This window comes from Schistocerca serialis, chromosome 9 (genome assembly GCF_023864345.2).
Source record: "Schistocerca serialis cubense isolate TAMUIC-IGC-003099 chromosome 9, iqSchSeri2.2, whole genome shotgun sequence".
Taxonomy (NCBI): Eukaryota; Metazoa; Arthropoda; class Insecta; order Orthoptera; family Acrididae; genus Schistocerca; species Schistocerca serialis.
In genome coordinates, this window is record NC_064646.1 from 249,428,839 (window position 1) to 249,573,017 (window position 144,179).

The 144,179-nt window shown below is 42.2% G+C and overlaps 1 protein-coding gene across 1 annotated transcript; it reads right to left on the minus strand.

The window, feature by feature from the left end:
• Positions 1–55,362: 55,362 nt before the first annotated feature.
• Positions 55,363–114,920, minus strand: LOC126419160 (endocuticle structural glycoprotein SgAbd-5-like). Its single transcript, XM_050086284.1, has 3 exons — positions 114,810–114,920; positions 84,705–84,826; positions 55,363–56,393 (listed from the first exon to the last, which is right to left on the minus strand). Exons 1-3 carry the CDS (start codon positions 114,822–114,824, stop codon positions 56,171–56,173), a joined length of 360 nt encoding a protein of 119 aa, XP_049942241.1. The 5' UTR covers positions 114,825–114,920; the 3' UTR covers positions 55,363–56,170.
• Positions 114,921–144,179: the final 29,259 nt, after the last annotated feature.

Consider the following 144,179-nt stretch of genomic DNA (forward strand, 5'->3'; position numbering starts at 1 on the left):
ACTAGAGTACTGCTCCTTGAACGATGAGTAACGTACTCATTAGTAATGCCTGCTCACCTTCAGAGTAACTCAGTGAACGCACCCGCCACGTGGTTTATTTGCTCTGCCTCGCCGAGTACGTGCATCACTGTATTTACCAAGCGATCAATTTTTGGCCCTGACATCTGAAGCGAGGAATGTCGGCAAATCACGAACTGCAGTCGACGGTGATCTCACGTCCAGAACGGTGTAGAATACTTTCTCTGTTCAAGGGCCCTCTTAGCTATGAATCAGGGGGGGGGGGGGGGGGAGGGGGTTGGGTTGTTTGGGGAAGGAGACCAGACAGCGAGGTCATCGGTCTCATCGGATTAGGGAAGGATGGGGAAGGAAGTCGGCCGTGCCCTTTCAAAGGAACCATCCCGGCATTTGCCTGGAGCGATTTAGGGAAATCACGGAAAACCTAAATCAGGATGGCCGGACGCGGGATTGAACCGTCGTCCTCCCGAATGCGAGTCCAGTGTCTAACCATATGAATCAGGTAAAACTGTTGTACATAATAATGTTGAATTTCTCTCGCAAAAGCCAGTCAGGTGAGAGAGTTGGGTTACATTTAATACTGTGAATGAGAATGTGCGCATTTTTGAAACTTCTTCACAAATTAATGTTGTGCGTTATGGAGTGCTACTCAAGTATGATGTCTCCATGAAGACCTCAAAATGGAAGAGAAACAGAGGCAGAATTGAATCCGTAAAAGCTGCTTATGAGTCATGCTTCCATAGTACACTAGGCTGATTCTCGGCCCACCAACAAGGTTTTACAGTGCAGAAGTTCCCATAAGTACTTTTATTTTACACTGTTGGCCATGAAAACGGCAAATCATGAAGGAGGCATGCAACAGACATCAAATTAGCACGAGCTTGGATCTGAAAATGAACAGTATTTCTGCACAGACGCACAAAGTAAGTATGAATAGAGACTGTATTCTGTATACAGGCTCTCTACACTTATTAGCCAAAATATTGTGACCAACTCAACAGTTCTGTTGTCCACATTTGGAACACAATACAACGCCAGTTCTTGTAGGTTTCCAAGAGTATCTGCACCAAATGTGTAAACTCATGTCACTCAATTCACGTAAATTACTGGCCGGCGGTTCTTGGACGTGGAACGTGGTGTCAGTTGTGCCCCAGACGTGTTTCATCAGGTTCAGGGCAGGTGAATTTTATACGCAAGACATAAAAGTGAGTTTATTGTCGTGCTCCACAAACGAATGTACTACGGTTCTGGCCTTGTAATACGGGAAGTTATCCTGATGGAAGATGTCATCGCCGTCGGAGAAGACATCGAGATTGAAAGGTTGCGCCACGCGGGGTAGCCGTGCGGTCTGGGGCGTCTTGTCACGGTTCGTGCTGCTCCTCCCTTCGGAGGGTCGAGTCTTCCCTCGGGCATGGGTGTGTGTGTTGTGCTTAGCGTAAGTTAGTTTAAGTAGTGGGTAAGCCTAGCGACCGATGACCTCAGCAGTTTGGTCCCATAGTCCTTAGCACAAATTTCCAATTTTTGAAATGTCGCTGTGATCCTCAACAATGTCCACACAGTCTACAGCCGTCATGTTGCTTTCCGGTACTACCACAGGTCTCATGGGAGGTCAGGTTAATCGACCCTATAGCTTAATACTATCCCCACTGGCTTGCATGTGTGGTGCCATGCATATTTGAAGCAACCTTTCGTATTGTTTGGTCATTATGGGAAAATGTAGGGGTTGTCTGCTCCGAGCTCCAAGTTCTCTTAATTATGTATTCTGAAATTCTTGTGCCTGCACCAGCACCATACGATGTCAGAGATCACTGAATATCCTGCTTTACAGACTGGAGAAGCTTCCTAAAGCCATTTCACATGATAACGCTTGGAAGTCCACCATCATGTCGCCTACTCGTGGCTTCACAGATCTTCAACTATTTTCTATACAGTCCACGAAGTTTCGGGACTGCAGCCAGATAACGTCGACTTCTTGCCACGGCATTTCGGCTGACAACCGTCCATCCATCTTCAGATGAGTATTTAGCATTGGAGATTGCTAGTTCGTATCGCAAACTTTATACCAAAAATTGGCCGGAAGACGCATGCGCAAAAACGGCAACTACATGAGAAACCCGTGAGGGGGTTCGCGTCTTCTCCGAATATTGCTCCATCTATGGCGCACACACGCATGTGTGCTGGTGAAAGGGTAAGGTAAGATAATTTGGCAGCATTTTAAAAGAAACGTATTGTTTTATTACAGCAAAATTGCAAAAATATTTCAGTTAATTTTAATAAGTAACGAAATATGTGAGCCACATTTTATAAACCTATTACACGCGTCTTATTATTGCACTGTTCATAATTGTACTTTACCTTCAACCACTCCCAGGAAGGTAATTTTGCAATAGGTAAGATTAATCTGCAGTAGCAGTAAGTTGACTTCGCAACACAAAGTTTCGTTCACCTTAACGCATCAGACCTTATTTTCAGAACTTGAATGCTCACAATAATTGTCACACAAGCAAACAGCTTCCTTAGTTGGTTGTTTTCGGTATCTGTCATGGTAGGTTATGGAACAAAAAGAGCATATGTCCATGATGCAAGTGCTTTTTCTTCACATCAGTTATGTGTATGAATTACTTGCTATAACTTCTTGCAGAAAGGTGTAGACCTGATGTAACAGCAACTTCGACAGTCGTCCAAATGAGTAACTCAAAATATAGTCCGGTAAGCGTTGACTTCAAAGGTCACAGTCATCTCAAATTTCACAAATTAAATAAACCAAATTATTTATGTATCACTATGGGACTTAAGGTATCAGTTATGTATACGTAAATTTTATATTGCTTCACCCTGCTTCTGCCGTCGATTGCATCACACAGCAGTAATTTGTTTTGTCAGCACATAATTTTGACCGCGGCACAGCACAGCTATAGTGTTGCTCGAGTATACATAGTCGTGCGACTTGTTGGCAAAAACAAGGGAACACTACACTGATTGGGATCACAGAAGCTAGCTTGTAACAAAATACTGCAAATTTACTTAATATGTGAAATTACCTTACTTACCCTACTACGTGCCTGCTCTCTGTCAGAATGCGGGGCAGCAGAGTTGAAATTCAGATGTCAGTTTAGTTTTGAAAAAGCCGTCACCAGACGTGCCAATAATAGTAAAATGTTTCCTTTCTCAAGATATTAAATAAATTACGAGTCCCAAGCTTCACCCAGAAGAAAGCTGCCATAACGATTAATAACATCTTCCGCCAAACGTATTTCCACCTTTAATAATTGAATCCCAGAAGGATGTGGTCGAGGCCAGGATTTTTGTCCCAGAATAATCGATGGACTGTCCTGTGGAGATACAATGTTCGGCTACGACTGACTTACTGGGCTGCAAAAGGCGAGTTTGTCGATCATGTTCAACGCATCTTTCACGTACTGTGCACGTTGTTTGGACAACGTAGGCTTTGCCACACTGGCATAGTATCTGTAGATTCAAGCCCTCCTCAATCCTAGATCGTCCTTTTCCCAACTGGGAAGAGCAAAAGTCTTTGTAAATGGTAGGAAAATTGTAAATTATAGATTGCAGCAATCAGTCGTCCTTTTTAAATTTTATTGTGCAGATCTACATTTTGGGTAGAAGCTATCCATTCTCAATACTAAGAATACAAAAGGTACATAGTTAGATGGTGTCATAAAAAGTGACAAGTAATGGTTTAACTCAAATGGTTGTACATTACATACCACTATTATTTTCACTCAATGTGTACAGTACCTGTCGTCTTGTGTTTTAGAAATTTAATTTTTTTTTAACTTTTACCCACCTGACGCAATTTAGATGTTTTAATAATGAGTGAACATGGAAATTTTATTACTTGCTGGCAAATATGAAATAAGTCGGACTACAATGTAAGGAATTTTACGTATGTTTCATTTTATGTAATGTATTCAATGAACTGTGGGTGAAGCCCGATCAACAGGGACTTACATACGTTGAGCGAAAATAATAGTGGTATGTAATATACAAACCATATGAGTTAAGCCATTACTTGTAACTTTTTATGACCTAATCTAGCTATATACTTCTTGTATTCTTAGCATTGAGACTGGATGGCTTCTAGCCGAAATCTAGATCTGCACTATAAAATGTAAAAAGGATGACTGATTGCTGCAATCTATAATTAGCAAGTCAATATAACAGTCATTGAAAGCAACAGCTTTCTGATTGGAAGGTAACCTCATGGGGTTCGTTAAAATTCTGCTAATTGCTACAAAATATTGCCTGCATACGTGTAGAACGCTGTATACTTGAACTGCTGCTTGTCCGCTTGATCTTGTGCGTGGTCACGTTTCTTCCTCCTTAATGCGTAATAATCTGATGTCGATTATCTTTGAGCACAGATTGTAGGTGTTCCACCTCCTTTGCAGAGCTGTCTTCATCAGACACAACACGTGCCTGGTCACCAACATTCGAGGGATGTCCATAGTTTGGCAGAAGGACACCTGCAAATGTAAATCTGTGTGTGTGGGCTTGCGGCAGTCGGGATGCCCCAATGATCCACTCACTTTCCAACCGATAAAGACATCCATAAACGGTAGACAGCAACCCTTCTCCACGCCAGTCGTAAATCTGATATTTTCGTGGACTGAATTCAGATGCTGCAGAAAGCGTGACAGCTATTTTTTCATAGTGGGGACACACTACAAAAGTAGAAAAACGGTGAAAGTGACGGTATCGTCGACCTTTACACTATCGATATTTGAGATGCATGTTATATATAGTGATATGTTTCTCGAATTAATATGATTTGAAAATAGTGTATTCCTTTATTTTTATTAAAGATTATCTGATGGTGACTTCCAATATGTGAAGTACTACTAGGTGTTTTATTTCTTGAGAATTACTCTTGGCTGGTCTGGAACTTTCACAGAAAGACACCAGAACAAAGCAGGCCGAAGAGCACCGTTAATTTAACGCAGGCTGTAAAAGGTGACGCTGACTCCAGGTAGGACAGCGTTCGCACAAGGCTGTTGTGTGTACTGCACAGAACGAGGGGATGCCTGTCGCGGGACATCACAATGCGGACAGCAGGTAACGCCACGGACGTCTAGACGGCAGCAGAGGAATTATTGGAATTCTGCACGAGGTGTCCGTCGTTCCCAAGTTAACGCTTAACCGTTTTTCTGCGGTGAGGACGTTGTAAAGTACAGTAAAGGTCTTGGAATGTAGGCAGCAATGAATGAGCCTTGCACGGAGAATTGAAAGAAGGGGAGATTAGTGTTTAACGTTCCGTCGACAAAGAAGTTATTAGAGACGGAGCACAATCTCGGATTCTGGAGGAGTGGGGTAGGAACTGTGGAAGTAATTACACTACATAAAAGAAAACGCTTGCGTGGATTTTATACTGGAAATAATCACTTTTGTTACACCTTACGAACACAATAGAAATAAAACACTGTCGTTTTCCCCAAAGAACCTCATTCGCAAACAGGGTGTTTCAGTGTCCTGTCAAATATCGCCTTGTCAATCCCATACAGCACACAGCCCCCCCTCCGCCCCCCTCCCCCCCCTCCTCCCGAAGTGCGGAGCTTATGTAGGGGTAATTACACTACAGAACCATCCCAGCATTTGCCTGAAACGATTTAAGGAAATCACGGAAAAACCTAAATCGGGATGGCCGGGTATGAACCGCCGTCCTCCCGAATGCGAGTCTGATGTGCTAACCACTGTGCGACCGCGCTCGATCACGGAGAATGCGGGGAAGACAGCGCCAGTCTCCCTAAAGGAAAGCAATATTCTGGTGGATAATATGGAGGTTCTGTGAAAGATACACGAATTTACGGCTCTATGATCTCAGCACAGCACGACAGACGAGGTGTGAGTATTCTATAAGTGTGAGACAAAAACTTCCTCGTCCCAAAGATGCCTGTAGCTAGCCATTCATACATATAAAGCAGATAGGATTGTTAGGAGGGTCCTAGAAACCAGCATGCTGTAATACAACAACTCCTTTGAGGCATCGATAGGATAGAGCCAAAAGAAATTCCTTTTTTAGAGGGAATTTAATTGGTCGGTCTGGTCTGACGTAGTAGTTTCGGAAAATTATTGAGAAGGGGGAGGACGCTCCCGGAAAATTGACACTTGTCACTGAATGACTGCTTATGAGAGGCTATGACTGACTCTCGAAGAAGGGGCGAATATTATGAGGGAACGCAGGAGGAACTAAGGTGACACTTCTTTCACTGCTAATGAGAGAATAACTTCAAATTCTGTTAGGAAAATTCGGTGTGCCAACAGCAGCACTGGCGGACAGCGTGAGGGCGCTCTTAAAAAAAATGGCAAATGCTGCAATCGGCTTTGGCGTGCATAGGTTGCAATGTACTCAGCAGTCGTTAGAAAGTTAACGAGTAGGATGTAGACGCCCTTCTGGCATACATAATTTTACGAACTCAAATTTTGGCAATCACTGTCGTCAGATCACAGGAACGCATCAGCGTGCTATTAATGTTGTAAACTGCCTATCAATTCCTTGTCGTGAATCTCTACCAACATTAATTACTTGTAACTGTTTCATGTTCTTGTGACAATTTGTGAGCGAATACGATGTTATTAAACATGTTCGTGTAATACTTCAGTGGAACTACTACACACGGTTTGTGTGAGGACTTATAATAAACAGTAGAACTTGTAACGTTGACCACCAGTTCATTCGTATCTCACCTGGTAACAAAATTCCATTGTCACTATCCATCACACTTTTGAAGTCTATAGGGTCATAATTTAGTTTTAATACAAAATCCTTGTGTAACGAATGGTAGTTTACAGTCTTCATTAGGCATCTACATACTGATATAGGCTCATTACCTAAGGACGTAGGCAGAGACGTAGTACGTTTTGGGGTTGCCATGATAACAACAGTGATTGCAGACTTCGTGATATTTTTACAGCGTTTTGCCTAGTATAAGGCTCTTAGAGCAAAGAGAGAAGTAAAATTTTTGGATCACTGAAACTAGATTGGTTTATAATCAGGTTTCTTGAGACGTAAATCCACGTTAGTCATAGAACTTCTGCTGGTGCGCATTGAATAACGTAGGCCTGTGATATTTCAGCTTTCTCTCGTTTGTGTGGATTTTACTCCACATCCTTTCGTTCTGTCAGCGTTGGTACAGCGTCGAAATTACTTTGGACGGGTTTAATAATATTTTATTTACCCCTGTGAGGAGTTTTGAATAAGTGTTTGAATGACGAGAGGGACACAGATGAGAGTAGCTAGAAAGTTATTTAACGGAAATTTCGAGTATGGAGCGAAATTAGATAGGGAATTATCAGGTATGGGGGGGGATCAGATAACATTTCCCACGGAACGAACAATTCGGACTCCATCCGTGCTTCAATTTGAACAGACGGAGAAATTCCAGTTAGAGGGTGCGATCGGATATGACGGGGAGAATGGGAAAGAGGACGCTACAGTCTCTTCACTCACGATGGCGTCGTTGAAAGGATCAGAGTTTGCCGGGTAGAAGGGAGCAGCAGAGCTGTTTCATCATTGCAGACGCATTCGCAGTTGAGGTCAGAAGCGTGTACTCTCAGGAGATGAGATGAGCAAAGTAACTCAGAACTTGCTTTATTGCAATGATTGAGAAAAAATGAAATAGGATTAGGCAGCGATAAAAAAAAATTACATGAAATGAAGGCAACTAGAAAATAGATAAAGGAAAAAGGAATATTTTGAGCGAAAATTTGAAAGATCTAAAAAGGTTAGCGACAGGAGCAAAGGGTGAGGCTGCAGGGGCCAAGAAGGTAGTGCAACCAGCTAAATAGCTGACACAAGACTTAAAAAAAAGCACACGAAGGAATAAATACACAATTACGACAACTTCCAGTCCTGGGAAGAAGTAAGCAGGAGGCAGAAAGAACAAGAAATACGCACGGTAGAAATCGCAAGAAGACTGGACAATATTGAGCTGATATTGTGATGAAATTAGATGAATCCACAGTACTGCAGAAGGAGAAATTAATCTTACGCAAAAGACAGAAGAGATGCGAAGATCCTGGGAATTCGAATTTAGCTTCAACCAGAGAAAATAAAGGAAACTATCATTGGTCCAGTCGAGTACGTCACAAGAAAGAGGAATTAGAAACGAGAATGCTTTTCTTGAGCCGGTCATGCGACGTTCACGTTTGGAGATGGATAACAACCCACGAAATCATTGTACTCCACTCATGAGGACGCATGCAGTGGACATGAACGAGTTTGTCGCGAGGGAAAGTAGATGTAGTGAGTCAACAACATACGAGGAACCTGTAGCAGTAAGTAGATGGTAACAGAAGGAAGAAAGACTGGGTTATCTTTTGTGATAACTGGATTTAACGAAGGGAAGGTTTCTGCATCTCATAGTATCGAGAGCTACTATGCGGTTGATGTTTCACAGGGCTGTTCCAAGAATAGAGGGTACTAGTGTTGATGTTTTGTGGTATTAAGGTCCACGCCCAGAGTACGTTTGAACACATATTAATAGAGTGCAACGCCGAAGAGCCTTTCGACCAAAATATAGATAGGGAAGGAAAGAAGAGTTACGCATGCTGCGCTAAGACACGTTTGTGCTGAATATTTAAGGAATTCGGGAGGAAAGAAGTTGGCAACTTTTTTTTATTTATTCAGGGGCACGTGGATGCTGGAAGATGTGGAATGTCGAGGACAGCTGGAAATAGAGGGTGTACGACGTGGACCGACAGTAGCTGAATGCCCATCAGGCAAGAATTGTGTTATAAACGTACGTAACGTATGTATACAAATTTAAAGCATGACGTATGTTTCGATGAATTTATTTTCTTAGATGAGTACGACGCCAGTGAGTGCGAGAAGGAGGAATAATATGGGAAAAAATACACGTTGACAATGTGTCAGACAGCAGGAGAGAAACGTGTTATGGAAGATAAAGGTTTACAAAGGAAACATACAAAGGTAGAGAAAAATTGTCACTACATTTGTCACATTTATATTTACAGTTACTCTGTCTAACGTTTGTTTCACGCCACATTTGAAAAATTTATAGATGAGTATTTATTTGTTTGTCTTTCTGTTTTCTTCGTTGTGAATTTGCATAAGGCAATTGACAAACATTCCGAGAGAAGCACCACGTGAGGAGTAATAAGAGACATGTACCATACAAAATGCCGATCGACCGGTAGGTAGATGGAGCAGATAAACAGATGTAGATAGAAGAGTGTGATTGTGCGGAAGTTATTTGATCCAGCTTCTTGTTTAAAGGCGACAGAATTTGTATTAGGTCGAAACTGCATAAGTGTTTACGATTATATCAACATGACGATTGTGGTGGGTAAAGGCACGTTAAATTATTGAAAACGCTAGCATAGTACACTCGAGTGCGTACGTAAGCTAGCATAGATGGTTAAATGTCCACCTTGTAATCTATTCCTATTATTACAAGTAGTAAATATATATAGAATTTCTTGTATCTCTTGGAATGATTCTAGGCCATTGAGCCAAAGAATTTAACTTTTACAAAAAGAAAAGCAAAATACTGAAGAACATAGAGCCATTGTCTGCATAAAACAATTTCATTAATAATCTGAGGAGGAATACGTACGGTTAATGTTTAATCAGGCTAATTTCTGCTTTACTATAGCCGTACAAAGTGTTTGCAAGAATCTGTTTAGTTGTAAGCAATGTGCAGATGGCCCAGCAGATTACGCGGGATTGCTGAGCGGATCTCACTTATGCTCGCGAGACAGGAGGGAAACCACAGAAAGATGACCAGCAGCTGTGAAATCAAAAGTAGGGGCTGGATGATCCACATTCTATTGAACGAGACCACAGAGGTAGGAAGCGAGCACAGTAACCCTGTCTCACGTGGAGGCCCGTGGCGTTCCTAGATACTGGTTGCCTCCTGGCCAGATAACAGCGGGGACAGCGACTCACCCACTAAGGAGACACTGATGGTGGGGAGGGAGGTACGACATTGGCAGATGGCAGAGTTTAGACATTGACAAAAACGACTCTGCAAGTGGTAACGAAAGTCAAGGAACGACACGAGCTGGCATCATATGAAATGGAACCAAACTAAATCATAACTCGAAATCAGTGTAAACCCGATTCTTTGTGCAATACCGTGAACTGTGGGATCAAATGCCATATTCAGTTAACCCATTCCAACATCCCATACCATAGTTACTTTCCCTCACCACATCATTACGAGAACCTCGTATGACAACAATTTTCACTAACACATGGAGGATAGAACAACCGATAGAGATTTTGATGAATGGGCTAAGGGCAAATCCAGCCAATACAAGAATCCCAGAATGGAGTCCTGCAGTCAGGTCCACGAAGAAGATGTATGTATATGCCAATGTAATGTCATACAAGTATCCTCATGCAAGCTGTTACTAATGGATGAGATGAAATGTAATGGAGAACAACAGCAATGGTGATCGGTTTATCTCCGCCTAGAAGCCAGGACAATACTACATCTCTTTTCGGAGCAACTTGATCTTCGCTACCCCTCCCCCCCCCCTCCCCCCTCCCACCCCCACAGACGCTCTGTAATGAATCATTTTGCCCATAATAAGCGTGTTAACACTGTGTCTCCAAAGGTATGGAGGAAGGTGTTGCCCTGTGTGTCTTTTGTCACCTCAGATTCAGTGAAGGAAAAAGGATTTTGTGACTTAAATTTACATACCGGGTGATCAAAAAGTCAGTATACATTTGAAAACTGAATAAATCACGGAATAATATAGATAGAGAGGTACAAATTGACACACATGCTTGGAATGACATGGGATTTTATTAGAACCAAAAAATACAAAAGTTCAAAAAATGTCCGACAGATGGCGCTTCGTCAGATCCGAATAGCAACAATTAGCAGAACAAAGTAAGACAAAGAAATGATGTCCATTACAGGAAATGGTCAATATGTCCACCATCATTCCTCAACAATAGCTGTAGTCGAGGAATAATGTTGTGAACAGCACTGTAAAACATGTCCGGAGCAATGGTGAGGTATTGGCGTCGGATGTTGTCTTTCAGCATTCCTAGAGATGTCGGTCGATCACGATACACCTGCGACTGCAGGTAACGCCAAGGCCAATAATCGCACGGACTGAGGCCTGGGGACCTGGGAGGCCGAGCATGACGAAAGTGACGGCTGAGCACACGATCATCACCAAACGACGCGCGCAAGAGATCTTTCATGCTTCTAGCAATATTGGGTGGAGCGCCATCTTGCATAAACATCGTACGTTCCAGCAGGCGTTTATCAGTCAGGCTGCGGATGATGCGATTCTGTAACATATCGGCGTACCTCTCACCCGTCACGGTAGCAGTTACAAAACAAGAATTACACATTTCCTTAAAGAAAAAAGGCCCGATAACGGTAGATGTGGTAAATCCAACCCATACCGTGACTTTCTCGCCGTGCAATGGAGTTTCCACGAGAGTTCTAGGATTTTCGATAGCCCAAATCCTGCAGTTGTGGGAGTTGACAGACCCTCGGAGCGTGAAATGAGCTTCGTAGGTCCACAACACGTTACTCAACCAATCGTCATCTTCCGCCATCTTTTGAAATGCTCTCACCGCAAATGCCTACCGTTTCACTAAATCGCCAGGTAACAGTTCACGATGCCGATGGATTTTGTACGGATAGCATCGGAGGGTACGCCTAAGTGCCAACCAAACAGCAGTGTGTGGAATGCCGGTGCGACGTGCGACTGCACGAGCGCTGACTTCCCCGTGCATAGACGAACCCGCTACAGTCTCCATTTCCTCCTGAACTGTCTCAGCAGCATTACGCCTTGTGCTCGGTCGGCCACTACGGGATCTATCGTCTAAAGAACCCGGGCTTCGAACTTCGAAATCATTCTCGCCACAGCTACATTTGTCAACGGACCTTTACCCGTTCGAATCCCCTTCCTATGGCGATAGGATCGTAACGCTGAACTTGCACATTCCCCATTCTGATAATACAGCTTCACTAAAAGCGCCTTTTCAGGTAACGTCTACATGCTGCGACTGCTGGCGCATCTGATTCTCTCTCTCATCACAGCTCCTTTTACACACGATTGTCATGTGCAGTCACTGACGTCTTGCTGTCCAGCGCCATCTGTCGGACATTTTGTGACCTTTTTTTTTGTTCTAATTAAACCCCATGTCATTCGAAGCATGTGTGTCAATTTTTACCTCTCTATCTACATTATTCCGTGGTTTATTAAGTTTTCAAATTTTATACTGACTTTCTGATGACCCGGTATACTGGAATGTTCTTCCTTTCTGAACAAGACTTCTGGAATTCTTTGTGAAGTTGATCTTTTATGTCTATGTCTATGCCATTCAGTTGTTTTATCACTGTGCAGTTCAAACATACACAACAAGTTCAAAATCACATAACGATAAATTTGCAAGTAAATGATATAGCACAACACTGATAAACAATTGAATTGTTTGTCAATGTCATGCTATATCATTCACTTGCAAATTTATCATTACGCGATTTTCGAATTGTTGTATATGTTTGAGTTGTTGTAAAAGAGTGAATCTCAACTTATAAATTTTTGGATCTCTTTTTAAACTACTAGTGTATTTATGAATTAACTTCTGATTTTTTGATGTTGTGATTTGGAATGTATACTTATTGTGTAATTGATTACATCTCTCATTTGTTCACATTTAATTTCAAGTAAGAGTGTTTCAATGGTGTGTGTGTGTGTGTGTGTGTGTGTGTGTGTGTGTGTGTGTGTGTGAGTGAGTGAGTGAGTGAGTGTGTGTGTGTGTGTGTGTTTGTGTGTGTTTTAGTGTCAAATCTTGGTTACTTTGGAAGCTAACATTAAGAGATTACCACCGTGTGGTTAGAAAAGAACAAACAGATAATATTGTAACTAAATACACTCTTTCCCGAATTAAGAGTAACTGCTTTTCACCGAAGAGAGCTCGACCAATTTCCTTTCATTATTGTTTAAATTCTAGTAGCTGTTGTCATCATAAGACTGAACTACATTGGCTTGCAACATACGTAAGTGCCTTCTGCATATCAGACAGCACATAAGTTTGAATGAGGGTGGGTCACACAAGTATGAGTGTGGTGGAAAATATTGTGCTTTCACTTATAGGTATTAGTGCATCCCATCCAAAAAGTTATAGTCAATTTTGTTTACAGGTACCAAACTAGTAGGGATACTTAAATCATCCTTCAGTCTGCAACACACAGAAGTCTGTCATAGAGCTTACAAATTTCACACATAAATGGGCTGTAGTGAAATATGATGAAACTGATGGTGGTACTGGAATAAAGTGGGAGCGCGGACACTTTTGATGCCAAACTGTTATCAAATTAATTGTGATGATCAGTTAAATTGATCAATATATTACCCCTCCCCTGATTATGTAATTAGTTTTCCCCAGCTGGTGCATGTCCCCTTCTGCCATCCTCTGGAAGGTCTCCAGACCTTCCTCTCCCCCAACCCCACCCCCTTCAGCCCCACCTGCAAAATTCAAAAAATGGCCGGAAATGCAAAAGATTGGTGGGAAATTCCAAAAAATGGCGGAAAAATCACTCAGTTGGTAATGGGCTGTTAGAATGGGAGGATCTCATGACAGTAATATTTATCGTCAATCACACTGCATTGAACAATTTAAGGGACTGGAATATTGCTTAAACAATTTGTGGGGTGAATTTCACATTGTACATTCTATTTACTTCAAAAATTTTTACGCTAACAAGATTGCTAAATTTGATGGGGAATATCTTTGTGTGCTAGCGATATCGTTGTTTATTTGCAGCAGCTAAGAAAGTGTGGAATATTGTTTATTTAATCGATTTGTGGGGGATGCCTCTGTGAGCTCACACCGGCAGTATGTTGTTTGGTGACCACCAACTAATTATGTTGGTTTTCCGATCATAGATGGTGGCAGACTATAATTACACTCATTACTAAATATATCTGAGAATCACACATCTAAAGCAGGTAATTACAAATTGTCATAGAACTAATCACATCTGAAGTCTTCAACACTGCTTGAGCATCACATACATCTTCAAATTCCAAAAAAACAAATAATTAAATTCCGATCACAAATACATAGATAAGTCCCGTTTGAGAATACTGCTCCACTCACTGTTACACTAAATATATATCAGAGCACATCGAACACTGTTAGAGAAGCGTACAGGAACCACGCGTCAGCGTTCACCGACTACATGAGTATTGGGAACTGCAACCACGTCGGTTGGCTCACGAATTCCCGCGCATCCAGGTCGAGAGAGGCCCATGCACGGGGCTGGCTCGTGTGGCGCGCAGACCGGAGGTCGCACTAACCCCCAAATAAAGTATAAACTCTTCGTGCGGTTGTGCCGGCAAGTAAGAGGTGGTAAGAAGATCCAGTTCTCCGCTGGCACAAACATAAGATATGATGTACTCGTCAGATTACTGTGCCACAGCTAGGCAGTGGGAACAACGTAGCACAAAAAAAGTCGTCAGTAAACACCTAAACATTCCACAAAGATCGCGAAAAACGGCGCTTAACATGTACACCGCAAATAGACGCACCCGGTAAGAGCTCCATGCAGATGCACAAAGTGGGACAGTTTTTATTTGCTTCCTATTGGTACATACTAGGACTGCCACATTTGGTATGAAAATCTGGGGCTGACCCTAATTTCCTCCTTCTGGATTTTCCTTGTCTTCTATTGGTGGACATTGGCACTGTTAGTTAGTTTGACGGAAGATCCATTACATTAGAGGTAGCTGAAATTGGTAGTGAGAAATTAAAATTACATTTCAGTTCCGGTAAATCCTTAAATATTTTGCAGGAGACAGGACAGCAGTTTGATTGGAGTGTGCTCAGAATACCACTATCGGAAACAATAAATTGATCAATCGGCAATTAGACGTCGCGATTGGAAGCGCTGCTGTATAGAATGATAGTTACAATTTCAAATGTCGGCAGGAATTTATGCCTTCGCGGTTTTGTAATTCCCGACATCTACAGGATTGCTAACTGTGTGTTTTTTAAAGCACTATAGAATTCCAAGATAGGTTTCCTCTGCTTCACAAGGAAGACGGAGGGGAAGGGGTCTAACATGTGACAAGATAGTGGAAACAACGAATACACATTTATTTAATTCCGCTGCATGACAGAGTCCACTGGGATGTATTGAGAAGCACTCAGCGCCACACACACAACAGACATCACCACATGGGCAGGTCACTTTGGAAACATGTACAGTTAAACCACGATGCATTCCATAGTGGGTGTCAACGTAATATGTCGAAGATTGCGGAAACTTCTGTAGCATCTGGCGATGTGTCGGAACAATAACAACAGTAACTTTATTTCGCAACAGTTTTACTTTTCCCCGACAACTAGCGTGATTATCATTTATAGATGAACAGCGTCCGAACAATTATGCTATGTCCGCACTTACATCACCTGAGCGACGTTTCACGCAGCCTATCAAAGCTTCCCAGTAGCAAAACCCTCCCTCCATATCATCATTATCAGATATTTGTCTAGGAATAAAGAGCGTAATTACAATTAAAAGCACTTGCGTTTTTATATTTATGTTACGTACGATCTAGCACGATAGCCGGCGTATGCCAGAGCACGAAGAACTGGCACACTTAACGTAGAAAGAGTAACTTAGTGGGGTCAAGCTAACTTCTACGAGAACATCACCTCAGCCCCAACGTCTCATCCCCAAGTGTTGTCTTGATTTCGCTACTTTGAGGAAATGATTTAATATGTGTGTTACAGCCAACCAGTATCGAGAACACACTGTAAGCATTCTCCTCTTCGATGTCGTAAAGAAATGGATCGATCTCCAGATTTCAGCAAGAGTGCTGCGTCATCATACATTGATGTGAGAGATAGTGGCTATTCATGTATTCTCATCCACATACTGTCCTTGCGGTATCGTTGGAATGATCCACGGTTCAATGATGGCACGTACGTTGGAGTCCAATACTGACCCGCACCGTGCTGTTTGAAAGCATCGGTGCACTTTGTGACCGTACCGTGAACCCTGTTACACAGCCCATATCACATGACACATGTGGGAAATATCCAGGAGTAGGAGGTGCAAAAACTATTTTCCTTAGAGGAAACACTTTCTAAATTCAGTAAGATTCTATTACGATTGACCGTCTCCCCTATGTGGATGGGACTCTCATTCTTAGGATAAAGTCGGAGACTGAGAAATCTCATCAGTAGATTTGTTGTTTACCACCCCAATAGATGAATCATATCCATAGCAACACTCTGAACCTTCTTTGAATCTATCGGCTAAGGATCCTGAGAAAAAGAACTGTAGGTGATCTCTCTCTATGCATCTCGTAATTCTTTGTCCTTAACCAATCCTCCTGCAACATTGTCTCTGACCAGGAGTATGAGGGTACTATACCCGCTGCATTAGACGTCTTGTGAAAGAACAGAACCCTTCGATATTTTGCTTCCGGAAAGAGTGTAATACGTATTCCAAACTTCTACAACCGATCATCGCTAGTGACAAAGAGCGGTATTATCATTCTAATACTGTAACTGCCATTCTGCGAAGACTGTTCTGTATCAATCTTACGTCACCCGTTCAAATTCACAAGCTCTCACTAGATGCCTGCGTGATGACGAGCTTAGCACTCCTTATTGGCGTATGGCACATACGAGCCTGATACGTTTGAGAGTGTTGTGGTGATATAACAGACGATTAACAACAAAAAGAAACACATGGAAAAAAACTGGAAATTTGTAGTAAGGTCTTATAGGACCAAACTGCTGTGGTCATCGGTCCCTAAGCTTAGGCACTACTTAATCTAACTTAAACTAACTTACGCTAAGGACAACACACATACCAAAGCCCGATAAAACGATAAAACCACTACCTTCTGTATCAAAGAAAAAAGAAAAGATTTTTCGTGATAGATGAACTATATAGCTTTCTGGAAGTGTACGGCGCCCACTGTTCACATCCAACTACGGTTTGGAAGTTATGCTATGATCACACCACTCCTATAAAATGAAACAACTGAAAACGCATGAAACAACAACATCTTACGAGAAAATAGACAACACATGGCAGTAGTGATTATCATGTGAAATTACACGCCATGCCGCACTAACTCTGTGAACAGATCAGAGTCTCTTGGATACAAAGCATCTGCCAGGCAAACGTATACACAGCGGGTGCAGTACCTTACAATCTCCTGTCAGTGACTTGACTTAGAATCACTGCAGTTAAGAAGCTGAAGACTCGATTTATGTCCAAAATGTGACAGGGAAATGGAGTATTTAGCATACATCTTTATTCGCATAGAAGAGAGCGCCAAATCAAAGTTTGGCAATCTGTGTCGTCAGATCACGGAAACGGATCAGTGTGCTAATAACGTAGCGACGTACATATCGGTTTTTTGTCTTGAATCTCTTCCAACCTTGGTTACTTGTAATTACTTCATGTTCTTGTGATAATTTGTCAGTGAATAGAATGTTATTAAACATATTCGTGTTTTGCATCTGTACAACTACTGCACTCGTTTTGTGCGAGGATTTGTAATAAACAGTAGAACTTACGGTAACTTTGACTTTCATTACATACGTATCGCATTTCGTCACAAAATTAAATTACAGTGTCAGTATTCCACCAGCCTTTTTGAAGCCTGTAGGGCCACAATCTAAAAAATCTTTGCATAAGAAATGCTAGTTTACAGAATTAATAAGGCATCTATATACTGATATAGGTTAATTATCTAAAGGCGTAGGCCATGCCGTAGCACAAAGTATCATCTACAAAACTTTTGATTAAAAGTTCTTCAGAATCAGGTGCCCTCTCCTCAAAGTCTTCCATAAAAAGATTGCTACCAGAGTGGAGAGAAGACTATCCATGGTAAAAGCGTCAATTTGCTCAAAATATTCACTTTTGAATATAAAGTTGGTTGAGGGAAGGGCATGATGAAATAGCGCTGTTAAATCGGGTTTGAACCTACTGCTGATAACAATGAGTCCACGAGAGGCAGTTTAGTGAAGAGTGAGACGACATGGAAGCCTACTAATAAGTCGGTCTCGTTGAGTCGAAGTGGCATGATTGTGATGGCGGTTTTCATCAGGATAAGGCGTGAGACCTGATGATTTATTGTAGCTTCTTCAGAAAGAAAATATAGAAAATATTTTATTACCAGTGACACGTCTCGCGACAGTGAGTTTTATTAATTTGGCATTTGGATCTTAACACCGCGACGCCGAACTCCGACAGAGAGTGCGCATGTAGTATCACCATTACGCTTGTGCCTGTGTGCTGTAGATGGAGCGATATTTGAAGAGGGCGCGAAACAAGACATAGATCGCTCATGTAGCTGCTGTCTTTGTGCATGCGACTCCACGCCAGGTTTTTGGTATAAACTTACCGGAGTTAACTAGCAGTCTACACCTCGACCTGACGACGCCTGCCAGTCTTCATAGTGCTCGCGATTACCTAAGCAAGAAAATCCGGAAGACAGTGAGGGTCTCTACTTCCATTACACCACACTGGATCACTTGCCTCTCCCTACTGCGCTAACTGAAAATTCAGAAGAGCCACTACCGCCGACGGTGGCAGCAGTTTCAAGATCCGTGGGACAAGCGTCATGTGAGGCGCATGCAACGCGAATTCTGCTATCGTCTCAACGATTGGAAAACGGAGAAATGGTTGGACAAGATATATATTTATCTCCTCCAGCATGTTGGAACGGGATGTTGTTTGAGCCCTGAGGTGCACCACGCCGAGAACTCATCATCCCATCCGCACGACAGATCGCTTAACTTATAATGCCCACCTTTTAGTGGAAAATCTGGTGATGCATTTGAAGCCCAGAATCAGCTGCTTGTGAAAGACCTCATTTCTGATCAACTGCAGCATGAACGTGATTTTTGAATGGCGTTGCCGCTTTTAGAAACAGACCACCTCTTACTGCCCCTACGTTACATCCCTAGCAGAAATCCAACGTATCCTGCAGGGAAGCATGGACAGTAGGCTCTCGGACTGGACTTAAAACGAACATCTCCATTGGCTCCCACGTAAGCTGCCAGTCTTATTCATGAGTGTTCTGAATCTTTGTTTCAGGAATGGCCTTTTCCGCCAACAGTAGAAGGAAAAAATGATAGCAATTCCGTAGCCATCAGAGGAACCTATGGTCCCTACCAACAACAGTCTCACCAGCCTTTTGAATAACATGGCGGTGGTCTTGGAGTCCAGCACTGTTTCGTTTCACTTCCCACTTGTCCAAGTTCTGGATCACAGAACGCGACGGCTAGGTGTTCATTTCCACCATATCGACGGCAGTGGTTCTCCTGTATCTGCAAAATGCTTACGACAGGATTTTACAGGACAATTTTCTTTAAAAAATGCTGACGCAGACGGCCATCATGGATATCCGCACTAATATCGTGAATGATTTCCTCCGCTGTAAGACCTTCCTGGTTGCTCAGCAAGGACAACGCTCCGATATAAGACGCATGTCGGTGGATATCCCTCAACGCTCTGTGTTGTCTCTCAGTCTCTTTAACATTTACATTAATCATTATTCCCGTCATCCCACACTGCCACTTGGCGCAATACGCGTACCAGCATCCATACGACCGCCCGTAACACCAACCAGCTCATGCTCGCGGACTCAACGATCACCTCGTGCCGTTCAAAGAAGATTGCACAATGGTGCCAAACCTACGGCGGTCTTCTTCACCAAATTGCCTCCTATCCTCAGGCACAACATCATTATTGGAGGTGTGCAGATCCCATGGTCCCTGGATAGCAGATGTCTAGAAGTCCAGATGGATAACTAACTGCTCTTTCATGCGGAGTACATCACGGAAAAGGGGCTGAAGCTGATGAAAGCATTTTACCGGCGCTTCGTCAGCAGCGACTTAGATACCAAGCTCCGAGTGTACTATAGGTTGCCCACCCTTCCCATACTTACGGCTCCCTCCAGGGTTCAGACTCTCCAGTCGCTTCAGAGTGAGGTGCTTCGTTACTACTACTACTCCTTGGCGCTACAGCCCTTGTAGGACTTTGGCTTCCCAGAGGCTTCGTTGGAGCATGCATGTAACCCCCCCCCCTCCACCCCATCACCCAATTCACAAGGACTTTTACCCTGCACAATAAGACAAACATGGTCCCTCTGAAGTCGACTACTCGAGAGAAGGCTAGGGATATCTACTGTTTGACATGAAATCCGAATCACGGACAGCTTGCAATTTTCTCTTTCGTCCAATGCTAATAATTCTTTTCTGATTAATAATCAGATTTTCTTACTGTGTGAACCGAGTGTCCATTGCATCTGCCTGTATGTTGGTTATAAACGAAGGCTTCCGCGCCGATTGTCACGGTCAATAAAATTTTCCTGGATTTGTGATCGGATTGTCAGTACGTAAAACTACAGACGTTTCGGTCGCTGTTGCAAGTGACCTTCTACAGGGTGTTTTTTGTTTACTACTCTTATGTACTTCTAGACGGAGCTACTTTCTAATTCTGATAGGCTGTTAAGGATGAAGGGGAGGGACGTTAGTTCTTTGTCGGTGTTTATATTAATTATTTTCATTGGTGGAAACCCGACATTTTGATTAGTGTTTGCTTTACTGCTTGTGATTGGTGGAAATCGGAGAATGGAAAACCATGCGGCAGTTGTGACGTGGCGTTGTTTTCTTCCTTTATGACACCAGCTGTTGTGCGGTAGTACCCTATGTACGTCCGGCTGCTGCGGTCTCTCGCAGTTTGCATAATGCCCGATACTAAACTGGGCCGTGGAGTATATAGGAAGCCAACCAGTACTGACAGGTACCTACGTGCCGCCTCTCATCATCACCCTTCGCAGAAGAAATCCGCCCTGCACACTTTAACCAAGAGACTAACAGGACCAGCGATAAGGAACATCTAAAGGGTGGACTACAAAACTCCATTTCTAGTGCCAATGGTTATGGGATAAAACTATGGCGACAAAGAATCAAGTAAAAAGAGGAGAGCTCAAGGAAGCACAAAACATCGCTCTGTTATCATATCTTCAAGGTGTCACTGAAATGATGGGCAAAATTTTCCGCCGAGCAAGCACTAAGCCTCAGCCGGTGCTAGAAAGCAAGAAAACAACGCCACGTCACAACTCCCGCATCGATTTCCATTCGCCGATTACCACCAATCACAAGCAGTAACGCAAACATCAATCAAAACATAGGGGTTTCCACCAATGAAAATAATTAATAAAAACGTCAATAAAGAACATCCAACGTCCTTCCCCTTCATCCTTAACAGGCTATCAGAATTAGATAACATCGAGGTCTGCAGGTACATAAGAAACAAAGATTTCTCATTCAGCAATAAACAAAAAACACCCTCAATAAGGTCACTTGCAACAATTACCGAAACGTCGGTGATTTTACATATTGACAATGCGCTCACAAACTCAGTAAAACTTCTTTTTTGACTGAATGTAGAGCGTTTAATTCGATATATAACTAAAACAGAATACCGTAGTTGTTCCGCGTTTCCTAATGAATCGATGCAAATCTTGAAGATTTATATCCGTTTCAGAACGTCCGCGCTGTCTGGTATCAACACATGTGCGCGGAATACGCACTAGGGACGCCATAAAGTATTCGGTTCCCGTACTGAGTGAGACGTCGCCGCAACGTATCAGATGTTGCACCACTTTGATGTGGGCCGTGAGCCAGCAGCTGAGACTGCCAACTGCGCTCTTTGCCGCAGAACACCGCGGATTCCAATTTGGGTCTGTATGACTGCTGTCTAACCTACAATTTGGCAAAAGATGAGCTTATAGGAAATCAAAGGAAAAAAAATTTCTAGAAAAATGTAAGGATTGCTCCTGTGACTAGATCTCTTTGATGTTCAAATGGTTCAAATGGTTCTAAGCACTATGGGACTTAGCATCTGAGGTCATCAGTCCCCTAGAACTTATAACTACTTAAACCTAACTAACCTAAGGAGATCACACGCATCCATGCCCGAGGCAGTATTCGAACCTGCGACCGTAGCGGTGGCGCGGTTCCAGACTGTAGCACCTGGAACTGCTCGGCCATAGCCTCTTTGATGTATCCAGACGGCGAAAAGTTGTGCAAGGTGTATAATAATTAGTTGTGAAAACTGCCAAGAGTGAAATTATGGGATACTAGATGCAAAAATATATCGCCCTAAAGTCAGTGGTGGCTTCTAATGAAACATCCGCTGTTATCTCGCAAACGGCTCCTTTGAGGAGGATGTTTACTGGACCGTTTCCTCTTTGGAGGTTTGCGGTATACATTATCGTAACGTAACGTAAACTACGTTCCCAGGACCTGGTGGGCCCAACGGTACCTCCAGACTGCTGTGTCAACCTGCACCAATGACGTCATTGGATTCGGTACGGAAGGGTGAACGATTCGGTGGAGTGTGCAGATGTTTCCGGTAGTGGGGCCACGCACCGACGGTACCCGATGCATTCCTGGACTGTGGAATTCTTACTGTCAAAAAATCATATGTACTTGCTTGCCTGTCAATAGCGAATACGTAAAATATAATTTACTGTATTTATTGCCCGAAAATTTTCATCTAACTTCAGTCATTTTTATGGCGACGGTAAGCAATAGAGAAGCCATATAATATTGAAAATATTATTGTAGTATTGGCACTGGTAATAAAGTAGTTCGTGTTGCTGAGAGTGTTGAATATTTGTGCTGATGAAAGTAAGTTGATGCTACGTTTCTGCGACATACAATAGTCTGAAATACACTGATTTTTGTTTACAGATGCCTCCTTGCAGTGTACCGATCTGTAAAAAGAAAAAGGAAAAACTAGTGGCATAAGTTACCAGGAATATCCGGTTGATGAAGACCGAAGAAAAGCGCGTTTTCGAGTGGTTTTTCGAGAAATCTTCAAGCCGAATACACTGTCATATTGATTATTAGTTTGCAGTCAACATTTGGCCGACATATACCATAAATCTAGTTCCAAGCGCAATATTCTGAAAATACGTATCATTCGCAGCAGATTTCCAAACTATATTACCTTCTTCGAAAAGTAAAGTTAAAATTTCGCTACATAAATCACCTTTTAGTAACACTTAAGAACCAATAAATTTTAAATTTGTAGATTTTAAATTACCCGTGCTCATAAAGGGCTTTGTATATTTATGTCCAGATACACAGTTTAGTACTTTTAAGTTTTCTTCATTAGCCTGCATAGGTGGATATGTTGTAATGAAAGTACTGAAGGAAATAGCCTGTCAACCTCTAAATATGTGATTTCAATGAATAGGCCTAACTCATTAGTAACAGATTTGATACATTCACGTGACGTCACAGGGAACAGTAAGTGTTATCATTCAAAGTCCTTCGTGACTTTGTTAAATGCCGTGTTAGATATTGTAGCAAGCGCTCTTGCATACTCGCAAACTTATGGTGTAAGAAAATAGCTGCAAATGTTTATAGTGCCAGAACTAGAAAAAGCAGCGTGTTTTGTTCTAACAGTGGGGAAAACCATCCAATACCTCCGAGTTTTCTTGTGTGTAAATACTTCTCACCGCTTTTACTGAAACAGACAGCTTCCTTCGCTACGGAAGCTTACGAAAAATCGAAGGTTTTGAAATCCAAATCGAAGAATCGAAACGCTCTGTGTGTTCAACGCCATAGACACTGCACCCAGTGGCAGCTCGTAACAGTCGGCAGTTAGCGCTTTGCGGCGACCAACTGAAATGCACATCATGACAAGTTCAGGTAAGGAATCCCGAGGCAAGCAGGCATACTGGTGCGCTGTGAGTCAGCACACGGCACTCGGCCATTGTACGTTTTCGCGACCAGGACCCGCTACTGCTCGATGAAGGAACTACTCGACTGGCATCAGGAGGTTGAGTGCTCCCCGCTCTAGTCCTCCCAGCAAGCAACATTCCCTGGTAGTTTTGAGAATCGAACCCAGGTCCTCCGCACTGACCTCTCAGCTAAGGAGGCGGATATTATTTTTGGTACACCATCTAAATTTCTATGTTTAATTATATTATTAGTGGCTGTAATTAAATACGAATAGCAGATCTCAGAAGGAACATGCGAACCAACATCTATTGATAATGTTTATTCGTGTATCAATCTGTAAAAGAAATTAGTTACTCTGACAAATTTTGTTACAAATAAAGGACAAACGATTACTTTTGCTAGGGGTATCGGTAGCCAAAAAGAGTTGCAAGATAGTAGTAACGCTACGAATGAAAGTATTTTCGGATGGGTTTTCTCTCGTTATCTTAGAATTATTAGAGAGGAATTGCAGACTGCATTGCCTTTACTCGATAAAAAGCGGAAGAGAAAGAAAGTGAAAGAAAAGAGACACGTTTGAAGTCAATACCAGTTATGAAACAACCATAAATTGCAGCGAAACCATCTTAGGTAGATGGTTGCAGCCCCCTTTAGTGTATACGACGCAATGTATTTGGCTTCTGCACAGCTGCATTGTCTATAATCCATATTAATATTGTATGTGCGATAGTATGTTTATCATTTCATGATTAAAACGTTGAACCGATTACGATGAAACTTTGTAAGGATATAACTTGAACGCTGAGGCAGAACATAGGTCAGTTTAGAAAGTTTGTTGTACAAGATATCAATTGACTGGAAGACTATATCGCATATCAGAGGAAAATATTTACTCTTTTGAAAACCTATTTGTTCTTTGATTTTCTTGGTTGGTATGTTCTATTTAACACGAATGAATGTAATGAATCCAATGTTTACAAAATCGTCAGCGTGTTTAATACATGCATGCATACTAATATGATTAATTCTTGATAGTATTTTTGTTCTGTTGCTGCAACTACAAAAATACGTGATTTTTTCCACTAGACGCATTCCGCTTTATTGAGTTAAAGCATCGTCAGTAGTCTGTAATTAAGTAATTTAAATTTTCATTTACTTTAAGATCGAAAAACAGTTCGTTAAGAATATGTTGATTTGTACTTACGGTGATTTTCGCTTTATTTCTCGCCTACATCGGGAAATGCCGTCTGCTAGCACATCGTTGATTTTTTTCTTCGGTAAACACTCATGTATTTGGTCGAAGTTCCACTTAGAAGTACAAAAACAAACAGAAAACAGTAGTGTGCATGAAAGTGTACTGTGAAAAAAAAAGAAATGCGTAGTGCTGTAGAACAACTAAAAGTTGCACCAAAAGTATGAGGATCTAACGCAGAAAAACATCAACGATCTGCTAGCAGACGTAAGCGAGAAACAAAGCGAAAATCACCGTAAGTACAAATCAACATATTCTTAACGAACAGTTTTTCGATCTTAAAGCAAATGAAAATGTAAGTAACTTAATTACAGATCACTGATGATACTTTACCTCAAGAAAAAATCACGTAAGTTTGTAGTTAAAACTTACTTACTTAATTACTTATACTAGCAATACAAACCGCAGCCGGTCCTGGGCCTCACTCAGACCAGCCTTCCACACTTACCTGTCACCTGCATCTTCATCTCCCAGACCCAGTATCTGCATGTCCCCTATGATATTATGCTTCCATCTCATTCTCGACCGTCCCAGCGGTCACATTCCTTCAGCTTCTCCATTCATTACAGCCTTTATTACCGTGTTCTCCCCTCTCCTCCTCACATGACCGAACCATCATAATTTTCACGCTCGCTACGACGTCAGGCAGTGGGTATAATTGTCTGAGTTCTTTGATTTTCCTTATTCTCCACTGTTCATTTTCTTTCACTGGTTACAACTACAGAACAAAAATACCCTCAAGAATTGTAAAGCAACTACGGACAATATGGCCACGCAAATGAAGAATTTAATATTATTAAATGCGAAGTGAACTCTTCCTGACACGTTTCTGGACGAAACATTTAAAAACATTTCGAAAGAATTTAGCACAGTGATAGCGTGAACCCTGAGGAACAACTTGGGCATCTTTAGAAAATTAAAAGTAAATAAATACATAAAAATCGACCATGAAGTGTCTGTAGTAGGGAATGGGACGTATTTTTCACAGGGGTGAACGTAAGCCATTTCAAAAAATTATGAAATTTGTCGCATGATGATACACTACGCCAGTAGGAAGATGCCCAGATGCGCGCTCATGACCACGTGCCTCAGCACACACTGCTAGAACCTTCAACATTTGGTAGCTGCAGTGTATGGCGGGTCGTGGCCCAACGAACATAAGCCGGTGTGAGGTGGAGGTTACACCATTAAGTTAAGTAACGGTTTAGACTTTGTACATATGTACTGTTTGTGTTTCCCCTTTTTTCGTTTATAAATGTATAGCCATGGTGTTTTTCTAATAATTGACGAAGGTCTTTTTAGGCACTTGTGGGTTTTATTGTTCTGAAGAAGGTGTAGTTATCTACGCCGAAACCTAGGTAAACACTAGGTGCTTTTTTCGCAGTCGAGGCGGGTTTGTAGTTTTTTAATATATTAACGCACTGCTAGGCAATAACACTGCGCGTTCTGCAGCGAGCTGCGGGTGTGGCAGTTGTGTGATGAGGGGGAGGGGATGGGTTGGGAGGGAGGAAAGCAGCACCACGAGCTGTGCCTACCAGAACAGACAGGTACATGACGGTATTTGAAGGTGCATCCGCAGCTAACAGCCGCTGAGTACATGGCGGGGGGGGGGGGGGGGGGGGGGAGGACAAACAGAGAGGTCACCTGTCCCGTCTTATTAGAAAAGAACGGGGAAAGAAGTCGGCCGTGCCCTTTCAAACTAACCATTCCGGAATTTGGCTGAAGCGATTTAGGGAAATCACGCAGAACCTAAATCAGGATGGCCAGACACGGGTTTGAACCGTTGTCCTGCCGCATCCGAGTCCAGTGTGCTAAACACTGCGCCACCTCCCTCGGTCGATCGACATAGGAACGTCACAGATTTAATGTCTATCCACATTTGCAGAAAAACCAGCAGTGTGGCAGTGATTTAGATTTCGTAGTTGACAACCAGGTGGACAGGAAAAGGTAGAACCTGTTGTTAATCCGTTAGCATTCAAATGGTTCAAATGGCTCTAAGCACTATGAGACTTAACATCTGAGGTCATCAGTCCCCTAAACTTAGAACTACTTAAACCTAACTATCCTAAGGACATCAGACACATCCATGCCCGAGGCAGGATTCGAACCTGCGACCGTAGCAGCAGCGCTGTTCCGGACTGAAGCACCTAGAACCGCTCGACCACAACGGCCGGCAATCCGTTAGCGAGCTACATTTCAGTTACAGTTTGCAAGTATGACCGCGGTTGCCATTAAACACAGATGCTAAAAGATATCGCCTTGGTTCTTTCACAACCCAACAAAGGGAATCTTTGTCTTCGTGCAATGCCCATAAAGCATTAGAATACATTGAATTCTTGACTGACATACACAAGAAGAGACATGAGCACAGCTTACCCGTCGCGTTTATCAAAGATGCTTGTGCCGACTGTCAAGTGTTAGTTCATGGACAAATATGAAGACTCGATCGACAGGAGGACAATTATCCGAACCACCGCAGGAGGCTTTGCAGTTACCGGAAAAAGGAGTAAGGTGAGCAAGTTCTGGACTGGCCCCCGCAGTATGGTATTACATCAAAAGCAAATTGCAAGGGAAAAAGATCTTTACTTTGAAACAGTTGCCAACGCAAATTCGACGCATTTGGAAGTTTCTTCCACGTTTATACGCGGAAAACCAGTTCTCAAGTTGTCTCGGAGATGCCAAGCATTTATCGACGCTGCAGTTGATTAGGTGTGTTGTTAATAGCAAACTCATTTTTCTTTTGTTCATATGTGATGTTTAGTATATTGTCAAACATATTTTTCTTCTGATTAACCCAACCAGTATCTTATTTAACCGACTGTAATATAACCACTTACTGGATGTAGGAATTATATAAACCATTTTCAGTAGCAAAAGCTAAATGATGAGACACATCAGAGGCACACACGTAAAACTGTAATTACGGTTTATTGATGACTTGAAATTAAGTAATAGACTTTAAAACAGGATGATACAGCCTCTGTGTTTAAGGCGGTTTCTAGTCTCGGAACTTGAGAACCGCAGTTGATGAATTCTTCAAAGGTATGCTTTACAGCTCCGTCTAATCTTCCCTTTGAGCTGCGATGGTGATATGTATGTATATCTTTCGATCGAAGTTAACGTTGAGCGTATTCTTTAGTCATAACATTGTGGCAGTCCAGTATCTATAAGGAGGAGTATTCCTCCTATTCATACTAAGGAAGCTGCTTACTCATGCTGACGCACAAAAATCTACATAAGCATCCGTAACATTACGGCATTGGTAGGGAGACCAAAGAGAGGAAGAGAGACTACCCTCGCCATACGCAAGATATCCGCTTTCAGTTCTCGTTTGTGCATCATTCCAAACAGGAAGCCTTGAGTTTAGCATGGGATAGTCAATTTAATCTGCGTTATAGATCCACTTTCACCAAAATAAATTCAAACAGAAAACTTTCAAAGTGTTAAATGTTATTTACGCAAATCAGAAAATTTATCTCATTGTCCGCAATAACTCAGTGGAAATCACACGTAGGTACATTTTCTCCTTTGTGGTGGCATGTCTTAGCTTCGTCGCTCTACAAATGTAGCATATCTAATACGTTTTTACGCAACAAATGAATAGACCCAATATGAGACGATTATTTACAAGTGGAATTGTCAAGCATTCCCATAGTTATATTAGAATCAGTAAGAGGGTAAATAAAAATTGTAACATTGTGTAAATTAATAATATATGTGGTCCACAGGATTAAAACGCAAAATTAGACAGAAGAATCTTTTAGTCCGACGACATGCCAAAACTGATTCATGATCTGAGGAAGTCAATAATCACAGACGGAAATTTTAATTATGTATTTAGTGGCTTGGCTCAGACTTCAAGCTGAAATTATTACGAATTATCAAAAGTGGATGTATTCGTCCTGACGGTGCTACATACACCGTTACTTATACAAAAAAGTGTCAGTCTCCATATCGCTTTCCTTTATTTCCATATGACCGGTTTTGGGTCAGCTGCTCATTTTCTGATCTATTATAAATAATTATCTTGTAATTATAGCTAGTGTAAAGTACAAAATAATGGCTCAAAATTCAAGTTTAGAAGGCTTAAAGATTCTTAAGAAATGGATTATAATAGAAATCTGCGCTACTTACCATTTGTTATTCTGTAGCCTGTCGAATGGGGAACTGAGGTTACACTGTCATTACTAGCCATGGACTATTCTGCTGCGGTTCTATGATTTTTCTTTACTTTAGGAAACCTGATCTGCGTTGAAGAGCGCCTTCTGTTGCTGGACCGTTGTGTTTCATAATAAATTGTCCTAGGTATAGCACAGAGCATTGATGTGAAATTTAATGGCATTAAAATATTTTTAAATAACTTTATAAAACAATTGTAACAAAAATTTAAATTATTTTACAGAGGTCCTAACGGGTGCAAAGTTTGTTGCGCTCGAAAGTGTCTTCTGCGGACTCATATAATACGTAAAAGACGTTCCGAAATGTAACAAGTGAAACATCGAAGAGGACATTATTATTAAAAACTCAAAAAGAGGGTTAAAATATCAAAAAGTACTTTCTCTCAAAAAGTACTTTCTCTCAAAAAGTACTTTCTTTCAAAAAGAACTTTCTCTCAAAAAGTACTTTCTCCTCCTTCCATTCGGCGAACATAGTATGAATCATTTCAGTCCGTAGAGGGCTCTCTTGAGCGCTACTGGCTCTTCGACCTAGAATATCACTGATTGTAATCCGGTGACCAACGGAGACTTCTCTAGACGCCCCGGACAGCCCCGGGATACCAACCTGACTTTCGCCCGTCATACGACCTGACAATCAGGAGTGATGGTCTGGGGTGCCATTTCTTTTCATAGCAGGAGCCCCTTGGTTGTCATCCACGGCACCTTTACAACACAGTGGTACGTCGACGATATTCTAAGCCCAGTTTTGTTACCTTTCATGGCAAGCCATCCTGGGCTTACATTTTAGCAAGGTAAAGCCCATCCGCAAACGGTGAGAATTTCTGTTATCTTCGTAGTTGCCAAATTTACCTTGTCTAGCAGGGTGACCTGGTCTCTCCTAACTGAGAACATCTGGAACATTATGGGCAGGGCCCTCCAGTCCACTCGGGATTATGACGATCTAACGCGCCAGTTGGACAGAACATGGTACGATATTCCTCAGGAGGACATCAAGCAAAGCTATCAGTCCTTTGCAAGCCAAATAACGGCTTGCCTAAGGGCCAGAGGCGGACCAACACGTTATAGAATTTCTCAGCTTGTGATGCTGTTTTCTTGAATAAATCATCCAGTTTCTGAAATTCCTATAAATTGTTAGTCTGTACATGTACATCACATCAATCAATGTCCGTCTCATTCGGATAATTCCTTCGTGGTGCGTCGGTTTTTGTCTTAGAATGTACTTATGAAGTATTTTTAGTAGCAACAACAGTACGGATATACAAATAATGACCGTCTAGTAACAGGGAACAAAACACACTTAGTTTTATAAAAGTCTTAAAGAAAATATCACTTAATGCTAATTTCAAAATCCACTTGTATCTGTCGACTATTAGACAGGTAACATTAACATCGGATGTGAAGCATTAATATTTAGGGCGAAAGAATAAAAACTGTTAATATTTGAAACAAAGATATAACGAGAATATTTTGGACCGGTTTATGATGAAAATAGCACGGACTGGGGGATTCAAATATGAAGAATTAAGAGAGCTAATCAAACGCCTAACATCGTTGAAGCGTTAAAGAAGGAAACATGGAACTGAGCAGTCCATATAAGGTGAATGATGGAAAACAGACTGTTTACAACAGTATTCGGCGGGACAATAGATGGAACGAGGGGAAGAGGAAGACCCAGAATTAGGTGGTGAGGTAGAATCTGGATGAACATTAGAACCGAATGGAGAAACAGTGCCCTCAATAGCAAGAAATGGAAGAGCCTCGTAGGGAAAGCGTGTGGTCGATAACCTAGCCACATGTAAAGCAGTAGTATGCAAATGACGTATTGAATGCCAACAATTTCACATAACGACTAAGAACGTCCGTGCAGTATTTGTCAATTTCAGGCATATTCAGTGAAATGCTTTATGCTTTGCGAAATAAATAGTTCAAACTGGTAAATAAGTGTTTCCAGCCAACGAAATCTTATTGCCAGTCTCATCGCTTCATTTTTCCATGGAGATAGTCTCAAGCCTCGCTATGATCTCATTCTGAAATTTACGGACAGAACGACAGCGTCACTTTTTATTTCTCGTATATCTGTTACTTAAATAAATTTTTACCCACAGTCGCCTTTGTGCTATATTTCTCTTTGTAATAATAAATGCAGCACAAACTTGAAGACGGGGATGTATAGCAGACTGCTACCGCAATGAGGAAACGATTGGAGACGAGAATGCGCACGGCTACTTGCGTTCTTCTCACTACCTTTTGCGCATGCACTTTTCTCCGCTAGCGATCGCTCACGAGCAAAGAAGCATTGTATGGACATACCCTTACTTGCCTGCGCCTTTCCTACATCTTAGATCGTTGGTATGCTCGTGTGTCTTTTTCAGAATTATTACAAAAATAGACAGTATATTCCACATATGTTTTTCAGAATCAGCTGTAGGTACATATCATTGGATAGGGGTTCCGTTCACCTTATCTCCTGATGTTTTAGAATTTGATCATCATTTTTTTCCATAAGAAAAAGGGCAGTTGGAGATACGCTATCTCATGTGATAAGGAATAAAACTCTCAGATAATAACTTAAATGCATAAATAAATAGCTCGAGAATCGTGAAAATGAATGAAAATAGAATGTGTGAAGTAGTAATAAGTTATAGACCAATGGGGAAATGATCAATAGGTAGGCCAGGAAAGCGGTGGAGACATGAAACAGAAACTAACAACAGACAATAAAGACACTTAACAATAGCTCGTAACAGGTAAATGTTTGACATCTGAAGAAAGAAAGAAGACGAAGAAGAAGGAGAAAAAGAAGAGGAAGGTGATAATCCACGGAAAACCGACACCGTATAACCGGACCTCTCCCGAATGCGAGTCCAGCGCGGTAAGCACTGTGCACGTCGCTTGCCGTCCCTTGAGAGATCTCTACAGAGTTCATGCTGGGAGGACACTTGGTCGCTTGGTCACGTCATGTGCTTCTCCGGTCACCCACACCTGCGCCCGCAACGTGAGACGGGCTAGCCTCCGTGCTCAGGCGGCACAATTGCCCTTTATTGGGAGGGTCTACCGTGACATACAGCCAGCTCTTGGTCCTCGCGTATGCTGAGTTTCTTCTAAGCTTGGACTACCTGATGGGCACTACATCCTGTTCCGCGAAGATTTTTCCGTCGCTGTATCCATCAAAACCAATTATCAAGCATATCAAAAACAACTGACAACAGCTAATCGCGTACTTGAAGAGTTCACAATAATTAATTAAAATTTCCATTTGCTTTTACAGCAAATTAAAATGGAAGAAGGGGCAAAGGGGACGAAATTACACAAATAAAGCCCTTTGAAATTACTTCCCAAATTCCACGTTTGTTCTCTAGTGACAGGTGTCAGTGAACCCCATAGAGAGCACATAAAGGTGTGGAGGGTACAATGTCCAACTCTCTTGTTCGACTTGCGAATAGAACAAGGCGAAAACGGTTATCTATATGCTTGTTCGATAAGACCTATCATTTCTCCTGTGTTGTTTTCGTGGTCCACACGCGAGATTTATCTTGGAGGGTGGACGATCATTCTGCCGTTGCGGAAAAATGTCGTTTCCCCAATCTTTCTGAATAATGTTTCGCGAAACGAACGTATTTTTCCCTCCAGTGATTCATTGCCACCTGACTTCATGGAGCATACCGGAAGGCTGGCGTACTGATCGAACCTATTAGTAGATCTTACAGCACGCCTCTCAACTGCTTCGAAGTCTGTCTTCTATTGCGACATGGGGATAAAAGACACTAGAGCAATGTTTTCCATACATGTTCTGTACTCTGGTTTTTACACACTCAGGTGTCAAAACTCATGCGATACCTCATAATATCGTGTCGGACCTCCTTTTGCCCGCCATAATGCATAAACTCAAATGGCATTGACTCAATATGTAGTTGGAAGTCATCTACAAGAACAGAAAGCCATGCTGCCTCTATAGCCAGTGCAGGATGTGTGCACGGACTGACCTCCAGATGACACCCCATAAATGTTTAATGGGATTCATGTCGGACAGTCTGAGTGACCAAATCATTCGTTCGAGCTGTCCAGAATGCTCTTCAAACCAGTCATGGACAACTGTGGTCCGGTTGCAAGGCGCATCGTTATTTTGAAAGGTGAAGTCTATAAAAGGCTGCAGATGATCTTCAAGAAGTCGAACATAACCATTCACTGTCAATAATCGGACCAGTTGCACAGGAGGATCCAGTCCATTCCATGCAGACACAGCCCAAATATTATGAACATTGACAACTTGGGCCCATGGCTTCGTGGGTGTGGTATTACGCTCGAAACTTACCACGAGCTCTTACCAGAGAAGTCGCGACTCAGCTACCAATTGTCTAGCGTCCAACCGAAATGGTGGCGAGCTCAGCAGAGGCGCTGCAAGTGATGTCGTGCTGATGGCAAAGGCACTCGCGTCGGTCGTCTACAACCATAGCCTATTAACGTTAGATTTCGCCACAGTGTCTAACGGATATGTCGTCGTACGTCCCACATTGATTTCTGCAGTTATTTCACCCACTGTGACTGACAGCTTTACGCAAACGCCGCTGACCTCAGTCGTTAAGAGAATGTCGTCGGACACTGCGTTGTCTATGGTGAGAGGTAATGACTGGAATTAGGTACATTCGGCACACTCTGGACACTTCGGATCTCGAAATATTGGATCCCTTACGGTGTGCAAAATTTAATGTCCGTTGCGTCTAGCTCCAACCACTATTCCACTTTCAACATCTGTTAGTTCCCATCGTGTGGTCATAATCACGTGGGAAACCTTTAAACATGAATCACCTGAGCACAAACGTCACATCTGTCAGTGCACTGCCCTTTCACACCTGCTGTAAGCGATACTCCACCATGCGTATATGTGCGTAACGGTATCCAACGACTTTTTGTCAACTGTATTTTAGGCGACATGGTGGGAATCAAACACAGTAGAGGCTCAAGTGTGTTTCATAGAACTAACTGCAGTCTGTTCCTTATACATAATGGAGCTACATTTTCCTAGAATTCCTCCAATAGAATGAAGTCCACAGCTAAAAAACGGTGTTATGTGCTCGTCCCATTTCTCGTTATTTTGCTACATTAGCCTTACACAATTAATCAATGTGACTGTGTCAAGCAGCAAACAACTGATACTGTATTCGAACACTATAGAATTATTTTTCCTACTCATCTTCACTAAATTACATTTTGTCATATGTAGTGGAAGCTGTCGTTCATCACACAAGACAGAAATTCTATACAAGTCATCTTGTGTCCTCGTATAATCTTTCGAAGATGACATTTTCCTGTACATTATAGTGTTATCAGCAAACAGTTACAGAATATTGCTCACCCTATCCGTCAGATCAGTTATGTATGTAAAAGGTAAGATCAGCCCAGTCACATTTCCCTGGGCACTCCTGACGATAACTTCGTCTCTGATGAAGACTCGCCGTACAAAATACTTTACTGGGTTCTATTAATTAAAATGCCTTCGAGGCGCTCACAAATAGCGGAGAACCTATTCCGTACGCACGAACGTTTGTTACCAGTCTGCAGGGGGACACTGTGTGAAAGTGTTTCCGGAAATCTAGGAATATGGAATATGTTTGCTGCAGTTCGTTCCCGGTTCGCAAGATTTCGTGAGAGAAAAGGGCAAACTGAGTTTCGATCTAGTGTTACTTTCTAAATCAGCCATTGCTGAAAGTTTCACCAATATGCATTACTGCATGTATTATACTGATATACGTTAGAAGTATGGGGCTGCAGATGAATACGAACGACGTGATCTATGCATTTTGTGTCTTTTCTCTTCCCGCAAGTGTCATGTGGACGGTATAGATTCCCGTCGCTGAAGAGGTTGACGTGATCGAATTACTTCCCCATCTGAAAAATCCACTCTGTCTTGTCTGGATATCCTCTTGTTGCAGTACTTCCAGAAAACAATGTGCGAAACCCTATTAATGTCAATTGCTGTCCAGTTACTAAGATCAGCTCAGCACGTTCAAGACTTGCTTTGAGTATTTGAAAACGCAGTTTATTATATATTTTGACAACCTTCATCACGTCTTGAAAGTCGAAATAGGCTCAAATTTCATGCCATTATTCGTAACATTTGAGTGAAGTAATTAGCAGGAAATTAACAAACTTACTAGCTACTGCTGGCGTTCTTACGATCCGAAAATGGATCACACCGGGAAGATTCCATTTCGACCATACTAAATGGACTTATCAGTGTTGTGTAGTAATTTCCGGGTGATGAATCGTGGCGCTTCCTGCACGCGCAAGTGTCACAAACCGTGAAAATATCATTTTCGTTCTATTTGAGACAGATCAAAATCTGTAATTTTCATATGGACGTTGTACAATAATGAGAAGTTAAGCAGCAATAGAATTAAAGTTGAAGAAAGACTGCATTCTTACGAAGTTCAAGAAACACGAAAGTGTTTGTCTGTAGAGCTATGTCTTTAAAATACCGTTTCAAGGTTACGTGATGCTAATCAAATACTTTTTATCAATAGGTACAGCCGCAAAAACTTGTCGAACAAAAAATATTGTAAGTGTATAATTATTTCATATATCAATGGAAGAAATGGTAATTACAGCGACCGCGCGGGATTAGCCGAGCGGTCTAGGGCGCTGCAGTCATGGACTGCGCGGCTTGTCCCGGCGGAGGTTCGAGTCCTCCCTCGGGCATGGGTGTGTGTGTTTGACCTTAGGATAATTTAGTTTAAGTAGTGTGTAAGCTTAGGGGCTGATGACCTTAGCAGTTCAGTCCCATAAGATTTCACACACATTTGAACATTTTTAATTACAGCGGCACTTAGGTTTCTGGAAAAAAGGATGGTTTAGGATATCTTTTTCTATACATCTACACCGCGTCGAGTGGCGTGTCTGTCTTGTCCACGGCCAGAAAGAGTCCCTGGCGGCAACTCGCGTTGGCAAGGCCGTTCCAGATACGTATTTGATTGGCGCGAGCACAGCTGAGGCTGTGGTGGAGCAATGACGGAAGAAGGGAAGTCAGTTGGGTGGGCAGGCCAGGAGGGCAACTGTTCCGCAAGCAGGTACCCCAAGGTGCTTTTTGCTGGAAATCGCTAATGGTCATGGCGGAGCTTGACCTCTGTGTGGACACAAACAACCCAGCGGAGAGGTTGGTGTGTTTCCCAGGCCAGTGGACGGTGAGTCCAGTGAAGGCGGAGAAAGCAGCTTCTGCTTTTATAGAGGGATACGTGCTGTAAAATCAAAGGGCAGCATCTCGGTGGTTAAGGGACGCAATACATACAGTGCAGAGTAAAAACAGTGCACTGAGTGTATCCGCGAACAAGTAATACTGTGCTCGTTGTTATAGTGCAACATGCCATGGCTGTTGTGTAATGTCACCCTGATCATGAGAACGTGTTCTCTACAGGCGAGAGTTATTTTGATTTGTTAATTACACTCCTTGAACGTGATCGGTTTGAATGTTTTGCTTTCAAGACGATGATCTTGTTTCTGTTATTCTGTGAGCATGACTGATTTGGCCTATGTTATTTTACTTTGTGAGAGTGGTTTTCTAACATGTTTTATTCTGCAGAAAATTATATTGAGATGGACCTGTACGTAGTCCTGTACACAGCTGATAGTAGCTTGTACTAGTGATTAGTTGGTGACATGAGTAGTGGTAGACCAATGCTTACCAGTATGCTATGTAGGTGATATTAATTAAGTTTGAGAGTTCTCTTAAGGTCCTACTATAAATTGCAAAAGTTGTATTTATTGTCTGTTCCTATGTCTGGGTGAGAACAATATACTTTACTTATTACTTTTGTCCGATTCTGTACGCTGGTGCAAAATTGATCTTGAGTCCGTTTCAATGGATTCTGTTTCATTGCGCTGAAGGCACTTTATTTGTTACTCTGTTGCTTGTCCCTTGCAGCCAAGAACTATATCAGACTGCATATTAAGTTCCGTTGTATTGTTATTGTTCTGTTGTCGAAAAGATTTTATGTTTACTAAATTAGTTGTTAGACTGAACGACCGCTTGCGTAAAGCCCATCCCAAACACAAATCCACTCGTATTGCACATTACGTGTAACTAGGCAATCTGTCCTCAGGCGATCTGTACAAAAAAAAAAAAAAAATAAATAAAAAAAAAAAAAATATATATATATATATATATATATATAATAAGAGCTCGTATAAACTATTCGATCCCCCAATTCTGAGGTGTAAATTAAACTTTTAAATAGCCAGTTTTTTGAATGAAACAAGAAAGTACTCACATCCCCTATTTATAACATAGTAACGTTGAACATTGCCCTTGCACGGCATGTTCTGATATGTTTACATGGCCCTAATTCCGCTGTTTGCTCATGCTAATGTTCCGCTCTTCGTCGTACGTGTTTAGGGGAGTTTTATCAGCATCGTATTTTATTATTTCCTAGGTCATTGCCACTCCCTTCATTTAAAAATTGTTTAAAAAAGATTTTTAAGTTATAACTACCGCTTTCACCAGATAACGGTATATTGGACGTGAATGGTGGGGAGTGGCTACAGGTCAATGTTCAACGTTACTATGTTATAAATAGCGTATGTGAGTACTTTGTTGTTTCATTCAAAAAACTGGCTACTTAAAAGTTTAATTACCACCTCAGAATTGAGGGATCGGATAGTTTATATGAGCTCTTATTACATTATTGTTTGTACAGATTGCCTGAGGATGCACCGACAACTGCTGCGAAACCGGTCGCAGATTTAATAAAAATCATTCATACAGCCAGTGCGGAATTTTCTTTGAAAAAATGTCGAGGTCTGGCTATGGTTGCACGCCCTACAAAATAACATGTTAATTCCGGGGAGTTTGGTTCAAATGTACAAATGTGTGTGAAATCTTATGGGACGTAACTGCTAAAGTCTTCAGTCCCTAAGCTTACACACTACTTAACCTAAATTATCCTAAGAACAAACACACACTCACACCCATGCGCGAGGGAGGACTCGAACCTCCGCCGGGACCAGCCGCACAGTTCATGACTGCAGCTCCTTAAACAGCACGGCTAATCCCCCGCGGCCGGGGGACTACGGTAAACCCATCATTGTGCTTTCGACCACACTCGTACACTTTGAGCTGTGTGACACATGCATTGCCGTATTAGTAGATGCCGGCCGCGGTGGTCTAGCGGTTCTGGCGCTGCAGTCCGTAACCGCGGGACTGCTGCGGTCGCAGGTTCGAATCCTGCCTCTGGCATGGGTGTGTGTGGTGTCCTTAGGTTAGTTAGGTTTAAGTAGTTCTAAGTTCTAGGGGACTTATGACCTAAGATGTTGAGTCCCATAGTTCTCAGAGCCATTTTTGTTAGTAGATGTCATAGTACCAAGGGAAAACAAATCATGCGGGGGTGGGCATGGCCCCAACGACAGACGCATATTTGTGTTGACAGATTGTGCCTTGTAGAGTGACAGGATCACCCACGGAATATCACTAAAACATTCCCCAGACTGTGACGCTACCTCCTCTGTCCTCGACCCTTACCATGACTGAAACGGTTACACATGCCAACGGCCATCTCTCCGATGAAGCATGAAATGTGATTCATCCGAAAAGTTCACCTGTTGCCACTCAGTGAGCATCAAGTTGCCCCTCCCGCCGGAGGTACGGGTCCTCCTTCGGGCATGGTTGTGTGTGTTGTTCTTAGCATAAGTTAGTTTAAGTAGTGTGTAAGTCTAGGGACCGATGACCTAAGCAGTTTGATTCCTTAGGAATTCACACACATTTGAACTTGAACATCAAGTTGCGGTACTGGAGTGCAAATTCCAGCCGTCGTCACCGATGAACAACAGTCAGCATGAGTGCATGAACCACGCACCTGCTACGGGCGCTCACACGCAGGAATGTTCACTGACCACTTGCTGGGGAGGCACTGTTGGTAGCCTCTTATTTCATCTGGTCGGTCAGTTGCTCAGCAGTTGCAAGTCTGTACGTCCCTGCAAATATCCAGAGCTGTCGTTCACCCCTGTCACCTGCGACCTGTGTTGCACCACTTTTGCGTCGGCACAGGTTTTGGATAGGGCCGCCTTGCCTGGGGTCGGTGTATCTTAATTACAGCGACACGCGAACAGTTTACAAACAGCTGTTTAGGAAATGGTTCCACTCTTGGCCCGAAAGCCAAGTATCGTATCCTTTCGGATTATGCATTGCGACGATGATTGCACTGTTGTTGACACACGCTCCACTGCCAGTGCTGTCAGCCGCCGTCTGTAAATGGTTATTACACATTTGACGAGACCGACTAATTTTCAGTTCCGCAATACTTTTGGATGCCGGGATACCTTTGATGGAGGAATATATTTTTGGTCACTAACCCCTCCCCCCATCCCCTCTCCCGCTCCCACGACATTTTTCAGGAAGCTACCCCTAAAATTGAGGATATGCAGTCGACTCGAAACTGACAGGAACCATAAATAATTGAAAACTGAGCACTTTTCACTAACATTTATCGGGTCTGCAAAAACTTATTTTACGAGAAGTCATGGAAAGAAAGTGTTGCGATTTCCACTCGACGTGAGCGTCGGGGGGGGGGGGGGGGGGGAACACGGTGGGGGCGGGGGGAGTAGGGGACAGCATAAGTTTGGTTGCTATGTACATTCTGCAATTTTTTTTTCTCAAGTATGTTCTTATTCCATATCGAATGTCATGGGTCTAGGAGGGACAATGAGATAAGAAATAACAATGACGTTAGTAAATAAAAGGTACGAAGAACTGAAATGTCTACAAGTGTCTATAATGGTCGTTTTACAATCGCTCTTCTAATCACTCTGTTACAGATTGTCATATTCTGTCGAACAAGGCTTCATAATAGAAATTCGCTTCTGCAAGCCCAGCAGGTATTGCACATCTGTTCAGACACAATAACGACCCATAGCAACGTTCCTTACCAGCTTTCAGTAATCGTTTTTCAGATCGTGTTGTTGTATTCGTGTGACGCATCGAAACTGGTTAGTGGAAAAAATGCATTATGGAACATAAAACATTACTGTCTTCCGCTGAATCTAGGGAGCTAACGGTGTTGCTGCTCGAAGATTTCGTTGATTAAATGTTCTTGTTGCTGCGACTATATCTGCTTCGAGTATTTGCGTCATAACATGGTGAGTAAAAGAGCTATTGTAAGATGACCGGAATTAAACTTTTAATTCGTCACCAACTCTAGTTGTCTTCAATCTACTTGCCTATTTTGTTATTATTACTGTTGATTTCTTTAGCTTTACCCTCCTAATCCCAACAAGTTTAATACGGAGAAAAACACATATTAAAAGATCTTCAGAATCAATGTAGCAGTGTGTGTGACGATGGCCTCCCGTCGGGTAGACCATTCGCCTGGTGCAAGTCTTTCGATTTGACGCCACTTCGGCGACTTGCGCGTCGATGGGGATGAAATGATGATGATTAGGACAACACAACACCCAGTCCCTGAGCGGAGAAAATCTCCGACCCAGCCGGGAATCGAACCCGGGCCCTTTGGATTGACAGTCTGTCGCTCTGACCACTCAGCTACAGGGGGCGGACAATGTAGCAGTAGAACACAGATCTCTCTCAGTTGACTTAGTAACTGCCTTTTTGCTTGAAGAGTGCTTACCTCATGGGTACATAAGTAGCAGCCGTAAAAGTTTATTTTATCGATTTCTCAAAAAAATGTGCTTCTGAGACGATTCTAAGTCATGAACCAGAGGGTTGGTTTTATCAAAAGCATTGGTGAAAAAATTCTTAGTCCTTCTTTGGTGTGGTAAACAATCTACCTGCGAAATAAGGCTCGAGTCAGCTGACGATGTTTGAAGCCTTCCCCTTGTAAGTGTCAGTGCTTGACAGACCTTTTTTGTTGTAGAACTACATGCAAATAAGTAGTTGCCAGACTCCATTAAAGCAGTTGTATGTCAAATCAATCTAGTATGCAGGGCGACTTGGACTAGAAATTCTGCGCCACGCTCGTAACATTATTCTACTGCGGTTGTTTAAGCATCTGTTAAAACAGTGGAAGTGTTGAGCAGTAACAGTTAACGCATGCCTTACACCCCATCGTCTGACCAGAAAGGCCCAAGTGCACGTCTTTCAACAGCGTAATACTAGTCCCAATGGACTCTGCAGTCTGCGGTTGCATGACTGGTCGAGTAGGTGTTTGTTTAGTCCAACAGCGTGGACTGCACACCGACCAGCGCAGTGCTGCGAGACGGGATCAAGAAGGCGCTGACCCACACGCCAATGGAAAGAGCGGGCGGCGCCATGCCTCTAGGAAGACACAGTGCAGCGCCTCCTATCAACGCTGATTTAACCAGCAGCCTATCGGTGGTCTACCCAGATCGGTCGCAGACGTCAAGAGCATTAGAACTGAGTAATAGGAAGACGTTACTTGGTCTGCTTTCTGCGAGTACTAACGTATTACTTGTGTGTAGGAGGCACAGGAAGCAAGAGAAGTTAAGTTTATTTTCTTTTTAGAAATAAAGTGTTGTATTAACCTTAAAGTTTAATGTACAGCTCATTCTGGGTTCCTGCTACCAGCCATCGTCGCATCTCTCCTTCCTTGTCCGTGCCGGTGCTGACTCCCACAGTAGCCGACAAAACATCTGATGACGAGGATTCCAAAACCAACTCTGCCTTCGCTCGTCCGCGCTCTATCACAGCACGCCTCTAATATTTCTCTTTCCTTTGAGAGGGGCGTCGCTACTATTTGTATTAGTTTAGGTGCAGCGCTCCTCTCATTGAAATGGCTATTAACCCGCCTCCTATGCCACCTCCAACTATGCCTCCGGATGCTGCTGGCTTTGATCTAATGCAGTTCATTAAATTTCAGAATCAACAAATGTGGCAGCTGATGACGGCAGTCCAGCAGCTCATTAATTCTCAAGCCGCTGCTGCATCAACTTCACCACAACAGCCAGCCACGAGCACAGCATCTCCTCCATGTGTTCCACTGTAGAGCTTTCGATGAAAAATTACTACTCTCAGTTCGACGCTTATTGTGCTACGCATCAAGTGTAAGCTATTGTGAAACTTTCTTATTTCTTGTCAACAGCAAACACGGGAGTTAACCGCCTCGTCAGAAGTTACTCCTGACTAGTAGGCCTGAGTTGTTAATTTTTGAAGATTTAGTTTCTGCTCTCACTAAGTATTGTGAGGACCAAGTATAGGTTCCTGCAGCTCTTTACAGCTTATTGCGGAAATAGCCAGAACTGACTTATCGTCAGTCTGTCACTGAACTTCAGGATTTGATGCGACAGTGTCTTTTACATTGTAGTTGTGGACGGTACTGTAGTGACGCAATGATTAATGATACAGTATTGGTATTGATTAAAAACAGTCTTGGTTGCAATTTTAGTTTTTTTATTTTCCAACGACGCGTTTCGCCTTATTTAGTTATCTACATAGAAAACAGAAACAAATACATCTATTTAAGAATCGCGATCGCTTTGTGCAGACTTGGATAACCTAAAAGCATGTATAAACAGATCAACTATTGAAAGAGCAAATACCTTATTTTGTTATTTCTTAGAAGAATCCTTTAGTCAGTGTAGCCAAAGGGCATCATCGAATATATCAGACCAACATCACCTTCGTTAAACTCGGTAAAAACTAGAAATATAAAATCATTACCTTTTCGAGATGGACGCGAGAGGCACCAAGACCTGCATAGCGCGTTCCCGTTCACAGGAGCGAGTAACAGAGTAAGATGGGGGCTCAGGTAGTAAGCATAATGCACCACAGCGTCGTGTGCCAGTACTGAAGCCTAATACAGAATCACCTCAAGAGGTGGCGCTGCGACGCAGCAGTGATAAGAATGAGAGATCGTAAACTGGATATACATACCCACTAAAACTTTATAAATGTAATGCACATAAAACATTGATAAGATGGAATTACTAGGGGCAACACCTGTGCAATAACTTATCCCAAAATTACGTACAATGTGCCAGACAGTAGGATTGGTGAACAAATTTTCAAATATTCTCATCATAATTTGAAATTATTGAACAGCAGGACTCTTGTAATAGTGCTGTGGAAAACTTCGAGGTCGCTCCCGTTTGCAGTGTATCGCAACGTGACAAAGAGGTAATGCCTTGCGACCGATCACCGGACGCGAACAGGCTACTGCGCCGTGGCCAGAGTAAACAAGTGCCAACGCACAACTGCTGTGAAATCATCTCACCGCTGCTTTTCCATGCATAAGAGACAACACTGTGCTTCGCAGAGCGCGACTTTTTTTGCTTTCGGTAAGCCAGGTTATGCATAGTCTGTGTGCTTCCGACACAAAAAGAATTCTATCCACGTTTGATCTCGTCAGCGCGGAGCACATTCTCCCTCAGTGAAGGTAGTTTCTTCCAAATCGGCTACCGGTACTAGTAATGACCAAATTTAGGATTTGCCTTTACCCCGCCCAAGTGCTGTTGAACGACACTCAGTTCATCGCTTATTGTGCTACGCATCTAGTGTAAGCTATTGTGAAACTTTCTTATTTCTTGTCAACAGCCAGCACGGGAATTAACCACCTCGTCAGACGTTACTTCTGACTGCATTTTCATTCTAGACACTCAAACTTCTTGTGAAATTTGTAATTTTCGGACACTGAGTGCGATTTCAGTTTGACACTGGCGCTTCCGTTACATTGCTTAATCGGGCTCCTCCCCACAGTTGAGAAAAACTTGCACGTAACTTACTGCGTGTATCGATCAGGACATCCCAGTCCTCGGTATACGTAGTTTGCCTGCAACATTCCAGTCTCACACCAGACCAGTGCGTTTGCGAGTCTGCGAAAATATTTTTGAATAGATTCGTTTGATTTGTTTGGTCTTCGTATTCAGGACGAATTACTTTCTGTTTGTGTTTTGAGTTGATTGCGAAGTTTCCTGATTTATTTTCTGAAGAACTAGGCACGTGACAATGAAGGCTAAATCGCAACCTGTTTTGGGCGCGTCCCGTCCCTAATGAACTTACGGACAAAGTAGCAAGTGAACTTTAAAGAATAGCAACACAATGGTGTTATTGCTCCTATCCAGGCTAGTCAATGAACTTCTCTCTTAGTAATCTTACAAAGCCTTCAGGAAGCCTTCGTCTTGATGCTGACGTTTAATCCAATATGATTCCACAAACAATAATTGATATTCATCCGTTGCCTCACCCTGAGGAATTAATGGGCAGGCTTGGTGCAGGCTGCTTTTTTTTTTTTTTTTAAATTGACTTATTCTATGCGTATTCGTTAATTCCGTTCCATGTAGAATCTCAGAAAGTGTTTCTGGTCAACACACGTTTAGGGTAGTTCAAATTTTTGCTCTTACCCTTTGGCAGTGCTTCCACGCCTGCCATATTCCAACGCTAATTAGAACAGCTTACTGCGAAAATTCCATTCTGTTCAAATTACTTCGGCGATATTGTGGTGTCATGACGTACACCGGAGAAACATATCAGTAATCTTAGTACGCTTTTACAAGTTCTTTTAGCTGCACGTTTGAAGTGTCGCCAGGAAAAAAAGTGCCGCTTTTCCATTTGAAATTCAGTACTTACGCCATGTTTTAATAGCCATGGTGTTTATCCCCCTTAGTCATGCTTGCTAACCATCCGGAACCTCCCCGCTCGGCGGAACCTGACGGAATTGCAGTCAGTTCTCGGGAAGTTGACATGTTGTATCCGGTTTATACCCAACGCAGCCCAGATAGCGGCTTCGTTGCGTCTTTTGCGCCGGGAGAATGTGCCGTTTGTTTGCTCCAAAAAGTGCCAGAAAGCAGTCCAGAAACTTCGAAATGTCTTAAATGAGATTTTAACTCTGCAGCGGAGTGTGCGCTCATATGAAACTTTCGTGGCAGATTAAAACTGTGTGCCAGACCGAGACTTGAACTCGGGACCTTTGCCTTTCGCTGGAAAGTGCTCTACTATTTGAGCTACCCAAGCACGACTCACGCCCCGTCCTCACAGCTTTACTTCTGCCAGTACCTCGCCTCCTACCTTCCAAACTTTACAGAAGTTCTCCTGCGAACTTTGCAGAACTAGCACTCCTGAAAGAAAGGATATTGCGGAGACATGGCTTAGCCACAGCCTGGGGGGATGTTTCCAGAATGAGAAACATCCATCAGGCTGTGGCTAAGCCATGTCTCCGCAATATCCTTTCTTTCAGGAGTGCTAGTTCTGCAAGGAGAGCTCTGTGAAGTTTGGAAGGTAGGAGGCGAGGTACTGGCGGAAGTAAGGCTGTGAAGACGGGGCGTGAGTCGTGCTTGGGTAGCTCAGTTGGTAGAGCACTTTCCCGCGAAAGGCAAATGTCCCGAGTTTGAGTCTCGGTCTGGCAGACAGTTTTAATCGTCCAGGAAAGTTTCAAAATATCTTGTTCATTTAAAGATGTCTTGTTCATTTCGATCCCGCTAAGCCTGTGCATTTGGCAGACGACGCTCCTTCGTAATGAATTCCTATACGACAATGGTGCGGCACGTTGAGGGGGTGGGTGCATCGACTGCACACCGACCAGCGCAGCGCCACGAAATGGTGTCAAGAGGGCGCTGACCCGCGGGTCAGTGGAAAGAGCGGGCACCGCCACATCTCCAGGAGGACGGAATTGAACGCCCCCTGCCAACGTTTATTAAGCCAGCCCCCGCCGCTGGTCGGACCAGTTCGGTGGCAGACACCGAGAACATCAGTACCAGGAAGACGCTACACTGCGTGCGGTCTGAGAGTTGTAATAGAGAGTGCTGTACGTGCCCAGGAATTTATTTTTACAGTTAAAGTATTGTATTAATCTTAAAGTTTAGTGTAAGGATCATTTTGAATACCTGCTACCGGCCCTCGGAACCTCTCTCCCCCATTATTTGTGCTGACTTCCACAGTAACCGACACAATAGTGTTCTCTTGCAGGGATGATGAAGAATAGTATATGTATCAATTTGAGGTAACGGATCCTTGTCCAGAGACGACCGAGTCTGAAGCTATAAGCGAAAATTTTTGTTACGCCTCCTCTTCTGCATGCTCTTTGCTTTCTATATTTTGAGACACGGTAGTATGGACTAAACAAGAAGAAAAAAGTCCTGTAAGCATGGGTTCTAATGTGTACACCTTCAGAGCTATGAGCACTAGTTCGTCTTTAACACTGTGAAACATGTCTCTTATGCTGAACAAGTGTTCATAATTTTTAGGATGTGCACTTGAGAGCCCACGTTTACTCTTCCCAAAATACAGAAAGCAATGAGCTTGCAGTTGAAGAGGTCCGATGTTAGAGATCAGAACGACTTTCACTTACTATTTTAGACTCGTTAGTTTCTGAACCAGGGACCCCCTTACCTCACACATATATTTTCCCTTCTTTATCATCATTGAAAGTTTGTTCGTCATCATGGAATCACCCTGTGGAACAGAATTTCGTCAGGACAGCTAATTATCGTTCTGAACCATTTGTATCTACAGCTAGTGCTGTCACTTGGTCAAGAAAAGCGTAGATGATGTACCCTATCACCTAACCCCATTAGCAATAATTCGCGATGATGGAGTGCTACGAAATACTTACGCCTTACTCGGTAATCTACGCCGCTATCAGCTACGATACAGAGTTTCTCTGCTCTGCTTTATAGTGTGAACAAACTTCTGACGTTCACATACCCGGCTGTTTCAAGAGGGTATACCTCGACGCCTTCTGGCCTGCAAACCGTTTCACTGTATTTCTTTCCATGTGGTGATTTAACAACGGTAGGATGTGAATACAGAATAAAGTCAGTTTTCGTGATACCGCTTCCCAGCTGCAAGGCCGTCACGACCTGCCCTTTGTCAAACTCGTCAGCTTTCACCACTCTCCTCAAGCGGACATGAATAAATGTTTAGTCTATATCTATACTGCACGCGCTTCGAGGAGCTGGCAAGGCGATTTCACAGTAACAGACTGTATAGGTAATTTATTTACCTTTAATATTACAATGCGAAACACTGTGCACAGGCTCATGCTTGTAGAATACAATAGTGAACAAATTTGAGTCTAAAAAATTAGCCGAATAATAAAACTAATAATAAGAGGTACGTATGAACGGAGATAAAAACTGGAGTGAGACAAGAGGATGGCCTCTCTTCACTTCTCTTCAACTGGATTGTCAACTGAGAGAACGTCAGGGAGGCTTCAGGAAGACCCGAGCCTGCGCTGAATGGATCCTCAACCTTAAAACTGTACTGGCATACTCCAGAAACCGCTAGGTGGTTGTCACCTATGTTGATTTCAGGAAGGCCTACAGCTCCGTTGATAGATAAACGCTTACCAAAATACTACAGAAACTAGGACTAGGCAACAAAACCCGCGGAAACCTTGACCAATACCCATTCCAAGGTCAAATTTAGAGGTGAGATCTCAGAGAGCTTCGAGATAAAAACTCGAGTGAGACAAGGGGATGGATTCTCCCAACTTCTCTTCAAGTGTGTCCTTGACAAGATTGTGAGAGAATGGCACAAGGAACTGACCAGTTTGGGAGTTCAGAGTGGTGTCTACCTGGGCCGTAAAAATGAAGGACTGATGGTAGATTGCCTGGCTTTTGCAGATGACATGGCACTGATTGCTGAGTCTCTTGAAATGGCAACAATGCAGGTAAACTGCCTCAGAAAACAGGAAGCCAAAGTGGGTCAGCAAGTGTAGCTGGAGAAAACAGAGTTCTTAACCAACATCAAAAAAGCTGACAGAGAGATGTTAATAGACCATTGGAAACATCAAAAGGACTGAGAAGTATCTCGGCGAATGGATTGAACCCAACATATCAGAAGAAACGTCATTATCCAAGAGAATCAACAAGTTGGAAGTAGCCTATCGACTGACTATGAACACCTGCAATAAAAAAATACCTCTCATGGAACTGAAACTTGAGCACTACACATCATTCATACGACCAGAAGCCCAGTATGCCATGGAATGTCCTTCCATGAACCGGAGAGGTGTGATGAAGAAACTGGAGGTCAGAGAGAGGAGAATCCGCGGGAAGATACTGGGCCCAGTAGAAGAAGATGGGGAATTCAGAAGGCCACATAACTCGGAGCTCTACGAACGTATCGAGAGGCTCGCTGACTACAAGAGAAATAGGGTACCTTTCTATAGCCATGTTGCAAGATTGCCTCCAAGCAGACTGACCAACCGACTGTTCACCGTCTGGCGAAACAAGAAGGTTCGCACCACTTGACTGACGGAAACTGAAAAGGACATTAAAGAACTGGGAACAGCTGACGTCCAGTAAAACATACCCCGAAGGAAGTCCGAAGCTTTCAGGAAAAGTCCCGAAGGAAAGGTACCCCTTGCACAGAAGAAAGAAAGGAGTTACATCGACAGAGGATGCTACAGTACTGGCCAAAGATCAAAGCCCAACAGTTGCACCTGCGTGGTCCAAAGTAGGCCCATTCAAAAGAAGAAGAAGAAATCTGCCGCTACATTATGAATTGTTTCCGTTATGTCGACTACGTCAAGTGCCTAATGGGTAGTTTAGGGAGTCGCGCTTTGAAACACAGCAGCTGATAGACACCTGGAGGCCGACATAAATAAATGCGCAGTTCGTAGCGCTGAAGATGAAGTATATCATTCTTTAAAGCAGTATGAATGTACTCGGGGAGTAGGAAACAAGGTCAGCAGTTCATACATTACCTTATTATTTTATGTAGGTTTCCTTGTAACATTGACTTATGTCGTTTTATAGCTCTTTGCTCTAATTACATGGCTTCCCATTAAACAAATCTCAAGCAAAATATATTGTTAAAATACTAGTCACACCACAGCGTACAAAGAGCATACACAAACCATTCCGTCATCCAATTAGGCACAAATCGAATGAAAATTACAATGTTAACAAAATGATTAGCCTGATCACATCCTAAAGAAATGTTCCATGAAACTACCCTTGAGGTATTCCCACAGGTGTATCAATGCCGACAGCTGTCAACGTCTCCACATGTGAGCAGAATTCAACCATTACAATTCTAAATGCAATTTATTCTCCTTCAACATTCTGTCATTGTGAAATTGTAATGAATATCAAAAGGCAGAATGGAATTTTCACTCTTCAGTGGAGTGTGCGCTAATATGAATCTCTCTGGCAGATTAAAACTTTGTCCGCGCAAGGCGAAGGTCCCCCGAATTCGAGTCTCGGTCCGGCACACACTTTTAATCTGCTAGGAAGTTTTAATACCAAAATTGTATGACAGCTAAACTCCTTGGGCATTTCATACTGCACTATATTTTTGCACTCAATGTAAAATTATAAATGTTTCAACATGGTTTGGTGCGCAACATTACTTTCAAACAATTTTACGTAATAAGACTACCAAAGAGAAATGTATTTGTCTTCAGCCCTACCTTTACGAGATGCTGAAGCTACGTCAGTGCGTGAGCGTGTTAGAGTCAACTGTTAGTGAAGGCATCTCGACAGCTTCTGCCGCATTGTGCCTAACCCCGAAAGGTTATTGGAATGTTACCCAGTGCCAAGTATGAAAAAGTTGTTAGAGCCCGTAATAGAACACAACACATAATAACACCATCTTCTATATTGGATGGGTGTTTTCGTTCCTCTTCGCATAATGCACAGCATGGCAGAAATAGAACTGGGCCACAGAATATTTCCTGCACCTTAAGCTACCCAGCATCCATCATCCGCTACGTGTGTGGATGATGAATGTTGCGGTGCCTGTCTTAAGGTGGAGAAAATATTCTGCGGGACAGTTGTATTTTGACAATCCCGTACTATCTGACAAGTGCATGCTGCAAAATTCTGCCTGTGAATATATTTTATAAATATTGATTTCATAAATATTGGTTTTAAGGGTGGACGTCTACGTCTACGTCTGTGGCTCACGAACAACCTGACGATACTTTATGTGCCAGTATTATTTCCTCATTTCCTGAATAATGATTGTCGGTAAGTGTCCATCTGAGCCCTAATTTCTCTGGCAATAGCGTTATGGTAATTTCGTGAGATATATGTAGGAAGGAATAATATTTTGCTTGACCGTTCTTTAAAACTACGCCCACACAGTCTTAACACTTAACGTATACGTGAAATACTGCACTTCTGTCCTTGTTGTCGGCTGAGCTTTTCTTAGACTTTCCTGAGATTAGGCCTAGTTCTAAAACCTATGGCAAAACGCACTCTTCTCTTTTTGATCTTCTATATTTTCTCTATTAATCCTATCTAGTATAGGTCCTACACAACAAGAAATAGTGAACAACGGATCAAACTAGTGTTTCGAAGCTACCACCTTCGTGAGGGAATTAGATATAATTAGAATTTTTCCAGTGAATCTGTCGGGAATCATCGTCTCCAGTATCTAGTTACATGTAGTAATTTCATCCCAGATGGCTTCAGATGAGCCCTCCTACATACTTTATGGTTGCTAATATTTCCTGTGATTGATCACCGCTCGCGTAGTGTAACAAAAATTGGTCTTGCCGATTACTTACGCATAATACGTTAAATTTGTTCATGGTGAATGTTGATCGCCAAAGCCCGCAAGGTCCTTCCGTCTTTGCGCAATCTTTTTTAAGGCTGTACCATCACAATATGCAACGGTATCATCCACTATCATTCTGATGCTTTTCCAACGTTATCCAACAGATCATTTACGTATATCGTGAAGAACAGCATCATTACAACACAAACTTGAGGTAAGTATGAAGCTAATTTCATAGTTAACGATGTCTTCCCGTCAAGAATTTCTGGGAAGTCCTCAGTGCATTCACAATGCCTGTATGGTATTCGACAATCTCCTGCATTGCTCATTATCACAGCATGCTGCAATACGCAGCGCCTTCCGCAACACTGAATCAACCTGTGTGTCGCTATCTAATACTATGAATCTCACAGATTAATAAAACAGCGAACTCAGTTTCTCAAGATCCAAAGTGATTTCCATGTTCTAAGGTGTCACACAACGTGGACGTAAAATCTGTTCCATGAATCTATAGAAAATTGACGTTATCAGTTCACGTGCGTCAGTCGGGCGATCTTTCTTCAGAACAGGAACGTTGCTAGAAGGAGATCTCTTACTGCTACAGTCCTCTGCTGTTCATGTTAGGTCAAAAGTGGTTAACAGAAATCCGAGTGACTATTTTTACTTATGCACTGCTTTTATGGAGTTTAAGCTCTGTCAAAATACAAAAGCGACGTATTCTACTTTTATTTATTACGGTACATTTACCATAAGTATTACGTCACCAAAAGTGCAGAGCTATAATTTTTGCAGTGGCTGTCATTACTTGGTTTGTTATGTATATATTTTGAGCATAGTTACAAGACATTCATGAACGCAGTAGTTACTTGTGGAATTTCCAAAATGTTACCTTCCCTCTCAAGCGAAGTATACATCGTAACTACGCTTCAGAACAGACTGCCGGCCGGAGTGCCCGAGCGGTTAAAGGCGTTACAGTCTGGAACCGCACGACCGCTACGGTCGCAGGTTCGAATCCTGCCTCGGGTATGGATGTGTGTGATGTCCTTAGGTTAGTTAGGTTTAAGTAGTTCTACGTTCTAGGGGACTTATGACCACAGCAGTTGAGTCCCATAGTGCTCAGAACCATTTGAACCATTTTTTGAACAGACTGAAACTCAGCTGGACTGGAACATGAATCTAAGCCGTTGTCCTAAGAGGTGATGGCCCTTTTCGGCTGAACTACGCACGCACTCTTCATAATTTGCCCCAGAAACTTAAATGTCTGTTATTATTTCCAGTTTAGCAGTTTCCAAATTGTGAGATATGTTCGGAAAACCTCCCTTGAGGTTTTCATTTGTTAGTGAACATCGACGGAGAGATACAAACGGGACTGAAATTCAATTTTCCGAAATAGTAATCTTTCCTCTGTTATTTATCTCCATTATGAACAACACTTGAGACTGAGAAACATTTCAGGTTATAGTTATTGCTCAAATTTTGCCATAGTCTGCTCAACTGTTAAAGCTTATAATTTTCTAGTGTCAGTAAGCATTTAGGCTGTTGAAAGAAGTTTAGTATTTGTCACTTAATTGTTTACCGAAAAAGTTGGTTTCTAAAGAATGATACATTACAAAGTGAAATCATAGACCTATTAATAAAATCATGTAGTGCCATCAGATATATGAGCACGTTTAAAAATGTGTGGTTTCAGAATGAGGTATCTTATCTGCATCTACCTGGCCTCATATTAGAAGATTTTGCACTTTTCGTGCCTCTTTCGTTTCCTTTCGACATGGGCAGGAGAGGTCAGTTAGGTGAGTGAAGCACAAAGTTTCTGGCGTCAGTCAGAACAGAAGCGGTAGAGGTGATAACACTTAGGCAACTAAAGCCTCTATTTTTGACATTAATTACGTGATTTACGATTATGGTTCCATAGGCGGTACCAATTGCGTAGCGATGGATTTGGTGAAGACCGTGTTTGACGTTGTCGCCTAAGATTTATTAATAAAATGGCATTTCAATGCGAAATTTGCAGTTAATTTAACAAATAAATGGATTATGTGACCAGCTGAAGGAATGTAAATACATCAGTTTTTATTTGTATGAAGGATTCTGTTTAGGACAATGACTCGTTATTTCTTGCCCTTTAGAAACTGCAATTACGACCCTATTAATATCTTCTTGTCACCATGACTGGAATAAAAAAACACTAATTTACTCATTTATCAATGAAAAAATCTTGCAGACTTAATTTGTTTTTAATCTGGGGCAAACGAAACATTACCAAGCGGTCTATGCAGGGAGTGCATCAGTGCGTGCTGTTTACCAGGTAGTACACAATGGAGAGTTGATTTGTGACCAGCAGCTACGCACTACCTTCGTTGGGATTTTCGATATGCCGCTATGGCCAGAGCTGGACGATAGCTGGATGTTACCAGCTGTGATTCTCACAGCCAGGTGCCGATTGTATTCACAAGAAAAGTCTTACACCACCTCCTACAGACACTAGAGTGCCTTACTCCAAACCTAGAAGCGAAATTTCTCTCACGAAGGCTAATATTAAAGTGTTCCACTGGCAGCGACCTCTCCCATAGCGAGTGGCCAGTTTGGATCTTCATCCGGCCAATCGTTTCCACAGCTGTTCAGTAGCGACCTCTTTCTCTAAGGTATGGACTTCAAAAAGCAAGTTAAAGATTGCATTTGCTGATCTAGTAACTTTTACTGAATGCCACACTGAATGCTGATACAGATACATGACATGCTTTTTCAACAGTCACCATGTCACTTCCTTTTCGAGCAGCAACACACAAGTCTATAATGCGTTCGTCAAACGGCAGGGATCATTACATTGCGGTTGGATGCGATTTGGCATTTGGTGTACATACTATTAGAATATCACATCGGATCTGTATGCAATTTAGACTTCTTGCCCACAAGAATCTTACCGCGCCAAAATTGTGTTAGCATGGACGTACACTCTTGTTCTGCAATGGTCTTAGAATATGACTTCATGAGTAACTTATTTTTGAACTCCCCAAGAAAATAGGCACAAACACTCGCTGAGATAACCTCTAAAACCATTTCTTCGTTACAGCAAATTATGCTTCTTCTGATAATTTAAAGCTCCATATGGAGGGGACATATCCATTTTTCAACTTCTTCTTCCTCTTCTTCGAGGAGCGGTTTTTTTTTGCAGATTAACTGCGTCCCTGTTTCTCTACTTCTGATCACTATACATAAATGCAGTAGGGCGTAGTGAACCTCCTAAGGAGTATTCCCAAGCCTCTGGCTCCAGGCTACATATGGCTGCTTGTGTCTCGGGAGGCAGACTCGCATCCGGCTATATTTACAAGGTGTCGTACAATATTCAATAACAGTATATAAATGGAAAGGAGAAGTTTCTAACTAGTCAGATAGCTTCGTCCTCATCTCGAATTTACTTCTATGTCATCGACGTTTCGATCTCTCCGCAGAAATCTCCTTCAGGATTTTCCGGTATTCACATTTAGTTTCAGTGACAACTGCCACGAATGCCTGCAGACTTACATACCAGTTAAATAAGTTAAGGATGGCGGTACTGTGTTTACTGCTGCTTTTTGTGAAAGCTGTGGCGATGCTACGTTTTCTGTAATATGTACTGCACTTTCGTTAATGGTGGACATGTCGGCACACTGTAGACTGATCCTAGCGAGCTTTTTAACATTTCTTTCTAGAACAATAGTGTGTGTGTGTGTGTGTGTGTGTGTTGTCAAATGACATTTTCTTAAGATAAGCTAGATTTCAAGGTTTCTTTTATGAATGTTTGCATTAGATCTTCGAGATGAATAAATCTACTTCCAATCTGTGTGTTAGCTCCTTAATCTTTTGAGTTGCTGTGATGAAAGTGGACAAGCACCAGTACCAACTTTAAGAATTACACACTGTTCTTCTACCATGCTGAGTATCTCAAACAACAACATGGCTATCGCAAGATGCTTAAGTTCAAAAAATAATCAGCAGTTAGTGTATCAGGGTAAAGTTAGTTTTTTTAGTACTAATTTTAGACCTGTATATACATATACATGTACGCAAAGGGGGAGATAATCAAAGATATTATTTTTCTTATGTGGCCGATGAATCACTAAACATAGAATTTATGAATTCTTTTAATTTTTTTTGTAACAACATTCAAATATTTATTATCTTAATAAATTAGTCAATGTAACATCCATAACAAAAAATAGAATATACATATCCAATACTGATTAATAAAGCGTAACGAAAAATGTCCGCAAGAGAAGATTCTAAACAATTTTTGGATGGTAGAGTATGGCAAAACAGAGGAAAACTTTTTCACTTAATTATAGGATTATGATGTACAGCATTATACGGTGTTGCGGTTATGGACTGCTAGATAAAAAAAAGTGCCATCAATTCAGTTTGAGGTATCAACTGATACTTCTGACAATTAATCGACACTACATCCGAAAATATCCTGTGATTTGAGGTTCATTTATGTTTGAAACCGAAGTGAAGCTCTATCACATAGGTATTATCATGGATGAATGTTAAGTAATAACTTCTTCGAAAAACACTACATTTTTTGTTGAAAGAGGGAAGAGTAAAAACTCCAGTCCAATGTACGTTTTTTGAAGATATGTCAATAGCTACAAACGGTGCTCAGTGAAAAATTAAATTAAATAATTTTCAAGTGTGATAGATATGAGAGGGTACCTCTCCAGATGGGTATTATGCTGACTAGCACGAAATAATAAACAGTCAAGTGGAGATTGATAACCATGAATCACCAGAATTTTGCTGTAAGTGCTGTTATCTTACTTTTCTAGGTCTCATCGACGTTTATTTGTACAATCTGACAAGTCAGATGATGAACATTTATCTGGTCATTTTCTAAGTTTTTATCTATTTCACACTGCGCATTTCAGAGCCATTGCTATAATAAGCATATTCTTCTGTCTTTCACCCAGCTGCCCCCTATGTTAGTCAGACTCTTGATTTAGCCTTTAGTGTATCCAGTAAATTGTCCAGCCAAAATTTCTGTGACCTCAAACAGAAATGGATCTGGCGTGGAAAGAATCAGATGAATTTCAAAACTACTTTTCTAATACAGAGTTATCTTCAGTAATAAATTAATCGCTCAAGTTTAAATCTCGAACGATGAGTTTATCGCTAATGATAAGATAACAATTAACAACTGCAATATCGTGTGGTTCTAGACTTTTCTGTACGGTGCGAATCAGTAATTTATTCGTTTTGAAAAGTTGCCATATGCTGGACGTAGAAGACAGTGGAATGTTCGGATGTGAAAAACAGAGAAATAATTTTTGTAATGGTATTGTTCCGGTAAGCGAAGAACCTCTAGCAAGCAGTACGCTTGTCATTCCAATACCGAGATCCATGTTTGCTCTCTTTACAGTATACTGCCTTTGTGACAGCTATCAAAGACCTCTGGTGACAACGGAACATAAGAGATGTTGAAGAAGTTCGCATTGCCAGATTTCAGGTTTGTTTAGATGAAGGAAGTGCGTGGACGAATTCGCTGCGTCGCTATGTCCACCTCGCTGACACGGTGCCTAGTATGATTGTAGCAGGTGTTGCGGTCAGAATTGCCGCCTGTGGAGTCTGGCGTACGCCTCTCCCGGCTGGTCCTTGCCGAGCGGCCTGCTGATGACGTGGAAGCCGTGCTTGTCGGCGCGATAGGTGACGACGTAGACGGCGCCCGTCTTGGGCGACACCCTGGTGTACGAGCCGGACACGTCGGGCGAGCCGTCCGCCGTCAACTCCCCCTCCTCGGTCCGTTCCGAGCCGTCGCTGTTCTTGAAGCTGCGACATACAAGGAAATTAATCACTTTTTAGCTTTGGAGGGCACCATTCAGAGGTAGGTATACGTTCTGGGTGTTCACAAATTTTTAAATTCACATAAATATGAGAGTACCGATACGAAATTAATAGCTCCAGCTGTATAACAGTTACGGTTATTAACATATATCTATATACAATTTCAGCCCCTGTCAGTAACCATACTAATAATTATAATAAATTGCATAACTTGCCTGGAAAAATGAAGAGTTGTTTTTGTGGAATTTTGTTGTTCTGCACATAATAACGTATTGTCTAGGCAAGAAGTAAATAATGTCCAAGCTTTCGCTGTTCTCCGTTTCGAATTTTTGTGTAAGTGTCAGTTATCGTGCATTTTTATTTATTTGGACAAGTGTTCAACATCCCTAATTCATGTATTAGTTAATGAATTAACATCTGGGCTGAAAAATCAGGCATTCTTACATTGCACCTACACAACAACTTATGCTTATTATACACTTCTTTGTTAAATATTCACTTGTAGTCATGCTTATTTGATTTCGTCACTTTCTCAGATAACGGATATGGTCTGGGAAGCCCTAGATCCTTTACGGCTAACTTTTCATGGTAATTTTCTTTTCTTTAGTGCTTAATACAGGTTCAACAGGGTTCCTGTTGACACTCCGCAGGAAGGCCCTATTCCTGTACAGCAGACAACCAACTCCAAACGCAAACTGAAGAATTATTAAATTCAGGTAGTACCATTTACCAACAAGGTAATTCGTGTAGGATACAAATAAGGCGCTGAGAGTCATAGGAACGAAAAACACGCCGTCTTCGACCCACCATATTTAAGTGAATATCAGAGAAACCACTGAGACAGCTTTTCGTGAATGTTCAGATATACTACAATATGGGCCTGCAGTACAGATAAGTGACCCACCATAAGATAAACAGATGTCGCAAGCATTAATAATTTATACACTCACACATACGACGATGATATGCTTCAGTGTTCTCAGTGCCTCAAATAAATTACAATGCAATAAAATCCAAAATTTAATATACTACATTCCACTCAGAATCCCACAAAATAGGTTTTTATATCCGTATAACTACAACATATACAGATGTCCAATCTGATTTTACTAAACAGAGAGTTAATTCGGATATCTGTGGAGTTTGCTACGACTTAGCGGGATTTATGCCACGTATACGTAGATAGAAGTCTGCTGCATTGTGCTACCAGCTGGTGGCCAGACGTAAGCTTGTAGTTGGGTGATAAGGGCTAGCACTGCACACCATGAATAGTGCACATTGTTAATCAAATATGTATGTATTTGCCTCGTAAGACAATTATGTCATGCCAGTTGCGCATGCGCAGTAGCTCCATAAAACATGCACAAGTTGAGGTGCGCTCATGACTCTAATTCCAACTTTTACCGAGTCTAGAGAAGCAATGTGTAGCATAGCGCGGTAGATTTAGTGCCGTGTATTTGAGATTACCGTATCTTGATTCTGTTTAACAGCATTCAAAGAAAAGTACCCAATAAATCCGCAAGGTGCCAAAAGTTAGGGTGTTCACATGCTCTTCACTGGGGCCAATGGCAGTTCAGTTCTTGCCAGTCTTGGCTGTAAACGCAAATAAGCCGAGCTAATTCAGAGTGAAACGGGTGACTCACCACAAGTTTTCAAGACAGCACTGTTTCCATATTACCAAAGGAAACATGCCTGGAAAAAAGTGAAAACTATAGATCGTTTACGTTGATAATGAACTTGATGCTATCTGATCAAAAGTATCACGACAACTGTTACTGGACATCAACATGAGCTGTTTCCACCCTCTGCCCGTAGCTAACGGACCCTGGTGTGGAAATAAAAGCGAGGTCGAAAGTAAACGAAATCATTCTAATACCTCTGACAGTGGATTTCTTTAACTTCTCGTAATTCTGAAGGTATGCAATTTAGAGCCCATGTTTACTGGTCTTTTTTTCTTGCTATGGTTTAACTCCTCTCAAATATGGAAAACAAAGAGCTTGCAGTATAAGACGTCCACGGTCAGAGGTGTCATAATGATTCTCACCTGCAGCTATTGACTTAGTCGTTTTCGATCCAGGGTCCGTTAACTCAAATTGATACATCAATCCTTTTCCATAATCCATGAAAGTTTGTAAAATCATCACGGTACCACCTTATATAATGGAGTGACTATGTGCTATATCATTTGCACCTATACACATCTAAAACCAATGGAGAAACCACTTCACCACATCATTATCAGATGGTAAAACTGAGAAGAAAAGTTGAAAGAGGTGTCTGAGAAACTTTAAGACGTATAGCCCAGAAGAAGGGTTCACAGAGGGGGTGCAAGACTTTTTTGTCAAAAACCGAGAATATCATTTAAAGGAAGGAGATTGGACGTTGGAATGCATGACAGGAAGATATACAGCTGGAAGATGTCAATATAGATCAAATTTTGCTTATTACGAAATTATCAATCCTTAACAGACGACGAAAGGTAAAGAAAATAAAAAGTAGAAGAAGAAATGTTTATAGTTAGTTTATTAAAGGAAGATCCCAAAAAAACTCTCTATTAACCAATACATGGTAATGGAATACACCTGAACATAACAATATAATTCAGGAGTGGGACAACATTAAAGTATGATTTCAGGAAGGAAACGCTCAAAGTTGTAATAACACATAAAAAAGAACTGAAAATAGTTGATTGAAAATATGGAAGAAAGCTACTGCAGAATCTATAAAAGAAAAGAAAGCCACTTATCTACAACATTTACAGAACCCAACAAATGAAAAGTTATTAAGTCTAAAAGAAAAGCACTGATAGCATGTAGAGGCATGTGGAACAATAAAAGATGGAGCTGGAATGAAGACGTTATTGACATCAAACGTGTTCTCTACAGGAGAAAGTACACTAGCTGCAGATGGGATCTCTGGTCTAATGAGAATTAAAGGACCATAGAAACAGTTGAAACAGCAAGTGTAAGTATTTGTTTGTGTAGAATAACAGATGAGCTCAATAGAACTTTATCAACGTTAAGGAATAGAAAAGAACTGAGATGTAAAAATATAAGTTATTAATTGTTTGCATGCACAAAAAATGAAGGTTAGAGTTTTAAATCTTCCAAACTGTTGTTTTAAAGACAGACATGAACTGTAGTAATGGAATATAGCAGAAGTATATTCTATACATAGGAAAGGAGATAAAACTAAAACCACAACATAAAGGGATATAAGCTACTTACACTCAACACATAAAATATATGCAAAGACAGTATACAGAGAAGTTAGTGTAATAGCAGAAGTAATTAATAAATGACAAATAGAACAGTTTCTATAGGGGTAGATTGTGTGCAGATTATGTTTTCACCATAACAGAATTTAACATATCTACCTTATTACTTTTAGTGTCTATGAAAACGTATTTTACAATGTAAATAGAACCAAATCATTAATAATTTTATTCCACAGTGTTGATGATATTACAAATAAACAGCAATAATGTTACCAAAACACATTAAAATAAATGGGCCTTCTGTATACACAATGTCCCTTGCAACTGACCCAATAATTTGAGCTGGAACAGATGATTTATAAAATGGGGCGTCAGTGTTTAAGAAGCAAACTGATATAAATATTATAGATCTTCAATCAATTGCACAAGTGATGACCCTTAGATTGTGTGAACCAACTGGGATGCAAGTTGTAATTAACAACCAAACAAAAGAGCAAGTTAATAAGTAATATATCAAATAGTGGTGAAAAGAAATCTTCAGAAATTTCAGTATCTGCATGGTAAATGTGTAGTGGCATTGTAAAACTGCATAATCTGTATAAAGTAATAGCAGCACCAGTGTTGCTCTATGGACCTGAAATGTTGATCACTTAGTAAATAACAGAAACAAGGGATAAAAGTGCTGCTGTGTGATTTCTGTGAACAGTAGCTGGATGTACATTACTTCATGGCGAAAGAAACGAAGATATCAGGATGAATTATACCAATTTAATCCGAATGAATAGGGATGTAAATGATGAAATGGAAATCTAGAAGAACACCACAAGGGAAAAAGAATAAAAGTTTGCTACTTTTATTACTTTTATTCCATTTATGTACCTTTAGGACTATATATTATAGCACAGTAATACTTTAGAGTAGAAACAATTTAATCACTGAAATAATGTTACAAAGTGCACAATAAGCAAAGATGTGATTATTCTTATATTTTTATATACATTTTAAATACCATAATAAACAAAATGTGATTTTGTACTTACACATTGTTCTTACATCTATATCAGATTTGTATAAATTGTATTTTTTAATTTATTACAAAAATGCTAATATAACTACTAAAATAGGTAAAGTTACCCATGTATATATGTATTGATAAAAATACTGGAACATTTTGGGAACAGTATTTTAGTGCATGAATTGTCATGTTTCATTTTCGGAATTGCCATCCTGTAAAATTTACTTGGATGGACTTATCAGCCATTTCCCCTGCAATCATACAGATATATAAAAATTGATCTATATTTATATATGTATGTATATTTTCCACATCTCTTCCTAAACCACTGGGTCTACTTCAACCAAGTTTAGGGCACATACTTCAAGTTACCTGGGAAGAATTACTGTGGATGTAAGAACCATAGGGATGGGGATGGGGTAAACGAATGTTGCTAACACCTGACATTTAGGCTGCACTTCATGAGAGGTGTGTTGTGTGGGCAGTATTGGAATGAGGGCCACAGGTACACATGTGAAGGGCAACAGCTCGGCAAAGGGTGGAAAATGAGATGGATAGAGAGAGGTGAGTGGAGATGATGAAAAAAGAAAGAGTGGAGGAGGACATCGCCAGCTAGAGGTAGGAGGAGGAGATGGATGGAGACAGGAGATGTCAGAGAGGAGGGAAGAGTAGATTGACAGATAAAGGTGGAGGGATGAGATGGACAGATAGAGGGGGAGAGAGAAGAAAAAGGACATGAAAGGAATTGACAGAAAGAGGGAGTAAACGAAGATGGCCACAAAGAGAGGAGTAGAAAATGGTGAGAGGGGGGAGGAGAAGATACAGAGAGGGGGAGTAGGAGGTGGAAATAGAGGTGCAATGAGGAGAAGATGGACTGAGACAGGGGACAGGAGGAGAAGGCAGATAAGACAGAGAAGGAGATGTACAGAGAGGGAGTGGGTGCGAGATACAGATTAGAGATAGAGTGATGGCAAGTGAACTGAGAGAGGGGGGAGGAAGAGAAAGCCGTTGAGGGTGAGGAGGAGATGGAAACAGATAGGGGTGAGAAGAGATGGACAGAGAGAGGGGGGCAGAAATACGTGGGCGAAAAGAGGGAAGTGGAGGAGGAGATGTATGAAAACTTCAATGAGGCATGGAAAGGTACGCATATTCAAATACAGAGATACTGTATGTAAACAGGCAAAATACGGCGCTGCGGTCTGAACGCCAATATAAGACAACAAGTGACTGGCACAGTTGTTAGATCGGGTACTGCTGCTACAATGGCAGGTAATAAAGATTTAAGTCAATTTGAATGTGGTGTTATAGTCGGTGCATGAGCGATGGGGCACAGCATCTCCGAGGCAACGGTGAAGTGATTTTCCTGTGTGACTATTTCATGAGTGTTCTGCGAATATCAGGAATCCGGTAAAACATCAAATCTCCGATATCGCTTTGGCTGGAAAAACATAATGCAAGAATGGGACCAACGACGTCTGAAGCGAATCCGTCAACGTGACAAAAGTACAAGCCTTCCGCAAATTCCTGCAGATTTCAATACTGGGTCATCAACAAGTTTCAGCGGGCGAACGTTTCAACGAAACATGATCGATATGGGCTTTTGGAGCCGAATCCCCAGTCGTGTACCCTTGATGACTGCACAGTATAAAGATTTGGGCTGTTGAGGACTTGAAACATGTTGCCTGGTCGGAAGAGACTCGTTTCAACTGCATGTGCAGTTGGAGTGATATAGGAGCCCTGATAAGCCTAGAAGCGACTCTTACAGATGGCACATATGTCTGATCACCTGCTTCTTTTCATATTGGCAGTTGATGGTTAGAGTGCTGACACCAAAGTTTTCAGATAGTCTGTGTGACCAGTTATGCTGGCCACTGATGCGATATCGTGTCAACCTCTTCTGCATGAATTACACCCTCAAGAAGGCGCATTGAAACGCCGAAACTGGTTGCAACAAAATAGGTAAAATCATAAGGACGACTGTAAGCGTTTCATTTTCTCGCAATAGTAAACGGCCGTCGTCCCAAAGACGACCTGTCGAAAGGATGTACAACAAAAACTTGCATCTACTAATGTCCATTGTTCATTCCGACAGACTTGGGCAATTCCAGCAGTACCATGCGACACCCTACACGTCCATAATAGTTATAGACTGGCTTCAGAAACACTCTTCTGAGTTTAAACATTTCCGCTGGCCTCCAGACTCCCCAGACATGAACGTTATCGAGCATAACTGGGATAACTTACAACGTGCTGTTCAGAGGAGATCTCCACGCCCTCGTACTCTTACGGATTTATGGACAGCCTTGCAGGCAGGACTCATGATGTCAATTCTCTCCAGCACTACTTCATTAGTTGAGTCCACGACATGTTTTGTTGCGTCACTTCTGTGTGTTCGTGGGGGCCCTAAATGTTATTAGCAGGTTTACCAATTTCTTTGGCTCTTCAGTTTATATGTACAAGAAAAAAATCACACCACCAATAAGAAGTAGTGAGACATAAACGAAAGTTGGTAGGCGAGTTTCTACATGTGAAAGATCATGTCTGTTCAGATTTCACGCCAGTCACATAAGAGTGGCGCTAGTAATGCCACCATAAGGATTCAGATCAGGTTTGCTTTAAATAGGTGCCGTAAAGATTGTGAGCGTTAGTTATCTTTGATATTGTACGTGGTGAGTTGGTGTTAGTAATGAATGCATTCAATGAGACAAAGACGCTATTATCAACACCTCACTGAGTTTGAACGAGGTAGTGTAATAGGGCTATGAGAAGCTGGATGTTCCTTCTGCGATACTTGGGAGGAATGTAGCCACTGCACATAACACCTGACTGTGGTGGTCACGAGAACGCACCGCCACAAACACAGGCTTCAGATGGCCATGTGGTACTACTGAGCGGGACGACCATCGTGTGGCATGGGGCTCTGTCGCTCTTGCTGCATTCTCAGCAGCAATTTGAGCAGCAGCTGGCGCCAGATGACACGATGAACTGCGACAAGTCTCTTACTTTAAGGACAGATTCAAGCCAGATGCCCTGTAGTGTGAATTACACTTTCAATAAACCACCGCCATTTGTGACATTAGTTGTGCCAAGCGAGAGCTCATTGGAGAGCAGGGTGGAGGACTGTTATGTTTTGTAATGAAAGCTGGTTCTGTCAGAGTGGTAATGATGGCCATGTTTCGCTTATGAGGCTGTGAAGTTTTCGTGGAAAGATAACTGTTCTCGAGTGCAAGCCATTAAAGTGCAAGTCGTTAAGGGGTTTTTCCGTTTCCATTAGAGTATTTATACTTAATTCAGTGATAGCGCCTGTTCAAATTTGTCGTTAGAAAATATCGAGCCCCTTCAGTTTCTTACTCGTTTCGTGATTTCCGCCACTACAAACCACGCCAGCAATTAACATCGCGCTGTTTACATTCGCCTGCTGCTACATTCGCCTGACGTCCAGAAATTCTCTGCCCATCTCTCTGGAAGCTAAGTTACTTTCTACTAATTATTAATTGGTGTAGCGGAAATGTTTGTAGAGTAATTTGTATTGTTTATGTTTGTGTTGTTCGCTTGTAGTGTAATTTTTATTGTTTAATCTGCCATCATATGTGACAAATGTGGATGTTGTCGTAGATTAGTGAGCACGGGAGTGAAATTTCAGGATTGTGGGTTGGTGTTTCACTGGGGTGATTGTAGAGGGGAAGCTATTATAGTGCCAGATGAGGGTCGCCAATGGAGTTGTAGATCATGTAGCCGCGACAAGAAAATCGCGGAACAGGGAAAAAAAGATTTGTGCCCTTCAGGATGAACTAAAAATGGTGTACGTCGAATTAGACAAGTTGAAGGGGGAAAGAGACAGTAGGAGCTGGGAACAGGTAACAAGTCGTAGTCAGAAGGGGAAAACCCCAGAAATCACTTTTCAGATTCCAGTGACCAATGAGTTAGATTTTCTACCTGAAGTAGGAGAGCCTAAAACAGTTTTTGAGCAAAGTAGGGTGCAGCAGACTCGTAGTAAAAATTGCAATACTAGGTCGGGATTAAAGTCAAGCAGAAAGAATAGAGTCCTGCTGTTAGGTAGCAGTCTTGGGAGAGGTGTAGACCAGTTGCTACAGGATAGGCTAGCATTCGAGCACCAGGTCACAATTATCGTGAAACCTAGTGCTAAGCTTAGCCAGGTTACAGAAAACCTAGGGGCCTTGTGCAAAGATTTTGATGGTGAGGACCATGTTCTCATAGTAGGAGGAGCAGGTAACAGCCTGTCTAGCAGTTCGGACTATAGTATTAGATGTGATCTGGATGTATTAGGAGCAGCAACATCTCACACTCTTGTGCGGTTCGTGGATGTTTTGCAGCGCCATGACCAGCCCTGGGTTAATACGGCTGTCAACCGTGTTAACAGTGAGCTGGGGTGGGAGGGGGGGTTGGGGGGGTGGGGGGGGGGTTGGGGAGGAAGTTACTGTTGATAGAGGCCGGCCGGTGTGGCCGTGCTGTTCTGGGCGCTTCACAGTCTGTAACCGCGTGACCGCTACGGTCGCAGGTTCGAATCCTGCCTCGGGCATGGATGTGTGTGATGTCCTTAGGTTAGTTAGGTTTAAGTAGTTCTAAGTTCTATGGGACTGATGACCACAGATGTTGAGTCCCATAGTGCTCAGAGCCATTTGAACCATTTGAACTATTGATAGTGAAACGCCCCCTTTGAACAATTATACAGGACTGTGCTTAACCTGACACACAATATTTTGTTAGCGCAACGCAATCTGACTTTCAAAATTCCCTACAAAATAATGGCCCTGACTAACATTAAACTATACCTTTCACAAATCACTAAATCACTTACCTCACAATAATCTTCGTTTCTCCCACTACTGCAATACAGCAAGCGCCACTACTGCCAGCTAAATAAAAGATTCAAACTACTAAAGGCACTAACTACTGATAGGGATAGTTAGCAAATGAAAGATATTAATAGAGAGCAAACAATGTATTTACCTTAATATCATCACATGCCATAATATATATATCAGTTCATGAAAAATTACAAAACTCCGCCATCTCTCTCCCCACATCCACCACTGCTGGCGGCTCACCTCCAACTGCGCAACGCTACGCGCTGTTCACAGCCAGCTGCCTAACACTACAATGGCGAGTATTACAACAATGCAAAGCAGCCACAGACTGCACACAGCACTCACCTCCAACTGCGCAACGCTACGCGCTGTTCACAGCCAGCTGCCTAACACTACAATGGCGAGTATTACAACAATGCAAAGCAGCCACAGACTGCACACAGCACAGCCAGTTATTTTCATACAGAGGTGGCGTTACCAATAAGAAATCCTAAACAGCCTACTTACATAAGAACCTCAACAGCCTACTTACATAAAGATAACATAAACAGCCTACTTACATAGCCCCCATGCTCCCCACAAAAATTTTTACAAATTGGATGGGGCAGTGGCCAATACAGATTTGAAAAAATTTTTCATAATTACAATAACAAAGAAATCAAATGCTCACACTTATTGATATTATGTTGGTCAAAAGCTAAAATTGTCTCACAGTCCATAAAGACAGTCCTAATCGTACATCATAACAGTAATTACAGGTTTTTTTTCACAAAGTCTCATTAGTAAAAGAAATTGCACACAGAAGTAGTGGATTTCCATGCAGTCTTGAAGAAGTAGTGTTGTCCTTCCAATGGAAAGACAGTGCTGACTCGACATGCAGACAGGTAATGGGCCACAATGGAGCAAACCCACAGCAGAGTCATTCGAAGTTTTGAAGAGTATTGGTAGGTAGGTCATCACAGAGCAGACCCACTGGAGTCCTGGTAGAGATTGTGGTATTGGTGGGCCACCAGAGGTGCAGACCCACTGCAGTCCTTGTAGAAATAATGGTATTGATGGATCATCAAAGATGTAGACCCACTGTAGTCCTTGAAGAAATAAAGGTATTGATGGATCATCAAAGATGTAGACCCACTGTAGTCCTTGAAGAGATAATGGTATTGATGGATCATCAAAGATGTAGACCCACTGTAGTCCTTGAAGAGATGGCCAGCAGCCATCTGTTGTGACTGTGCAGGTGCACAATCACCATTGAAGAGTCTTGCGGATAATATAGCAAGTCCATAAACCACCACTTGTGCACTCACAAAGTTTTTGGAATTGTCCTTAGAACGAGCAATGCTGTTATCCAGTCCCTTGCTGAATCATTAACACACATGCAAACACTAACAGTCCCTACTTCTCACTTATTGTCCATATACTATGACCAACAGAAACATGTGCAGTGAAATGTAACTAACAAGTTAATAATGTCATGAACTGGTGACAATTACAATTTTATAACATAAGAATACAATTACAAAGGTACAAAATACATCATTAAAAACATAATAATACAGATAACATTTGTAGTACAGGCTTTACAAAAGAATAGAAATAAACATATACATCAGTGTTACAAAAATAGTGACATAAGTACATACATAAAATAATGAGAATAGTTTTCGAAACATTAATTTCACACATGAACATTGAAACAGAACAGAATTGTAGACAACTTTACAAAGAAAATAACATATTATTAATGCAACTTATATTTGAGGATAACAGTATTCCTCCTCATAGTGAATGTAGCTTAATATTAAAAGAGAAAAAAATTCTATGAAACTACACAGAGACAGGAAGAAAACAAATACACAAGGGTACACAAACATATAGTGGGATAACACAAAAGGGAAAGGACAGGGTTCGTTTTCAGTGTAACATGTGGTACTGCAGTCCAACCCAAAACTTCATATATCTTTCCTCTTATTTCATCCTTTGTTTCCACCCAAAAAAATTCTATCTAAGCATGCTTTCTGTATTTATATGTTCATACATTTCTTACCTCAACATTTACTTCCAAGAAAATCCTACCTAAACCTGTTTTCTCAATGCATTTCTTTACCTATTCTCCATAGTCAGTTTCTTATATAGTCTACCCCCTCTTAAGCTAACTTAAATCTACTGAGCTCAGATGCTAAACTAAGGGACGAGGCAATGCAGCAGCACAAAACAATTAATACAAACAGCAATGAAAAGAATGCAAAATGGCAAAGCCAGCAGCAGTAAATCTAATTTACAGATAAAATGCAAAATTACAACTAATATGAGCCAATGTGCAGCAACATGAAAAATCAATGAGTAGTAAAATTGGCTTAGCAGAGTAATGTAATGTGAAATTTAGTAGCACTATGCCTGGCAAACAGCAACAGCAAATGCAATAACTTATATCTAAACATGACATAGCTCAAGCAGAAAAAATATTACAGTAAAAACAACAATGCAGATAAGGGAAATGTATAATCACATCTTAATGTCTATGTAATTAAAGTGGTGCACCACAACAACTGATTGTAAAAAGAAATATTACCATGTACTTGAAAAGAAAATTATAGATACAGTTACTGGTATTAGTCCCTTCTTATTGTTCTTTCCTTTCCAAGTGCTCCTTTTTTAAAGAATGTGGATCATAAAATAATTATTTAATAGATCTGTTGACAGAAAGTGTTCCCATTAGCAAATGCATTTTATTTTATAAAAGCAATGCTGCAACACAGCTGAAACCAGATATCAAGTGAAATAAGCAACTACGAAAAGCAAAGTATAAAAATATCATTCAGTAGTCATGTGACATTTCATAAGTTAGTAGAAATTCTCTCAACTCTCGTAGAAAGACGCTTGTCGTAATCAGGTGTGCAGATGTAAAAATATTTCCGAGGATAATGGCCTCCCCTTTTTTTTTTGTTCTACCTGTGCCGCTGAAAAGGGCTCGCAATAATGGCTTTTTCTCCAGGCGTCTGACTCAGCTGGGTGCCCGCGACGCATTACGTGCAGGTGGTCACTTTGGTTTCCAACATCCTGTTTCACAAGTCAAGAGTCCCTACCCACTATTCATTACTCCTTACCTTATTACACATATACGTATCCATCGACACTCGTCAATATTTCGTCATTATAACTATGAAGCATATTCAAATAACTCGTATAGCCTCAGCCTATTAATCATAAACATACCTCAGCAGCATAATACACATCGTCGTCGTAAAAATAACCTCATAACACTTCAGTCAAATCTTAAAATCGTCGTAACTTCCTCCAATAATAAAAAAATTCTCTGCTCATGTCAAAAGTGTCATCTGCCTCAAACGTACTTTAAAATCATGCTCCCTTACCAAATACATCATTCAAAGCTCTCATAGTATCACAATGGTTCCGAAAAAATATGAACAGTTTACAAAGTACAGACAAAATACAATTTCATAAGTGTGAAGTTATCCAACTGTGTAATTACGTAAACATATGTCACTGATGTAATAAAAAAAGTTTATCTCTCAGTTACATGATCAGATAGCTGTGTAATTTGTGTGTTAGAGAAATATGGTACCGATGTGTAAAGTTGTATAAGCAAATACCATATTAGCTAGGGTTCCTTGTGGTTGCCACACACATGGTACACAAAGTAAGCGTGTACCCCCCTGAGGATTAATGTAATTATACCCCCAGGTGTTACAAATTACAGCAATGGAATGAAATGTATCACGGAAAACTTTCTTTGTAATTAAAAAATCTTTGAAAATAAGTGTTTTAAGTATAAGATTAATCACTCAAATGCGTGTCCTGTAGCGCTAAATGCGCGTCTTGCTGTAAGATAATTCTGTGGAACTGTCGTAGTTATCGTCCTCTGTAAGCAAGGTTCTGCTAAAGTCAATGTACTTACCTCATGAAACACAAAAGTGAAATGCTTTGCGTATAGATATCTTAGTTATTACGCTTATTGCCGTGATGAGGAAAGTACTGTACAGTAACGTATTGTTATGCCACGAAAAAGGCTGTCTCATTGTTGCTATACCACAAAAGTTACTACTAAAACATGTTTTTCTTCCTAGAAGAATTCAGAAAACTGTGCAGATATAAAACAGATACACTGCAAAAGCAACATTGTAAATTGTCACTCATTAGTAGCGTCGTGATAAAATCGTGTAACTGTCACATAAACTAACCTCTGTGTCATCTGGTATCTCTCAGAAAGTACTTTAAATCCGGAATGTATTTTCAAGTAAACCAAAATATTGCATTAAAATCTCATGAGCAGTACCAGTACATGTTCTATGTATGTAAGCCTGATAGTCGTTACGTAATCGTGCAACTAGCAAGCAAGAACGTACAAATACAACACTGTGTCGTCTGTTCACTATAACAATGCATTCGTAATTTCTGTTTAAATAAGTTCTCATGGTTCTTGGCTGGATATTTAACTTCAAACATTGTTGCATGGTAACAGTTTCTAAAGCATACTAGTAACGTCAAGTGAAACGTTTTATGGCAAAGACAAAGTTAAAAGGCAGATTATCTGTCAATAAATGGTTTTACATGAGAAATGTGGTGTAAACCTTTACTCTTCTTAGTACGCAGAGTTTCAACTTCAACGCAATTATCATGTGGTATACGTCGGATTCTGTAAGGTCCATTGTAAACTAGAAAGAATTTGTGACTCAAGTGTTTCTTCTTATGTGACAATGAATGAGCTTTAATGAGAACTTTCTGACCAATATACAATTTCTTTGTATTTGCTTTACCGTGTAGTTTTCTCCTTTTGTCTGCTGCAGATTTTATATTTTTAAGAGCCAAATCAATTATGTCTTTGTGTCGAAGTTTACGTGTATTTGGGAAAGGTACAAGCTCTCTGATTCTGTTCAGTGGTTCTTCATTCTTTAGTACAAGAGTGGGTGGTAAAGCAGTGGAATCATGAGGCATTTCATTCAGCACATTTTGAAATAAGTGTAAATATCTGTCCCAATGCTGATGCTTTCTGTGACAATAAAGTCTGCAAAGCTTATTGATTTCTTTCATAATCCGTTCAGACGGGTTACAATGTGGTGAGTACAATGAAATAAAAACAGGTTTGATTTTATGGTTGCGAAGCATGCGTGACCAAACAGCAGATCTGAATTGCGGTCCGTTATCTGAAATGACTTTAGCAACGTGGCCAACTTCACGTAAGAAATTTTTAACAAAGGCGTTGGATACAGATCGTCCAGTGGCTTTACGTAACGGAGTGAAAGAAACAAATTTTGAAGTAAGTTCAACAGCGACTAGAACGTACGAAAATCCATTGGATGTTCTGACAAGGGGTCCCAAGAGATCAACAGCAGCAAATTCTTTTAATTTAGAAGGAATGATAGGAAACAGCGGAGCACGATGTGAGATAGTAGATGGTTTCGCCTTTTGACAAAGTTTACAAATAGACAAGACTCTTCGAATTCGCTTTTCCATATTGTTAAAATAACAAGTCGTTCGAAGAATATGATAACATTTTCGTGGGCCAAAATGTGCGTAACTGAAATGAATGTACCAAATGAGCTTATTAACAAAATCGTCAGGAATGCAAAGTACCCATAGCTTGTCATCAACAGTGCAGCGTTTGAACAGTATGTTGTTTCTAACCAGATAATAATGCCGAATCTGTGTGTGTGTCCTTTCATGCCATTTGCTCTTGATGTCTTTCCAAATCGGATCTTTATCTTGTTCATGAGCAATGTCCTTTAAAGATGTGGTGATGAAGTTTTCAAAGGCGACTTTCTGAATGTAAAGAATACTGAAATTTTTCTCTAGGTTGCCTTCTTTGTTACTTTTCTCAAGCCCAGCCGGTGCGCGTGACAGTGCGTCCGCAACAATGTTCTCCTTGCCGGGAATGTAGACTATTGTGAAGCGGAATTCTTGCAGAAACAATGCCCAACGTTTTAACCTGTCATGATTTAATTTTGAAGACATAAGAAATTGTAATGCACGATGATCACTGTATACTTTTACGTGCTTACCAGAAAGAAAGAAACGGAATTTGTTAAATGCCCAAACGATAGCTAAAGCTTCTAATTCAGTAACGGAATAATTTTTTTCAGATTTTGTTAGCACTCGGCTAGCAAAAGCAATGGTTTTCTGAACGGTAGTGTCATTTTCTATGGCTTCTTGAAATAAATGGGCACCAAGACCGACTTTAGAAGAATCCGTGCTAAGGCAGAAATCTTGTGACAGATCTGGATGAGCTAAGATTGGCGCGTGAAGTAACGCTTCTTTCAAAGAATTGAATTCCAATTGTGCTTGTTCGTCCCAGTTCCAAATAGTATTTTTTCCAGTGAGAGAACAAAGTTTTGGTGTAACAAGAATTTGCATATTCAGAAAACGACGGTAAAAATTTACGAGACCTAGAAAACTGCGGACTTGTCTTTTTGTGGATGGAACTGGAATGGCTCTGATTGCTTCTAACTTTTCAGGATCCGGCTGAATCCCTTCAGAAGAAATAATATGTCCCAAAAACTTCACCTTTGTCCTACCGAATTCAGACTTTTCCAAGTTAACTGTAATTCCAGATTCTGCAAAAATACGTAACAAACTGTTGAGGATGCGATTATGTTGTTCCCATGAAGCTTCTGCTATCAGAATATCGTCCACATACAAGGTGATGTGACGTTTTAAGAACTCAGGTAATATGGAATTTAACCCACGAATGAATGCTGCCGAAGAAATGTTCAAACCAAAAGGAAGTTTCCGAAACTGATAACAAACGCCGAAACAAAGGAAAGCTGTGTATTTTCTACATTCTGGATGAAGTTCGATCTGATAAAAGCTGGATCTGAGATCAATGGAAGACAACACTTTTACACCATTAAAATTTTGAAGAAGTTCTTCTAACGTTTGCGGCCTGTCTGTTTCAGGAATAATGATCGTATTGATTTGTCTCGAATCTAAGACAAGCCTGATCGATCCATTTTTCTTCTCAACAACATGTAATGGATTGTTGTATGAGCTTACTGCAGGCTCAATAATGCCCTCATCGAGCATAGATTGTATTTCTGTTCTAACACGGTCCCTATAATGTGCTGGAATTACATATGGTCTAACACAAAATTTAGTATGCTCACGAACACGAAATTGGTATTGAAATCCCTTGATTGTTCCTGTTTTATGAGTAAAAACTGTGGAATGTGCTTGTAAAATCTCAAAAAGGTCCTGCCTATCAGCGCCATTACAATTCTCAATTGTTTGAATTTTATTCTGAATTAACTTATTAGTGTCAAATGCGCCGTCGATATCATCCCTGTCAGTACTTGCAGAGTGATTGTTAGTGTCTAGTTCCGTAGAAAATTCCGAACTGTTGTCTAACAGAACGTAAAGCCGATTAATTTCCTCATCATGGTTTGAGAGCCAATCTTCAAATTTCAAAGCTATTGACTTACCTTCTTTTTCTAAAGTTATTTCAGCATCGTGAAAGTTTAAGATTGCTTTGTATTTATTCAAAAAGTCTACTCCCAGTATAATTTCCGTCGACAATAATGGAACAATAAGGAAGTTCGTAGAGAAGCTGTGGCTTTGACAAAAGAATTCTAGGTTGGTTTGTTGGCGTACATCTACACTTTTTCCAAAGATTGCACCTTGTAATTTAATCTTACGTAACGGAAGTGTGGGGCAATCGTTCGATTTGTTGCATTTGCTAAAGGCTGTTTCACTGATTACTGAAATGGGACTGCCAGAGTCAAGTACTGCCGTAAATTTTACGTCATTTACTGTAATGCAAATCACAGGATATGCAACGTTGTTATGTTTTACGTCGTGTTCTTGGAGTAAGATGTCCCTAATATCTTCCATTTTTACGTAATTACTAGCTACGGCAGCTGCGTCGTTAGTGTCATAAGAACGTTTTGTGGCTGCCAGCGGTGTGAGTCATTGCCTATTGTCTCTTTGTTGGCGCGCGTCGTTATTGGGGTTTGGAGACCTAACTTCTACAAATTCACCGTGACGAGAGGGCCCTGCTCTGTTTGAATCCCGCCAGTTCTGATGCAATTCAGGTCTGTCGTTACGATCATATCGTCTGTCGTCATGTCGGTAGATTCCATAGTTTCTTTCTTGTCGGTCACATGGTGGAGAATTTCTCCCTGAATCGTAACTGCGCGCTGGTCCGTTGCGTCTAAAGTTATTCTGTCTCCCTTGATAGTATTTATTTTGGTTCCCATATTGTCTGTTTCTCTTATTGTCTCTGTGATAATCATTACCACGGAGAGGTGATCTTTCCCTGTAGTTATTACTACTCTGCCAACGGTTGTCATACGGGTGGTGTCTGTTTTGGTCACGATTTGTGTTGTGAGAATAGCCTTGTCGTGTCAAGTTATTACTTCTTTCATCGCGGAATTGCGACGGATGTGACCTGTAATTGTTGTGTTCCTGGTTTCGCGTTCCGCGATTGTCAGTGTCAATTTCTAATTCTTGTAACAGTCCCTGAAATGCTTCAATGTCGTCTTTGCAACGTCCTGCCAAAATAATATGTCGTAAATGTTCAGGCAGTTTGATTAAGCAAATGCGGATGAGTTCTGAGGGGCTGTATGGGTTTGTCAGGTACTGATTCTTGTGCAACATGTCTTCAAAATATTTCACAAGACTGGAAAATTCAGACTGTTCAAAGTGTTTCATCATCATGATGCTATGTTTTACACGGTCTTGTGTGGCTTGAGACCAATATGCTGAGAGGAAGGCATGGTAAAATTCTCCCTCACTGTGGCAATCGTGAATGACCGATCGCATTCTTACAGCTGGTTCATTCTCTAAGTAGCCACACATAAATTCTAATCTGTGTTCTAACGACCAGTTGGGAGGAAAACAATGCGAGAATTGATGGAGCCATGCTTGTGGATGAATGTCGTTGCCAGAATTCTTAAATGTTTTGAATTTACGTGTAGTAATGAACAGCTTATAGTCAAAATCATCATGTCGGCAAGTCGCATGTCGGTCATTGTTACGTCGTTTCGGCGGTTCCATCTCAAAATTCGGCGTACCTTGCCAACTTCTTTCACAATTTCCGAAGTGCCCTGTGTTGTTATTTTGTGTCTGTTCCGTATTTGTATGTCCCTCTTCCCGTATTGGGGCGCGAGTATCCTCTGAAATACGTAATTCTTGTATTAACTGTGTCAGCTGATCTTGTACTTCCCGGATTTCTCTTTGGTGTTGCGTATTAATCTGATTCTGATTTTGTTTGAATTTCCTAATTTGTTCGCACTCTTCAGTGTCAGTGAAGGCTACAGGTCTTGTGTCATTCAGATCATCATCTACCTTTGTAGATAAGTTAGTGACCTGATCCGAAAGTTCGGCTACTTTCTCCGATAGTGAACACATTTCCTCATTGTGTTTTTCTGAACCAAGTTTCAGAATGTCCATTTGTGTTGAAATCGAATCTACTGTGTCCTTTAAGTTTTCCTGAGTTATTGCAAGTTGCGTAACCGAATCGGTAGATGCAACTGAGTCAATTTTAGCTTGCAAGGTGTTGTGATTTTCATGAAAAATAGTTTGCAGTTCTTTTATGGCTGCTTCATGATTCTGTAATGCATTTTCATGCCGCGAAAAAATAGGTTGGAAATGCTCACAAATTTGTGATTTTACGTCATTACAGACTTTTTGACATTTCGATTCAATGTTATGTAACTCACTAGTTAAATCTTCACGTGTTTGTTCAAGTGTGGTGTCTAACTTTTGAAGATTTTGTTCCATTGTGTCTAACTTTTTGAGATTTTGTTCCACTGTGTCTAACTGTTGCTGTGTTTGTCTCTGATTTTGTTCAAGTGTTGTGTCTAACTTTTGTAGCTTTTGTCCCATTTGTTGCATTAACTGTAATAACAATGCACTGGTGTCTGAAACATGTTCCTCAGTGTTTTTCGGCAGTGAATTTGCACCGGCAACATTGACATTTTGACATGCAGAAAATGTGTCTTGACTTATTTGAGAAAACGGCGAGAACCCAAAACCTGAGTCTACAGTATTCGCAAAATTGTGTCCTGTCATTCCCGATTCCTGAGGCAAGCTGTTGCCGACCGATCGATCGATAATGCGTCCCTCTTCACTAATTGTTTCACTGTCCACGCCATTGTTTGCCGCCTGCTCCATTTCCCTATGAACAGTTACCAAATTACTACTTTGAACATCAGTTACTTCATTACTCGGTGGCGCTAACACACTGCTTTCATTTTCACTGTCATTTCTCAGTTTACTTTGGAGCCTAGTATTACGTTTTTCACACGCCATAATTGTCACAGTATTTCACACGACAACACAGAAAAACACAATTTGAAGATCAAAAATAAGAGAACACTATAACATAGCACTGAAAATAATATCTAGTTAATGGCAGCTGCGAAATACTTGGTGCAAATCTACATGCATGCCACAACTGTTTTACTGTACAACAATGAAAGACTGCAACTACAAAGGAGATTCTCTCTACAGTTACGCGCTAGCAATAAACAAAATCTACACTAATTACACAAACTACAAGAAAAAATCAGAAGATTCCAGTGAGGTATCCTAGGCTAAGGGTCGACATATGAAACGCCCCCTTTGAACAATTATACAGGACTGTGCTTAACCTGACACACAATATTTTGTTAGCGCAACGCAATCTGACTTTCAAAATTCCCTACAAAATAATGGCCCTGACTAACATTAAACTATACCTTTCACAAATCACTAAATCACTTACCTCACAATAATCTTCGTTTCTCCCACTACTGCAATACAGCAAGCGCCACTACTGCCAGCTAAATAAAAGATTCAAACTACTAAAGGCACTAACTACTGATAGGGATAGTTAGCAAATGAAAGATATTAATAGAGAGCAAACAATGTATTTACCTTAATATCATCACATGCCATAATATATATATCAGTTCATGAAAAATTACAAAACTCCGCCATCTCTCTCCCCACATCCACCACTGCTGGCGGCTCACCTCCAACTGCGCAACGCTACGCGCTGTTCACAGCCAGCTGCCTAACACTACAATGGCGAGTATTACAACAATGCAAAGCAGCCACAGACTGCACACAGCACAGCCAGTGATTTTCATACAGAGGTGGCGTTACCAATAAGAAATCCTAAACAGCCTACTTACATAAGAACCTCAACAGCCTACTTACATAAAGATAACATAAACAGCCTACTTACAATAGAAACTAAATCTCATACCTGTGCTGTGCCTGTTGATGCAATTGGAAGGTGGGGTTACACTAGTCATGGCCTACACCTGAATAGGAGGGGGAAGGATAGATTAGTTGATCTTCTTGCAGAAAATGTAAGGGTGACCACATGCAGGCAAGACAAAATACCTGTCACTACTGGAGTCAGAGGGATACATTTTTTTAGGTTAGAGTCAGGTTACAGACAGAGGGTATTGAAACAGATTAAAACAGAACAGTGCCATAATGTCTGTAGCAGTATCCAAAGAAATAAAATTTGTGGGTTTCATCAGAACATTAGAGGATTGAAAAATAAGATAGATGAGGTTGTATGCCTAGAAAATGGGGTAAATTCTGAAGGTATAGATGTATTTTGTCTGAACACCATGTAACCACAGGGATGGAGAAGTAAAATTTAAGGGATTAGAGATTAGCATCTTATTCATGTAGAGTCAACATGGAAAAAGCAGGAGTTGCTACTCGTATAAAAACTGGCCACAAAGCCAAAAACATTGAAACAAATAATTTTTGTGTAGATCAGATCCTTGAAGCATGTGCTTGTGAGTTGCTACTGCAAATACTTCTATAGTAACTGTAACAATCTACAGATCCCCTCAAGATAACTTCAGCTATTCATGAAAAATATAGAGGCATTATTGAGCTACCTGTCACACAAAAAGAAGCAGTTAGTGGTTTGTGGTGATTTTAATGTAGATTTAAGAAAGACACTGATAGGAAAAATGAGCTAGAATCCTTGTTTGGTTGTTTCAGTCTAGTATCCGTTGTAAATTTTCCAACTCGTGTGCGGCAGGACAGTAGGTCACTTATCGATAACATTTTCGTAGACGGTGCTCAGGCAGAAACAATTAATGTGTTCCCAGTTGTTAATGGGCTATCTGATCATGATGCACAGTTAATGGAAATAACACATATAGCACCTTACAGGATTCAGGCAGTTTCACACAAGGCAGGGAGGCTTATTAATGGGAACAGCACTCACAGTTTTTAGAGCAGTCCAGAAGAGGTTGAATGGGATGAAGTATACACAGAAAATGATGTTGATGCAAAATTCAGTTTATTCCACCGTAAATTTGTCTCAGTATTTGAGAGTTGCTTTCCTGAAACGTTATCCAAAAAAGCCATTACAAAGTCAAGTAAGCCATAGATTACTAAGGGAATTAAGACATTGTTTAAGAGGAACAGGGAAATATATAGACAGGCCAGAATAAGACTGTATCCGACGTTACTTGCTTACTACAAAAGATACAGAAATATTTTAAGGAAAGTCATTAAGAAGTCGAGAAGGTTATGGGTTCTGAAAGAAATTAATAATTCGGATAGTAAGATTAAAACTATATGGAATATTGTCAAACGGGAGATGGGGCAGCCTGACATTGCACAGCATACCATAGCAATAAAGCTAAATGAAGATGTTGTGTGTGATAATTCACAAGTTGCAAGTATTTTTAACAATCATTTTCTGAATATATCAGCAAAAATAGAGTTAAAGGGCTCAGCTGAAGAAGCAAAAAAATGTGTTAAAAATGTCATTCCCCAGGACTTTATGCCATTAGAAATAGCACCAACATTCCCCACTGAAATTAACGGAATTATAAATATACTGAAAAACAACAGCTCATGTGGTGTTGATGGAGTTTCTAACAGAATTTTGAAGTGTTGTTCTAATTTAATAAGTGGTGTGCTTAGTTATATATGTAATGCTTCGCTGTCACAGGGAATTTTTCCAGAATGCCTGAAATACGCAATTGTCAAACCTCTTCATAAGAAAGGGGACAAGAGTGACTTAAATAATTGTAGACCAATCTCATTCTCACTTCATTTTCTAAAATATTCGAGAAAATTATATATTCAAGAGTAGTCTCACATTTAAATGAAAATAATTTACTCAGCATGTCACAGTTTGGATTCTGGAAGGGTTACTCGACTGAGAATGCCGTCTACACATTTACCCATCAAATAGTACAAGTCCTAAATAACAAATTATCGCCATTTGGTATTTTTAGTGATCTTTCCAAGGCATTTGACTGTGTAGATCATGTCACACTCTTAGAAAGCCTCAGGTTTTATGGAACTGAAGGCTATACACACAGTTGATTTAACTCATGCTTAATTAACAGAAAGCAAAAAGTTGTGCTGAATAACACAAATAATGTTGGGAGGGTGATAAATTCTAGTGAATGGGGCGTTATCACATCAATTTTCGGTCACTGCTGTTCTTTAATTATGTGAATCTCCTCTCACTTGACGTTCAGCAAGCAGAACTAGTACTTTTTCCAGATGACACGAGAGTTATAGTAAATCCCATTCCAGAAAAAGCAGCTGAAGTTATTGTTAAGGATGTATTTCAAAGAATTATTAAGTGGTTTTCAGAAAATGGACTCTCTTTTAATTTTGAAAAAATCAGTATATCCAGTTCCGTACACCAAATAGAGCCGTACTGACAACTGATGTAGCATATGAACAGGACTCAGTTAACAGCGTAGATTTCTCCAAATTTCTGGGTGTTCACATTGATTACAAACTGAACTGGAAGCAGCATATTAACGAGCTTCTCCTACAATTAAGTTCAGCTTCTTTCACTCTTCGTATAATACCTAGTATTGGTAATAAGCAGATCAGCCTCCCGACGTACTTTGCATATTTCCACTCAACAATGTCTTATGGTATAGTTTTCTGGGGTAACTCACCACTTAGACATAAAGTACTGATTGCAAAAAAAAAGAGAGCACTGAGAAGCATTAGTGGTGTTCACCCAAGGACTCATGTAGGCAAGTAATCATGGAGTTAGGTATTTTAACTGCTCCATCAGACTACATATATTCGCTAATGAAATTTGTAACAAATAATCCATCTCGATTCGCGAAGAACAGTGATGTTCACACATACAACACTAGAGACAAAAATGACCTTCCCTATCCGTTATTTAAGTTGTTAGTTGCTCAAAATGGAGTACATTATTCAGCAACAAAAATCTTTGATCATTTGCCCAACAACATTAAGTGTCTGGCAGGTAGCAGATCTAGTTTTAAATCTAACTTAAAATCATTTCTTTTGGACAACTCCTTCTATTCCATGGACGAGTTTCTGTTTCAGAACTGGTAAAAAAAGAAAAAACAATTGTACCTCTAAATGTAGTTGCATGTGTAGAACTATAAATTTCGGTAATATATATATGTATATCTTGTAATCTGACTTGTTCTACATCGTATCGATAAAATAATCGTGAAAATGATCTACGGAACGTGACATAACTAAGCCAGTTGAGGGCCTGCAACCAATCTGCCTGAATGGTAGATACACTGGACACACACCTGGTGTTACGGTCTGGGGTGTGATTTCTTACGATAGCAGGAGCACTCTTGTGGTTATCCCATGCAACCTAACTGAATTTGTACATGTCTGGTGATTCAACCTGTTGTGCTGCTATTCATGAACAGAATTAAATGGGTGTTTTGCAGCAGGATAACGCTCGCCCACATACCACTGTAGAAAACGAACATGTTCTACGGAGTGTCAAATGTTGCCTTGGCCTGCTCGATCACCAGATCCGTCTCCAGTCGAGCAAATACGCACATTTGCATGCTTGCATTCAACATTCTGATGGTGACACTGGTTATTAGCAATCAACATTTACAATGGCTATCCTGTTCTTACATCAACCTATGATCTTACGATGTTAATCACTTAAATATGTTACCTAGACAAATGTACTCGCAAAATTTCATAACTGTGCATTAATTATTTTCATTGTTTATTTTTTGGTATGGTGGCTGTTCTACCTGTCACATAGACTTATATCTCTAATTACTTACATACCTGTTGATGGTGTGTACATGTATGAAGTTACACTGATGCCCAAACATGTCTTCTGCGTGCCTCCCTTTTTGTCAAATGTTCAAATGTGTGTGAAATCTTATGGGACTTAACTGATAAGGTCATCAGTCCCTAAGCTTACACACTACTTAACCTAAATTATCCTAAGGACAAACACACACACCCATGCCGAGGTAGGACTCGAATCTCCGCCGCGATCAGCAGCACAGTCCATGACTGCAGCGCCAAAGACCGCTCGGCTAATCCCGCGCGGCCCCTTTTTGACGTGTATATTTATATATATCGGAAAGCATGACTGGAATTCGATGTATACACTGTCAGTATGTATGTAAGTTAATTAGAAATGTAATTCTCTGGAACAGGTAAAATGGCCACCGGTGTGTCAGTGTTGTTCATATTTAGAGTTGTTACTAGGCATGCTACGATATGTAAGGGGTGTGGAGAGTGTCAGACGCTGAGTGATCACTGTGTAGGATGTGAAGATGCCATCTATTCATGTGAGACAGAGTTACTAGGACCTGAATGACTTTTACAGGGGTCAAATTTTGGGTCTCTATTTGGTGGGTGGTCGAATCGAACATTATGCAGATTTGTGGGGCATTCTGATGTGATACTGGTGCGATGTGCATGTAAATGTGAGGGAAATGGATACCTGTTTCAACGTCCCACTCGCCCACGTCTAACAACCCAGAGGGAGAGACGCCAAATTGTACGTCAACCCCTCCACGCCTATGCCTGCCATCCCACAATAAGTAATGGAGTCCCTGAAATATTCTATGTCATCCCACACCGCTGGTCGGAGACTAGCAGCAGCTGGTCAAGGCTATTACGGTCACAGGTGCTGTCGTTAGCATCATAAAAGCTTCGGCTGCCCTTTTAGAAGATACCGTAGCCACAAAGTAAGGTCTGCTACTGAATGTTGCATTTTCGACAGCGATGAATCATGGTTCTACACTACCACAGGTATGCGTCACCAGCAAGTAGCCGGCGACCTATCCAGAGGTCCATGCTTTCAGGATTTTGAAGAGGCACAGCGGTGGTACTCCTGGGGTCAAGTCGTAGGCATCCGTCGTGTATAACTTCAGGTGATGGCTGACTGTTATTGAAGTAAGTCTGAATGAAAAACGGTCTGTCACGGTCCCCTTGCGTTAAAAACTGTTACCTCCCGGGCGACAGTATCATGAAGCTTTTTTCCAAAAGGATAATTCTCGTGTACACACGGCATGTGTCTCTGTGAACTATGTATGTGATGTTACGATACTCCCATGGCCAGCGAGATGCTGTCACCGACAGAATGTGTGTTGGACCAAGCCGAATGTCCACCCTGTCCCAGTACCGCATCCAGAATATCAAGGACTAATTACAACAGTTGTGGGACAGGAAGGCGATAAATCTGCTTTATCACACCCTCCTCAACTTGCTCAGTGCATGTATCCACCAGAGAGGTTGCAATGTACTGATAAGTCGGTTCGTACTGCTACGTTCTTTGAGAAAGCTATCGACATTTTGATCACTGGTAGACCATCAAATACCCTCTGAGCCCATGAAGTTTCGTTTCCCTGTCACCTTCACTGTGTGTGTGTGTGTGTACGCACATGTGTTTGTGCCTTTGTAAAGAGAGACAGCAGCGCAGAATAAGGAACGGTCGAACGGCTCCTTGAGCAAACGGACGCCTCGCCGTTTCGTTACGTAACGTGGTGTGGATGTGGGTCGCAGGTAACACTGAAAGCAGATGCTCTGGCCGTGAGGTGAATCGTAGCGGAGCAGCACTGAAACCGCGGGTTAACGGCGTCGAGTGGCGTGACGGGAAGGTGAGAGGAGCGCAAGTGTTGCGAAACAGAATATAGAGGAGGCTACGGAACCACTGCCATCCAGAAAGCTAGTCCTGAACGACGAGCCATTCAGAAGCGTCAGCTTTGCTGTAGTATAAACTTTCAAATGATCCTTAAAGTATGTGTCAGTGACTGGTACAGGAATAAAAACACACAGCAATGTGAGAATTTAATACACTACTGGCCATTAAAATTGCTACAACACGAAGATGACGTGCTACAAACACGAAATTTAACCGACAGGAAGAAGATGCTGTGATATGCAAATGATTAGCTTTTCAGAGCATTCACACAAGGCTGGCACCGGTGGCGACACCTACAACGTGCTGACATGAGGAAAGTTTCCAACCAATTTCTCATACACAAACGGCAGTTGACCGGCGTTTCCTGGTGAAACGTTGTTGTGATGACTCGTGTAAGGAGGAGAAATGCTTACCATCACGTTTCCGACTTTGATAAAGGTCGGATTGTAGCCTATCGCGATTGCGGTTTATCGAATCGCGACATTGCTGCTCGCTTTGGTCGAGATCCAATGACTGTTAGCAGAATATGGAATCGTTGAGTTCAGGAGGGTGATACGGAACGCCGTGCTGGATCCCAACGGCCTCGTATCACTAGCAGTCGAGATGACAGGCATCTTATCCGCATGGCTGTAACGGATCGTGCAGCTACGTCTCGATCCCTGACTCAACAGACGAGGACGTTTGCAAGACAACAACCATCTGCACGAACAGTTCGACGACGTATGCAGCAGCATGGACTGTCAGCTAGGAGACCATGGCTGCGGTTACCCTTGACGCTGCATCACTGACAGGAGCACCTGCGATGGTGTACTCAATGACGAACCTGGGTGGACGAATGGCAAAACGTCATTTTTTCGGATGAATCCAGATTCTGTTTACAGCATCATGATGGTCGCATCCGTGCTTGGCGATATCGCAGTGAACGCACATTGGAAGCGTGTATTCGTCATCGCCTTACTGGCATGTCACCCAGCGTGATGGTATGGGGTGCCACTGGTCACACGTCTTGGTCATCTCTTGTTCGCATTGACGGCACTTTGAACAGTGGACGTTACATTTCAGATGTGTTACGACCCATGGCTCTACCCTGCATTCGATCCCTGCGAAACCCTACATTTCAGCCGGATAATGCACGACCGCAAGTTGCAGGTCCTGTACAGGCCTTTCTGGATACAGAAAATGTTCGACTGCTGCCCTGGCCAGCACATTCTGCAGATCTCTCACCAACTGACAACGTCTGGTCAATGGTGACCGAGCAACTGGCTCGTCACAATACACCAGTCACTACTCTAGATGAACTGTGGTATCGTGTTGACGCTGCATGGGCAGCTGTACCTGTAAACGCCACCCAAGCTCTGTTTGACTCAATGCCCAGGCGCATCAAGGCCATTATTATGGCCAGAGGAGGTTGTTCTGGGTACAGATTTCTCAGGATCTATGCACCCAAATTGCCTGAAAATGTAATCACATGTCAGTTCTAGTATAATATATTTGTCCCATGAATAACCGTTTATCATCTGCATTTCTTCTTGGTGTAGCAATTTTAATGGCCAGTAGAGTAGTTTATCTTATCTGGATCAGGAATGCCAAGACATCACATCTTGTTTTCGGAAAGCAATTTAAGCTACGCAGACAAGTTTCATAGGAAACAGGTTCTCAGCTCTCGTAAAATTTATAATGCTCTCTTATGAAACTGGGCTATTGTTTCTGGCTTTGAGTTCTCGTCAGAAGTATAACACTTAGGTCAGTGGCAGAGGTCATCAAACAGAAGTAGATGTGTCCATGTCAGGTAGCGACTCGAACCATTAATTAACTATTAATGTATGAGAGCGAATGGTGGCATTTGGGAAGAGTGTCATATTGGCGAAGAAGAAGCATCGTAACTATGCGTGCATCAAAAAAATCGGAGAGGACAAACATTACACAAAATAACATGGAATAGAACTTTAAGTAGAGGTCTCAGCGTAATCAGAGACAGCTCACTGGAGAACAGGTCGAAACACCTATATGTAATTAGTCTGGGAAAGGAGAGAGAGCTAGTGGAGACGGAAAATACTGTAAAATTGTGATATTGTTTATTGGGATATGGTTTGTGGCTGATACGCAGGGTTTGACGAGAGCGAAAGAAATGAATAATAACAGTAGACCAGAGAAAATTTAGAAATTTGAGAATAAAAACTTTCACTCCCATTTCGATCTCTTTCCCATCTCTACTTGTAACAGGTGGTCACATACGCTGGAGCAATAACCAGACAAGTGAAAATTTGCCCCTTACAACCCCAATGACCATTTTAAAATACCTTTAGCGTCTGAAATAATGTATAAGTACCTCCAGCGCCAGGGGCTAAGGCCGTTGAAGTCGTTTTCCTGTTGGATGATGGTAGCGTCCTTGGTGTTAATTTGCGGTGGCGCTCCCAAGACGCTACACCACATAGCAGCTATCAGCATCAACTGGAAATAATAATTATAATTTGTATCGATCACATGATTTAGATACAAGCACTTCTAAATAATTGAATCATGATGGGGTGGATAATAATAACAATAATAATAATAATAATAATAATAATAAAAATAGTAATAATAATATCAGGCCATACATATTGTAAAAAATGTGTGTGTGTGTGTGTGTGTGTGTCATGTTCCACATCTCCACGTTGAGAAGTGTCGTGGACATCCAACCATTCAGCCACTATGGCAGTTTCACTGTCCTACCTCATTCTGTAGATGCTCACTAGTGTATCACGTGTATATTCGACCAGCTTCATCGTTTTCGAGATACTCGTTCACAGGCTTTGCGTGATAATAATCTGCCCTATGTCAATGTCGCTTATATCATTGGATATCCCGTTTGCAGCCCTGATATTCGCTAGAGTCATCCCCCTTCCGTGTCTACTCCCTTTATACAGGGTGAGTCACCTAACGTTACCGCTGGATATATTTCGTAAACCACATCAAATACTGACGAACCGATTCCACAGACCGAACGTGAGGAGAGGGGCTAGTGTAATTGTTTAATACAAACCATACAAAAATGCACGGAAGTATGTTTTTTAACACAAACCTACGTTTTTTTAAATGGAACCACGTTAGTTTTGTTAGCACATCTGAAAATATAAACAAATACGTAATCAGTGCCGTTTGTTGCATTGTAAAATGTTAATTACATCCGGAGATATTGTAACCTAAAGTTGACGCTTGAAACCTCCGACGTTCAGTTGCGTGTTGTAACAAACACGGGCCACGGTCGGCGAGCAGCATCTGCAGGGACATGTTTACGATGACGACCGTCTTTACGAGTGTGGCTGTAGTGCACTGTTGTGGTTTGGTCTAGCTGTCGCAGTGTCCGCATGTAGCGCTTGCTGCTATTGTTATTCTGCATTCGTCTCCGCACGCAGACCAACTGTAGTACACCGTGTTACCAGACGTCTGTGATTGTGTAGTGTTGTAGGAACTGTGTCCATGGTGTATTCGAACTCTGAAAAGGCGGAGATGATACTCATCTATGGCGAGTGTCGATGAAATGCAGCTGAAGCCTGCAGGGTGTATGCAGAACGGTACCCGGGCAGAGAGCATCCGACGTGCCGCACATTGCAAAACATCTACCACCAACTGTACGCAACAGGTATGGTCGTAGTACGCAAACGGATCCGTAACAGGCCCGTCACAGGAGAAGCGGGTGCAGTTGGTGTGTTAGCTGCTGTTGCCATGAACCCACACATGAGTACACGGGACATTGCGAGAGCCGGTGGACTGAGTCAAAGTAGTGTCATGCGCATACTGCATCGTCACCGCTTTCACCCGTTTCATGTGTCGCTACATCAGCAATTATATGGTGATGACTTTAATCATCGAGTGCAATTCTGTCAATGGGTATTAACAGAGAATGCGTTGTAGTTCTATCTGTTTACCGATGAAGCGGGTTTCACAAACCACGGGGCAATGAATCTATGGAACATGCATTACTGGTCCGTGGACAATCCTCGCTGGCTCAGACAGGTAGAGCGGAATCATTGGCGACCACCTCATTGGTCCTCACTTCATTGCAGGGGCCCAAACAGCTGCAACATACATCGCGTTTCTACAGAATGATCTGCCAACGTTCCTCGAAAATGTCCCACTGGAAACGTGTCGACGTATGTGGTATCAGCATGATGGTGCACCTGCAAATTCCGCAATTAACACTAGGCTGACCCTTGACAGGATGTTCTACGGGAGTTTCATAGGACGTGGAGGACGCATAAATTGGCCAGCCCGTTCTCCTGATCTTACACCTCTGGACTTCTTTCTGCGGGGTACGTTAAAGGAGAATGTGTACCGTGATGTGCCTGCAACCCCAGAGGATATGAAACAACGTATTGTGGCAGCCTGCGGCGACATTACACCAGATGTACTGCGCGTGTACGACGTTCATTACGCCAGAGATTACAATTGTGTGCAGCAAATGATGGCCACCACATTGAACATCTATTGGCCTGACATGTCGGGACACACACTATTCCACTCTGTAATTGAAAACGGAAACCACGTGTGTACGTGTACCTCACCCCTCATGGTAATGTACATGTGCGTCAGTGAAAAAGACCAATAAAAAGGTGTTAGCATGTGGACGTAATGTGCTGTTCCAGTCTCTTCTGTACCTAAGGTCCATAACCGTTCCCTTTGGATCCCTATGTAATTCGGTGCTCTCCGATACACACGATCGAACAGCGGAGGAGTGGTACTCAAGCGTCAACTTTAGGTTACAATATCTCCGGATGTAACTAACATTTTACAATGCAACAAACGGCACTGATTACGTATTTGTTTATATGTTCAGATGTGCTAGCAAAACTAACGGGGTTCCATTTAAAAAAAAACGTAGGTTTGTGTTAAAAAACATACTTCCGTGCAGTTTATTTATGGTTTGTATTAACCAATTACACTAGCCCCTCTCCTCACGTTCGGTCTGTGGAATCGATTCATCAGTGTTTTATGTGGTTTACGAAATATATCCAGCGGTAATGTTAGGTGACTCACCCTGTATAATTTCGTTACCTCGTCAAGTGCCCGCAACCCCAACAGACGGCATCCAACGTCGCGGTAGCCAGTGGTCATAATTTTGGCTTATTAGTGCATCCACACCACTACATATTCAGAAATTTATAAATCATTAGAGTGCCTCATCATCAACCATTGTAATAGAACTACTGATGGGCGAGAGGGCCCACAGGTAAATAGCTAATAATAATAATAATAATAATAATAATAATAATAATGCTAATAACCACAAGAGCAATAATAATAACAGTAGTAACAATAAGTCTTTCGAGCTGAGACAGGGTACACATTTCACTCAAGCGATTACCTCACTTTTAGGATTTGGCAAATGAAATGTCTTACATGTGCCCTATATCATCCTCTCCTTGCCGAACGTTACACTGCATGATGAAGAATCAATACAATATGGCAAAACAAGGTAGCTATTTTAAATGATTCAAAATCGATTAGCGAACAATTCCAAGCTGGAAAACAAACTGTTTTGCACTTTATGCGAATGTCTCTGTCATGTCGTAGCCGTTTTCCCCAGGGAGCCGTTGACTGGCAAATAAAATTACTGAATTATCGTGGATGTCTGCTGTGTGTACATCCTGTACTCATAGTTTCTAGGTACTGAAAACTCGAGCAAAACTAGCAAAACCCCAGAGGAAGATGATGATAATGATGATGATGATACCTGGTTTGTGGAGCGCTCAACTGCGCGGTTATCAGCGCCCTTACAATTCCCAACCTTTTCTCAGTCCAATCTCACCACTTTAATCAATGATGATGAAATGATGAGGACAACAAAAACACCCAGTCATCTCGAGGCAGGTGAAAATTCCTGACCCCGCCGGCAATCGAACACGGGAACCCGTGCTCGGGAAGCGAACACGCGACCGCGAGACCGCCAGCCGCCCCAGAGGAAGAGACTCCACTGGAGATGTCCTGAACATGTTTACGGCCTCGTCGAGTTCATTCGGAAACACAGTCCCCATATTTTCCTATTCATTTACTGAACTTCGTGTCCGTGGAGCGGAAGGTGGTGGATGGGGGAGGGGGGGGGGAGGAGAAGTAACAGGACACAGGGGGAGATTACTTGTAAAATTTACAAGGGATTATACAAAATTACCTTTAGTAGACCGACATATTAACCATACAATGAGCTAATTCAGAGAAACGATATAATGTCTGAATAAAGAAACTATTCCGTTACGCGAAAAATGGAAACCGCACAGTAAGCAGGTGAAACTTTTTAAAGGCAGAAATAGTAGAAATAATCACACTACATCAAAGAACTACGTCTATAGCACATTAATCACCAAAGTAAGATGAGATGGATATCATAGGGAATATCTGAAAACATGACTAACGACGTGATTGAATTTGATAGAACTGGAGCTACTAAAAGGAAATAGGTCTTTCAGCTAAATACAAAAGGAAAGGTAGCACTGGTCCTAAATTTAATCAACCGATAGTTTGTTGCTTCACACCATGAACCGTAGACCTCGCAGAGCTGGTGTGACTTGCATGCACCAACGATACTCCCAGATGTGCCCTAGATGCAGCCACAGTGGTAGCGTAACTGTGACGAGACCAGACAGACCTCACGTTTTCTGTTCTACAGTGCAGTCTGGCGCTCGCAGTATGCGATCACTACGCAAGTGACTACTAAATTTGTACACCTGAAGACGGGAATGTGATTCGAGAGATTTGTCTTGTTTGCATTAAAACAAAGATACAACTGAAGTGGATATGTTTTGTCACACGATGCAACCCAGCTTCGGATGTACTGTATACAAAAACATGAGCTTATTCTTTGTTTAAGAACCATGAAAGCTGCCTGACTTCAAGACACCAGAAGGTTTCAGGTAGATTGTATAATGGTAAGACAGTGATTTAAAGTGCAAAAACTTTTTCAGGGCGGATGTTGGTTCTGACCTTAGATTATTGGTTGTGACCTCCAGATTTAAACTGAAGGATTTGCAGAACAGTAGGGAATTAAGTATGTGAGAGCTGAATTAGCTGAAAGAGCCAGAAGTTACTGAGAGTTTCAAAGGGAGCGTTGGGCAACTAATGACTGAAAGTAATACAACAGAGATGAATTGGTAGCTTTGAGAGCTGAGATGGCCAGGAAGAAGAACATGAAATCGGCAAAAATACATGGCCTTCTAGAATTACTTGTATGTAAACAAATATGACAGTGTACATGTGAAGTGTTACGACAGTGAAAGGAACCTGTGACCACTGGAGGTACTTCAATTTTACTTATTTTATGTTTACCATTAGATATACGTTTAATTTTGTCAAAAGAAACCCAAAACCATGTTCTGAAATAGTGTTTTGTTTCTCCACTAGGCAGTGCCACAAGTTCCTCCAAAAATCGTAACACAACACACACACACACACACACACACACACACACACACACAAATATCTTTTTAACAAATGAATACCCACCAGATGATGGAGGTTTAAACCTTTGAAACGCGTCGTGTAGATAAATAAACACTGACTGGTAACAGCAAACTTGTCGTTTCATTTAACATCGTAAGGCATCAAGGAATTGTTAGTTTGGTAATGGAGGGAAGTGTGTATGTGTGTGTGTGTGTGTGTGTGTGTGTGTGTGTGTGTGTGTGTGTGTGAGAGAGAGAGAGAGAGAGAGAGAGAGAGAGAGAGAGAGAGAGACGGACGGGGTGGCCGAGAGGTTCTAGGCGCTACAGTCTGGAACCGCGCGACCGCTACGGTCGCAGGTTCGGATCCTGCCTCGGGCATGGATGTGTGTGAAGTTCTTAGGTTAGTTAGGTTTAAGTAGTTCTAAGTTCTAGGGGACTGATGACCTTAGAAGTTAAGTCCCATAGTGCTCAGAGCCACTTGAATCATTTCTGTGTGTGTGTGTGTGTGTGTGTGTGTGTGTGTGTGTGTGTGTACACTTGGGGGAGGGGGGGAGAGGAAAGGGGTGTATTTGCAAAGGCTCGAGACCAAGGCTTGAATACAGCGACCGCGTTCAAGTGGATGCAAACAGCAATAATTATGTAGAGACGACGAGACTTGCACAATAGATACTATCATGGAGTGCTGCATCAAGCCAGTACTGGAGCTGAAGACAGCATCAAGAACTGGTAATTCTTTCACATGTGTAGATGAGAAGCAACCTGGGGAATTCTCTCGTCACATATTACAACGTAAGGCAGCTGTAAGGGAAAGAGTACAGGAACAGTATTGTTAGTGAAGAAAACCATCCTCTTAAAAGTGGTAACTTACAAACAAGACTCAATGCTTGAGAAGGCTTCAATGAACCTAAGAAAAAAAGCGAATGAAAATAAATATAGGACGTAATCATCAGTACCGTGTACATACAGGACGAAAAGCACTAGTCGAAAGACTGAGAGTCTATGTGGACGCATTGTAACAGAAAGTATACGAAACACCTGTCTGCATCTCCCAACGAAGCAAAAACGTGACTATTTCGTACGTCGGAAGAACGTTATCACGCGTTAAGTAGTTTCTCAACAAACGAGCGAGTCTGCAAAGTGCGAAATACAAGGGACAACATCAGAGATAAAACGACACAGATTCTAATAGTATCTATGAGAAAAAGGTATACTGTGATTGCCTCCCGACTTTGAATCTTCAGGCGTTTGGAATCAGTCGCAACAAACATATGTATAAACTATTAGCACACCTCACAAGAGAGAGACGGTAGATTATCTCCAGAACCATGAAACGATACTCCATTTCTGTTCACGAGAAAAAAAATCATCTACTATGGACAGCATTGACGAGAAGTAGGGACAAGATGATGGTATTTGGCAGCAGATGTCTACAAAAAGGTAAAGCAATTCCCGTAAATTACGGATCGGAGGTTAGAGGGCACAGAACTGGCACACGATAGCGCAATAGACGTGTTCCATTGGGTTCCGACCAGGCGGATTTGGTGGGTAAGACATCAACGTGAGTTCACTATGACGCTTCTTGAGGCACTGTAACACAAGTGTGGAACATGCCACTGCCATCGAGAAAGACATCAAATGTAATGGAACGCAGACGGTCTGCAGTAACATTCACGAAGACAATAGTTGTCATGGTACCAACCTATCACAGCTCCCATGGATGCCCAACTGAATATCCCATAAAACATTTTAACCATCGACCTGGGGGAACAAGACATCATTCGTCCTACCACGCGACATATTTCCAAAGATGTGCGGTTAAGTTTCCATTATCCCACGTCCAGTGAAATCATAACAACCGAGTCGTTGGGTCAACATGCGAACATGTTTGGTACGTCTGCTGCGGAGCTCCACGGTTAACAATGGGCACTAAACAGTCTGCTTCGAAACGACAACAGGCCCAGATTAACGCGCCGCTGAGCTCAGTCGCTACTGCACGAGGTAATGGTGCGCTTGCCGTAGCTGACCGCCAGCCACTGTCTCATCCTGGTGTGTCAGAACCGCATAGCCACGATGTGTCGACGACGCGCCACCGCGTCACTTCGCGTGAGCCAGATGTCGACTCTTGACAACGCTGCGCAACCTGGACGCTGTGCATCGACATCAGACTCGAAGTGGCCGCACGGTTCTGGCGCTGCAGTCTGGAACCGCGAGACCGCTACGGTCGCAGGTTCGAATCCTGCCTCGGGCATGGATGTGTGTGATGCCCTTAGGTTAGTTACGTTTAAGTAGTTCTAAGTTCTAGGGGACTAATGACCTCAGCAGTTGAGTCCCATAGTGCTTAGAGCCATTTGAACCATTTTTTTGACATCAGACTACGCCACACGGTGACAGCACTCACCTATAGCTGCTGTAAGCGTGTTAGGACAGTAATGAGTTTACATGCACGCCGTCTGTCTTACTGCAGCCACCTCGCCACATCGACGGTCTCCTCTAGGTCTCGCCATCTCCTCGAACCCACAACACTAAGGTGAGAGAATCTATCACCATTCCGACAACCTGAAGAGTGCCTCTTCCATCCTTCGGAAGTTCAAATGGTTCAAATGGCTCTAAGCACTATGAGACTTAACAGCTGAGGTCATCAGTTCCCTAAACTTAGAACTACTTAAACCTAATTAACCTAAGGACATCACACACATCCATGCCCGAGGCAGGATTCGAACCTGCGACCGTAGTAGCCGCGTGGTTCCGGACTGAAGCGCCTAGAACCGTTCGGCCACCGCAACCGGCCTCTGGAAGTGATCGATGCACTGCCGATCACTAAAGCTCACATTTAAAAGGCTGTTTATTTGTTTGCCTAAAAGAAATAAAAATTGTCCATGCCATGCTATATATTACTACCTCCCAGCCGACGCAGGATTTTAGAAAACATCTTACATATTGACCTACGGAGATTTTATACAACTCTCTAAAGTAAGCGATGAATGAAAATTCGTACCAAGTCCAGGATTAGCATCTCGGCCTTGGTACAAATTTTTGTTCGCCTCAGTCTTTGTGTATAGGGTGAACATTAATATAACCGACAAACCGCATGGACAGATTTCTGACTGGAAATGGAGGAAAAAAGGTCTTATGGTCGTGACTGGGAATGCATCGCTTTCATGGTATATGGCTCCGACGAATGACAGTTCCTCTGACCACATGCCGGATACACATAATCGTATTTTGCCTTATACCATACTAGCGGACCACTTGCCTGGAGCTTGTACTAGGGTTCCTCAGATCTTTACCTGCCCTGTCTGTTGCCTTCCTGCACATTCATTTGTCTGAAGGGACCAATGATCACACAAATGCTCGAAAAAAAGCTTGAAATGTTGTGTGATGTGGTTGGTATGTATGAGGACACTTATTTTGTATAACAATCCTGTCTCTTGGCCATCTGCCTGGCCGTACACAAACACGATCTCGGCTTGCTGCCGACATGAATACTGGACCATTCTGCAGGTTACAGTGCTCTGCGTCAATCAAAGAGGCTGCAACACACAAGGTACACTCGGCACGAGTTTAGGAGGACTGTCATTCGTCAGCCCCACCTACCGTGGCAGCGATACATTTCCGGACACATGTTCAGAGGACCCATTTTCCTCCATTTACAGTCACAAATCCGTCCCTGCAGTCTGACACTTGAAAAGATCTCTGCAACCATATAGTTTCATTTCTCTAAGTAAGATTCAGGTTATTGCATATTTTTTATTGAGTTATTCCATTGTTCCACAGTTTTTGTTCTTTTTAGTTTACTTACGTTACCCACCACAGAAGTCTACACAGTTACGTTGTCTTACTTTTCTCCTCGCAACTTGACATAACGTAACATCAGAGAGTGCTACGAGTGTGGCATTTTTAAGGTCCGATCGGTCACGAAGTTAAAACCACAGTGAAAATCCAATGAAGCTTTGCGCAGACGTGTTGTGCAGTCTTTCTAGTATGCCTCGCGATCGCGTCCCATTGCATTTTTTAGTTCTAAGCACACAGTGAGCAGGTGCAGAAGTGTAGGACGATAGAGTCTCTCACTAAGTATGAAGTGGTAACGTTGTTCAGGTTTCTGAATGCTGAGGGGTGACGCCAGATTTCTTGCAGCTCAAATACCGTAATTATCATGTGTGGAAGCAGGATCTATAGACGTTCATGTTGCAGGCGGTCAGGGAAGGAAGCAATAGCTGGTGTTGTTCAGCGAGTGGATCAGGCGATTCAAGAAAATCATCTAGAAAGGTCATTTCAACACAAACTAAGAGGAATTATGTCATCAGATAAGGAATCAGTTGTCTTTTGTAAACGCAACTAAATTATTTTTTTAAGGATCATTACTATTGTTACTATTTCGTGAGACTGTAATACTGATTAAGTAAGTTACAAATAATTATATTTTTTCTCTAATACTGGCATTAATGCGTGCCACAATATGGTGGAGACTACAACTTGTGAATGGAATGCGTGGACATCACGTTCCTCACATAGTCCAGCCACTACACACATACTTTGCACTTCGTACCATTCAGCTATGAAAGTAGAGCCGACCAGTGTGGCCGAGCGGTTCTAGGCGCGTCAGTCTGGAACCGCGCGACCGCTACGGTCGCAGGTTCGAATCCTGCCTCGGGCATGGATGTGTGTGATGTCCTTAGGTTAATTAGGTTTAAGTAGTTCTAAGTTCTAGGGGACTGATAACCTCAGATGTTAAATCCCATAGTGCTCAGGGCCATTTGAACCATTTTATTGAAAGTAGTAACGAGATATACACATGACATATTCTTAAATATCTTATCAAACTACCTCCTCCGACAATTCCGCTTCAGGTCTTTCAGTTTCTGCCAGTTCAGAAGAAAGGTTTCCAGGAATCAAGTGATTTACAGGCAGTATGTATAGTGCATGCACATCATGTTAATTGATTATATGAGGGGGTTGGGGTTGCAGGGCGTGGATGAAGAAAGTATCACCAGGGAGAAGAGTGGTGAAGAGGATGCATGTTTTAAAACAAATGACTATCCTCGGTGTGGATAATTAGCTTGCTTTTCTCAGAAGGAGTTGTAGGTGTTACCTGCAATGGACTACCAACTGCTTCATAATTCTGTAAAAAGGATGTTAGGAATACGCAATATCAGTTTTGTCATTGAATCATTAGTTCGTGTCTTAATAAAAAAACCTGTTAAAACTAAATTACAATTACCTACACTCATTTAAAAAATTAAAGGGTTCAAAGAAAGTTATTTTTCTTTCCTGAGTTTACTTGGGAACTAATGTTGGTAAAGGTGGGGTAGGGGGTAATACGGTTGTCAACGGCAAAAAATATCGAGCGGATCGTTCTTGAACATTTTGTACCATAGCGCAGACAAGGATTCAAGGGACTTGCCTCCAAAAGCTTTGACTTCAACGAAGAACTTCAAGATGGTTTTTCGGAATTTTATGAAGAGCGAATCTGTTAGGTGAAAAATGTTTAAATCTCAATGGTGATTAGGTAGAGAAGTAATACAGAGATACAGATTTAAAATTTTTCTATTAAAGGTGGTTTAACAATTACAGAATTTCGTTTATAGCTTAATAGAGATGATTTTGCAGTATGTTACGAAAAATAGTTAGAATATATTTTTAAAAACGTCTGAAGTTGTCTGAACAGTCTGTAATGCAGTTCAAGTACAAGATTACGCAGGAAATCGTCACTGAACAATAAACAGTAGTAGTCGGCTCTTGAGTTCATTGCGATTTCATGGATTGAATGCACCTGAGCCGGAGACGGAAGTAGCAGCCAGAGGCTGGTTATAGCTTGTCGTTATAGCCTCGTGAGGCCTTCGCCTGCAGCAAGGTTACATCTGCAAGCAGCCGACGTTTACCTGGTGTTAACGACCTCTCAACAAGGCACGAGAGCTGACAGCGCGTGTTTCGCGAGTTAACACAAGCAGTCTCTGATGTCATAAACGAGTTAGTCATCATTTTCTTCTTACATTGGTGACAAATAACGTACTGGTATTTCCGAAAATTTTCTCACTTCCGTTTACCGGAAAAACATGTTAGTCACAAAAATACATACAGTAGTCACCCCCCTTATAAGTAGGACTCTGGTAGTTTTGGAGTGCTTCAGAAGTGGCAGAACTCGTACCAGGATGTCATGAAACGTAGCTCACGTCAGTGAAGTGGTGTGTCTACCACTCGCATCAACTAGATATATGATCGTAAAGAGCTGGTAATCCTCAGGGACCACAGGAGTGGCATGATTTTTCAATGACAATCGGTGAGTGAACATTGCGAAGCGGCATGGAAAGGACGTTTGACGTCTGGTACGTCAGGAAAGAGTATTGTTCTTAACACATATGAACTTCACGTCTTCAGTGAGCCTAAAGTCACAGAAATTGGACGTTTAGCTGCTTGGAATCGACTAGTTTGGTCCAACGGAACGCGATTTTGCCCCGTTTTATATCACGCAAGATGTCGAGTGTAACGACAGCTCAATACGTTTACTCCATAACGTGCGAAAGGTTTAGTTCTTGCCGTGGTAGGTGGTTCCGTGATGTTTTTAGTGAGATTTTCATACGATGCCTTGAGTTCATATGAGGGTTACTCAGGAAGTAAGGTCCGACAGTTGCGAAATGGAAACAACAATGAAAATAAAAAATGTTTATTTGCAACAGTTTGCTACACCTTCCAGCTACATCTCTTCATAATCGCCGCTCCGACTTAAACATTCATCGTAGCGTTATATGAACTTTGCAATATACCCCTAACGGAAGGCAGTCACCTGTGCTTTCCGTCACTTCACTATGCAGGTCTGCAGCTCATCGTCTGTGCCAAAAAGTTGTCTTCATAGTCAGCGGTTATGTGAGCAGAGATGAACGTCAGAGGGGGGTCAAGTCTGGGCTATAAGGTGTGTGATCGAATACTTGCCATCTAAAACGCTGCATGGGCGTAGAGCGTTCTCATTGCCCTTGCAGTGTGAGGCAGAGAATCGTACTCCAACAAGTATAACTGTGAATTCGATTTTTAATCATGTATTATTATTTATAGTTGTTCCTAATTGAATACTGCGTCCTATATCTGTAAATACTGCTCCTATAGATAATACATAGTGTAATCGTGCTATTACATAATAAATGTAATGAATTAAAATATCAAGGGATGAAATTGCTAATACTAAATCTATTATAAGTAAGGAAATACACAACATGTTAGTTACATGCGGTTGCATCAAATCAGGTGAAACCTCGCAGGGGCACGCATACCTGGCGAGAGTCACAGTTGTTGCAGACACCTTTAAGCCCTCACTGTGCGTTCAGAACTGAAAAGAGCGACGTGATTCAATTAAGAGGCGTACTAAAAACACTGCCCAACACATATGTGCAAAGCTTTATCCGATGTTCACTCTCGTTTCCATTTAGTGATCTATCGGAACTTACTTTCCGAATAGTACACGAGAGCAAAATGAAATGCCCAGTCTTTGGAAGCGGTAACTGGGTGTGATCAAACTAAACAAGTAACGGACAAGCGAACTGTAGATTGCGGTTTATTGGTAGAATCCTGAAGCGATGCAGTCCTTCAACAAAGGAAATTGCTTACAATCAGTTAGTTCGTCCAGTCTTCGAGCATTGCTCGTCTGTATGGGACACTTACCAGTTGGGTCTGATTCAAGAGATTGAGAAGGTCCAAAGAAGAGCTGCAAGGTTCGTGACTGATGCAATTAGCCATTGCGAGAGCGTTACAAATACCATTGAAAGTTTGAATGGGACACACTTGCAGATAGACGACGCGCTAGACGGAAGGGGCTGCTCACTAAATTCCGAAATGCGATCTTCGATGGGATGTAGAGCATATATTATCACCACCAACTTTCAAATAGCTCAACGATCACCATTCAAAAATAAGGGAAATTAGAGCTCGTACTGAGGCGTTCAGACATTTCCCTCGCACGATCCGCGAGTGAAACAGTGGGGGGGAATATGACTTTGGCGCGAATTGTGCCCTCCGCCACACAACGCTTGGTGGCTAGTGGAGTATATATGTAGATGTAGATAGCTCTCGTACATTCAGATTACTGCGACGATGCACGAAGATGCTTTTTTCAACATACTCGGTGCTCTTTCTTCTACATCGTCATGATGAGGAAGATGTGAACACTTCCGTCTTCAAAGACGACAGAGCTACACATACGCTTTCCTTGTTTGAGGAACGTCCAGACACCTGAACCATCTGAACTGGCCCTCTAAAGCACCCTATCTTAAGTCCATAGAAAATATATGGACTACATTCAACAGTGGCTGAACCGTGGACAACAATGACCGAAACATTTTCTAGTGCTACGAGATGTTATCACCAATGTGTGGCTTTATCTGGATATAGGATACGTGAAGAAGCTTCCTGAATCAATCTAGACCATTAGCGTGGCTAGTGGCGATGTCACTGGTTATCAGTGTGATGCATCCTAAAGACGACAAACGTTTTTGTTCTGTGCTTATACAGTGGTGTGCGAAACTGAAAAACGAAAGTAACATCCGCATGATGTGACACTTCCAAGTAAGGTAGCTCGATAAAACGTGGACCACATGTAGAAAGAACTGACGACTCATAGTACAGAAGTTAGCAAAGAGAAATATCCAATGAGACGAACAGAAATGACTCTTTTATTGAAAGACAATAATTGAACTGATTTCACCGCGATTTATGATGGTCCCCTGGCCGTTAAAGAGGCGTGAAACGGTTTTTAATGGTGTGTAGGATCAAATGCATGCTCTGCAACGAGCTCCCATGATGCCCACAAAGTTGGTGAGAAGTTCTCCTGATGGGGTGTTCAATTCCTCCATCAGCGCGAGTGAGAACTACTGGACGTCACAGCAAGTGGATATTCTCCAATACGTCTCCCCAACTCATCCCACATGTGCTCTATGTGGACCGGGCAGCCCAGTCTATTCGCCAGTAGATTAAAGGTAGACCCAAAATTTCCGCGGTCCAGCAAGGATTTGATCCCGCGACCTCTCGATTTCCAGGTAATCACTCTACCGTTAGACCATCCGAGGCGACATAAAATAGTAAAGGTCCCTGTCCCCGTGGCACGATTTCATATGTGCCACTGAGCACAATGTGCTGGTCGTCGGACAAGGAGACTCTCCCCAAGCAATCACCGTGCCGTTATGGAGCGTGGGATTGCGTGCCCTGCAGTCCTATTAAATGTGATTGCAATTGCCTGTTGCACGGTATAGCGGTCGTCTGCTGCTGTTGTTGACCATGGTGGACCGTTTCTTCTCCTTCGAGCAGCAGTACCTGTTACTCCGAACACTCGCCATACACGTGAAACGATGTTGTGAGTAGCACCAAACTCCTGGTCTATACTCGTCAAACTTCCTCCTACTTCCAGTTTCCCGACGATTGTTGCCTGTGTAAAGTCATCCAAATGATACCTCTGGAGCAAGTCATAATGAAGAACACCTTCTTAGTGCACCATAAATGCTCGATGATTAAGACATATTCTTCCAACGTTCCTTCAACTGCCCCATTCGGCGCTATAGTAACGCTAGCCTAACGCCACGTCTCGTCCAACTTCCTGTGAACGACTGGGAACCTCTGGCAGTATATTTCCCCTCTTTTGATCTATTTTTCCCCAGCCTGTCTCTCCATTCGACATCTCTCTCTCTCTCTCTCTCTCTCTCTCTCTCTCTCTCTCTCTCTCTATGTCTCTCTGTTTTTGTCGCAGGAACCATCACTGCAAGTTTCTGTACCGGAGAGTGAGAGCTTTGTGTTACATTAATTTCTCGGCAGCTTCGTATGAGACCTCTTCACCGGAAATAATACAAAAGTCACTCAAAATATTATGCATTTCAAAAATGTTCGAATGTGCGTGAACTGCTAAGGGACGAAACTGCTGAGGTCATCCATCCCTAGACTTACAGCCTACTTAAACTAACGTAAACTAACTCATGCTAAGAACAACACACACACACACCGACGCCCGAGGGAGGACTTGAATCTCCGGCGGGAGCGGCCGCACAATCAGCGATATGGCGCCTCAAACCGCGCAGCCACTCCGCACGGCAATTATGCATTTTGGGATTGATTAAACAATTTACTTTGTCTTAGAAAACATCTTTCTCATACGGCGTGAATGCTGTCGTGAAACTTTCTCATTAATAAAAAGTGCCTGAACTGGATTCCGGCACAGAAATATGACTTTCGCACGCACTAGAAATCGAAACTGTGGGGCGGATCACCTGGCTTACCTGATTGGTTATCATTATCCGCGATATGTAACCTTTAGATTTCGAGTCCTACTACAGCACACAGGTTAAATGCTTCAGTAGATGTCAACCATTTTTATGGTTCAAATGGCTCTGAGCACTATGGGACTTAACTGCTGAGGTCATCAGTCCCCTAGAACTTAGAACTACTTAAACCTAAGGACATGACACACATCCATGCCCCAGGCAGGATTCGAACCTGCGACCGCAGCGGTCTTGCGGTTCCAGACTGTAGCGCCTAGAAACGCTTGGCCACAACCATGTTTATGTTCGGTCAATAAGGTGATTCAGAAAACTGTCGTTAAGACACTCTAGGGAAAGAGTATTAAACCATCGTCTCAAAATCGTCATTTAGGACTTCCACAGTTGACCTGATGATTATAGGTGAATGGTGGGACCTTCGAAAGAGCGCAACTCTTTGTCCGAGTTAGTACACTAATGGCAACAATGTCGACGAGACTCGAAACTGGGACTGATTTCCATCTCCAGCCCTGGAGAGAGTTATGAGAGTGAGCAATGTGAGTGCTATGAAACATTTTGTTGCCACGGTATACGCCACAGTAGCGAATGGATTGCAGTTTCAGGTGTCCAGCTGCCTCTGTCGTGAAACTGATTGTGGGCCGAAGCGACGTTCAATGTGTATTTAGCAGTCCTTGCGAGTCAGCACGTGAGTGCAGGACAGGCCGCTCCTGTTGGAAAATGTAACAACTGTTGCAGCCGGCATTGGCGAGTGGTGAATCAGTCGTCTTGGCCGCGGTATTAATGTGTCGAACAGAAAGCGAATGGGAAATACGGCAGAAAACGGTACAGTTGCTACAGGCTACGCGCAGAAATGCAGTGAACGTCAAGCACGCGGAATATGACTTAGATAATCTTAGCCACTTACGAGTTTGAACTTTAGGATGTTGGGAAAAAGAAAACATTAGGACATCAGGCGCGGCATTTAATTGATTTGATATTAACGTGTTGTAATACGGAGCAGTAGGTTGTATGAATTTTCCAAAGAAAGTTATTCATGATTATGGCTGTAGAAGATATTACTCCGCTATTGCTTTACGGCTGTTGTTAAGTATAATTAATTTATATTTCAACCCGCCTGAGAAACAGCACAAGTGAAGGCACCGTGTTGCGTGTGTTATTGGTCACAACTGTTACTTCTATTTCTGTTAAGTGGGACAGAACTCTTCAACGATATCGTTACTTATACCATGTTATGCTTGACAGTTGCTTTATGCCGAAGCTACAATAGCCGAATGACAACCATAATGCGGAAGATGACGTCCTTTAAACACTTCTTTTGTTCAAAAACCTTCCCTCGATGTGTTTTACTTATTGCAAGTGGGAACAAAGTTCATGTAAAATGATTTCAAGGTATTGTTATTTTGCTTGCACTGCATTTATGTTCTCGACTTTATTTAGTGAGGCTATAATTTTTTCTTCCTTCGTGGTACACTTAAGAGTCCGGCTACGTGGTACGTGACTTAAGGATTTGCTCGTAGACCGTTTGTAATAAAAAATGCTTCAAATGGCTCTGAGCACTATGCGACTTAACTTCTGAGGTCATCAGTCGCCTAGAACTTAGAACTAATTAAAACTAACTAACCTAAGGACATGACACACATCCATGCCCGAGGCAGGATTCGAACTTGCGACCGTAGCGGTCGCTCGGCTCCAGACTGTAGCGCCTAGAACCGCACGGCCACTCCGGCCGGCCGTTTGTAATACTCACACACAAACGGCTGATACCGTTTCGCAAGCGTTATTTTTCCGTTTACGGACGTCAATTCAATCTAATGTCACGATGGTCTTAGCAAAGATTTCATGACTAATAATTTTCTCCTATTTTAACCAGGTGCTATCTGTAACATTCGATTCAAGTCTTGTCTCAACATATTTGTATTATCTATTAAAAATTTTTGCATCTTATAAGGTAATTAAAGAAGTAAAGAGTGTCTTGTCTATTTAAGTTGAGGTGTAGGAATTCTCTTTCTGTATCCAGAGGGTGCCCAGGTTCACTGTCCAGTTAGGGACACTGGAAAAAAATTAGCTGAATGAACAATACGGTAGAGCAAAGAGAGGTAACATAGGTTAAGCCAGAACTTTTGATGACTGAAATTAACGTTTGATCTGAGCTGCTTGAGATAGCAGTCGTGTCCTACAAAGGTACGGATTAGAAAGCCAGAGATGTTAGTGTTTAATGTTTGTCGATATCGAATACAATGGAGATAGATATTTTCAATAATAACCTCTTGGATACTCTAGCAAACAATTTATTTAACGACCGGTTTTGTTGCCTCGAAGCCATATCATCGGGTTAGATATGATTACTCATGACATTAAAGTTACAACATTCGCGAGACCGGAGATAGAGAACACGAGTGAAAAACTTTATGACCTATGACCTTTAGTTACGGAAATCTACCATCAATTACCTCAGTTATATACTCAAACCATGGCTGTAGGAGGGACTAAATGAAATTCCACTTAATCAGATGTCTAGCGTTTTAAAAACTGATGCTTTTCGCTTAGACATTGTTTCTGGTTCTAGTTTTGGACTGATATGTAATTTTAATGTGTCATTAGGTTCCTTCATTACTGTTTTATGTCGGGCCATGTGGTCTAACAGTAGAGTGAGTATCTAGAAATCGAGAAGTTCAACTTCTTGTTGGAGCACGAAAATTCTGAGTCTGCCTTTAGTATGCCCTTTAGAACAGTGGTCGACAAACTGCGGCCCGAATCGTGTCTTCGTGCGGCCCACGGTTCTCAGCCGTGTTTTATAATAACAGCGGAATCTAAATGCGTCAACGTTAAGAGCTTCCTGAGAGTGTATTTTTCTTGCTCAATAATAAAAAAAATCTTTATTTACAAAGACAGTAATATTTTAAGAAGTACTTAATTTTAAACGACATTGCTGAATTCAGCCGTGAGTTAAGATCAGTTGCTATGTTATAAATGTAAAACGGAAGTGGAATGGATACTTGAATGCTTGTAGCAAGTAATATGAAATAAAATTAACGCTGTTGTAATAAAATGCAACGAGTAAAACAATAATGATATTCAGAATTTCTAGTGATTGTATCTCACACTGCAATTACTGTTATTAATTAACAAAACAAGGTAATTTATTTGGGTTGCCAATTATTAATAAGCTCGGTAGGGGTAGGTATGGTAAAGTGAACAGGATGGGACAAGGGGTCACTGTATATTTTTCTCACTGAAGACTGTTGCTGTCTGCCGAGAAGTGGTCAGACTATGTTGTTCTAATATACATCGCCACTGTCGTTGGTGTGACCGACAGAGAAAGCTTGTTGTGTTATTTTTTACTAAAAACCTTTTTTGTTTTTGGGTCATCTGATATAAGATAATTATTTATATTACTCTAGTTGCCTCACTTGTATGGAGATTAATAATTTTTTGCAAACGTAGTTTCTTGTTAATTATTCCAGTGCGATAATGTCTTCTGTGGATCCCTAATGCTGACATGCTGTCCAGTGAAGAGAAGTGGCCGAACGACTCGTCGGGAAAAGTGGCCAATGTGTTCATCTCAATAAGAATTAGTTACTTCCAAGATATCATCATAATACAACAGATAAAACTGACTTATAAGCCCCGTTATGTACAAAGCTATCATCTGCCATTCCATCCCTTCTTGACACTTTTGAATTAATTAAGCTATATTATTTAAAACAGTCTCTTTTCTGTTATTTTGGCCTAATACAAACGTCAGATTGAAAACGGTCTGCTATTAGCGCTTGGTACTCTTTCAGATAGTAAGACTCCTAGAAAACGTGCCAGAAAATCAGGATACCAGACCTCGGATCCTGTAGTGATGGCACTAGCTGTAGTAGCCTCTCGGGTCCTACGTAACCCTTCAGAGGGAATGTACTTCCAATATGTTTTTTCTCTTTCACTTAAAAATATTTGGTGTCATTCTTTATAATATGTAAATTTCAAAATTGGGTTTCTCTTCGAGCGATTGAGCGACCACATAACCCCTTCTCCCCCTCCCCCCTCCCCAACCCCTCCCCCCTCCACCGATTTCCCCCCTCCTCCCTCCCGCCCAGTTCCTATGCGGCCTACAGACTATCCCTAAAATGTCAATTTTGGCTCTTAAGCAAAAAAGTGTTACGATCACAGGTTTCTAACGAAACGAGGTTTGGATACCAATTTACACTATAGAGCCCATTTCTCCAGATGGAAAACGGGTCAGCTAAGAGCACTCAAGTGGGGTCCAATCGACATGATAAAATTTTTTAGTTGTTACCCTAAAGTACTTACCTAAAAAAACAGGGGCCTTTCTTACGGAATCATAGATTTGTTTCGTTAAGCTGCTCCACTAATCCCGACAAGGGGTGAACTGGACCGGTGATAATACACTGGACTTACATTTGTGGGGACGATAGTTCAGATCCCCTCGCTTACATGCGTATTTAGATTTTCCATGTCTTCTTTCACATAAACCAAATGCTGGTGCGGTTCTCCTCGGAAGGACACGATAGATTTTGCTGGCTTTACCGACGAGGGACACTTAAATTCTAATCCTCCATCCTTTCAGTGTCACCAGACGCCAGAGTCTAACATACACATCTGTACTCCACAAAGAAAAGTATGTTGTGCGGCGGAAGGTGGACTGTCCGTCAGAACTATTTCTTCTTTGTCCTGCTGTGTTAATACCTGTTAGTAACAGCTAATATCAACTGCGTGGACAAAGCGTTAGTGACTGAACATGCATTGCCACCATTCCCATTTGCCTGCTTGCTTGTAACGAGGGTTCTTCTGGATTCTATACACTACTATTGCAACAGTGCTGCAAAAAACCTTCTGTAGGCATTGTTTTATTGACTAGTGGTTAACTGGTAAGAACGGCAGTATTTATGCATGGAATAAGTCGGAAAAAATTTTAAAATTTCTTTCCATTCGCGATTAGCTCATCGAGATATTTTCAAACCTCTGAACTCATTTCATTCCCCTTCGTATTCGTATCACGCAAGTTACAGGTAGAACACGTACGAGAAGAACGTCCTTGACCGGCTTACTTATTGCCTTGCATCACCAGTCCATCCGTAACAGCCTAGCGTTACTCTCCATGAGCAAGGCTAATAACACAGATTACTGAACTGCGTAATTGGAAGAAAGGTCTCTCACAACAGACATAGAACTATAATCTGAAACATAATGATGTGACCTGACCCATATGTAATCACTGGCAAATAAAATGAAAATCTCTGCAAGGGTACAAATGTTATAAAAGTGATTAAATTTTAGTTATTTAAACAGTAACGTTTGTGAAAATTGCATCAGCAGTAAGTGGCACTTAATGAAGGCCGGCATTGCCTTTTAATGTATTATTTCCCTACTAATACATGACATCTGCATCTAAATATATATTTTATAGGCGACCATAGCGTGTGTGACGGAGGGTATATCTCATTTTACGTTCATGATCATTTACAAGATACATGTAGGAGGCAGCAATATGCTGATTGACTCTTCTGGAATCATGCACTCTGCAATTTTAACAGTGAACCACATCACGATGTGCAACCCTTTTATCGAAGCATCTGCCATTGGAGATAGATTAGGATCTCCGTGACGCAATCGAGCTTACTCGTGACGGAAGGCGCTGCTCTTCTTTGTGTTATCTGGATGTACTCTACCTGTAAGGATTTCAGGTTGAAAAGTGATGCTCAAGTTTTGGCTGAACTGGATTTTTGGAAGCTGGAGTACAGCGTATCCTGAAAATTCAGTCTGACTTTTGACGTTTCTGGCATTACGTTTTAGTGGCCGTTTCAAATTAAATCACTTCGTATCCACACTCCCAGTTATTCAATGGATGTTTCCCGCCGTTTATCCTGCATTTCGATAGATTCTTGAATCCTTGCGATTTCAGCAGATATAGTTGCATCATCCGCAGACGGCCTCATGGAGCTCTCGATGTTATCAAATGGTTCAAATGGCTCTGAGCTCTATGCGACTTAACTCTCGATGTTATCTTCTTGCAGCTCCAAAGAAATCGGTAAATTGGTATAGGCACGCGTATTCAAATACTGAGATATGTAAACAGGCAGAATACGGCGCTGCGGTCGGCGACGGCTATATAAGACAACAAGTGCCCGGTGCAGTTGTAAGATCGGTTACTGCTGCTACAATTACAGGTTATAAATATTTAAGTGAGTTTGAACGTGGTGTTATAGTCGACGCACAAGCGAAGGAACACAGCAAATCTCCGAGGTAGCGATGAAGTGGGGTATTTTCCCGTATGACCATTTCCAGAGTGTACACTCGTGAATATCAGGAATCCTGTTAAACATCAAATCTTCGTCATCGCTGCGGCTGGAGAAAGTCCCAGTAAGAACCTGAACAACGACGAATGAAGAGGATCGTTGAACGTGACAGAAGTGTAAACCTTCCGCAAATTGCTGCAGATTTCAGCGGTGGGTCACCAACAAGTGTCAGCATCCGAACCATGCAACGAAACATATTCGATATGTGCTTTCGGAGCCGAAGGCCCAATTGTGTACTCTTGATGACTGCACGACACAAAAAGCTATACGGCTCGTCTGTTCTCGTCAACACTGACAATGGACTCTTGGTGACTGGAAACATGTTGCCTGGTCCGACGAGTCTCGTTTCAAATTTTATCGAACGGGTGGACGAGTACGGTTATGGAGACAACCTCATGAATTCAAGATCCTTGCATGTCAGCAGGAGACTGTTGAAGCTGGTGGAGGCTCTGTAATGGTGTGGCGCGTGTGCAGTTGGAGTAATATGGGTCCCCTAACACGTCTAGATACGACTCTGACGGGTGACACGTGCCTAAGCATCCTGTCAGATCACCTGCAACCATTCACGTCCAAAGTGCATTCCGACAGACTTGAGCAATTCCATCAGGACAATTAGATACCCCGCACGTCCAGAATTGCTACAGAGTGGCTCCAGAAACACTCTTCCGAGTTTAAACACTTTCGCTGGCCACCAAACTAGCAGGACATGTACATTATTTAGCTCATTTAGGATTCTTTGCAACGTGCTGTTCAGAAGACATCTCCCACCCCTCGTACTCTTACGGATTTATGGACAGCCCTGCAGGATTCATGATGTTAGTTTCCTCCAGAATTACTTCAGACTCCATTTCACTTCGTGTTGCGGCACTTCTACGTGCTCGCGGAGCCCTATACGATCTTAAGCAGGTGTACCAGTTTCTTTGGCTCTTCAGTGTATACACACACACAAACATTATATATATATATATATATATATATATATATATATATATATATATATATATATATGCACGCGTTACTTCGACGAGCATTCTCGAGATTGTAAATTACCTGTGCATTTTCACATCATCTGGTTTTTTGTACTCTGTGCAGAATGTTGCAGGTATCCTATCAGGTATTAAAAAAAAGCGTGATTTAGCCTCTGATTTTCACATTGACGTAATCGTCATATTTCATTTCATGGCACTGCAAACAATTCCCGTGTAATGTAATCGATAGACAGTGTAGGGTGCCTGACTGCGGAAACCAACATTCTATGTTTTGGATTGTGGGAAATATACTCTTTTCGACGAAGAATGCTTCTCGTAGTAGCGTGTCCTCCAAGAGTCATCATAGGTGCTGGAGTCTCATTCCAGTCCGTGACTGCTCTATCATGGTCAGCAGCTCACAAAATGCGTTCGGAGATGGCTGTAGGCAAGCATATCCCACCGTGTCATCTCACATGTGTCCAGTATAAATGATTTAAGTTAATATGGGAATCTACAGGGGCACCTTTGTGTCTGCAGAATGATCCTCAAACCACAGTGACGCCGTTAGAGGGCGGCTTGCTGATCGGTTGAGTGGTGCTATAGGCGAATAAACGAATACACATGGTTGGACATGTCAGACAGTCAGATAAGTACCAAACTTGGTATATCGACAGAGTATCAATCTAAGCCCCGATACAGTTTGTGCTATGTGCTGACTTCCGTATCTTTCGCCGGCGAAACATGGCGGTCCGGTGATGGTGTTCCTGTGCCAATCCTAGTGCCCTACAGCGTATGGAGATCAAAAATGATCATGTAGGCGATGGGCTCCGGGATCCTTAGTCAGAAGGGGATTTTGATAGAGATGCTCACTGAGTGCAGTCGATCAGTGTACAACCGGCCAGTTACTTGCTGTTGTAATGGGACCTTTAACCGATGACACAACTGGTGACAGTGGACAGTGGTTACCATCATCAATCTGAAAACTAGAGTTAAATGTTAAATATTTAAATGGCTCTGAGCACTATGGGACTCAACATCTTAGGTCATAAGTCCCCTAGAACTTAGAACTACTTAAACCTAACTAACCTAAGGCCATCACACATACCCATGGCCGAGGCAGGATTCGAACCTGCGACCGTAGCAGTCCCGCGGTTCCGGACAGCAGCGCCAAACCGCACGGCCACCGCGGACGGCAAACTCGAGTTACTCTGTTCACTAAACACTGCTTGTAACAGCTCATAGTGTATCGGGCACCTACAGTCTGGCCGCGACCAAATGCGCTGATACCTAAAGTCTATCACAACCCCGACGGCCACCGCCAGTATCAGTAGGAACAACCCAACTCACCATTCGTTCTGGCGACGCGAGCGCTCTTCCTCGCAGCGGGTTCTACGGCAGTCTGTAGTTCAGCTTTCCAAGAAACACTACATCCAAACAATGACACGGACAAGGTCCACCGTTAGGTTGGGGTTGGGTTGTTTGGGGAGGTGACCAGACAGCGAGGTCATCGGTCTCATCGGATTAGGGAAGGACGGGCAAGGAAGTCGGCCGTGCCCTTTCAAAGGAACCATCCCGCCATTGGCCTGGAGCGATTTAGGGAAATCACGGAAAGCCTAAATCAGGATGGCCGGACGCGGGAGCACCGTTAGGGAAATGGAAGCCGACTTCTGGTCATACAAGACACAGCGCTGACTGAGTTAAGCCTTCATGTCACTGCAGTAATTCTGATACAGTGTTCGATGTGTATACTATATGATGAAAAGTACGCAGAAACCCCTACGTAATGCGGAATTAACGACTATATGCCAAAGAGGTGGATCAACCATTATACAACGAGGCGCAAGTTATCGCATTCTCAGTAAAGAAGTAGTGACACAGAATGATTCAATCAGGAGAACTCAGTGACTACTGGACTAGTCACTGGATTTCACTTGAGTAGCAGATCCATCAGGGACATCTCAATCCTTCTAAACCAGCCCAAGTCGGCTGTCAGTGAGGTGAAGTTGAAACATGCAGCAACAATCACAGCTCAAAAAGGACCAGGCAGGCGTCATGCGCTGATGGACAAGGAACGGCGAGCATTCCGGGGAGTGACTGTAAATAATGGCTTGAAATCAGCAATAGGAATCATTCGTGAGATCGAAAGCACTACCAGAAGTTCGTCTATCAGCAGTAAGTCGAAAAGAACGCTGCCTAATGGTCGAGCAGCTCTTCACAACGCACACATTTCTGTAGCCAATGTTAAGGGACGCTTGAGGTGGAGTAATGAATGAGGCTACTGGTCACTGGATGACTGGAAACGCTGTATTCTGAGGCAGTCCGATGGAAGAGTCTGGCTTTGGCGAATGCCTGGAGAATGTTACGTGCAATCATGTGTGGCGCCAACATGACGTATCTTCTCTGGTTTCGGCTCTTGAGTAACAGACATTCAGATACATCACTGATAGTGTTCCTCAGCAGAGTTCAGGTGAAGGGTGGACACACCGCGTGTTAATGCCCACCAATATGTATTCGGGTACTTTCATTAAAACTATTAAGATACTGTACTTCACGCAATGAGTGTACCACAACGTGACTACGAAAAAGATCCCCATTCCGTAACAAACCTCCTTAGTAATTAACGATTAAGTCCATGAAAAACCTTTTCAGGATGCTACAATTTTCAAGGATGTCAGTGTACAAAAGTTCTGGAAGCCAGGTAACAAACACCAATAAAATCAAAGAATACACCTGAATTTTTTGCCAGTATAGATATCAGACAGAATCTACTTCCACCGTCGAAATATTATGTGCGTACGAGACTCGTATCCGGCAGAACACACGAAACGTCAATATGTCAACCAAATTCATATTTGTAATAGCGTCGATGTACCTCTTTGTCAATGCTGCTGGTAACATGTCATATGCTATTTCAGAATGTTACATTAGTCGATCTGAATATGCTGTAATACATTCCGCTGCGAATCTTGAATGTTTATAGATCTGTAAAGTTCTTATTTTCCTTTTGGCGGTCTTACGTTGCCCCATAGGTTCCTTGATTTTGGCGGTTACCAGCATTGTCCGTGCACAATACTTCGACAACGTAACTCGTTATAGATACGCTTCCAAAACGGGAGCAGATTCTTTGTGATATCTATAATGGAGAAAATTTCACGTTTTTCTCATAGATCTAAAGAGAGGAAAAATTCAAAAACGAAAAAGAAAGTTCGTGAAGATATCTATACATACAACATTTCAGGTCAAAAGGATAGACTGTATAATTTTCATTAAAACCCAAAAATGTAATTTACAATAATGATCATTAAAATAGGGAGAGATATAGCTTTGGGGCATCAGGTTTTCATGGAAAGCAAGCGAATAACTTATTATTGATATGAACCATCAGGTGAAGAAACTCTTATATTGTAAGAGTAATGATAATGACAGTAAAAATTGCAAAAATGTGTTGTAATCCAAATAAAATCAATGAGACAGAATAATAAGGGTGATTTTTTTCTTAAAGTAATAACAGCAAGACAAGCAATGGTCGTTTAAAAGGAATCGTATTAACAATATGTTTGTACAGTGACATTATCATGATTCAATTTTACGCTCACCTCGTAACGTATTCGGAAGTATGTGATCACTTATGGCTTGATGAAAGTGACAGAACACTGACAGAGTACGTGAGCACAAATGATCAAGTTCACATCACTCTCGAAGAAAGGAAAACTAGACAGCACAGAAATAACGCTTTGCTGCACGGAGACAATAATATTCTGCCAGCTATTTTTAGAGTTGTTTGTAGTAAATTTGGATACTGATTCAGACGTAGGACAGAAAAAAATTGAGGAATGGGGAGGGGGCACTCAATGATGAGTTTCACTGTAGAGCTGTGTCAGACAGCTTGTTGCACAACCAGCCATTTACCGAGGCGATGAAAAGATGGTACGGAGGGAACCTTGACATACCACGGCGGGTAAAGCTGGAGATCCGGGTCCAGTCCCCGAAGCGGATGTTCTTCTTGTCCTCTCCGCAGTGGAATTTATTGTCCTAACCGAGGTTCCGTTATTTCGGAAACAAGCGGAAGCAGGCCATATTCTTTCCATTGCCTTAGTGCAGATATGGAAATCGAAAATATTACAGTAAAAAAAAAAATCTGAAAAAGAAGCTAGTAAAAGAGTTGCTTGTCGAGAAGAGATGCGGTAAACTTTTTGTCGAGGTTTACATTTGTCTCAGAAGTCAGTGCAGCGAGAAGCGACCTTGACCAAGGACGCGGAGACGACCGAGAGACTTCTAGACACCGGTCCCTCCGGACGTTAGACGGTCAGGTCGGTACCAAACGTTCGAAACCGACAGAGTATCAATCTAAACTTCGATACAATTTGTGCTATGAGCTGTCGTCAAGGAGCTCATGCGTAAAGGGAAAGTAACAAGTGACACATGACCTGTGGAGCAGAGGAAAAGTGTAACAGAGGGCGTCTGCCGTGAAGAGCTCTGAGAAAGTCGTAGAGCGTTAGTTTGTCGTACCAACGGTCATGGGTTCGAGCTCTGGTCATACTATACTCTGTGCTGTAGTATATATCAAACGGTTATGTGGGACTTGTTCCTGACATGTAAAGGGACAGTTCGAACTTCGTAGCCATGTTCTATTGGCAGTCTGCTTGTGCTTCGTTATTTGAGAGCAGCAAACCTGTACATTTATAGTTTCACATAATAAACTAAACAATCGGAACAGGAGAATAAGGAAACAATTCCAACACACGCAGGGAAGTGTTAATTATTAATAAGACTATAAATAGAAGATTCCTACAGCCCCAACAGTCCTTTTACTTGCCAGTAACAAGCAGTCCCCCAGTTTCACAAATACTACCGTGCAGAAACTGGCATGACCAGCGCTCGAACCGTGATCCTTGGTAAAAACAACCGCTCTACCGGCTGCCCAACGGCAGATCTTTAAGGCAGAGGCTCTCAGTTTTGCCTTCTCTGTGCTCCACTGGTCAGGTCTTACTTGTTACCTACCGTTTACGCACCTTCTTCTGGAGGTCAGCACATAGCACAAACTGTATCGGGGTTTAGATTGATATTCTGTCGATGTACCAAGTTTGGTATTTATCTGACTGTCTGACATCTGGAGGTTTGGGTGTAAGAAGGATATTCTTCAAATACATTTTGCAATGTAAGTGCTGCAACAGCCTTTATATGGATGTGCTTTAGTAATATGCGATAGTTTTCAAATGAAATTCTAAAGTTAGTTTACTATCGAAACATATTCACCACGTCATCTTAGGCAACAGTAGACAGCAGAAGAAAATGAAACAGAAATTATAGATCGTTCTGCAGTACTTTTCATCAGTTAATAGATTACCTTTGTGGAAAATGCGAGCATCCTAACACGTATTGCTATTACCGAGTTAACAATAATTAAAGCACTGGTCACATTTTCTGGAAGGGTGGGATTAAAAGTCCCACACAGCCTCCCAGATTTTGTTTGTTCGTCGGTTCGCGGTACTGCGGGGATAGTGCCTATGAGAAAGTCACGACCCACTATACTATCAGCCCTCCTACTGTAGTGTCGATTTGTTCTCTCTCCCTAACAACACCGTCATCGGCGAAACGTTAGCCCCTTAGTTATCTGCTTCTTACGTATTAGTTTTTCTTATTCATACGACATGTCATGTCATGTCAGATTAGTACGTCAGTGATTTGGCAATGTACGGTCGTTGCGAAGAGAGTACATAATTCCTCTAGCTTTTCTTCGTGGTCTTCGACAGGCTATTAAAGTAGAAGTTCGCCCTACTGGAATGGGATTGGCCTTGTTTAGAAGGAACGCGCATGGATGAAAGCATCAAATCTCAGCGAAAGTGAGTATACCTTTTCCATCGCTTTTTTTCCATCGTTAATAACAATTATTAAAATTAATAACAATTATTAAAACAAGTGGACTCTTGCTATAATGGACAAGAAGCGGCGAAATAGAATTTCTCAGTATTCGTGTTACAATCTCTCCTGCACGACATTATGTTGTAACTTAAACTTTCATTAAAAGCATATTAAACGACTAGCACGTCGATGAGCCTCATTTAAATCCAGCTTGAGACATACAAATCAATAATAACGTAAATGGGCAAATGTCAGATAAACAAATCTCTTTTATTCACGGTTGTCGGCCGCGGTGGCAGAGCGGTTCTAGGCGCTCCAGTCAGGAACCGCGGGACTGCAACGGTCGCAGGTTCGAATCCTGCAGCGGGCATGGATGTGTGTGATGTCCTTAGGTTAGTTAGGTTTAAGTAATTCTAAGTTCTAGGGGACTCATGACCTCAGATGTTGTCTCATAGTGCTCAGAGCCATTTGAACCATTTTTTTTATTCACGGTTGTTCTGAAGGAATTTGGTGGTTTCGTCTTCAGTGAGTCATTATCAGGACTCCGTATCTTGTTACCAGAGTAATTTGTCATGTCGTAATCTAGCGTCCATCGTGGTCACTTCAACTAACTCTAGTCGTTCTAAGTGACTACTTGACATGTTACTTTCGTATTCCGATGATAGCTACAGTCGAATTAGGTTGACAGTCATAAATTCATCAAATACGTTGGAAAATTTTTTCAATAAAACAACATAATACCAAATAAATCACGTGTTCCAGTTTGACGTAGTGAAATTTGGTTAAATAATTGTTTTTCACCGGTTATAATAATCTGATCACATTCAGGTGTCATAAATAGTTTACAACAAGCTGCAGCGCAACGTTCTTACTGTAGTGCCAAAGTAAATAAAAACAGCTTTAGTAATAACGGCAGTGATGTAGAATGGTTGTTCTTTTATTTAGCGCCAAAGTAAGAAGTTGTGAGGCATGCTATTGTCAATAATTTTGTGAAGTCAGATGACTGAAGCCAGTAGTTAATATAGAAATGTGACTTTTTTCAGATGGTTAGAATATTTTTGGGAAAAAATATAACGAAGCAAATATCTATTCGTAATCTTTAGTTTTCATTTACATTTGTAGTGGAATCCATAGTAGCCGGCCTCGGTGCCGAGCGGTTCTGGCGCTTCAGTCCGGAACCGCGTGACTGCTTTGGTCGCAGGTTCGAATCCTGCCTCAGGCATGGATGTTTGTGATGTCCTTAGGTTAGTTCAAGTAGTTAAAGTTCTATGGGATTGATGACCTCAGGTGTTAAGCACCATAGTGCTCAGAGCCATTTGAACCATTTGAATCCATAGTAGATGGCTTACAATACCAGGAGATTGTGTCTTGGTATTTAAAAATATTAAATCAGCCACGTAACGGATATAGAAGCAAGTCCGTAAGTGATGATAGGGAGAGTGGGGCGGTTCTTTCAAGAGTATGAAGTGCGAGGGGGAGGGAGGGGAGGGGGGAGAGCGTGGGAGTTAGAATGGGGCAGAAGGAAGTGGTGATAGAGTGTTGTCTAGCACTGTTGGTAGGAGAGAAGGCAATGGTTAAAGAGGTGATAATAAGTGGTGAGAATGGTAGTGACCCGAAGCGAGGCGTGGGCGTTGACTTACCGTGCACGGGTTCATGTCGGCGGCGTAGCTGGTCTGGCGTCGTGGAGCTTGGCGCACTGGCGAGCCAGGCCGGCGGCGGCGTGCTATATATGTAGAGACGGGCAGGCAGGCAGGCAGCTAGCGCCGTACAGCACGTGGTGGCGCCGCCAGCGGCGGCCCCCGCCCCGCTCCCGGGCGTCAGGCGTCGGCCGTCGCGTCATCGCCGTCGCTCTCGCAACACTCTAAAGAGGCGAGTGCGCGCGTACAGGAACTGCCGCTTGTTAGGCACAGCCTTTGTTACGGAGGTGCAGCGCGTGAAATAAGACGCGTCCGCCTAAGCTGACTGTGCCTCGATTTCACAGCTCGCCCCTAGGCAAACGTTTAGAAAAAAGCAGGTCTCCTCAGGATCATTGGTGGGGAGTTTATGAGCTTCCAATTGGTTACTGAAGCGTCATCTTTCGAAAAATCACTTTTTGTCCGTTTTTGCTTTCAAATATGCACTGGAGCGCCACAGGAAGTGGCATTGGCATGCGTATTCAGAGATATGTAAACAGGCAGGACATGGCGTTGCGGTGGGCAGCACCTATATAAGACAACAAGTGTCTGATGCAGTTGTTAGATCGGTTACTGCTGCTACAATAGCAGGTCTTATTACGCTTTGGCGTTCCATCTGACAACCATCTGCATCTGACGAGGAAGTCGCCCATATATAGGCCATAGAAACCCCATAATTTGTGCTCCAGAAACCACAACTGCTGAACCTCGGTAGAGCTACAGGCTTTCCAGGCAGAGTGCACATACACTGAAGCGCAAAAATTAATAAATAAATAAAAACTGGTATAGGCATGTGTATTCAAATACAGAGATATGTAAACAGGCAGAATACGGCGCTGTGGTATGCAACACCTATGCAGAACAACAAGTGTCTGGCGAAGTTGTTAGGTCGGTTGTTGCTGCTACAATAGCAGGTTATCGAGATTTAAGTGAGTTCGAACGTAATGTTATTGTCAGCGAACGAAAAACTGGACACAGTATCTCCGAGGAAGCGATGAAGGGGGATTTTCCCGTACGAACATTTCACAAGTGTACCGTGAATATCAGGAAACTGGTAAAAGATCAAATCTGCAACATCGCTGCGGCCGGAAAAAGATCCTGCGAGAACGGGGCCAACGACGATTGAAGAGAATAGTTCAGCGTGACAGATGTGCAAACCTTCCGCAAATTGCTGCAGATTTCCGTGCTGGGCTACTGGACCATCAACAAGTGTCAGCGTGCCAACCATTCAACGAAACATAATCGATATGATGTTTCGGAGCCGAAGGCCCTCTCCTGTACCCTTGATGAATGCACGACACAAAACTTTACACCTCCCCTGGGCCCGTCAACACCGACACTGGACTGTTGGTGACCGACAAATTGTTGCATGGTCGGACGAGTCTCCTTTCAAATAGTATCGAAATGGTTCAAATGGCTCTGAGCATTATGGGACTTAACATCTGAGGTCATCAGTACCCTATAACAGAGAACTACTAACCTAAGGACATCACACACATCCATGCCCGAGGCAGGATTCGAACCTGCAACCGTAGCGGTCACGCGGTTCAAGACTGAAGCGCCTGGAACCTCTTTGCCACACCGGCCGGCCAAATAGTATCCAATGGGTGTGTAATGTAAATGAAAACTAAATATTACGAGTAGATACTTGTATCGTTATATTGAAAATATTGTTTTATTGAAATTTTTCTCCATCGTATTTGATAATATATGACTGTCAACCTAATTCGACTGTAGACATCATCAGAATAGTATCTTGTACGAAAGTAACATATCAAATAGTCACTTAGAACGACTAGAGTTAGTTGAAGTGACCACGATGGACGCTAGCTTACGTCATGACGAATTACTCTCGTAACAAGATGCAGAGTCCTGATAATGACTCACTAGAGACGAAACCACCAAATTCCATCAGAACAACCGTGAATAAAAGAGATTTGCTTATCAGATACTTACCCATTTACGTCATTATTGATTTGTATACCTCCAGTAGCATTTAAATTAGGCTCATCGACGTGCTGGTCGTTTTATATGCTTTTGATGAAAGTTTAAGTTATAACACAAAGTCGTAGAGGAGAGATTGTGATATGAATACTGAGCAGTTCTATTTCATCGTTTCTTGACCATTTATAGCAAGAGCCCACTTGTTTTAATAATTGTTACTAACGATCAAAGAAACGATGAAAAAGATATACTCACTTTCGCTGAGATTTGCTGCTTTCATCCATGGAGACATGAGTATGGAGACAATCTCATGAATCCAAAGATCACCCACATCAGCAGGAGACTGTTCAAGCTGATGGATGCTCTGTAATGCTGTGGGACATGTGCATTTGGAGTGATATGGGATTCCTGATATGTCTTGATACGACTCTGACTGGTGACATTTACGTAAGAATCCTATCTGATCGTGACTTCGTAGGCTTTCCCGGCGTAATAAGTCTTGAAAGTCTATTCGGGTTTACTGCCGGATCCTAAAATCAAATCAAGTTGATTTTAGGATCCGGCACCAAACCCGAAGAGACTTTCAAGATCCTGTCTGATCAGCTGCATGCATTCATGTCCATTGTGCGTTCCGACGCGCTTCGGCTATTTCAGAAGGACAATGCGACACCCCACACGTCCAGAATTGCCACAAAGTGGCTCCAGGAACACTCTTCTGTGTTTAAACACTTCCACTGGCCACCAGACTCCCCAGATGGGAACATTATTCAGCCAATCAGGAATGGCTTGCAAAGTGCTTTCCACAAGAGATCTCCACTCCCTCGTAGTCTTACGGATTTGTGGACAGCACTTCAGGATTTATGGTGTCAGTTTCCTCCTGCACTACTTCCGACAAGAGTCTATGCCACGTCATGTTGCTGCGCTTCTGACCGCTCTCGGGAGCCGTACACGATATTAGGCAGGTGTAGCAGTTTATTTGGTTTTTCAGTTTATATATTTTGGAAAAAGAATTCTGCCTGGACGAAATACAATTTCCTTCGTTACCACATATATTTCGGTGTAATTTTACGATGAGTAGTGGGCTAATTTTAATTTTCTGTTGAAACACAGGTAATAAATTCGCAAATATGATATCATAACATTCAAGCGGCTCACCAGAGACCGCGTCAACAAACGTGTATTTCTTTTGGTTTCCTGAAACCGAAAAAGGCAGGATCGAACCCCAGCCAAAGGCTGAACAAACTCGTGCGCTGTCATGTATGCTATGAGAACAACTGGCTCTAATTGTATTTGGCGGTCACTAGACCTTGCGTGAGCAACAGCCTGACAGTCTGATAGACTAATTTCAGCCGGCCGTTGTGGCCGAGCGGTTGTAGGCACTTCAGTCCGGAACAGCGTTGCTGCTACGGTCGCAGGTTCGCCTCTTAGGTTAGTTAGGTTTAAGTAGTTCTCTGTCTAGGGGACTGAAGACCTCAGATGTTAAGTCCCGTAGTACTCAGAGCCATCTGAACCATTTTTGACTAATTTCAATGGTAATTAACTAACTTATTTTAATATCCAAATTGTACCATTTCTGAACAGGGTTTCCTTGTGCTACTCGTAACAGCTATAGTTACTAGCTTACAAATGATGTAAATACTAAAGTAATGTTGTTCAGTGCACTGTTCCCTATCATAGGGTGCTCAGAAATAATTACCATTACAAATTTCTAGGACTCCCAGAAGGGAATGAATGCATAATATTTTGAATAGGAATCCATGTCAAGAAATGTACCGATTCCGTGCTACGGCCGTTTTAAAATATGTTTGCTGTGTAGGTATACTACAGGTAGCGGTGCTGTAAGGTCCGGATTAGCAGTATCATCTGACGCCCCATCCCTCTCTGACCTGGGTCAAGCTTCATTGACGTGTCTGTGAGCGTTACAGCAATATGGTTGAGTACACGATTACAGAATACGCCGACATGTTCTTTCTGAATGGCGAAGCTCACGTTCATGGAAGAGCTGCTAATTGCCTTCACCGAGATCGCTCTCCGCAACGTTCGACTTTGTTGCACAACCTTTTTGCCACAATTATGGAATGGCTTCGAGAAAGGGTAGCCTCACCGTCAGCAGTTGTTACTGTTGTGTTCCAGGGAGAAGCTGCGTACCCGAATTTGAAGAGACGATACTGCACCAGGTTGAAGAGAACCCATCAACTGGTCCAAGAGCAATTTAATTGGCAATCAATGAGTGGAACCGTAAAACAAGTGATGTACTTGCAAAAGTGGTCGCGTTGCCAACAGGTTTTCATATGGATGTAATATGGAAACGGTACCTTTCCAGACATGAGTTAGTTCAAAATACTGCCTACCCACCCCCGTTTACAAGTCCTAGGAGATTGTAACGGGAATTTCCGAACATCCCGTATATAATGTATTTTGGAGACGCGACACAGTTTTATGGACATATGTTCGATTAACCACATATAAAAAGCTATGAATATAATGACCATAAACAAATATGCATGCAGCCTGATAAAAAGGTTAACCCTGTCATCAAGAAATCCCATCCAGAGGCAAGTTGGCCAACAACTGTTGTAAGTGGTCCTCGTAAGTGATCCTTGGTACCATGGGTACTGGCGCTGGGAAAAAGTACACGTCAGAACTTGTCACACAAATATTTTATTGGGGATATGTATGAAAACCCTTCTAGTCACAGGAGTACTTCACCATCACGCAGACAGTTCTTATAGACGTGTGCCATGTGAGGACGAGCAATGTCCTCTTCAAAGATGCTACCACGACATTTCCAAATGATCACAGGATATGAGGACTCAGTACACCCGTGAGGTACCTTTGTGCAATCGGAGTTCCCTCAGTCGCTTTCAACCGTCATCTGAACTTGTACACGATGCCTCCCAACACCAGGATGTAAGGAGTGACACCGCTGTCTCCCCAGGCACATCCCCCCACGTCGCCACCATACTTGTCAGTTATGGTCATCGGGGGTAGGGCAGAACAGCAAGTCGTCCCTGAACACAATGTTTCGCAGTCATGGCTCCACGAAAAACTCAGCCTTTTGTGTTGTAGAGCTTCCTAGAGCATACACATGGGACGATAATTCCCTAGTCCGATTGCTGCTAGGCTCAGACTATAGGTGCAGGATGACAAATGAGGCTTCAGAGTGTCCGTTACTAATACTCGGACGCCACGCACAGATCCTTGGTGCAATAATATAGCGATCCTCCCTTGTGGTGGTCAGAAAAGGTGGGGCAGAAACTTGACAAAGAGTGTGCCTGCCTTCATGGTCCCATGTAGTACAATACTGGACCGCTGTCACATCATAATGCCCCACGTTTCTGGATGAATCACGACTCCACCAGCTGGCCAAACGGAGACCGACAAGGGGGCCCAGTTGTCTCACACCAGTCCTCGAATCTCTGTATCCTTCACAGTGCTCACTACACATCTGGTGCTGTTCATACCCCTCATACACGGAGTCCCAAGAGGAATGGTCAACCCACAAGGATACAACAGCAACGATCATTCGAACAAAATAGTGCAGTAGGACGATCTTGGCCTGTTGTTTAGGTATGCCCCGCTCAGCTTACCGAAGTATCAGTAATACTAGTGTCCTGACCCGAGCAGGCTATCGTGTTGAACTCCGCAGCCGCTGATTATGGCGATGTAGTCATCTCTCCTAGTATCTGCCATTCCTCGGTAGTGAGAAGGAAATTTAGGACAGATTTGTGACAGACTTCACTTTATTGTAATCAGGGAATCGAATTCTGCCGTTATGCACGCTTTAGAGCCACCTGACTGACTGCCATGCTAGGGTCTGTATGGAGCGAAGTTACCCGATGTCACTTGTCATGATTGTGTAGGACTTTGACTATATCTGAGCAACCTCCTGTTTCACCTCCTGCTAGGGGAGGACTCTTTCTCTGTCGAACAAAGTTAATGGTGGCCTACATCAGCCTCGGTCTCAGTCGTTTCACTGCCAATAACTGGACGCTGGTCATCCGAAGACGAGTGCTGGGAGTCATACGGGATATGGTTGCTATGTGCAATTGATGGAACTGTATTATTTCGAGAGAGTGGGTACGCTCTACTATCGACTTGTATGCCCATCTCCCGACGCTCGGACTTGCTGGATGACAGTCGTGGAATTTAACCTGCTATTTATGTCTATAGAATCCACGGGCAAAATGAAATTAATGTATCGTAGGTACTGGCGCCTGTTGGGCTTTCTCGGCGAACACAGTTGTGTGTAGAATGTAGAAACATTTGGAGCTAACCGCTGACTCCTCAAGATCATCATACTGTGTACCTTAAGCCAGGGTTAAGCCTAGTGTCATTTAAAAGGAGTTTACGTTACCCTAAATTTGTTGGTAAATTATTTTATGTTACTTTATTTGTGCGTATCGACTCTGAGCCTTTTTGAAATTTGTGAATATTGTGAGTTGCATCTATAACATATTGCGTGCTCAGTATAAATCCAAATTAAGTGCCAGCCGCTGTGGCCGAGCGGTTCTAGGCGCTTCAGACTGGAGCCGCGCTCCTGCTATGGTCGCAGGTTCGAATCCTGCCTCGGCCATGGATGTGTGTGATGTCGTTAGGTTTAAGTAGTTCTAAGTGTAGGGGACTGTTGACCTCAGATGTAAAGTCCCATAGTGTTTAGAGCCATTTGAACCATTTGAACCTAATTAAGTTTTCCTGTCCTTGTTGAAACCATGTGAGAGTTACCGTACAAATGTTATTTACACACCCTATAACGGAATAATCTACATTAATGTCAATTAAAAATTTAGCTATGTACACCGTTAAAGGGTTCTCTGTGTCTCAATTATAGACATTCTTGTCTGTCAGGTTTACGACCAGTCTGTGATTTATTAGTATTAATTGTTGTCTTTAGTAACCAGTGTTAATCCTACTAATTATCGTTGCAGCGAGCTGACAGTTGTTCTCTAAACTTTATTTGCGCATCTTTTATCATTACCAGTTTGTTTCAGTATCTCTTTTATTGTGTCTTATTGCCTGTTTCGATAATTCATCTCGTTTCATTTATTATTATTGAGCACTCTTTAATTAAATTATTTTTCTCTATATTAGTTCGGATTGTGCTTTTATTAACCTACGGTGAAACTGAACAACCAGAGTGGGGCGAACTCAGCAGTTTGATATCTCTTGCTACATTGCGCAATTTATAATTTTAAAACTGTGCTGTTTATTAGCTTACGATCACTAGAGTTTCTCATACTTTACATAACTACTTTGGCGTAACATTTTAAAACTAAAAATTGTCTTTTCTGGTTTCAATATCGTGTTTTGTGGATTGGCACCTTATCATTCAGAAGTCCTCACTTGTTACAGTATTTCAATGGTAGCAGAATGTAGTTGAGAGGGTATGTCAGCTGTCATACCACAAGAGATACAAAAAGCTAAATTTATTTTTGTAAACTTAATTTTTGTAAATTTAATTTTTTCCTGCTGTGTACTATTCTAGTGTTTTCTGTTCCGAACTGATTGTTGTCCATCATGGTTGTGTGAGATGTACTGGGGATCAGGCGCCTCAGGAAGGATCAGTGAGTAAAACATACGCTGGAGGCACTATGAGTGAATTGGCACCATTGGGTGATGGACTGGCCAGTGCAGCTAAGTCTTCCTACCCTCTGTGAGGTGAAGTAGATCAAGTCACAACAATTTCTGTTGAGTAGATCGCCAGTGAGGAAAATCACATTGACTTGTTTGCAGATAGTTGTACCTCATGGTCCCACTTATTTTAGGTGCAAGCTCACCCTTAGTATTTAAGTAAAAGGGTACAGGATTTGTAGAAAATGAAAACTGATGTAAGGAATGTATTAGATATTTAGATATCGAAGAATTCCAAGAAATGTTATGAAAGTCCAACATCGGACTGGTCTATTCCATTAGAAATAAATTTCTGACGAGTGGATAAGGGTAGAGGATGATCATAATCCTATGTGTATTCCATGGAATGGTCGTGTCGTGGAGATATGGACGCATTTTGATCGTTTGTTGAATCCTGTTATGACTGTTATACGAGATATTATTAAACTGTCAATGGAATTGCAGAATTTTTGTATTTTTCAGTAAAACGACAATGGGATACTGAAAAACAGAAAAATTACAATGGGATAAGGATCATAAAAGAAGGTTGTATACATGGAAGAATCCTGGAGATACTAGAAGGTATCAGATAGATTATATAATGGTAAGACAGAGATTTAGGAACCAGGTTTTAAATTGTAAGACATTTCCAGGGGCAGATGTCGACTCTGACCACAATCTATTGGTTATGAACTGCAGATTAAAACTGGAGAAACTGCAAAAAAGGTAGGAATTTAAGGAGATAGGACCTGGACAAACTGACTAAACCAGAGGTTGTACAGAGTTTCAGGGAGAGCATAAGGGAACAATTGACAGGAATGAGGGAAAGAAATACAGTAGAAGACGAATGGGTAGCTCTGAGGGATGAAGTAGTGAAGGCAGCAGAGGACCAAGTAGGTAAACAGACGAGGGCTAGTAGAAATCCTTGGGTAACTGAAGAAATATTGAATTTAATTGATGAAAGGAGAAAATATAAAAACGCAGTAAATGAAGCAGGCAAAAAGGAATACAAACGTCTCAAACGTGAGATCGACAGAAAGTGCAAAATGGCTAAGCAGGGATGGCTAGAGGACAAATGTAAGGATGTAGAGGCTTATCTCACTAGGGGTAAGATAGATACTGCCTACAGGAAAATTAAAGAGACCTTTGGAGAAAAGACAGCCACTTGTATGAATATCAAGAGCTCAGATGGAAACCCAGTTCTAAGCAAAGAAGGGAAAGCAGAAAGGTGGAAGGAGTATATAGAGGGTCTATACAAGGGCGATGTACTTGAGGACAATATTATGGAAATGGAAGAGGATGTAGATGAAGATGAAATGGGAGGTATGATAATGCGTGAAGAGTTTGACAGAGCAGTGAAAGACCTGAGTCGAAACAAGGCTCCAGGAGTGGACAACATCCCATTGGAACTACTGACGGCCTTGGGAGAGCCAGTCCTGACAAAACTCTACCATTTGGTGAGCAAGATGTATGAGACAGGCGAAATACCCTCAGACTTCAAGAAGAATATAATAATTCCAATCCCAAAGAAAGCAGGTGTTGACAGATGTGAAAATTACCGAACTATCAGTTTAGTAAGTCATGGTTGCAAAATACTAACGCGAATTCATTACAAACGAATGGAAAAACTGGTAGAAGCCGACCTCGGGGAAGATCAGTTTGGATTCCGTCGAAATGTTGGAACACGTGAGGCAATACTGACCCTACGACTTATCTTAGAAAACAGATTAAGGAAAGTCAAACCTACGTTTCTAGCATTTGTAGACTTAGAGAAAGTTTTTGACAATTGTGACTGGAATACCCTCTTTCAAATTCTAAAGGTGGCAGAGGTAAAACACAGGGAGCGAAAGTCTATTTACAATTTGTACAGAAACCAGATGGCGGTTATAAGAGTCGAGGAGCATGAAAGGGAAGCAGTGGTTGGAAAGGGAGTGAGACAGGGTTGTAGCCTGTCCCCGATATTATTCAATCTGTATATTGAGCAAGCAGTAGAGGAAACAAAAGAAAAATTCGGAGTTGGTATTAAAATCCATGGAGAAGAAATAAAAACTTTGATGTTCGCCAATGACATTGTAATTCTGTCAGAGACAGCAAAGGACTTGGAAGAGCAGTTGAACGGAATGGACAGTGTCTTGAAAGGAGGATATAAGATGAACATCAACAATAGCAAAACGAGCATAATGGAATGTAGTCGAATTAAGTCGGGTGATGCTGAGGGAATTAGATTAGGAAATGAGACACTTAAAGTAGTAAAGGAGTTTTGCTATTTGGGGAGCAAAATAACTGATGATGGCCGAAGTGGAGAGGATATAAAATGTAGACTGGCAATGGCAAGGAAAGCGTTTCTGAAGAAGAGAAATTTGTCAACATCGAGTATAGATTTAAGTGTCAGGAAGTCGTTTCTGAAAGTATTTGTATGGAGTGTAGCCATGTATGGAAGTGAAACATGGACGATAAATAGTTTGGACAAGAACAGAATAGAAGCTTTTGAAATGTGGTACTACAGAAGAATGCTGAAGATTAGATGGATAGATCACATAACTAATGAGTAGGTATTGAATAGAACTGGGGAGAAGAGGAGTTTGTGGCACAACTTGACAAGAAGAAGGGACCGGTTGGTAGGACTTGTTCTGAGGCATCAAAGGATCACAAATTTAGCATTGGAAGGCAGCGTGGAGGGTAAAAGTCGTAGAGGGAGACCAAGAGATGAATACACTACGCAGATTCAGAAGGATGAAGGTTGCAGTAAGTACTGGGAGATGAAGAAGCTTGCACAGGATAGAGTAGCATGGAGAGCTGCATCAAACCAGTCTCAGGACTGAAGACAACAACAACAACAACAATGGGATAATGTTCTACAAATTCCAAATCTTGTAGCGCTTCTGTTTATTTATTCATTGACTAATGAGTGTGTATCAGGCTATTCGAAAAGTGTGTACTTTGAGTGGTTTGAGTATTAAGATTGTTATCTATACTTTGTCAGACAGACAGAAAAAGTAATTAATTAACAAACATTATTTTCTGGAACAAAGTGAATATGAAAGCCAGATTGAGATTTTCACTCTGCAGCGGAGTGTGCGCTGATATGAAACTTCCTGATAGATTAAAACTGTGTGCCCGACCGAGACTCGAACTCGGGACCTTTGCCTTTCGCAGGCAAGTGCTCTACCATCTGAGCTACCGAAGCAAGACTCACGCCCGGTACTCACAGCTTTCCTTCTGCCAGTACCTCGTCTCCTACCTTCCAAACTTTACAGAAGCTCTCCTGCGAACACTGCAGAACTAGCACTCCTGAAAGAAAGGATACTGCGGAGACATGGCATAGCCATAGCCTGGGGGATGTTTCCAGAATGAGATTTTCACTCTGCAGCGGATTGTGCGCTGATATGAAACTTCCTGGCAGATTAAAACCGTGTGCCCGACCGAGACTCGAACTCGGGACCTTTGCCTTTCGCGGGCAAGTGCTCTACCATCTGAGCTACCGAAGCAAGACACACGCCCGGTACTCACAGCTTTACTTCTGCCAGTACCTCGTCTCCTACCTTCCAAATTTTACAGAAGCTCTCTTGCAAACCTTGAAGAACTAGCACCCCTGAAAGAAAGGATACTGCGGAGACATGGCTTAGCCACAGCCTGGGGGATATTTCCAGAATGAGATTTTCACTCTGCAGCGGAGTGTGCGCTGATATGAAACTTCCTGGCAGATTAAAACTGTGTGCCCGACCGAGACTCGAACTCGGGACCTTTGCCTTTCGCGGGCAAGTGCTCTACCATCTGAGCTACCGAAGCACGACTCACGCCCGGTACTCACAGCTTTACTTCTGCCAGTACCTCGTCTCCTACCTTCCAAACTTAACCGGGCGTGAGTCGTGCTTCGGTAGCTCAGATGGTAGAGCACTTGCCCGCTAAAGGCAAAGGTCCCGAGTTCGAGGCAAAGGTCCCGAGTTCGAGTCTCGGTCGGGCACACAGTTTTAATCTGCCAGGAAGTTTGAATATGAAAGCTTTGTAAATTATATTGAGCCAATTTGATGGCCTCAACTAGCATTGTGTCAAGTCAGGGGAACTCAGGTTGTTGGCAATGTAATTGAAGAAATTCAGGCAGAGGACCAATCAAGAGTGGCTCTTGCTAATAAACCCAATAGTTCCCTTAACTTGGATAAAGTTGTTTCAGATAGAGAGATCATCAGTTTTGCTGACCAGAACAGGAGGGTCACCGAGCAAAGGAGTAACTTGCTGGGGATCTCTTCCTCTGAGTATCATGAAAGTATTTTTAGGTGCAGTAAACTGGCAGATGACGTTTCCAAAAATGAGGATAGAGAAGTTGAACAGGGTGGCCATTGAAGGATGTAACCAGTTAAGTGTAATTAGAGAGTTCTCACTACCCTTTGTTTATGTTGCCCTTAATCAAGAATTGTTCTGCGGAATGCTAGATTCTGGAAGCTATATTTCCTTGGTAAATTACGTTTGGTGCCTCAAGAATATGAATATTTGCAAAATATTCCACTTTGAGAACACTAGATAAATAGGTTCGGACTGTTAATAGTTAATCATTATCTCTGCTGGGAGAGAGATGACCTTAAAATTTAACAGTTCTTATCGTCTATTAAAATTTTCGTTGCCAAACGTCTGTTTACTGACTTGCTACTGGAGTGTGAAACTATACAAAGAACAGGTTGTATCTTGGACAGTGCCGAAAAAAAGCTTGCCTTTAAAGCTTCATCTGGGTGAGGACTAACAGCTACATAGTCACTGACAACTTCCTTCATTTAATATTGCTGATTCAAAGGGTTTCCAATTTGATGTCTGACATTTGGGGGAAGGTGAGGCATGATACTGAGTGTATTAAGTGAATTTTTGGCTGTTCTGACTGAACAGTTGATTGTAACTGACAAAGTCGATTGTTACGTCCAACTCACTCACCATGTTGCGGTGCGTTACAGGTTGTCGCTACCCAAAATGTAGGATTTAAGGAAGTGTTCTGATAAGAAAGCTGCTCGTGTGAGATTATGTTCAGCCTCCAATCTCTCTGTATGTGTAGCCACTGTTTTTGGTTTCAAAATGCAGTGATGAAGATTATAGGCACATCGTGGACTACCAAGCGCATAATCAGAAGATAGTTTTGAAGTCGGTACCCTTGGATGATCTTCACATGTGCTTTCTTTGGTTTTAGGAAGCACACTGTTTCATGGTTTTGAATCAGAATCAAACCTATCAGCAGATACCTCTAGCAGAAGGATTGAAATCTCTGCCTGCTGTCTGCATGGACTAGGACTTGTTTGAGTGCGCAGAGTTCCATTCAGGTTATCAACTGGTGCAGGCGACCTACCACGTTCGTCACACTCCATTTTCGCCGAACTAAAGTGTCATTGGAAATTTGTGGTAAGTTCTATGGGACCAAACTGCTGAGGTCATTGGCCCCCAGGCTTACACACAACTTAATGTACAGGGTGTTTCAAAAATGACCGGTATATTTGAAACGGCAATAAAAACTAAACGAGCAGCGATAGAAATACACCGTTTGTTGCAATATGCTTGGGACAACAGTACATTTTCAGGCAGACAAACTTTCGAAATTACAGTAGTTACAATTTTCAACAACAGATGGCGCTGCGGTCTGGGAAACTCTATAGTACGATATTTTCCACATATCCACCATGCGTAGCAATAATATGGCGTAGTCTCTGAATGAAATTACCCGAAACCTTTCACAACGTGTCTGGCGGAATGGCTTCACATGCAGATGAGATGTACTGCTTCAGCTGTTCAATTGTTTCTGGATTCTGGCGGTACACCTGGTCTTTCAAGTGTCCCCACAGAAAGAAGTCACAGGGGTTCATGTCTGGCGAATAGGGAGGCCAATCCACGCCGCCTCCTGTATGTTTAGGATAGCCCAAAGCAATCACACGATCATCGAAATATTCATTCAGGAAATTAAAGACGTCGGCCGTGCGATGTGGCCAGGCACTATCTTGCATAAACCACGAGGTGTTCGCAGTGTCGTCTAAGGCAGTTTGTACCGCCACAAATTCACGAAGAATGTCCAGATAGCGTGATGCAGTAATCGTTTCGGATCTGAAAAATGGGCCAATGATTCCTTTGGAAGAAATGGCGGTCCAGACCAGTACTTTTTGAGGATGCAGGGATGATGGGACTGCAACATGGGGCTTTTCGGTTCCCCATATGCGCCAGTTCTGTTTATTGACGAAGCCGTCCAGGTAAAAATAAGCTTCGTCAGTAAACCAAATGCTGCCCACATGCATATCGCCGTCATCAATCCTGTGCACTATATCGTTAGCGAATGTCTCTCGTGCAGCAATGGTAGCGGCGCTGAGGGGTTGCCGCATTTGAATTTTGTATGGATAGAGGTGTAAACTCTGGTGCATGAGACGATACGTGGACGTTGGCGTCATTTGGACCGCAGCTGCAACACGGCGAACGGAAACCCGAGGCCGCTGTTGGATCACCTGCTGCACTAACTGCGCGTTGCCCTCTGTGGTTGCCGTATGCGGTCGCCCTACCTTTCCTGCACGTTCATCCGTCACGTTCCCAGTCCGTTGAAATTTTTCAAACAGATTCTTTATTGTATCGCTTTTCGGTCCTTTGGTTACATTAAACCTCCGTTGAAAACTTCGTCTTGTTGCAACAACACTGTGTTCTAGGTGGTGGAATTCCAACACCAGAAAAATCCTCTGTTCTAAGGAATAAACCATGTTGTCCACAGCACACTTGCACATTGTGAACAGCACACGCTTACAGCAGAAAGACGACGTACAGAATGGCTCACCCACAGACTGCGTTGTCTTCTATATCTTTCACATCACTTGCAGCGCCATCTGTTGTTGCAAATTATAACTACTGTAATTTCGAAAGTTTGTCCGCTTGAAAATGTACTGTTGTCCCAAGCATATTGCAACAAACGGTGTATTTCTATCGCTGCTCGTTTAGTTTTTATTGCCGTTTCAAATATACCGGTCATTTTTGAAACACCCTGTAACTGAAAGTAACTTACACTAAGGACAACACACACTCACACACACACACACACCCATGCCCAAGGGAGGACTCGAACCTCCGACAGCGGGAGCCGCGTGAACCGTGGCAAGGCAGCTGAAACCGACGGCTACCTCGCGCGACAAAGTGTCATTGTGTGTGTAAATATCTCAAAGTCATAATAATTGTTAAGTTATTTGTAGAAATGAAATGTTATTCGTTTCCTACTATATCTAATTTCCTAGCAAAAAACTTTAATTGGTTGAAGTACATGGTTGTTTATAGCAACACTTTTACTAACCACGCTCAGCACCTTCGACAAGTGTCCCGTTTCAAGGAAGCGGAATTAACAGTCAGATGCACTAAGCTCAGTTTAATCTGTTCCGGGATTCCTTTTCTGGATCTTTTAGTTTCAGCGTATGGCATTAAGACTGATAATGAGCACCCTAAGACCATTTATAATTTTCTGCCTCCTGGACATAAGAAGGGAGTTTTACAGTTTATCAGCACGGTAAACTTTTTCAGGAACTTTTTTCCTAAAATCATTTAACTAGCAGCCCCGTTAAAACAGCTTCTTCATAGAGGAGAGCCATTGGATTCGCCGGATGCCCAGCAGTCAGCTGGCTGACAATAATACTCTCCTGCTAACTTTCCAGGTTTTCAGCGTCATTTTACTCGCCAGATTAAGGCCTCCAATTCGGAAGTCACTAGTGTCCTATCACAAAGAATATGATGGAGATCGTTGACTCGTCTCACGTGTTATGAGAATGCTCGTGGCTCCAGAGGTTGAATACTCTCGTACGACTTGGAAACATTGGCGGTTTTATTTGGCCTGGAGAAATTTTCATTCTATTTGGAAAATAGACGTGGTATTAGAAACTGACAATCACACATTAAGCTGGGTACTGGCTGAGAGAACAGCGGGCTGGGCAGTTCGAATTTCGGCTTTCCAGTTTGTCATCAACCATAAATGAAATGGAAATGGCGGCGAGTCAGTGACCAGCGCAAGTTCGGCTCCCAAGTTTGCCTGAATGGAAGTGGTGTTAAGCAGTTCGGCCCGTTCTGTATATTCCAGATTCGTCTGACAAGTGCCATGTGTCATACCAGTGTCTCAGCCAGGGATCTGTTACGTGGAACTGCTCTAAAACGGCCAGGCAGGCTACAATGCTGGGGCCAAGACGGTAGCAGGAGTTCCGGCCACATTTTCTGGCATTTGTGAGTCGTCGCATTTGCCCGGGCTGAAGAGACTGCCATGTCACAGACAAATGACACGCTCAGGTGTGTTGTCTAGACCATCACTGATGCTGTCACTGCAGCAGTGACGGATAAATTACAGAAAACTCTGGAAACGAATGCGACAGAGGTCTATGCTGCCAACAAATGCTGAGGATACGGCGCAAATGCTTCAACAGAAACTGATCGAGAAATCTGACCATCTGGAACAAACTGAAAGGCATTGGCAGAAGTTATGGAGTGGGCTGGAGGTCGCCAGGATCTACAAAAACTAGACCCATAATAGCGAATTTCTTGACATACAGAAAATCTACTGAAATCTTCAGAACACAGGAGAAACTGGTGAACTCACATTTGGCAATACACGAAGATCTCACGCTCGAAAGATTAAAAATTTTGAGTAGAGCGTTTTCCAGACCTGGGTTACGAAACACATGGATAAACAATGACAGGATTTTGATGAATGCTGAAGATGTGAAGATGGAAAATGACCAGTTTGTATTGCAAGCCTATGCTATGGGAGCTTAGAACATGTCAAACCTTACTACTGCGTTTTTGTGTTCATATTGTTGTTGTAGATTAACTATTGTTGTAGGTTAACTATTTTGTTTTGCTTCCTTGATGTTTCTTTACTGTTCCTTATTTACTTTGTCAATTACTGTACTATCTTAGTCTTACTTCCAATCTTACTTAGTAATTAATTGTCATATGAGTCATATTTACCCATTATTAGCGTCATAAATAGTACATTCTGTTCTCATTCCGTTTGTTTTCTGTACTGTTACATACAAATTTTCTATCTCTGTTTAGCCTTCTCTGTCAACATTCGACTGTTCAGTGACTGCTGCAAACCCACAAAACTTACCTCCCACATGAAGATACAATCCGCTTTCACTTCCTGGAACCTGCACTCCCTCACCTTCGCATGTTTCCTTATGCTCTGTCATACACGAGTACTGACCCAGAGTCGCAAGTATCAATCAGCGTGATCCTCATATTTTCTGCTCCTGAACGCACAAGCTGCATGTTGCACATGAAAACGTCCAGTCTCTGTTAGCTGATCTCGACGAGTTCCGTCATATACTTCAAGACAAAGGCGCCCATGTCATACTCTGTTGGAGACCTGGCTCATACCAAGAACTCCCATAAGTTCAGTTAATTTAAACGGCTACATCTTTCTAAGGCAAGAGAGATATAACAAACAAGGCGATGGAGTAGGGGTGTACAAGCACTCTGTTTTTTACCTACTGTACTACACACACACACACACACACACACACACACACACGAAACACTAAAGAAGGTTAGGAAGTGGAATATATGTTTATAGAGATCAAATGCCTTAATATAAAGTGGCTGATATGTGTCCTTTACAAGCCTCCTAAAGGAGGTGGGTTTGCCTGTTTCGAAACTGCTCTTTCAGGATTCTTATCGACATACGAGCGTATAAATATAAGTGGTAACGCTAACATAAATTTCGTATAGAACAGTCATTCCACAGCGAAATTCAAGCTAATGCATTGCTTTTCAAATGTGTCTCTCCATCAGCTTGCTCTCGTGCATCATACGAACAGTAGTTACACTCTCATAGATATGTTTGCGATTAAATCCCCAAACGGAGCACTTCATGCCTCTCACATATCTGCACAAGGCGTGTCTGTCCGTGACTTAATTGTCATAACGTGCTCAACAGAGTGATCCAGAAAGAAACCACAAATGACCGCATATCGACATTTGACACACAGTAACTTATCTGAAATTGCATCTGAGTCGCAAGAAATAATTTAGAAGAAGAGCTATATTCCGTTTTCTAACAAACAAAAAAGTCATGGATTTAGTAACAAACTTACTCAACAGTATGACCAAAATGCTTCCCTAAATACCGAAGAAAGTGAGACGAAACGCAGCCCCTTGGCTAACTAAAGAACTGAAACCGGTCATGAGTCTCAGAGACGCTGCCCATCGGACACACAAACTATTCCCTACATCTGAAAATTTTATTGGTTACAATCATAAGCGGAACAGAGTCTAATTGTGAAAAATCCTAAACTCAGACGTCTCCAGTCATTATCCGACCACAAATATAGATTAACAGTCCTATGAAAAAAACGTTTATGGCCCTGGTGCAGGCAAATTAAAAGCTGCAGCTGACACCATTTTGCCAGCAGAAGAGTTGAACCGGTACTTTACATTATCTGCAGCAACAACTGAACGGCAAACGAAACAGGTACTCATTGATTACTTCATGGCTGAAAATTTTATATGACGCATGTTACTTGCAATAATGGCAAAAGGGCCATCATGTGTATCTCATCAGTATTTATTGTATACAATGGCATTACAGTCCAAGTGGTACAGCTTATTGTTCACTGAGTAGTGCCCACTATAACAGATATCTTCAACCACTCCCTAACCACAAGTGTTTCCTCTGAGGCCTGGAGACAAGAACTAGTTAACCCAATACCTAAATGGACTTTTCCACAACACCTTCTGGTTACCTACTTATTTGCATTCTTCTTGCACTGTCAAAGGCCTTAGAATATATACAGGTCACGACCAATTAACAAACTACCTAGCTAAAGCAACCTACTAGTCGACTGCCAATCATGTTCCTGTAAACGTCACAGTACAAAATCTGCTTTAATAAAGATTACATGCAACCTGAAGCTTGCCATGGATGTGCAAAAGGCAGCTGTCATGAACTTGACAGTTCCTAGTCATAAGTAAAAGCCTTTAAAACTTGACAAGCTTCAGAACTAGCGAACAGGGTCTGCAACATTTAAAGAAGTTCTTAACTGGCAAATATAGTCACAAGGAACTTCGGACTTTTAGAACACACCTTAAGACTTGTGTGCTTGCTCAACTCTCAATATTTGAATAGATCAATGGTTCCAGAATTAATTGGGCGACACAAATTTACTCTACTTGAGCTAAGGCGAGGCAGCCGGTAGAGGCTCCTGGCTGCGGGCAAACCTAGACGCCGTGCGAAGACGGGAGCGTCGCCTTAGGAGGCAGAAACACGTCTCTGCCCTAGGTGAGGACTCGGGGACGCGTCGTACGTTGTCAGAACTATACCGCCAACATGCGTCACAAAGGAAACAGTAATCTGCCGAAATAAGGCTACAAACGACAATATCGAAGATGTAGGAAATGCAAGTCACAACAAGACCACCCTAAATATTACATTAAAACTGACGACGTGAAATACAACCATCTGCAAATCCAAATAGCGGAGCACATACTCTTTTGATAGTACATTGCCTTCGACACATATTGCAGTCCCAATTACATCAAATCAATTTACAACAGAGAGTATTTGTATATTTGCAGGGAACATAATCTGGAACAAACTGGTGACCATCCACACAATCACTCAGAGGCGTAATGAACATGACAGGTTCAATTCAACATTAACACAGATTTGGGCTTACGATAACAAGTACCAATAAAAGATCAACACTTAATTCCACTTAGGTGCGAAGGAGCCGTGGCTTCAATGGTTCCAAGCAGGATTGTCATTGCCTCCAATCCAGGTAGGTGATGTAAGGTGCCGTAACGTTTATGCCTGCAGAGTTGGCGTGGTGCTTGCAGACCAGGTTGCACGCTGCGTCAGCTGCCCTTTTTGCAACTCACCGCGATCAGTACCTAATCCAGCTGGAAAACTTCGCTTTTGACCAACTTAAGAACTCACAGCTTCACGAGCTCCAAGCCCTGGCAGCAGAAGTGTGGTAAAAACAGACTCGCTATCAACGTCACCTCTCGATAAGTGCCCATACCATGGCCTGTCAAACCCAACAACACACTCCTCGACCAAAGACCCTATCCCAGGCATATGACAGGGATCGATATCGGCTGTACAAGTACGTAGTGGCGCTAGTGGGAAAGCATGGCCGCCAGAATTAAAGCCTCCACTGCTCAACCCCCCCCCCCCCGCCCCCCTTAAAGCAATATTCCCCACTTCCCTGAGAAAAGGCAGTGAGGTCAACTGGCTTAACTGGACTAAGGTGGACTCCGAGGACCTTGGCAGTCGCAAAATCCTTGATCAGCAAATTAACTGGCACCAGAACCTTGTCAGTCGAATTCGGTCTGGCGAAATCGGGCGTGAAATTAGCAAGTCTAACGCCACCCCGGGATGGCCCGGCATAAACAAAAATCTTGTCGTCTACCTTGCCCTGAAAGGCGAATCTGCCATGGTTATGGCGGTTTCGTTATGGCGTTTTCCCTGCCGGCGATGAGCCCATATTGTTCCTAGGTTGTTGCCAACTTTCCTTACAGGTATCGGTAATGACAGATTTGTGTAGAAGGTCATTAATATTCCACAGGTTAGATATGGAGATTTGAGGGGGTATGACAACATAAAGGCTGTTGGTAGAGCCTTGGACGCTTCATGTTAAGCGGAGTTAAACGCAGAGTTGATCCAAGGAAAGCTAGTATTCCATTTACTCGGGGACTTATCATGGTATACAATCAACGCTGACTTAAGATTACAATACATTCTTTTGGATAAAGATGCCTGAGGATAATACGGCGTGGTAGTGATATGCTTAATGGCGTTACGAAAACAAAACTGTTTAAATTGCTAGCGTAATCGCTAACTAGAGCCTTAGGAAGGCTAAACCAGGAGAAGATGTTGGTCATGTGTCCGGTAGTAATGGCTAGGAACGAGCCAAGCAAATCGCAAAAAGGTGTCAACGACCACAGGAATATAATGGTTTCCTTTCTTAGTAGGGGAAAGTGGTCCCACAAAATCAATAAAGGGTTTATTCAGAGGATACTGTTCGAGCTCAGACTGTAGTAACCCCCTTGGCAGGTTGATACTGGTTCTATGAGAGTCGCAGTCACTACCAAGTCGCCGGATATCCCTGTACAATGACGGCCAGGTGAGGTGAGCTCTGTCTTCACCAAGATCTTACCCAGGTCTAAATGCCCACTCACTAGTGAAGTAATGAAAGATGAAGAGGACTAACTCAAGAGACAGGGAAATTCTTTATTCCCCGGATTCACTCAGTTGTTTACACAATATACCATTCTTTAGTGAATACCTAGGCACCTCCTTTCCCAGACAACAATTGTCTCCTACTTGGTCCTTACAACAGGTCCTGCTTAATCATGCTTAATTTTAACAACGGCAAACAGGTGGGGCACTTCGCTCAGAGCGGTACAAGCAACATCATATAAGCCACGGGCTTGATCTCCCACAGTGGTATTTTCCCCGCTCAAGCATGCGACTGAGCGCATTAGCTACCTGGTTGTTGGAGCCTTTAATGTGCTGCAACTTGAAATCAAACTAAAAAATCTGGACTGCCCACCTCGCGATTCTACCGGTATTTCAGTGTCTCGCTAGGACCCAACTGAATACCTGATTATCCGTTTCTAAATCTAACTCCCTATGTTTTCTAGGACGAACAGAATACGAATGCCTCACATTTGTGCACAGAATAATTTGTCAAAGCTGGACAGCCTCCTTGAGGTAAAAGCTAAAAGGCGTCTTTGGGTTTGATCTTCCTGGAGGAGAACCGCAGCAATCACTGAATTGGACGCCTCAGTTTGCACAATAAAACTCATGTCGAAGTAGAGCACACCCAAGACGGGAGGGTTGGAGATGGCGGTCTTAACAGCTTCAGTGGCCCACTGTTGGCTTTCGCCACATACAAAGTTTTCTCCCTTTCTGCGCAGATTATTGTGAGGGGCAACAAGCTGAGCAGAACTGGGAACGAACCTGTGGAAATTGTTGCTCATTCCGATAAACCTAGCTCCGTCCTTCCTAGTTCTAGGTTGGGGGAAACTCTTCATGTCCTTCGTTCGCTCTTGTTTGATACTTACGACATCCCGAGAAGCGAGATGACCTAAAAATGAAACCTGACGCCTAGCGAGAGTAATCATAGACTACTTAACAGTTAAACCAGCATCGCGAAACTTCGACAACACCTATCCAAAATGGGAAAGATGTTCCTTAAACGAACCACTATAAATGACGTAATCATGCAAGTAGTTAAATACACAGACGTATTTCAAAACCCACAAGATATGATCCACCAAACGAGAGAGAACAGTGGCTCCCTACTGAACTTATAGAGATTCCAGCCGGTGCAAAATGCCGTGACGTGCTTAGACTCCTCGGTGAGAGGGATTTGATAATATTCTTGATTCAAGCGAAGCACGGTGAACCACTTAGCCCCAGAGAACTACGTGAAACAGTTATGATTGGGCAAGGGAATTGACTCTAAAACAACATTTTTATTCAGCAGCCTGTAATCCAGTACCGGCCTATAGTCCTGAACCTGAGCCTTGAGGACAAGAAAAATCGGCGAGGTATAAGCCTGGTCACCCCATTTTGCAGCTTCCACCTCAAGATTTTCATTTTGGAGGGGTGGAGTGGGGAGAAGTTTGATAAGGACACTGCCGAATACGGAAATCATCAGTCAGATCTATATCATATTGGATCACAATTGTCACTCCTAGCTTATTAGAGGAAACATCAGGAAACTCCCCCGAAAGAGCCAACAAATGCGTGGCCTTCAGTGTTTAAAGAAGAGCCTTGTCAAACTCCCCAGTCTCGCAACGTCTAGAGTTAATCACTCTCGGATGGCGACAAGAACAGAAGACTGGCAAGAAATTGAAGAAGAAGACACGACTTGCAAAATCAAAGACCAACCTGGTTCTTTGGATAAAATCACAGCCGAGCAACAAATTAACTGCTGAGGCATTTACAAACAGAAGAGTAACCGGCGACGAGAAATTACAAATGGATAAGCTACCATGCATCTCCCCCACCAGAGACAACTCTTGCCCATTGGCCACACTTCATCTCTGAGAACAGGGGCGCACGTGAGGTACACAAATGGCCGAACTCCAAATACCACTTACAGTCGCGTAACGAGACGGAACTGCCAGAGTCCAATATTGTGCTCAGAGGTTCCTGTCTGACACAGGCACAAACGTAATGGAGGGACGATCTTGTCGCAGCGTGGATACACGCACACCAAGGGGTTGACCTTCTCTGACACGTACGAAACCTCCCTCCCATACGGCGTCAGCTGTTAGGCCTGGGGGCCTGCACAACAGGACACTCGCATACAAAATGGTCCTGCGCGCCACAACCAAAACAACGCCTGCGCGCGAGTGAATCAAATTTGAGAGAAGGCTTGTCACCGCCAGAGATTGAAGGCATCGGTGTCTACCATCCACCTACTCTACGCTGCTCATCAGCCCTCAACAGAATCTACTAATTCTTGCAATTCACCACAAAATTTGCTGATTTCAAACTATCGACAGAGAATTATAAAATACCAGTAAAGAGGCACATAATTGGATTGCGTAACATAGCAAAGTATTTGAGGGCAGCCACCTGGACATTGGGTCTCGGAGCACTTATGGTCGCTGAGTTGATTACGTCTTAAAATTTTCTGCTCCGAACCTACATCCTCACTCTTTAAACTGTAAGTAGGCTGTTTATGTTTTCTTATTGGCAACGTTACGTAGCGCTCAATATGAAAATCACTGGCTGTGCTGTGTGCAGTCTGTCGCTAGTTTGCATTGTTGTCTGCCATTGTAGTGTTGGGCAGCGGCAGCTGGATGTGAACAGCGCGTAGCGTTGCGCAGTTGGAGGTGAGCCGCCAGCAGTGGTGGATGTGGGGAGAGAGATGGCGGAGTTTTGTAATTTTTCATGAACTGATATATTTATATATGATGATATCAAGGTAAATACATTGTTTGTTCTCTATTAATATCTTTCATTTGCTAACTATCCCTATCAGTAGTTAGTGCCTTCAGTAGTTTGAATCCTTTATTTAGCTGGCAGTAGTGGCGCTCGCTGTATTGCAGTAGCTTGAGCAGCGAAGATTTTTGTGAGGTAAGTGATTTGTGAAAGGTATAGTTTAATGTTTGTCAGGGCCATTCTTTAGTAGGAAATTTTGAAAGTCAGATTGCGTTGCGCTAAAAATATTGTGTGTCAGGTTAAGCACAGTCGTGTAGAATTATTCAAAGGGGAAGTTTCATATGTGCGTTTTGTGGCTGCCTGCGGTATGAGTCATTGCCTATTGTCTCTTTGTTGGCGCGCGTCGTTATTGGGATTTGGAGACCTAACTTCTACAAATTCACCGTGACGAGAGGGCCCTGCTCTGTTTGAATCCCTCCAGTTCTGATGCAGTTCAGGTCTGTCGTTACGATCATATCGTCTGTCGTCATGTCGGTAGATTCCATAGTTTCTTTCCTGTCGGTCACATGGTGGAGAATTTCTCCCTGAATCGCAACTGCGCGCTGGTCCGTTGCGTCTAAAGTTATTCTGTCTCCCTTGATAGTATTTATTTTGGTTCCCATATTGTCTGTTTCTCTTATTGTCTCTGTGATAGTCACTACCACGGAGAGGTGATCTTTTCCTGTAGTTATTACTACTCTGCCAACGGTTGTCATACGGGTGGTGTCTGTTTTGGTCACGATTTGTGTTGTGAGAATAGCCTTGTCGTGTAAAGTTATTACTTCTTTCATCGCGGAATTGCGACGGATGTGACCTGTAATTGCTGTGTTCCTGGTTTCGCGTTCCGCGATTGTCAGTGTCAATTTCTAATTCTTGTAAGAGTCCCTGAAATGCTTCAATGTCGTCTTTGCAACGTCCTGCCAAAATAATATGTCGTAAATGTTCAGGCAGTTTGATTAAGCAAATGCGGATGAGTTCTGAGGGGCTGTATGGGTTTGAAAGATACTGATTCTTATGCAACATGTCTTCAAAATATTTCATAAGACTGGAAAATTCAGATTGTTCGAAACGTTTCATCATTATGATGCTATGTTTTACACGGTCTTGTGTGGCTTGAGACCAATATGCTGAGAGGAAGGCATGGTAAAACTCTCCTTCACTGTGGCAATCGTGAATTACCGATCGCATTCTTACAGCTGGTTCATTCTCTAAGTAGCCACACATAAATTCTAATCTGTGTTCCAACGACCAGTTGGGAGGAAAACAATGAGAGAATTGATGGAGCCATGCTTGTGGATGAATGTCGTTGCCAGAATTCTTAAATGTTTTGAATTTACGTGTAGTAATGAACAGCTTATAGTCAAAATCATCATGTCGGCGAGTCGCATATCGGTCATTGTTAGGTCGTGTCGGCCGTTCCCTCTCAAAATTCGGTGCACATTCCCAATTTCTTTCATTACTTCCGAAATGCCCTGTGTTATTTTGTGTCTGTTCCGTATTTGTATGTCCCTCTTCCCGTATTGGGGCGCGAGTGTCCTCTGAAATACGTAATTCTTGTACTACTTGTGCCAACTGATCTTGCACTTCCCGGATTTCTCTTTTGTACTGTGTATTGATTTGATTTTGATTTTGTTTGAATTTTCTAATTTGTTCATACTCTTCTGTGTCAGTGAAGGCTACAGGTGTTGTGTCATTCAGATCATCATCTACCTTTGTAGATAAGTTAGTGAACTGATCTGAAAGTTCGGCTACTTTATCCGATAGTGAAATCATTTCCTCTGTATGTTTTTCTGAACCAAGTTTCAGAGTGTCCATTTGTGTTGCAATCGTGTCTACTGTGTCTTTTAAGTTTTCTTGACTTTTTGCAAGTTGCGTAACCGAATCGGTAGATGCAACTGCGTCAATTTTAGCTTGCAAGGTGTTGTGATTTTCATGAACAATAGTTTGCAGTTCTTTTATGGCTGCTTCGTGATTCTGTAATGCATTTTCATGACGCGAAAAAATAGGTTGGAAATGCTCACAAATTTGTGTTTTTACGTCGTTACAGACTTTTTGACATTTCGATTCAATGTGATGTAACTCAGCAGTTAAATCCTCACGTGTTCGTTCAAGAGTTTGCTCCAATGAGTCTAACTTTTGAAGCTTTTGCTGTGTTTGTCTCTGATTTTGTTCCATTGTGTCTAACTTTTGAAGCTTTTGCTGTGTTTGTCTCTGATTTTGTTCCATTGTGTCTAACTTTTCAAGCTTTTGCTGTGTTTGTCTCTGATTTTGTTCCATTTGTTGCATTAATTGCAATAATAATGTATTAGTGTCTGGAATCTGTTTCTCTACACTTTTCGGCAGTGCATTTGCACCGACAACATTCACATTTTGACAAGCAGAAAATGTGTCTTGACTTATTTGAGAAAACGGTGATGACCCAAAACCTGAATCTACAGTATTTGCGAAATTGTGTCCTGTCATTTCGGATTCCTGAGGCGAGCTGTTGCCGACCGATCGATCGATAATGCTTCCCTCTTCACTAATTGTTTCACTGACCGTGCCATTGTTTGCCGCCCGCTCCATTTCCCTATGCACGATTACCAAATTACTACTTTGAACATCAGTTAATTCATTACTCTGCGGCGCTAACACACTGCCTTCGTCTTCACTGTCATTTCTCAGTTTACTTTGGAGCCTAGTATTACGTTTTTCACACGCCATTATTGTCACAGTATTTCACACGACAACACAGAAAAACACAATTTGAAGAGCAAAATAAAATAACGTAGCAATGGAAATAATGTCTAGTTAATTGCAGCTGCGAAATACTTGGTGCAAATCTACATGCATGCCACAACTGTTTTACTCTACAACAATAAAAACTACAACTACAAAGGAGATTCTCTCTACAATTACGCGCTAGCAATAAACAAAAGCTACACTAAATACACAAACTACAAGAAAAAATCAGAAGATTCCAGTGAGGTATCCTGGCAGGGTCGACATATGAAACTTCCCCTTTGAATAATTCTACACGACTGTGCTTAACCTGACACACAATATTTTTAGCGCAACGCAATCTGACTTTCAAAATTTCCTACTAAAGAATGGCCCTGACAAACATTAAACTATACCTTTCACAAATCACTTACCTCACAAAAATCTTCGCTGCTCAAGCTACTGCAATACAGCGAGCGCCACTACTGCCAGCTAAATAAAGGATTCAAACTACTGAAGGCACTAACTACTGATAGGGATAGTTAGCAAATGAAAGATATTAATAGAGAACAAACAATGTATTTACCTTGATATCATCATATATAAATATATCAGTTCATGAAAAATTACAAAACTCCGCCATCTCTCTCCCCACATCCACCACTGCTGGCGGCTCACCTCCAACTGCGCAACGCTACGCGCTGTTCACATCCAGCTGCCGCTGCCCAACACTACAATGGCAGACAACAATGCAAACTAGCGACAGACTGCACACAGCACAGCCAGTGATTTTCATATTGAGCGCTACGTAACGTTGCCAATAAGAAAACATAAACAGCCTACTTACAAAACCTAGGAATGCCGCTCTAATTTGCAAGTCCATTGCCCGATCAGTCAATTGCTTAACTCCCAGTCTCTCGGAATTGTTAAACTCCACACAGCTCAAGTCCATAAGCGATTTTGTAAATGCGCCGATGCGCTTGGATCCTACCGACCTACCTAGATGTGAGTTGGCTATTCTCAAGGAAGGAGAGAGTTCGCTGTACCTCGTCTAACACAGCTGAAATGTTATGAAGACAGGCACTCATCTCCCCGATGATGTCCACCGAAAGACAAAGCGGGCTGTCCAGCGCCGCACGCAACTTGGTCGCCAACTCCAGGACACTACCTTCGACTGGAAATTGACAGACTTCCAGATCATACTACAAGAACACCATTTTTAGATGTGAAATTCTAGAATTCATGGCTCTGGTCCCCTGAAACCAATGACAATGTATGAGTGCCATGCCTTGAAAAGGAGAAATATATCAACACAATAATCACAAAAAATAACAAATGACATCAAAGACTACCAATTAATATCTCACAAAAAGAGTTGGGATAATTTTAAGGAAAACCCATGAAAGGTGCAACCATATATTTCGCCACTTGTCATTTCGTGGAATACCCTTTATTGCTTAACAAAAATTATTATGATTACAAATTAAAAACCTTGTCATAAAATGAACAGCAACTTCACAATAATTTAAAGAACTTGAAGAGAATCAATCGATTAGAAAAAACTGTAACGTTTTAAGCTTTTAAGACGAGGGCTTAAAATCAGGAATATACATAAGTCTACGGCAACCTGGTTCAACAAACGGAGTTTTACCAGTAAAATGATCTACAAATGATTACCATTAAAAGCACTAACAATTCCCATGCATGGATAAAACTTTAAACAAATAGCACACACCCACCCAAAATACAGAAAAGATAACAAACGCCACTGATTGCGTCTGTTGGAAAGCCCTTAAAATTTATAAACCTTAATAAAATCATCTAGGCAATAAAATAAACAATATAAGAAAATCTGGAAAGGCAAGCAATTTAAATGTGACTGCCAGCTGGTACACAGCAGCAGAGATATTAGCAGTGACCCTTAACTAAATATAAAATCCTTGAAAATACAAGAAAATTGGCAAATGAAAACAACCAGTTATCACAGCAAACGGCCAGCAACTATGCAAGTTTAACAATGAATGGAGTTGACTAATGACTATGGATACTAAAAGTCAACAAATCCTACTCATAAGAAAAAGCCTTTAAAACTTAACATGCTCCAGAACTACAGAATAGAGCCTGCAAGATTTAAACAAATTGTTAAAGGGCAAATTTAGTCATAAGAAACTTCGGACTTGTAGAACACACGTTAAGACTTGTGTGCTCGCTCAGCTCTAAATATTTGAATAGATCAACGGTTCCGAAATTAACTGGGTGACACTCCATCGTGGCACGCACAAAAGCATCAAGTTTACTGGAGGTAACACAAGGCAGCTGATAGAGGTGCCTGGCTGCGGGCATGCCTAGACGTCGTGCGGCAACGGGAGTGTCGCTTTGGGAGGAAGAAAACACGTCTCTGCTCCGGGTCCAGGAAACATGAACTCGTCGTCTGGTGCCAGAATTACCCTGGCAACATGCATCAGAAAGGAAACAGTAATCTCTCCAGGAAAGGCTACAAACTACAATATCTAAGATGTAGTCATGAGCTTGACGCTCCTTAATAATACATGAAAACTGACGACGTGATCTACGAACAACTGCAAAACCAAATACCAAAGCACATTCTCGTTTAACAGTGGATTGCCTTCGACACAGACTATATTGCAGTCCCAGTTACATCAACTCAATTCGCAATAGTGAGTATCCATACTCTTGTAAGGAAAATGATCTGAAACAAACAGATTAAAATCGTTTACATTGACTGGTGACCATCCACACAATCACTCTGAGGCCTAATGAACATGACGAATCTAATTCAACATTAACACGGATGTGTGGTTAGCAAAACAACCAGAAACTCGCCAGCCACATGGCCTCCCACTAACTGCTCGAACTATAGCCCGTCAAACCCGACAACACACGCCTCGGTATCAGCTGTACAAGTTGGTAGTGGTGCCAGTGGAGTGGCAAGCCCGCCAAAATCAGAGCCACCGTGGCTCAGCTGTATTTTCCCTCCATATTACATTCGGCTTCATCTCCGTCCGGAGACCAACAAAATGGTTCAAATGGCTCTGAGCACTATGCGACTTAACTTCTGAGGTCATCAGTCCCCTAGAACTTAGAACTAATTAAACCGAACTAACCTAAGGACATCACACACATCCATGCCCGAGGCAGGATTC

Excerpts from the sequence above, each read along its gene's own strand:
- LOC126419160 (XM_050086284.1), bottom strand. Across the intron at positions 56,394-84,704 it reads CTTAGCCCCTGGCGCTGGAG|CTTCAAGAACAGCGACGGCT; the intron begins GTACTTATACAT and ends TGTATGTCGCAG.